This window comes from Molossus molossus, unplaced genomic scaffold, assembly GCF_014108415.1.
Source record: "Molossus molossus isolate mMolMol1 unplaced genomic scaffold, mMolMol1.p scaffold_m16_p_11, whole genome shotgun sequence".
Taxonomy (NCBI): Eukaryota; Metazoa; Chordata; class Mammalia; order Chiroptera; family Molossidae; genus Molossus; species Molossus molossus.
Window position 1 is genome coordinate 94,609,441 of NW_023425346.1, and position 144,179 is coordinate 94,753,619.

General features: G+C 42.8%; 2 protein-coding genes, 1 non-coding gene and 1 pseudogene across 6 annotated transcripts; 3 read left to right on the forward strand and 1 right to left on the reverse strand.

Annotated features, from left to right (window-relative positions):
• Positions 1-2,900: 2,900 nt before the first annotated feature.
• On the forward strand, positions 2,901-3,056 carry LOC118625854 (60S ribosomal protein L39-like). The gene has a single exon (XM_036255064.1). It carries the CDS (start codon positions 2,901-2,903, stop codon positions 3,054-3,056), a length of 156 nt encoding a protein of 51 aa, XP_036110957.1.
• Positions 3,057-43,040: 39,984 nt separating this feature from the next.
• Positions 43,041-110,369, forward strand: ACSL3 (acyl-CoA synthetase long chain family member 3). 4 transcript variants are annotated; one of them, XM_036254427.1, is made up of 18 exons: positions 43,041-43,229; positions 54,799-54,918; positions 58,527-58,584; positions 61,143-61,285; positions 75,381-75,798; positions 84,692-84,869; positions 86,634-86,743; positions 87,974-88,112; positions 90,346-90,496; positions 91,951-92,074; positions 92,996-93,067; positions 94,272-94,411; positions 97,789-97,961; positions 99,731-99,805; positions 101,491-101,682; positions 103,134-103,248; positions 104,578-104,735; positions 109,631-110,369. In XM_036254427.1, exons 5-18 carry the CDS (start codon positions 75,421-75,423, stop codon positions 109,786-109,788), a joined length of 2,163 nt encoding a protein of 720 aa, XP_036110320.1. In that variant the 5' UTR covers positions 43,041-43,229; positions 54,799-54,918; positions 58,527-58,584; positions 61,143-61,285; positions 75,381-75,420; the 3' UTR covers positions 109,789-110,369. The 4 variants fall into 4 exon arrangements, with proteins under 4 accessions (XP_036110320.1, XP_036110319.1, XP_036110321.1 ...); XM_036254426.1 differs by lacking the exon at positions 61,143-61,285 and having other exon boundaries at positions 43,042-43,229; XM_036254428.1 differs by lacking the exons at positions 54,799-54,918; positions 61,143-61,285 and having other exon boundaries at positions 43,042-43,229.
• On the forward strand, positions 45,591-47,255 carry LOC118625438 (annotated as a pseudogene).
• LOC118625919 lies at positions 89,057-89,169 on the reverse strand. Its single transcript, XR_004958769.1, has one exon. It is a non-coding gene; the product is annotated as a small nucleolar RNA SNORA68 (small nucleolar RNA).
• Positions 110,370-144,179: the final 33,810 nt, after the last annotated feature.

Here is a 144,179-nt window from a genome sequence, read left to right on the forward strand (position 1 = left end):
GTTGGCTCAAATGAAACGGGCTGTCCTTTGGTCTTAAAGATGTTCAAGTCACTGGCTGAAGAAATCTGGCCATCGCTCACAACTGCCTACTTAATATCCACCCTCCACTTTCTGCCTTTATAATCACCTTCAGTGTTGTTTGGAGGTTAACAGACAACCCAGTTCTAACTTAGACCTTGAAGAAATTCCCTGCTGGGGCATTTGAGTGAGCTTTTGATTTCTTGATAGGAAGGAACAGATATGGATGGCTTGTGGCCACCTCCCCTAATTGTGCCTTGAGTGAAGATGTGATGATAAGCACTGCAGAAGTCACCTTGAAGCCAGGAGGAAAAGGCCAAAACAGTCTGGGGGAACCCGATCCTCAGTTCTGACAGCCCTGAGCTGCTAAACCAAAGCCAGCAGCTGCTGACTTCCAGGTGCCCTACGTACCTGTGTGAGAAACATACGTTCTCATTTGCCTAAACCACAGCAGTCAGATTTTCTGTTATTTGCAGCCAAATACATTCCTAACTAATCGAGGAAAATGGAAGGCAAATAACAGTGTAAGTGGGTTAGATTAACTTTAGAATTTCACCAATGTTAAGATTTTGTTTAAGCCATAAGCTAATTTCTTAAAGTTTTCTTAAACATTGATTATGTTTAATCAATAAGTAGCCTTCTGAGTACTCACTATATAGGTGGTAGTATCCTAAGAACACTAAAGTACTCCCTTGCATGTGTGTAGTACCAAAACCTCTAACTTTGTGCCAAGAGTTTATTGGTACACTGGAACCTCTCAACAATGCCATTGTAAGGAAAGATGACTTTGTGAAATTTTATGTAGCAATTCCAATACAATTTTGTAACCAGATCCACATTTGTTTCAAATGTTATGCTCTTTAGCTCAGGGTCTGTGAGGAGGGTTTGGGGGATTTTTAGTAGATCCCTCACATTTAGTTCAGCATCTTCCCCCTCCAGGAAGGAGAGAGAATGCCACATAGAAACTACTGGCGAGGGTGTTCTGAAGAAACAGAGGGTCCCTAAGCCATGAGGAAGTCTGTGTTCATTGCTCTGCTTTGGGGCATGGAGAAGGAAGATTTCTCAGGGGGATGAGTCTCAACCCCAGCACTTTGGATGAAGACCCCTGCCTCCCACCACACAAATATGCGCGTGCGCGCGCACACACACACACACACACACACACACAAACACACACGCACACATACACACACATGCTCACGCACACACACGCACACACACACACACACACGCACACACACACGCACACACACACACACATGCACATGCACACATACATTGAATAGCTTCTCCTGAGGACAGCGTATCCATTTCTGTGCAGTTAGAACAGCACAGTCCTGGTCAGCTGACGGTCAGGAACTAGCCTTCAGGTTGAAGGGTCTCCTGCACACCAGCATAAACTGAGAGAATCAGACGCCAGTGGCCCCGGAGCCCAGGTTTGCAGTACCATCTCCGAGAGAGGGTAGAGGTAGAGGTACTCGAGCAGGGGTGCCAGGGTCAGCAGTGGGACCAGAAGGGCGTGAGTCTGGTTGACTGGGGCCAGAGCTAAGGCTGATTTTAACCACAGCTGCAGGCCAGTACCGAACCGGTGGCTCAGTAACATCCGAGGGCAATGACTCCAAAGGCAGATGAGTAGAGGACGCAGTTATTCTGGGAATGCTGTCCTGCTTTGTCAATAACACTGGCTTCCCAGGTCATTTGGAGGAGGGGCAGAAACCACAACCACCTGAGAAACGGGAGAGAACCACTGGAAACCTAGCTGAGAAGTGCAATTCACGTTCCAGGGACTCTGGTTGTGGACGTGAGCTGAAGGAAGCTTCACTGTAGCCCAGCTCTGCAGAGACGGCGTAGCAGGTGTGTCCTCAGAAACCAAGACATTGCGTATCGGATTGCAGGCCATTGAATACACGCTCTTCAAGCCGTGAACTGCAGTGCATGGGTGAATTATGAAGTAATGTCTCTAACAACATTTAAAATGGAGGAATAGAATAAAACACACTATACAGAAAAGATCAGTGTGTGTGCATCGCCTGTCCTAAAGGTAATATGAAAACTTTACTAGAGAGATATAGAGAAAACACCAGATGTTTTTTATGTCAAATATACAGTGATACCTCGGTTCTCGAACATAATTCGTTCCAGGAGGACGGTCGAGAACCGAATTGTTCGAGAACCGAAGCAATGAAACCACAAAGCGTGACTCTCTCCACAAAGCGTGACTCTCTCTCTGCACTCACACTGATGACGCAGCAAGGCGCGCTGGGCCGAATGAACGCCATTCGGCTCAACTCGGCTCATCTCGGAAGTTCGAGTTCCAAATATTTGTTCGGATTCCAAGACAAAAGTTTCTCGAATCTCCTGGTCGAATACCGATTTGGTCGAGAACCGAGGCGTTCGAGAACCGAGGTATCACTGTATTTCTTATTGGGCCAGGGTGGAAATGTTTGAAAGCCACTGATTAAGAGGCTCACCACCTAGGTCAATATGTCCTTTAAATCCTATAATCTTCAGAACATTTGTAATCTGTTTCATTTCTATGATTAAATGAACAGAAGTAAAGGGATGCAGGGCACTGACCAATGTTAATTAAACAAAGGTCTCCTGGTTGTGGAACGACACAGCCGGCCTGCCTTCCGCTCTTTGGCTCCTACAAACTTCAGTCAGTGAGGGATGGCTTGTTCTTTCGCTGATCCTGTGTCCTTCTTTCTCACCCACAGTGATTCATTTCCTGGAACATTCTCTCCCTCCATTTCCATAATTTTGATGATTGATTCCAATATTCATACCTTTGAGCTGATAGAAATTCTGTCTTTAGAAATTAGACCATCTCCCCTTCTCTCCCTTTCTCCACCAGTGGCACGTGCGGGTGGCTCTCCTTCGCCATGTCATCTCCCAAGACTTTTGGGATCGAGAGGTTCCTGACCAAGAAAGAAAAGCAGAATCAGTCCATTCCCCAAGGGGTTCGGATGAAAACCGGTAATACAATCAGGTACAAGTCTAAGAGGAAACACTGGAGAAGAACCAGGCTGGGTCTATAAGGAGTCACGTAGCAGAGATGGCTCATGTTTATGCTGTATCCAGGTTGCCTGCATCTTTAAATGTCTGAGAGGATCACTACTGTCTGGATGGTTGGGCATTTTAATTGGGAGATTATTGAAAGAAGGATTTTTTCTTTGTTAGTTTTTTTTTTTCTGCAGTAGTAGATGGGTTCAGTAATAAAGGTGAGACCTTAAAAAAAGTTAGACACCTGGTCTCTTGAAACATTTAAGAGTCGTGGTAATGTTTATCAGTCTGTACTTTCTCAGCTGGGCTGGGTAAGGTTCTTGCTCGGTTTCCTTTTGTTTTACTAAGTGCTTGTGTAGACATCAAACAAGAACACAGCTGCCTGAGCCCACTGACAAATGCTGGTTGTAGAGGGAGAGGTTTGGAGAAAGAGGGGAATGAGGTGTTCTGATCAAATGCATATTGTTCCTAGAGAATTATCGCACACACTAAAGTAACTCGAGGACTCCTACAAAATAGCTGGAGCCATGCTACAGAATGAAGCGATCTCAAGGACCCTGCTAGCCGATCCGTCCTTGGTCTAGAGGGAGCACTGGGGATTCCCGGTTGGGTGATGCCACCGATGCCAATATTGTCCCAGGTCTTTTAAAACATCGTGAAATTTCATGGGTGGGGCTGATAAGAAGAACTGAAGTTATTTCTGATACAAAGTACTCAGCAGCAGACTGCAGGCTTCCACTGGGCCACAAGACATACTGGTCTCTAACCTTCATGTGATGTCAGATTGTGAAGGCCAGTAAGACTTGTGTCTGCTGCTTTGGCTCTTGCTATGTACTCAGTGCTGTGTCCTGCCTCCCCCTCCCCAAATTCCTATTTTGAAATCCTAACCCCCCAACATGATGGTATTAGAAAGTTGGGTCTACGAAAGGTAATTAAGACATAAGGACAGAGACCTCCTGAATAGGATTAGTGGTCACATAAAGAGGACCTCAGCGAACTCACTGGTCCCTTCAGCCATGTGATTGCAGAATTAAGCGTTCTTCTCAAGAATCCTTAGGAAGCTGACACCAGGTAAGATGTCCTTATGTGCTACTTTCCACTCAGGTTGGGCAGGTCCCTCTTACTAACCTTTAGCTCGAGTCAGACGCTTCGCCTGCCCATGTCCTTCCCCCTGATACAGTTCCACATCCGTCCCCTTGGTGAACACACACAAGGAAATGTGTTTCGGAATCATTCCATATGCTATCAGTTTTATTTCCGTTGGCTTCCCACCCACTGAAACTGCATTTCAGAGCTTTGGGGAAAAGGCTAATCCCAGTTATTGCTCAGATTTAACTATCAATTTAGAGAATCGCATCCAAAAGAGAGAAGACAATCAGCTTGACTATCAGACTGGAGAGAATGTGTGAACACGAGATCAAGGATTACTAAATTCCCTTATTTACTGGAGTTAGTGTATCACCAGCCAAGCCCAGACGATAGTCTCTTCCTTACAAATAAAAAAGAAGCTCTTTTCCCCTTTGACTACCAGTAGGAAAAGACTGAAACCCACCTGTTTTTACAAGTGTGAGAAGGGAGAAAAAGGAGAAGCAAAGAAGTCAAAACAAAGATTTCTAACTCTTGCTCCCTGAAGGTAATCGTGTGTGTGTGTGTGTGTGTGTGTGTGTGTGTAAGAGAAGGGGGAGAGAACCCCAAACTACATTTGGGGAAGGCAGAGAACAACAGGGCTAGTGACTTGCTTTCATGGGAACATCTCTAGCAGAAATGTAGGTTTGTAGGTTAGGTGCCATCGAACATGGCCCTGTAGAGGTGGTGGTAAGAGGACCAGTGAGAACCTGGGGCTAGATGAGCCTGAGTCACCCCTTCCGGTTCCCCAGGCAGGGAAATGAGACTGTCCTGTGTGCCTGGAAGAGACCATGTGGACCTCCTGAGGCAGGTGGACCAGCAGAGGCCTGGGGCCAGCACAGGGAGGGTTTCCGAGACCAGGGATACCAGGACCACAGCTGTCAGCTGGAGGAATCAGAAGATGACCATGGCCAAGATGAGGTCTGGCACACCTCAGCCCATCACTGGACCAGGGAGGAGACCCAGGCAGGCCCTCTGCAGAGAAACCAGCGAGGACCCGGCAGACACACAGCACGGCCACCCTCCGCTTGCAGAGTCTTATAAAACACAAACCCCCAGGAACCCCCGCGGCCACTGTGGAGAGCAGCAGAGAGAGGTGAGCGAGTCCCAAGGCCTCAGCATTCGTCTAAAGGAGCTGTTTACATTATTGGATTAGAGTAAATTGGATAAAAGCAGAGGTATTTCTCCTATTGTGGGCTGAACTGTGTCCTCCCAAATTTTCTATGTTGAAGCTCTGACCCCTGGTACCTCAGAATATAACTGTACCCGGAGAGACCGTCTTTAAAGGTGATTCAGTTAAAATGAGGCTTTTCGGGTGGCCCTCATCCGGTCCGGCTGGAGTCTGCGTAGGAAAAGGGCTTTGGACACACAGACACCTGGGCGGAGGTGTGCGCAGAGGAAGGACACGTGGGGACCAGGGAGAAGGCACCGTCGGGAAGCCAACGAGAGAGCCTCAGGGGAAACCAAACCTGCCAACGCCTTGATCTCGGACCTCCAGCCTCCGGAACTGCAAGAAAGGAATTTCTGAGGTGTAAGCTAGCAAGCTTGTCATATTTTGTGAAGGCAGCTCTAGCAATCCCCCCCACCCACCTCCTGTCCACCCAGTAGACGGAGGTCTTAAAGAAAATCATACCATTCAACAGGAAAATAAAGAAACTATATTTTCTTGAACTTGCTCACATGTTTAAATAACGCTATTTCTAGAATAAAAAAGATTTTATCTAAAAATAATCTCTCATTGATCTACTCATCAAAGAAAATCTTTCCTTACTAAACCCGGACCTAGTAAAAAACAAACTCCCATGACCCCAAATTATTTCTTTAACATTTCTAATAGGGTTACAAAAATTAAATTATCACAAGTAAAATATCACCCAAGGAACGGGTAGGCAGCTGTGTTTCTCTTCTTTTGAATCCCGAATTAATAAAGTATACCAAATATTAACTTCAAAGTCAGTCTTGTAGAATCCTGGTTTCATTCTATTTCCCATTCAGTAAAAGTGAAAAAAATGACATCTGTTATTAACTTTAGAAATACTTCCCTACAATTATTTTTTGTTGTTATTAATCCTCACTGGAGGATATTTTCCCATTGATTTCTTAAAAATTTATTTAAAAAAAATTTTTAATCCTCACCCGAGGATATTTTTCCATCTATCTTCAGACAAAGTCAGAGGGAGAGAGAGAAAGAGAGAAACATCTATGTGAGAGAGACACATCATTGTTTGCCTCCTGCACAGCCCCACCCAGAGCCGGGACTGAACCTCAATGGAGGTACGTGTCCTTGACCAGAATCAAACCTGCAACTCTTCAGTCTGTGGGTGGATGCTCTAACTACTGGGCCAAACCAGCCAGAGTGATTTTTTTTCTTTAAAGAAGGAATGGAAGGGAGAAAGGGCGAGAGAGAAAGAGCTTGAGAAAAAGAAACATCGATGTGTCATTGATTGGTTGCCTCCCACAAGCTCCCCAACCAGGCCCAGGGATCTGAACCTGCAACCCAGGTATATACCCTTGATGAGAAATCCAACCCAGGACCCTTGGTACACAGGCTGAGCTCTAACCACTGAGCGACACCAGTCAGGGCTCCCCACAATTGATTTTGAAGTGTATATTGTTTTTTTGTTTTCTGTGATCCATAGATTTGATTTCTATGTTACATTTTAAAATAGAGACAAGGAATTTCTTCATGAATATTTCTAAACAGGGACATGATTTGAAGGGACATGGGAGGAGAGTGGCCAGTCCTTGGGAAGGACCCCCTCCCTCTTGCTCACGTCCAGAACTTTCCCCTCCGCGTTGTAAGCAGGTCACTTGGTGCCTGAGCCTGTCACCTCATTCAAGCTGAGCGGTGCAGAACAAAACCACTCTCTCCGGAACGCGGCGCCCGGATGCTGCGTGCCTCCCCCTGTGCGGTTTCACCTCTCTGTGGACATTTCTGCCAAGTCCTAACGTTTGCAGCCGATGAGACCCAATTCCCTAATGTTCACAACTCCCGTTTGCAGTCATTTAATTACAGGCCCTTTCTGATGAGTATGAGAATCAAGGCCAAACACTGTCTTCGTGTCTGAAAGAGGTTTCCAAGCACTTGCCTCTTCCCCACAGACCCCCGGGTTTGCCCCGAGGGTTTCCCGGGTTAGTCACGGCCCCTCCTCCGTCCCTGAGTGTGGAGCTGTCGGTCTTAGAGCAGAGGATGTGTGGGTTCCGCACAGGGCTCCCTGGAGATATGCAAATGCAGAAAAAGAAGGGATGCCTACTTGGATGGAACATGTCGAGTCAATAAAGATGGGCTGAGGATGTTCGCAGGCTTAGCAGGAGCAGGAAAGCAGGTCCCCCAAGGAACGGGGAGGCAGCGGTGTTTCTCTCTTTTGAAATCTGCTGCTCGTCCAAAAAAAGATTTCCTACCAGAGGGAAAGAATTCCAAAATGTGAAAAATGTGAACCCGTGGGAAACATCGCTTTTTTCTCTTTATTTCCAAAATAAAGATCCTTCCTCCTCTTCTTTTTCTCCTTCTCTGCTGTTCCTCCTTCTTCTGCTCCTCTTCCTTCTTTTTCTTCAATAAAATGTTATTTCTTGACATGCTCAACATTTAAGAGGTATAAAAACAAATACTAGCCCTGGCTGGTTTGGCTCAGCGGTTAGAGCGTCCGCCTGCGGTCCGGAGAGACCCGGGTTTGGTTCCCGCTAAGGGCATGTACCTCGGTTGCAGTTTGTCCCCGGCCCTGGTCAGTCGTGCGGGTGGCAGCCACTCGATGTGTTCCTTTCACATCGATGTTTCTCTCTGTTCCTCTCTCTCCCTCCCACTCTGCCTGAACAAAAAATGGAAAGATGTCCTCGGGTGAGGATACAAAAAAAAAACAAAAAAACAAATACTATAAAGTAGTATGTTAATAAGATGATAACTAGACTCATTGTGGTGATCATTTTGCAATATATACAAATATCAAATTATTGTGTTATATACGTGAAACTAACATAATGTTGTATGTCAGTTATATCATAATAATAAAAAAAAACTTACTTAAAAAAAGCACTGAAATACTTTCCTTGAAGCATAAAGAAAAATACAGAAATATTGTAAAAGATATTCTACCCTTGTCTTCACTTCCCCCTTCGAAGACAGTTGCTATTACCAATTTCTTGTGTATACTTCCGGAGATATATCTACAAGTGTATTCTGACACATTATTTTTGAGCCCTACAAAAGCCAAACGAGATTTGCAACCCAGTAAAAGACCATTCTTGTTTTTCCCAAGAAGAAAGGTGTGGTTATTACATGGATTATATGAGATCATAGATTCCTCCTAGGTTTTCTGACCCATGCAGAGTTCCCTACAGCAGGATTGTCCCTGATTTTATCCACAGGAAGGAGGATACTCTATCCTTGCTTAGGTTAGAGCCACTAAAACAAGATCTCATTGAGCGTACTTCCAGTTCTAAGTGGGAGGACACAATGAATAAATTGTTTTGCCAGCAGCATCTAACTGGCGTCCACCTTCGGCTTAGAAATGTAAATCAGTCAGTTAGTGTATTAGCTTGACTGCCATAGCAAAATTCTACAGATTGGGTGGCTTAAACCACAGACACTTATTATCTCATGGTTCTAAAGGCTGGAAGTCCAAAATCAAGGTGTCAACAGGGTTGGTTTCTGGTGAGACCCCTCTTCCTGGTTTGTGGATGGCCACTTCTATTGGGTCGTCACACAGACATGGCCTTTTTTTCTAATGTCTCCTCCTCTTCTTACCAGATTATCAGTTTTATCTGTTAAGGCCCTACTCTTATGACCTTATTTAGCCTTATTTACTTCCTTAAAGGCCCTGTCTCCAGGCACAGTCACATTTAGCATTAGGGCTTCAACATATGAAATTCAGTCCAGACCAGTAAGTAATAGTGACAACTATTTTAATAAAATAATGAGAGCTACTATTTATTGTAGTATCCACTACGTGTCTGGCAATGTATAGCATGCTCTATGCATATTATTTATAATTCTCAAAATAACTCCATAAGGCAGGTATTATTGCACCTACAGTGATGCTCAAAATACATAACAATTGGCATGGTTTGAGTGCTGGCCAGTCGGAACGAACACTGGCTATAAACAGCCAGAGTGGCTTGTTCCAGTGCGTGCAGGCTAAAGAAGAGCCCCAAATAGCTCCATTGCAGGCAAAGAACGGAAGCTTTGGAGAGGTTGGGTGAATTGTACAAGCTCACAGCTGGTTAATGGTGCGCAGGGATTGCAAGTCATGTCTGTCTGACTCAACATCATGCCTTTTTGCTGTCTTGCCAGGAGCTATCTGCCAGAGGTCCTCAGAGTCTCCTGCCATGGTGAGCCTCCATCATATCCACAACTTCATTACAGTGCCTGGCAGGAAAGAGATTGGTTTAGTATCAAGGTCAATTTGACCTCTGGCTCCTCTCTGAGCTGACCCAGACCTTGGTTCAGAGGTCTTCGTTGATACCGCTCTTTGGCTCACATCAGAAAGTATTACAGGGTTTCTGGATCTGGGTCTTTGGCCCAGGATGTCTTTCCCAAAAGATATATCTGGGTCTCTAAGGTCCTTTGCCTCCTCCCATAAATTTGACCTCCACTGTCTGTCTAGGTCAGGTGAGTTCTACTCCTGCTCACGGTTCAGAACACACATTAGTTCAGTCTCAGGGCCAGGACTTCAGCCTGATTATTCACCCTGAAACACCAAACACCGAATAAACCACCTTGTGAGTGCTCCACTCCCAGGCTAAATCCTTTGTTTGAGTTACTTCTTCTTCAGCTGCTGGTGCTTTCTTTCATAAGCTCTTCTCCCTCCCCAATAAACTCTCCTGTTCTCAGTGCTTCTCATTCTTTCCTTCTTTAGTCTTCTCCTTATTCCTCTTCTCCTTTTTCTATGTTTTCCTTTCATTTAGGGCTGTGTTAACACATAGTCAGATAAGCAGCCTTTACTCTTGACATTTAGGTCTTAAGAACATTTCCATCTCCTGAGCTGTCAGGGGATCAGTGTATCCCTGGGACATTATGTAAAAGTCTCCATCCATCAGTCAGTCAGTGACATCTACAGCAGGCCAGAATTAGCCCAAGTTCAAGGCCCTTTCATTAAAGATTAAAAGGCAGCCTGCTCATCTCAAGCTTTACCACCCTTCCCCCAAATGTCACTCTGTCCAGAGGGAAAAAGCATTCATGCTCTGTTTTCAGTGACTTTGCTAACACATTCAGGCTTGACCTGAATGCATCCTCCACGTCTTAACGAAGTCCCCGTGTGATTGTGTCTAGGGTCCTATATCCTGCTGTACTCCTTGTTCGAGAATCAGTGTTTATATAAGAAGCAGAACTTCGCTCTGCAGATAGACCCAAAGGACACATAGTGCTCCGACCGACGAGAAGCCATCTTTTCCAGCTGTCCTTGGCTTCACAGGCACTAGATGTTGTTTCCTGGGCCGCGCACCGTGTGTCTGACCGCAGTGCCTAATGATAAACTGCCCCTTGAAGATGACTCTAGGTTGCCTTTTCCTCCCTGAAACGTATCCCTCTGTGGCTCCAAAGTTCTCAGTCAAGGTGGAGTCCTGACCATTTTTCTTGTTGCACCATCATTGACAGTGAAAACATCAGCTTCACCATATTGGAAAACTGCCCAGGATCAGGGGGTGTGGTGTTCCCGTGCCATGACACCCCCAGGGAGGGGGTTTTACACCCTCGGGCCTGAGAGGTGCCCCGGGAAAGGCTTCGTTTCTCACTTTTGCACTGCTGTGGTCCACACCGGAGAGTGAGGGGCATCTCGGAAAAGCAGTGCAGATCCCGAACCAGAGCCTCAGAAGTGCTTCTGGCTGCCCAAGAGGGGAGGTGCATTCCCGCACACGTCACCTAGCAGATGTCTACTGAGCACAGCCTCTGTGCCAGAGCCTGCATGGGGTGTGGCCGGCAGTGGGGGAGACGGACTGGGCACTGGTCTCAGGAAGCTGGCAGTCTCCCGAAAGGTGCCGCATGGCTCCTTGCTGTGGTCTGTCGCCTGGGGCACTGACAGGCAGTGACGTGAGCTGCTGAGCTGGTCGCTGGGCTTCTGCATCGCCCAGTAATCTGGCTCCAGGGAACCTTCCTCCACACCTCAAACACGAACTGCAGGTGAACCTCAGCTTCCAAACTCTATTCTTCTTTTCTTGTTACAGTTTCCGGTCAAACTTATTTTGTGTTAGTTTCAGGTATTCTTATGGTGTCAAAGGCCTTGGCTTTTTCTGAACATTTTGACAGAAATGTAAAACAGGCTTCTGAGCCCGGCCGGTGTGGCTCAGTGGTTGAGCGTCGACCCGTGCACCAGGAGGTCACCGGTTCGATTCCTGGTCAGGGCACATGCCCAGGTTGTGGGCCCCAGTGGGGGGCATGCAGGAGGCAGCCAGTCCGTGTTCTCTCTCATCAATGCTTCTATTTCTCACCCTCTCCCTTCCTGTCTCTCTAAAGTCAATCAATCAATCAATCAATCAATCAATCACCAGAAGTTATTTTGCAACTCAGATTATGGGCAAGATTATGACATTTGGTGTGAACATAGGCAGTAACATAAAGGACATAAAGGCAAAATTAATGCTGATTTTTCCTAACCTAGGAATAGTGATTTTTCTCAGACCCTGTGGAGTTTGGATGAAATTGATTGAATAAATAAAAAATGACAACAGTATCTTTGTTGTAGGACTGACTTTTCCTCCAACTACAGGAGTTAAGTGGGTACAAGTGACTTCCATATTAGGGTTGATTTTATATATTTAGTTTTCTGACACTTGTGATGTACTTTTAAAAGTGTAATGTATGGCCTAAACAGTATGGCTCAGTTGGTTGAGTGTCGTCCCATGAACTGAGAGGTCGCTGGTTCAATTCCTGGCCAGGGCACATACTCAGGTTTCAGGCTCCATCCTTGGCAGGGGGTGTGCAGGAGGCAGCCAATCAGTGTTTCTCTCTCATTGATGTTCTTTCTTTCTTTCTTTCTTTCTTTCTTTCTTTCTTTCTTTCTTTCTTTCTTTCTTTCTTTCTTTCTTTCTTTCCTTCCATCCATCATCTATCATTTCATTTCCCTTTCTCTCTCTCTAAGAATCAATACAAACATTTTTAAAAAAATGTAATGTACGTCATTACAGTTAACAGTTTGACTTACAAAAGAACGCACTTTCTGCCAGCCCTTCACCTCCAATTTAACAGGATTTTCCACTATTTTTATTAAAATAATTTCTTTTTAATTTGTTTTTCTTCAGTCCTAGTTAGCGGAGTAACTGGTCAGTTTACTGAGTTGTGGGCTAAGAGAAATGCAATGCTCTGACATTGGAAGCTTGTGTTTTTGAGACAGAGACTCCAGTGGAATACCTAGAGAGAGACACACCAGACAATGAATCCCAGGATAAAGTTCAAGAACAACTGTGCCATGTTAGCCATACAACTGCCCTCCCCAACTGGTACCTCTGAGGCAATGCCATGCCTCCCATCAGCTATGATACTGGTTAGAATTTGGTGCCAGATTCTGATCTGTTTCCATTGTGGAGATGGATTAGAATCGGTTAAAAGAGCTGAGACTGTGTTAATATTTTGAGATCTGTGAATATAACTCTCTTTTGTAAAGGTGGCAGGAAGCAGAACTTGACCCCCACTTCTTCATCTTCAAAGCACTGTGTCCAGTTGGATTTGTTCCCTGCACCGCTTGTTCTCATGTCTCTTCCTGGTCACATCAGCAGACATGTGGTGACAATCTGTGGGTGCAGGGGATCCTCACTGCACTGCTGTGAGGGACTTCTTACACAGAGGCCCAGGAATCAGAATGGAAGCTGAGTGCCACCCTCTTTGGAGCTCAAGGGCACGTGCTCATGAAACCAGTCCATCATTTCATTCACATCCACAACGTCCCTTCCACCTTTCTGGCTGTGACTTTTACCACCATTTTGATGAGACTAAGTGCAAAAAGATTTCCTATGAGAAAAAATAGGCAGTCTGATAAAGCTAGCTACCGAAAAACTAATGTGTTATGTGTCTGCATAATTTAAAATATTGTCGCAAGATTAGAACATAGTGCTGGATGTATATGTTGGCTAAACAGATCATATCAAATTAATATTCACAGCTGAGAATTTCAATGACAAATACATAGACCTTTGGCTACATCTAAATCCTCTGGATGGTTCTTCTGTCAGATAAGAACATTTATTCATTTCATGTATAACCTTCCAGTGTTTACTTATGTATCAGCAAAAGGATGTATTTTATTATCCTCATTTCCTACACAAAATATTGTGTAAATAGTTGAGTGTTCTGCACTTTGCTCTTGTAGTCAATATATCCTGGAGATCTTTTCATATTTCAGTATAAAGAGAACATCCTGCCCGGCCAGGGTGGCTCAGTGGATTGAGTGTCCTCCCACGAACCGAGAGGTCCTGGTTCAATTTCCGGTTAGGGTACATGCCTAGGTTACGGGCTTGATCCCAAGTGAGGGGCATGCAAGAGGCAGCCCATCGATGTTTTGTTCTCACATTGATGTTTCTATCTCTCTTGCTCTCTTCCTCTCTCTAAAACCAATCAATAAAAACATATTAAAAGAAAGAGAAAACATCCTTATTTTTTTAAAAAAATAGCTTGAGTTATAATTCACATATCATACAATCTGCAAGTAAAGTGTACACTTCAATGGCATTAAATATATTCACAGAGTTGTACATCTATCACCACAATCAATTTTATATTATTTTTATTACCCGCAAAGAAACCTGTACTCTTTAGTTGTTACCTGCCAACATGACTGTCCTTATCATGAAGCTGCAATTCTCATGAAATATAACATCTATTTACAACAAGTTGAATTACTTCATTATATGTTAGATGCCTGTTACCAGTTCCATTTGGAATTTCTCAGAAAAAATAAGCTGCAATATTTTCTTTAAAAAAAAAGAAGCCATTCCTCTGAACATTCTCCTCTTTTTAACAGACATTTTGTCATCAAGTGAGTTTTTTTTATTTAAAACTAAGATTTCTTTAAAGAGTAAGCAAATGCATGTCCATTTTGATTTATTTACACTTAATATATTGAAATTTGGAGACTTCTACACAAGTTGTATATCTATATGTATTTTCTTAGCAGCACGTCATTTGCCTCTCAAAGAACATGATAAGCATCATCTAATGTGCACATCTGCCTAAGGTGTCAAAGCAGGACAGCAGAAATTCTTGAGTGGGTGACTCTAGGTCTCCTGACAGGGGAAATAATGAGAGCAGGATGGATGGCCAGGCCCTCAGGACCTTGACAAAACGTTCAAAACAAAACCAGAAGAAGCCTGCCCTAACTTGTAAATGAGCTGTCCTGGTGCTCTTTAGGCAAGAGAAGAGAGCTCCAGTGAACAGGTGTCAGGGTCTGAAACAGTGATTAATCACTAGCAGGGGCCAGAAGTGCCCTTAGGGTGCCCGGGGTGGTATGGTGGCTCCCCATCATCCACAGCGGGAAGACATATAAATTAAAAGTCAGATGCTCTTGTATAAGCCTAAAAATTAAGCTGGATTGCTCCAAGAGGCCACACCATTTATTATTAGGCAATGACAACAACAGCCACAAAGATAACGCAGTCGATCTTATTTGCTGTAGTTGGTACAGACATTGAATTAGCAAATACTACAAAGTTGCTGCAGACACTGAATTAGCAAATGTTGAACCATTGCTCCTAGCAGTAATAAGACGATTAGGTTCCTCTGAGCCTCGGGTCAAATGTTCTGTTAGATAATGAACACATAACCTTGTGTAAGAGCGCACTCACCAACAGCACTCTACCTCGAGCCTGAATGCAGCACGTCGTACCTGGCTCTTCTCTGGTAGGGGTGTCGCGCCCTTTTGTATTTAGGAACACCAGCTAGCACTGCAGTGCTAGGCTCAGGCTGTTTCAAACAGGAAAATCACCAACAAACACCCAAAATTGCCAAAGGCATGCCCTAGGTAGACCACTGAAGGGACACTAGAGGTCACCTCGCTTGACCTCAGCTGGGAATGTGTGCAGAGGGCGACTCAGATTTTCTGTGCTCTGTGCATGTCCAAGAGTAGAGCCAGTGCAGCGAGTATTGGTTTGGGGTTACAACAAATTTTCGTGAGTAGGCAAATTTGCAACTAGGGAATCTATGAATAATAGGAGGGTGACTGTAATTGTAATCATTGAGGAAAAAAGTTCCTTCCTCCTTTGAGAAGCTTTGCACTGGTAGCCAAAGCAAGGGAGCAGTTACGCTGACTCTATGAGCTAGAGCAGCAGAAGGCCCTTGGGTGGCCATGGTGGGCCCAGCTTGAGGTCTGACGCTCATTTGCCATGGACCTCTGGACAGGTCATGAAATTTCATTGTGCCTCAGTTTCCTCATCAGCAAAACCGAAATAATTCCTGACCTACTTCCTTCAAAGGGATATTTTGAAGCTAAAATGTAGGAAACCTCAGGGACAAAATAAAGTAAATTAGAATGAATTAGGGAAAAAAACAAAATGAAAAAAACAACCCAAGGATCCACAGTGGTTATTTCTGTGTGAGAGAGGTAGAAGTAATTTTTATTTTCTTCTTTGTATCTCCCTATATTATTTTACAATGATATAAACACCCATGAAAATAACATACATTTGTATGAAACCTCTTTGAATAAAAAGTAGACTCTTCAAGATTAGGTGGTGTCATTTTTCACAAAATAAACAAATATTAACAATGGTTTAGTAAGTGGAAGTGAAATTCCGACCTGTGCTGTCAGGCACAGGAAAAGCAAGTCCCACCTGGACTGCGTAGTTAATCTTGTTGTCAAGCCATTTAGCTCAGGCCTGCTGGTATACCACTAGGAAAGCTCTCCCACATGGTGAGGACAGCCCACTGTGCCCGCCTGCCTTGTGGGGCTGCCAGAACCACCCTGGACTTTATTTGTACTAAAAGAAAGAAAAGGGGTTGGGAGGGTGGGGTGGGGAAGGATCGTTGAGTGATTTTCTTCTCCTAACAGCAACATGGAATGTAAACCGGGAAGACAGGCACTTGAGGACAGTGTATGGAGACATCTGCACTATGATTCACCTTGATTTATTAATGCAATTTTAAGAATGTAACACTCGTGTCTCCTTTGCTGCCAGGAACTACCTCAACCCATTGTTTTAGAAGCATGCGTTGGACTTGACCTTTTGAACAAAGGACAGGTTTGTCTGATTCAAAACAGTCATTTCCTTGCCTTCAGATTTCTCCCTGTCCTTTCAAAAAGAAATGTGATTCTTTTTCATTTTCTAATCTAAACTGTCCTGTGGTGTGGCTGAGGGCAATTCAATCCCTGTGACGCTTGATGATAGAGATGGTTGGCTCTCCTTGCTAGGTAATGTGATCCTAAAATAGATTAAAGAATGAAGGCTGAGCCCTTCAGCTCTGGCCTCTGGCTTACGTAAAACACACACCTGGTTAATAGATGTTATCGATCCTAAACAATTAGGTCCCTTGCAAAATTCAGCAAAAGCATTACTGTTTAAAGAATGAAAAAACAACCTTGCAGAAGTAATGAAGAATGATCACAGTGTTGTTATTATTATTTAATAATAAGAAGAATAAAGTAGTGTTTACCGAAGTGAACACTGTTTTAACGTTAATTCTGTTTACACAACAAATGTGTTGTTAGAAGGATTTAGAACATGAACCGAGTTCCATGCCAATTTTCACATAAAAGTTTGAAGCTTCCCAATGGTCCTTCAAAAGATCACTTGGAAGGAACCCAGAAATGCTAGCTCACATGGTGAGGGAATAGAAAACAGTAGGAGTTTGGGGAAATTTACAGCCCAGATGGCATATTTTTGTACCCCAGACAAATTATTTAAGAGCAATCTTGACAAGATCTGTTCCTAGAACTATTCAAATGCAGGAGATTTTTGTTGAACCATCCATAATTTTGTATCATGGGTTAATTATGAGAATGTTGCTTTCCACAATTCTCTTTTGGAAAAAGAAATATATTACTATGGTGCTATTGGAGAATCACTACGAAGGGTTATATGGGGGAGGCAGTTTATCCGGATTTTTTTTTTTAATCCTCACCTGAGGATATTTTTATATTTACCTTCAAACAGAGTGGGAGAGAGAGAGGGAGAGAGACATTGATGTGAGAGAAACACATCAATTTGTTGCCTCCTGCATGACCCCAACTGGGGCCTGGGACGAACCGCAACCGAGGTACATGCCCTTAACCAGAATCGAACCCAGGGCTCCCTGGTCCACAGGCCAATGCTCTAACCGCTGAGCCAAACCAGCCAGGGCTATCTGGATTTAAAAGAAGGAGATTTGGTTATGACATTTGTAAGAATACCCTTTGGAGGGAAACTGGGTCAAGAACATGACAAAATTGACAATGACAACCCTGGAGGAAACCTGTCTATTTTGATCTTTCTATTATTTCTTATAGAAAGCCCTATTTGAAAATATGTAATACAATCAAGGTACAATTTCGGCATCTGAGAAGAATCTCGGTGGCTATTGGACTCTCAGACTGTTGGAATTTCATGAGCAAGGGGGGGAAAGAGAGAGATAAACAAGTAAAAATTAAGTAAATTATGGGCCATCAGACAAAGATTCAGTTTCTTGGAACATTTAAATAAATATACAGGCAAAGTATCTTTGCTGACATGTATAAAAAAATCTTTGTTTTAAAGCAGGGTGTCAAGAAGAGATCAAAGTAGGTAACACCTTGGGTTGGTCAAACTTGGAGGGACCCTGACATTATCTCCCCAGTTTTGTTAACTATGGCTGAAGACACTGAAGCCCCAAGAACTTAAGTGACTTGTCCAGCTGAGGCTCTTTCGTCCACGCTTCACTTCTCCTGAAGGAAAACACTCTGAAGATGTCAACTGTTCATAGAACCCCTCTGGGCCTAGAAGGAAGAAGAGAAGGAAGGGAAGAAGGGAAAGGAGCAAATCATTCTTCCTGTGGCTCATTCCAAAGCCCCTTGCACAGATTTTTCTTAAACTTCAGCTGTCTCTTCCTGTCCCCTTGAACTCTCACGTATCTATGCTATATTATCAGTTACTGAGGTCCCATGCCCAAGTGAAAATTAAATAAACTTGAGAATAGAATGTGAGGAATTGTTAAAACCAGACCATCATGTGTCTATATTAAAGAAGAATAAATTAGCTGTTTAAATTTTAATCTTAATAAAGATTGTCTTACCAAAAAATATGTTGATTAGGGTATATATATATGTGCTAACCTACTACATACATTTCATGACCTGAATGTCCTTAGTATTCCTTAGCAGGAGGACGAGTGCCTGGAAGCATAAAAGAATCATTTAGGAGTCTCCAGTTTTGTCTCTAATTTGTTGTGTGACCTCGGGCATGTCACTATATTTTTGTTGTATCTTCTTAGTTTTTAAAAAGGATAATAAAATTACCCCCTGATGTAACCTCAAAGAAGGGTTCTGATGATTAGTGAGTTGATGATGGCTTATACACCTTAGATGAAAAGTAGTGTATAAAAATGTAATGTCATTGTTGTGATAATTACCATTATTGATCATACACAAGGAGCAAATAAATATGGGAGCTGGTAGTATGTCGATCAGAGCTAAAGACAACTGCCCCCAAAAAGAAAGACTATTGTGTAGAGAGGTTCAAAAGCCAAAAAAGCCTCTTTTCTGAAGGTTCAGTGTCCTCGGAATGCGCTTGTTGCTTTCATCTCTGTATTTCTGCAGTTTCGTTGCATCCTAGGTTAGTTACACAAATTAAAATCCACATCTCATTCAGGCACAGGCGCAAAAAAACCCTTCTAGGATGATCATTGAAGAAAAGACCAAAATAAGTGCTGACCTAGAACCAGACAAAAACTGTACGTTGGTAGGAGACCTTTCCCCTCAGTGGATCTATAAGATCAATCAGTAATTGAGCACTTTTTACAACCAAACAGGAAACTCCCTCAATAAGAAAGTCTATCAGGAACAGATTTTAATAGGCCCAGTTCCAGGACATAGGATACAACAAGAAGACCAGAAGCCAACAAGAAACCACTGCAGTGACTACGTGGAGGTCATCACAGGAAGGATTAGGGGATATTTGCCTTTCTTTGTTCTGACGTGGCAGATAAATCAGGTTCTGCTTCTCTCTGCAGCCCAACATAATGGTCTTATGTTTCTAGGTTGAATGGAGTTCACTGCGGTTTTAATCCCATTCTCTTCTAGCTGAAGGTTATGACTCATTTTTAGTATGCAATTGCCTTCGTCTTTCAGTTTTCATGGGCACTAAAGGGAGGGAGGAGGAGAGGGGAAGGGAGGTCCTTCAGGGGAAGCCTGAAATATGAGATGGAAGATACTAGAGCTGTCAAAGAAACACAGGCTTCTGCCTGCTCTGCTTTCCGGAACTGGGTCTCTCCCTGCTTGGAATGTTGTCTCCATTCCCGCTCAGCTTAAAAGTCTTCTCCCCCGGGCAGTGTCTTCTGACCTTCCAGACTCATCACACCCTGTGCTCTCTGTCCTTGTCCTTTATGTACTCAGATCACATACAGTTCACCTACTAGACCTTGAGATGACTAAGACAGTACATTTGCTTTATTCACAAGTGGCACTGCCAAGGTACTGCAGAGCGCCGGGTGCGTTTTGGGACTCAGTAACATTCGCTAAATGAGAGAATGACTTCTCTTTCCCCATTACCTAAGCAGAAGTTCCAACTGCGTTTGTGGGCCCGAGTCGGAGTCGCTGGGGAAAGGGGGTTCCCTGGCACTCCCCAGGGTATTCCGCTTCTTCATATTCCCTCCTTCAGCTTTCTTTTCCATTCACTCAGTCCCATCCCAAACTTGGCGCAAAAGAGTGCTAAATATGACTTTGGTAATTGTGTCTTTTCATTATCTGTCTAAATATCTTCCTAACCTCAAATCAGTTTTCTTTGTAAAAAACAGTAAGAACTCAGTTTCTAAAGCCTCTTGGATGAATTGGCTATACTTTTTATAAATTGGGGATGAAATATGAATGACATCGTGAGCTCAGTTATATTACTATACTGCAGAACGTCAGCTCTTCTGAAATCAAATGCGTGACTTAATTATTTCAAAAAATAATATCTTACTGAATGTAGTAATTACAAAAAAATAATTAGAAAATGTCTTATAACAACAACAACAAAAAAGTCCAACTGGGGTCATCCTTATAGTTTTAAAATATATACTTGATGATACATATAGCCAATAAATAGCTCTTAATTTCCTCTTTCTTATAACTTAACTTTCTCTATTTTTAAAATTCTTATTCAACTTCAAAGCCTCTCTTCTTAGAAGAAAATTATGAATCAAATCTAAGTTATCCGACTAAAATACAGTCAGAAACAATATGAATTTGTTGCGGATGGGTTACAATTTACTTCCCTCACGCTTGGCAAACTTTGGCAGTTTGACCATAATCTGATGTAGACTTGATGTCTGAATCAAATAAAATCAGACAGACCCCAAACGCTCTTGAGTTATCTTTCCTGTAATTTTTGAATGTGATGTTTGTAGATTCTGCATCTTCATGGTAGGAGTTTGTAGATAGATATACTTTCATGGAAAACACACACGTGTGGTTTTTATTCTTCTCTTGAAACCCCTGCTTGCTCTCTCTAATCTTCAGAGCTGGAAGCAATTTCCTTCTCCACCTTTCAACTTAAAATGTTGCTTATGGGAACAAAGACTTTATGTTTATGGAGTCTCCTTTTGGATCTCAAGAATTAAACATTGTTGTTTGAAATGCACGTGTTGTTTTCATTTCTCATTCAAACCTAGATGTCTCTAGATGGCGAAGTGGAATGAAAGACTGTGAGGTACCCACATGTGTAGTTCTAAACACTTTAAGTACCGTGTCTAGTGATTTGTTCAGCAATATTTATTAACTGATAAACCACTCAAATGTGAAAATTGTTCTTAGGACTTGACAGAAACCACTCAGGATAGAAACTCTGCTACTGGTAACTAAGTTTATCTTGACCAAGGTCTTTTGGAATCTTTTAGAAGCTCATTTTCAAGGTCAGAGCCCCATGTATCTGGGACTCTCAGACACTGACTTCTGCTGGACTCTCTCAGAATCAGCACATTGGCAACACTCCAGCTGGCATGGAGGAAGGGGGATCCTTTGTGTTCATTCGGACTTTTTTGCAAGTGACAGAAAAACTCCTCTAACTAACTTAGACAATGAAGAGGATTTATTAGCTAATAAACCCCCAAGGTGGATAGGCTTCAGACAAGGTTGAGCTCACGAGTCAAATAATGTCACCAAGAAGGCTAGCATCTTCTGCTTCTCCAAGGCTTCTCCCACCCTCCACCCTGACCCCACATCTTCCCATCATACCTTCAGGGAAGCTGCCTCCTTCACAAGCCTTGGGATTCACCATATCTGACCAAAACTGTGCAACTTGCCTATCCCTGAGTCAATCTCTGTGGCCAAGGGGATGGAAAGAATCCATAATCTTACATTTACCAGCCACCCCCACCTTCTTCCCAGAGGCGAGATTGATCCCTGGGGCTAGGGTGAAATTCCTGCAGTGCCGTGATGGCAGGCGATGGGAGATGGATGCAGGAGAGGCAACCTTCAGACACTCAGGACATCGTTCCTCTCCACACTCCTTTCATTTCCATTCCCTTTCGGTAGGAGATGGATGAATGCAGGAAACAGCCACCCAGTAGATGTGGGCACCGATTTGTCTTCTTTCAGATGGGCGGTCTCCGCAGTAGCCTGTGACCTCCGGCCATTTCCACAGGGCAAAGGAATGTTTGCACTCCTGGTGGATGGAAGTCATTCAGCCATCAGCTCATGACTTTGTTCACTCATGACCAGTCTCTGTTTCTATGCCCGTGTTGTGCTTTTCTTACCACGACTTCTTTCAGGACTGAGAGCAGGTGCGGGCCCCGCTGGAGGAGCTGAGCCCAGGTAAAGCCAGTGTGCTCAGACCCAATGAGACCCAAGGGGACACTGTGTGAGTCACTGTACTGCTGACATGCAGGACTGCCAAGAACTTTTCTTTATGGGCCTGAAACTCCATGCCCACTCTTACTTAGAAATGCCTGATGATTTTCAAGGTTGGTAATTAGCTATGCAAAGGTAATCCTTGGGAAGCTCCTATTTTCAAACCAAGTATCTTTGCATGGTATTTTAAGATTCTCAGAGGTAATCACTGCCTTTTATTGAATGCCTATGACGCAGCACATATTCATTTTACTGACTTTATTTTATGAAATCTTTACAACACACCTCCAAGGTGGAAACTATGATTTTATCCATGCAAAATGAAGGCATGAAGAGGTCAAGTAAATTTCTCAAGGTAGAAAGTGATGGAACCAGGATATAAACCCAGATCTGTCCAAAGCCAAAGCCAGTATTTATTCCATGGGCTTCTCTCCCCCCGAGACACAGTGCATCCTGTTTAAATATCTTGTTTTCATTATGTATTAGGTCACACTTAACCCCATCTATCATATCAGTGTTTATTCAGTTTAGTAAGTCATTCTGAAATTGATATCTGGACCTAGAATGGATATACAAGACCATGAGATAGAATTGCATTTTACTGGGGCCTAGAAGTACAGCTTGGGTTTCCTGATTCCCATCCCAGAGTTTTTTTTCTGGATCTCACAGGAGAAAATGGGACACAGACCCTTCTTGAGCTTGCACTGTATTTAGGGAACAAGACTTAACAGAAAACAACACTGTGCTTGGTTGTCAAAGCAAATGGTACAAATCCAGGTGTGTATCGAATGAAATGCTATCCATAGTCAGAGCTGCAGGACGGACTTGGTGTGTGCTGCTCCTCTGATTTACTTTCCACAGAGGTTGGGAGAAATCTTCCTTCATTTTGCCCCGTTTTTTCACATGGAGGAACTCCCACCAGAATAGCGTGGCAGTATTAGAAGTGAGTTATCTGCCCGGCCAGAGTGGCTCAGTTGGTTGAGCGTAGTCCTGTGCACCAGAAGGTTGCTGATTTGATTCCCGGTCAGGGCACATACCTGGGCTTGACAACTAATCGATGTTTCTCTCTCACATCAATGTTTCCCTCTCTCTCCCTTCCTCTTTCTAAGCATGACCTTGGGTGAGAATTAGGGGAACAGAAAGAAGCAAGTTGTTTGATTGGTGGGTGGCAATGGTGCACATTCCTGGATTGGGTAAAATTAATTTATTAAAATGGACAAGGCTGCAACCTTTGGAGATTCATTCTCTCCCCCTCTGGAAGACCAGTACAAGGCAGTGATCCCAGATAAGTGCATCTGCTCAGGTGCTCGGTCACATAGTTCAGAGTGTGTGGGCACAGAATATTAGCCAGTTGTGCCCTTTGGGCTGTAGGTATAAATCCATGTTCTCCAGTCGGCTGCCACGGTCATTTCCACCTGTTAGTCTCCTGTGTCTTATTTCTCGGTTGTGCCAGAACTCCACAGGGAAAGAAAGAGGTGTTATTATTTACCAACCTCTTAAAACTCCCCAGATAGAAAGCATTCACTTTCTTTTTTATTTAAAATCCAGCCACCATCACTTATTACTGAGTCAAAAATACTCAACATAAAGCGTCTTTATTAACATTTGAATTTGCATTATAAATGTTCAGCGGGGATTTACTGCGACACACCTCTGGAACGCGTCTGCTTTTCCTAGGGCCCTGGGCAGTTTCGGACTGGAGCTTGGGCCACAGCCCTGAGTGCTCTGATCTCGGTCACGGGGCAACTGTTCCTGTGCGCTCAGACGATCTCACTGCAGGCAGATGCCCTTTGCTGTTCCATTTTCAAGCCCAGAGCCCTCTTCCAAGCTGGAGGAGGCTCACTCACCTGCAACCCCAGCCTGCAGCTGTGGAGTGGCGGTGTAATTTGGAGCGGCAGCCCTCTGGCAGTGAAGGAGAGGAACCCGGAGTTAGTGCTCCGGAAGACCGTCCTCTGCGTGGACAATTCGGGGAAGCATTTGGAGTGCTTCTCCAAAGGTCCCAGTGGAACCAAACCGCCTTTCCCACAGAAGCAATGGATAACACATACTTTCATTGGCATTTCTTCCTTCCCTGTCTCTACCTTCTCCCTCCTGTTTTCAGAGATCACCTCTCAATTAAACTACCTGCACTCAAATCCTGCCTCTGCCTTTGGGGAGACCAAACTAAGACTAAAGAGGACATCATCTATTCAGATGGAGCAAACTTCTCCTCCCCTCCCAACCTATCCCAACACACAAGACACATGCCATCCCCTTCACACATACACATGTGTGCACATACAGATACACACACAGACTCATACAGAAACACACACAGACACAGAGACACACATACACGCAGACACACAAACACATACACACACAGAGATACACACACTCAGAGACACACAGACATATACACATAGACACACACAGACACAGAGACACAGACACATACATATGCACAGACACACACACACACATATGCAGACACAGACACACACACAGAATAAGCTTCAGGCCGTTGCCTCCGGTAAGGGCTTGCTGTCACCATCTAAGGGTATAAAAAAACACCATCTGTCCATCAAAACCATGCTCCTGAATGCCGGCCTGTTCTCTAGCTCTAATATTCTGAACTTGTCCTGTTCACCACAATTAAGCAGCTGGTTGAGGTGCAAGACAACATTGTATAACACTGGGAGAAAATGTCATGGTCTTAGTTCAGCCAAATTACACGTACATTTTCTTTTTTTGTTGTTTAATTTGTTTTTTAATATTTTTTCTTTATTGATTTTTTTTTTTTTTTTTTTTAGAGAGAGAGATAGAAACATCGATGAGACAGAACATCGATTGGCTGCCTCCTGCATGCCTCCTACTGGGGATCGAGCCCACAACCTGGGCACATGCCCTGATGGGGCATCGAACCAGAGACCTCTTCCACCTCTTGGTGTACAGGTCAATGCTCAACCACTGAGCCACACCAGCTGGGCTGCAAGTACAGTTTCAGGTCCCTCTGCTGACTTGTCTCAGCTTTGAACCATGAAAGCAGACCTCCTGACACCCCTTGCTCTCCTTGCCCCACTTTAGCCTTTTCCTTCAGACCTGACATGTATTTTTCTTAGATCACCTTCCTCCCCATTCTTTTGTTTGGATTACTGTTACTGAGTTCCCCTTGCAGTTTTTGGAGGAATATGATATTTTTTTTTCCCATTTAGCTGCCAGGGCTATTCCTTGAGACGCTGGACGAAATCATTCATTTGGAAGCAGCTTCTCGCGCAATCGTGCCGTCTCCCCTCAGCCGCAGTCGGGAATCCTGCTCTACATCGACCCCCACTGTTGACTCTTTCTTTTGGCATCTCCATTTTTGGGGTCCTGTTGCAGGTTGGGTTCCCCAGAAGCACACACCAAGATGATATATAATAAGTGTTTAGGGGTGCCCTTGAGATTGACAAGTGTGTGGGGTGAGGGACTGTCAGCAGCACTAGTCAGAGGTGGGTGGGCTGCAGCAGACCTCAGGGCCTCATCCCAGGGGACTCTGGAAGCTGGGAAGGTCTCGCTGTCACCCTGAGGTGGTGCAAACAGCTGGCCTTGTGCACCTCCGCGGACCAGTCACTACATGCAGGCTGCTCTGGAGGAGGTGGTGACCTGGGGCGTGGCGGGTTGACCCAGGCAAGGTAATTCCTAAAGAGGGCTGACAGCTGAGGGCTGCCAGCTGCCAACATTCCGGGCAGCTGAGGAAATGAGTCCTTCTGGCCCGCGGGAGTGGGGGAGGGGCCGGGTGGCGCAGAGCATGGTTCACACCCTTCAACCCTTCCAGTCCTTAGTCTTCCAGGGTCGGTCATTCTCCACATTCTCACCCTCGCTCTGCCTCGAGCTCTTCAGGAGGAACGAGCAAAGACTAGTAACATCTTAAAAAACAGAGAAACCTGTACAAGGGAGGCCCATATTCTCAAGACACTAAAATCGAAATGCGAAATCTTTTTTATTTATATTTTTGTATGTTCTGAAGTCTATTTCTGAACTCCTTCCCAGATGCACTGGACTTTCTGAATTCCGTAGGCAATGGAAACTTTTTTCCAAAAATACACTTGGAAGCAAGTTGAAAATACAGAGGACCTTCCTTTTGAACTGATGCTGAAAGATAGGCCCACAGGCACGGTGAACCCAACTTCCTGAAAGTTCGGGATTTGACAAGATTGTAGTACAGCTGACCCAGAGTATGTGGAGGAGGATTTTTAAGCAGCTTAGGGAATACTGAACAGGCTCCTAGTTAGACACCTACTCATTTTTCTTTCTGAATGTAAAATGCATTCTAAGGCCCTTTAGACATTATAAAGTCAAGCCCGTTTGGGTTGTGTTACGGGTTACGGTTGAACTGTGTACCACCCCCCTCCTCCACCCCCATGATCATCACTACCAAATAAGACATGTTGTCGTCCTAGTTCCTCAGACTGTGACTTTTTATTTATTTATTTTCCCTTTATTGATTAGAGAGAGAGAGAGAGAGGAAGTGAGAGGGATAGAAATGTGGATGATTGAGAACATGGATTGGCCGCCTCCTGCATGCCCCTCAATGGGGATTGGGCCCCCAACCTGGGCACGTGTCCTGACTGGGAATCAACCCGGTGACCTCTTGGTGCATGGGTTGACGCTCAACCACTGAGCCACACCAGCCGGACCAGACTGTGACTTTATTTGGAGGTAGGATTTTTCCAGAGGTAATCAGGTTAAAATGAGGTCATTATGGTGGGTTCTAATCCAATAGGAGTGGTGTCCTCATAGAAAGGGGATTCTGGGACATAGGGAAAGAACACACGGAGGAAAGACAATGTGAAGCCATGGGGCGAAGGCCATCTGTAAGCCAGGGAACGCCAGGGGCTCCCAGAAGCTAGAAGAGAGGACACAGAACTGGCTCTCCCTCCCATCCCCCAGAGGAAACCAACACCGCTTGATTTTGGACTCCTAGACTCCGGAACTGTGACACAACGCAATGGTGCTGTTTAAGGCACCCAGTAGGTGGAACTTTGCACTGCACCCCCAGGAAACCAATACAGCTACTCTGACAGCAACTTCTCCATTTAACTCAGATTGTCATCTTCCATAAAGGTAGCTCAGAAGTCAGGTGAATTTGAACTTGGTTCAATCATTTGGGCAAGTTATTTAATTTTTCCAAGACTGTTTCTTCATATGTAGAAAAGGAACAGTAATAATGCCTACTATAGGGTTCTTTTGAGTATTGAATAAGCTAAAATAGATAAGATTCTTCCTTTCTAGGTGCTTATACATTCAAGAGTGTAGCATATGGCCAATCAACTACCTTTTCTACCAATCCGGTTTTAGTAATTCTTATGCCTCTCCAACAGTCAAGTTCAGCATCCCTTCCCATTACAATGTTATTATTTTATTTTTTATTGCTTTTTTTTTTTTTTTAATCAACTTGCAACAATCAAAACCAGAAAGACAACAACCTTACAGCAAGCACTCTGCCTTTCTTGACGTGCCATTATGAATCAGTCTGGGGACACCTTAGATTAATTAGCAGTAGAGATCACAGTCAAGGAGTCACCCATCCAGGGACCAGCCTTCAGTCTCTTTTGTGCTAGATATGTACTTGGGGCCTTATTTTTTAAATGTCTTTTTTAAACCAGATAATCACCCTTAGTTTGTGTGACACAGACTCTTTTAAGTAATATTCAAACATTACTGAACGTTGTATAGATAATCTTTAAAAATTTTGGTTGAATTTGATCATCTGAAGTATTTTATTTTATTGACAGAGGTAATTAAACATGGATTAAGCCACAATGAAAAAACACTTCACACCTACCAGGATGGCTATAATAATAATAAAAAGATAGCAAGTGGTGAGAATATGGAGAAATTGGAACCCTTGTACATTGCTGGTGGAAATATACAGAGAACAGTTTGGTGGTTCTCCAAAAAAACATTAATGTAGAATTTCTGCATGACCCAGAAATTTTACTTCTAAGTATATACCCAAAATACTGAGAACAAGGACTCAAACAGATACCTGTGCACCAGTGTTCACTGCAGGAGCCTTCACACTAGCCAAAAGGTGGCAAAAAACCTGACTTTCCATCAACAGATGAATGAATAGACAAAGTGCTATATACACACAATAAAATATTATTCAGCCAGAAAAAAGGAATGAAGTTCTGATACATGTTATGACATGCATAAACCTTGAAAGCATTATGTTAAGTGAAATAAGCCATACCCCAAAGGACCAATATGTATGATTCTACTTATATGAAATCTCTAGAATAGGCAAATAGATAGGCTCAAAAAGTAGATTAGAGGTTACCAGGGGCTGAAGGTAGGACAGAGTGGGCATTGATTGTGGAGATGGCTGCATAGCATTGTGCATGTAGTTAGTGCCACGAAATTGTACATTTTAAATGGCAAATCTTTTATGTATTTTTACTATAATAAACTAAAAAAGAAAGAAAAACTGATTAAATACTCATCCTATTCTTTTTCATGTGAACAGGGGCTCTACCCATATTGTGGATATCATTTCAACTACACACAATGTTATGAGGCAAGGATCGTTGTCTCAATTTGACAACTAAGAAAATTAAGGCTCAGAGAGGGACTCGTGGCCAAAGAGCTACTAACTGACTGAACTGGGATTGGCTTCACCCCTAGTCCTTCCCCAGCATGAACTAGAAAATACAAAAATTTCTCTGTCTATCTATAATCTACCAACATGGCTCCAACATAAATATTCATTCCTTACTTACAGTAGCAGATGTAGGCTAGTAGGGAAGAAGGTCTCAGCGGGCCTCAGAGAGAGAATTTCCTGGTTCTGCTTTCTCAAGTCACATTGACTATTTGTAAAGATAACATTTGCCTTGCAAGTGACCCTGGAATGTGTCATGTATTTCTGACCTCAGTTGTCTGGAAGACATCCAAGGAGCCAAAGTGAGCAATGAACTCCTGCTGAAGGACCAGAGCTGGCTGTGGTGTGGAGGCTTCAGTCTTATTGCATATTTTTGAAAAACCTTTTCCTATCCCCACTCCCAATCTGCAACTTTAGGAGGCAGGGGTTAGAGTAGGGAGGGGAATGAGACAATTTATCCAAAAGAGAATTGAAAATGACTGTGAAGAGGAGAATCTACCCTTCCTAGTGAGGCAGCCATCCTCATTCACCCTTCCATGTCTTTTTTTTTTTTCTTCCCCCATTTATGTCTGTTTCTTGACTCTCCTTTATCTGTGGACTTTTCAATGTTGGTGATACCCAGGGTTCTGTCCTTCCTACTTCTCTTTTCATGTTATACTCTCCCCTTGACTGACCCATCCACAAACATGGCTCCAGCTACCTCTGTTCCCTGTTGGCATCTATATTTCCAGTCCTGATGGCTCTCCTGAACTTGGGGCCATCGTATCCATTACATATCTTCAACTGGATGAACCCAACCATAGTCATCATCTTCTTCGGAAACCCTAGGTTCTGTTGGAATGACAGCATCAGCCAACCGGTCACGCAAACAGGAAACCTGAGGACCCTCCTAGACTCTCCTCTCTTCTTTTCCTTCACCCTCCTTAGTTTTTCTGTCCTGTCAGTTCTATCTCCTGTGTGTTGCTAGTCCATTCCTTCTTCTCCATCCCCATTGTGTTTTAGTTCATTTTTCCTTAATATAACCGACCAGACCACTGAAGTAGACTGTATTGAAGTAGACTCCCTGCCTCCAGGTTATTCCTCTGCAACCTGTTCTCCAGGGAGTCATTAGACAAACAAACAAAACCGCATTTAGTCATACTTTTCTTCTGCCTAAAAGCTTTCAAGATAAATTTCAAACATCCAGGCTTCCCATGGCTGACAAGTTCATTCATGTTCTTTACAGCCTTTTCTCAGGCTTCTTTTCTACACACACTCAGAGCTGTACTTACCCTGGCCTACTTAATTGCAAAAATGTGCCATGGCCCATCTTGCCTTTGTGCTTTGGCACACCTTGTTTTCATCACCTTGTGTCCATCCACCCCCTCATCCTCCACCTCTCTGCCTAACCTGTACACATCCTTAAGGACCTGCTCCCTAGAGAGGCATGTCCTGATTGTCCTGAGCTGATTTGAAGCCTTCCACCCCCGAATTTTTCCTAATCAGCATGTGCAGAACTCTAGTGGTCTCCTTATCACATTGTCTCTTTTTATTAATTTATTTTTGTTACAGATGTTTCTCCTTTTACATTGCCTTAATATTGATTTCCTTATATAGTATTCTCACTAGGCTAATTATTGTAGGCAGGCACTGGATCAACCACGTTTGATACATAGAAGGGATAAAACATATGTTGAGTAAATGTTCCCTACCTGGAAAACTATTCCTTCTCAGCCCAAAACAGGGATTTTACAGACAACCCCTCCCAGCATTGACAGTAGTTTCCTGAGGGCTCCTTGAGACCCAAGTTTGGAGAGAAAAGACATTGGTTGAGACCTGAAAGTCAGAGCATGTTACGTAGACATTAAAGATATAAAAAGAACGGTGATGATAATAAACCTGGATGGTTCAGTTCAGCTGCTGGTCAGGGAAAAAGGCAGACACCCCCTGCTTTTGCTTTCCAGCAATATTTTCCCTTCTTTTAATAATAACATCTTCGTATGTCTTTGGGATTTTAACACTCCGGCACCAAACCAATCCTGTGGTTCAAGTCAAGTTGATCCCCGGCTCCCACTTCATTGGTAGGCACATGACCTTGGCCTGTCCAGTCAACACCTTCCATCCCCTTTCCCTCAGCAATTGGTTCAGAGATAGGCGCATGTCCCAAGCCAGACCAGTGCCACTACACAACGGGAATTCCTCTGGACTTGGGGATTTTCTGTTTTTACTCAAGTTCCTTGGGGGAAATACAGGTAGAATTATAAACCAGCTATGAATGAGTGCCAGCTTGGGCTTCATATAGAGAAAGACTTGGGAACGAAGCCCATGCACAAAGAAGGAAGACCTGAGAGGTAGAAAAACAAATTGCTGAGGATAACGTCTGAGTGCCGAATCCAACTTCACATGAAGCCAAGCCTGTTTCACTTTTTTGTTGTTGTTGTTGTTTTAGTTACATGATAAAAGAAATTCTCCTCTTTGAATGAGGTAATTAAATTTGAGTCTCTGTCACTTGCAATCAAAAGAGACTTGATTAATATTGAAATCAGCAAATCTAGAAAGTGTGAGTAACAGAGGATGTTGGTTCTGTGATCATGTGATAAGGATGTGTTTCTTTTCACCCAGTGACCCTCTAGGCTTAGGGTCACTGACCCTCTGGGAAGAAGCAGAGGAAAGAGGATTCTGGAAGGAGATGTAGGTCGCAAACTGCTTTAACTATGGCCCGATTAGATGGGGCTCCCCTCTTCTCCATCCCATTTGCCAAAAGGTGTTTTCAAATTTCTTTTGTTGTATATTTATTTTTAATCACGAAGCAAACATGCATACAAACTTCTTGTAGAAATGGAAATATTTATAGAACATGCAGAAAAGCTCCTCTTTTACTTGACCATACTCCCCCAGAGTACGCAGTTTGTATTCTTTAAACCCTGTAACTCAGTACAGTCACACATAGAAACAGGTGTTTGTTTTACATGGTGACTATGTAGGGGGTACTGACTGCGATTATGCAGGTTCTGCCTACGTAGGCAGTGAGGATCAAGTTCCACTGAAAAGTCCTGGCTGCAAAGTCCAACTGCAGAGATATCCTAAACAGCCCCTTCCTTTCATTTGTTCTATGGATTTAGGAATCTTCTCTAAAAGCTTGTTATTAGAAGGTGTCTGGGAAGGGGAGAATGAGATAAACTATTATTTTTCACATTTTTTTCTTTACTCGTTTAAAAAAATTATATAGCAATATATGAACAGGTACTTGATATAAAAGATGAATAAATACATGGGACAAAGGTGAAAACTGCCCTCATCTCACAATCTCACCTGGTCGTCACCCCCTCATTATAATGCATACTTTTCAGTCCCTCTTCTCTGCCTTCTCATTATGTAGACATCTGTAGAGCAGCAATCTATTTTAGAAGCTTTTCTATGTTAGTGCCATAAGATTAAGAAATTAAGCGATGGCCCGGCCAGTGTGGCTCAATGGATTGAGCACCCTCCATAGACTGAGAGGTCCTGGTTTGATTCCTTGTCAGGGCATATGCCCGGGTCGCAGGCTTGATCCCCAGTAAGGGGTGTGCAGGAGGCAGCCAATTGATGTATCTCTCTCACATCAACGTTTCTATCTCTCCCTTCCTCTCTCTCTGAAAAAAAAATCAATAAAAAATATTTTTTAAGAAAAGGAATCAAGTTACGAAAAACAGAATATACCTTTAGGTCATGAGATAAGAATGGGCAAGTTTTGAAGGGCGGGGAGGGGCAGGGCCTCTGTGTAGAAGTCTGAATTGAGAGGGTTGGGCCCAGGTGTTGAGAGTTTGTAAGGGGCAAAGCACTCAGCGGGGCCCTGTCAAAACAAACCTCACAGACTTCCCAACTTTTCCATCCCTGCTTCTCAAACCCTGCAACTAGGAAGATGGTTGTGTCATTGGCAGTAGAGCAACTCTCCCATTTTTTCTATTCAAAACAACTACTTAAATCTCAGTATTTAAAAAAAAAACACCAATAGCCCACAATGTTTATTCTTTCCTTTTTCAGAGAATTCAAGCTATCTCTCTTCTTTTTTCCTCCTTAGGTGCCAGTTTCATGTGAGATGGATAGTCTTTGAGGAATGCTTGTTGTTTTGCGTTCTGTTTTTTATTTTTTATTTATCTATTTATTTATTTTTGTGGTATGGGCCCCTAGCGGGAACCAAACCCGGGACTCTCTGGTCCGCAGGCCGATGCTCAGCCGCTGAGCCAAACTGGCCGGGGCTTGAGTTGTTTTTTAACTGGCAGAAATATCCTTGTCTTCTTCTTCCTTCTTCTCTCTTTCCTCCTCCTTCTCTTTCTCCATGAGTCTTTACTCTCTTCCAGTAGTCTACATTTTGGGGGGAAGGGGGAAGTCAGTTTCTTTCCATTTTGGACTTTCATTCAATTTAGGCTCAATATTATGAAGACTGATCTAACCTGTTAACTATTTTATACTGAGGTTTAGAGAATGCTAGTTATGCTGCCAAAATATTTGAGCTCATGGACATTTGGTGTGATACAAACATACTAGCAGGCTGCCTGACACTGTTTGCCCAGGAAGCAGTGTGGTTCCTCCGAGGAAATGATGAGCTGGGAGTCAGAGCTGGGTGTGGGTCTGGGTTCTACCACTCACTAGTTCGAGGATTTCAAGGAGTTACCGAACAAAGTCTCGGTGTTTTCTTCAGTAAAACAGGAAATGCTTTACTTGGGTATTTATCGGATTATATAAAATAATATATATGTAAACACTGATTCCATACATGAGCACTCTTTTGCCATCCTAACATTCTGATCTAGAGAATCGTCGATGAAAATTCACACCATCCATCCAGTTAACCAAGTAGAGAAGTGAGTCATTCAGACAAATGTGTCCAAAAGGAAACACTGCTTTATGCTTCTCTTTTGCTGTCTGGACTCAGAAACCTGAGCTTGCCTGACCTATTGCAGGAAGAAAAGGAAGCCCTGGAAACAGGATTCCTGCTTTACAGAGATGGGATGATAGAATATAAGCAGAACACCCAGTAGGGGGTAAATGACTGTTTCCTAAAGACATAACATCAGTTTCATAATAGTAACAAGCTACCTTCCTAAGCTTTGATAAACTTTATGTGGAAGCTCTCCTTTCATTTTCTTGTTTGTATATTAGGAAATTTGAGTGAACAACCCAAAACTAGCTTAAGCAAACACACAGAACCTGACTCATTTTCTTGGTCAAAATAGGGATGGTTCTTGACCTTAAGCATCACTAGATTTGGGATTTCTCACCCCCTCTCCTCCCTGGGCTCCCCTCTGGGCTCACCCTATATTGGACTGATGGCTTCTGAGAAATAGTTGACCTGTATTCAGTAGACTTTAGACTTAGAAGACCCCAACTCAGCCTCTTTCTCAGGATAAAAAGGTAAAATATATAGAATGGACTCTGATTGGTCTTCTCTGGATCATGTGACTGCCCTTGAACCAATATCTGTGACTAAGGGGATAGGATGTTCTGTTTGGGAGGCTGAGTCCTATACTCACTTCTGTGGCCAGTGTGGACAAGGTTTGGTGACCAGCAATTATGCCAGAAACACAAAAATGAGGAGAAACCCTTTACCAAAAAAAAAAAAAAAAAATGTGTGGCTTCTAATAGAAGAAGTAGGGGAAGCGTAGCTGGGAAAACAATCCAACAGGTGTTCATGCTAGAGTTAATCTTTTATAAATGAATCTCTAGCTAGAATTTTACTGTGACTGTGTAGATTAATATAGAGCTTTAAAATTTTATATATCAAGTTCTTTATCCTCTATGGAAGTATGTTTGTCCTATCATTACTTCTGGTAAACATATCCTAAAGTGTTGAGCTTTAATCGTGCTAATAGGAAGGACTATGTTGGGGTATCTTAGCAAGATTAACACATTCTCACTAGTCCATTTGGTGAGTTAGTTCTTTCTGCCCTTGCTAAAAGTAGCTGATTGAAAAGTAGATAGATGAGAATTTGTAGTTAAAATCAATGTGTGGTGGATTACTTTCATTTTCTTGAATTAACACCACTGGTGTAAGATGAGGTTGGAAAGCATGTTCTGACATTGTAGGTACTCACTGACATCACTCAGGCTCCTGAGGGGTGGGAGAGGAGAAGGTTGTCCTTAAGAAGGCTGGGGGCCATTATTGGAGGAACTTGGTTCTTTAACATTTATACAATTTCCCCCTTCCTTTCTCTCCCTTTCTCTCTCTTCCCACTCCCTCTTCCTTTCCTTCTTTCTTTCTTCCTTCCTTTCTTTCTCTTTCCTTCTTCCTTCCTTCCTTTCTCTTTCTTTCTTTCTTTCTTTCTTTCTTTCTTTCTTTCTTTCTTTCTTTCTTTCTTTCTTTCTTTCCTTCTTTCTCTTTCTTTCCCTCCCTCCCTCCCTCCCTCCCTCCCTCCCTCCTTCCTTCTTTCCTTCCTTCCTTCCTTCCTTCCTTCCTTCCTTCCTTCCTTCCTTCCTTCCTTCCTTCGTGAAGCTCAGGGGGTGGCAGGAGCTTCAGCTTTCTGGATGAGTAACAAGAAACTACGACAAACTTCAGGTCTGTCCTTCCACCACCTTTACCCCTGCTTTTCCTCCATCTATGGGACGCATGCCAGGGCACTAGAAGTCAGAGATGCTCTGTCTGTTCTCTGGGCCAGTTGTTCTTTTCTGTGCCTGGCTCCCATCTAAGTGGCAAGTATAAATACATTTGGTGGTAGATTTATTGACAATAATGTTGAGTCAGTGCTTCTGAAACATTAGCATGCACAGGAATCACATTTCCATAAATGTGGATTCTTATTCCATATATCTGGGAGGGGGCCTGAGAATCTGCATTTGTAATCAACTCCCAGGTGAAGCGGCTGCTACCTGGTCCATAAAAACACATTTTAAGTAACAAGGTACTAAAGTCACAGGTAGGTGTTCCCCAGTCTTAATTAAAGGCATTTTGTACCCAGGTGAGATAAAGTAGGGACTCTCCCTAGACTTTTAGTTAATACTTTGATACTTCCACATTTTATACTCGTTTGAGAAATATGCTCTAAGCAAGGTCCGATGACAAAATGCATACTACGGTGTTGTGATTTAGAAATTACGTGGAAAATACACGAACAGCTAACATGTAGAACATATAAAATGTTTTTATATTTGTATGACTCCTAGAAATGCTTACAAGAACATTAGAGAATCAGTATACATAGGAAAAAACTGACACGATGCAAATAAACAATCTTCACCTGTGGTTTATTTTTTTAATTGGGTGTTATGACATGGTCTTCATTAAAAATTTCTGGACTAAAAACTGTTTTAATCTAGCTAGGAATAATACAAATGATAGAGGTTTTCAATAGTCAAGATCTGAGGGAGCAAGAGAAAAAAATGAAAAAGATGTGTTTGCTTTGACATTGACTGTAATTCTTAATTCTGTTCACCTTGTGCTATCTTAAAGGGGACGGAAAGAGAAGAAGCAAGGAGGAGAAAAAGGAAAAAAGAGGGGAGAGAGAAATGAGTGGAGAGGAGGGATGTCTCAGGTTGTTGATTTGCACCTTCTCAGTGGTGGGGTAACAAACTGAAGAACACAGGTCCTGAAGTGGATGTCATCATATTTAAATAGCAGCACTTTCCTGAGCTGAGGTAAGTTCACTCAGAGTTCTTCCTCACCCTAAGCCTACATGCTGACCACCATTGCTGACCTCATTCTCAGCTCTGGGGATGAGCCCTGATTCACTTGCGTCTGAACATTTTATCTCCCTGTATAACAGAGCTGTTTTTGAGGTAATGATAACAGATTAATCCTAACATGGGTAAATGCAAGATTTAACACAATGCAAGGTGTTCCCCAGGAAAAGTTAGCTATTCTTTCTTGGGCTTGATTTGTTGATTTGAGGAAGGGTGGCTTATAGCTGGGGTAGTCCGGGATGATGGAGTCAACTCATGAAGGAAGATAGGCCCAGAGAAGCAGAAAAACTGAGGACAGCCTGATGGCAGGTTTGGATGAAGCTGTCCCAGAAGCAAATGCTATCTCTACTGAATAAATGCCTTTGTCTACAGAAATCAGCTTGAGTTGGGGTTTCTGTTCCAGTGAAAATTAATATGCTCTTAAATGACTGTGGTATTCTTGGAAGTGCATCAATGTCATTCCTCTCTGTATCTCTTTATCCACTGGGCCCGGCATAATGCTTTTGCACACAGTAGGTGTTCACTATCGAATGATACAGTGGAAGTCTTGTTGGGTTGGAGGTTGAGACCTGATTGTCCCATCCTAATTTTTGTAATAAGAAACGTGTTGTCTACATCCTGTGCCAATTATAATTGGTTCAAGGACCTATTCTGCTTGGCCAGTGCTTCTGCTGTGCTGCTTAAATATTTTAAATATCCCTCCTCCCAAATTTATTAGTTCGGTGAACATTTATTCAGTGCTTGCTATGCAGTGGGCACTGTGCAAGGCACTGGGACCAGTAGGGGAGCGAAACAGACATGTTCTGTTGTTTTCATGCATCTTACAGTCCAGAGCTGTGCTGATCAATACAGTCGCCACCAGCCACGTGTGGCTCTCTATGAGGTGGCTGGTCCAAACTGAGATGCTGTAAGTGTAAAACAAACACCATGTTCCAAAGAGGACCTCGCAAATGTATCTCATTAGTAATTTTTATATTGATTACAAGTTGAAATGATATTTGGGGTATATTGAGTGTACATAAAATATATTACTAAAATTAATTTGGCTTGCTTTCTTTGTAGTTTTTTATGTGGCTACCAGAAAATTAAAAAAAATACATAGGTGTCTCTGGTTATATTTTCAGTAGATGGTGCTGGTCTAGAGCAAGGGACTAGCAATTCTCAAATTTTAATGTGTCCATGAATCACCTGCAAAATTGTTTTAAAATGCAGATCTGGTTCAAGTAATTCTGGGTAAGGCCTGAGATTCTGCATTTCTTATATGCTCCCAGGCGATAACATTGTTCTAAGGAGCACACGTCTAATAGATTAGAAGACTTGTGAAATGGTAAATTAAATACAGATTGAAATATATGAGAAAAATATTAGGATGAATTCATTGTATAAAGAATGAATATTAAGCCCTAGCCAGTTTGGCTCAGCAGTCAGAGTGTTGGCCTGCAGACCAGAGAGTCGGGGTTTGGTTCCCGCTAAGGGCACGTACCTCGGTTGTAGTTCGTTCCCGGCCACCATTGGGGTTGTGTGGGTGGCAGCCACTCGATGTGTCTCTCTCACATTGATGTTTCTCTCTCTTCCCTCCTCTCTCCCTCCCACTCTATCTGAAGATAAATGCAAAAGTGTCCTCCGGTGAGGATTAAAAAAAAAAAAAAAGAATGAATATTAAGATAAACTAAAGATATCACAGAAAAAAATAACTGAAGTAAAGGTAGGGCGAGGACAGTCTTTCAATCACATGTTTAAGAAACACTGATTTCGTGGGAGAGATTAAAAGGTGCTCTAAGTAGCAACACTGGTGTGTAGACCTCTCTAAATTTATGCATGAACAGTACTCAGTAGTTGAGTTCTACAAAGGTTTCTTGAGCTGACTTGGTGCAGCCATTGTATCTCCCAGCACATTGGGTAGATCAGAGGGATAATAAGATGAAGGAGATATGCTCATCATGGAGTTAGAGAGAGAGATAAATACAATTGACTTGATACAGCACAAGAAGCACTAAGCTCAGGTGGTACCTGTCTTTTTGTTGCCTTTCCCTTTTTCTAAAAAACATTTTTTTCTTTATTGATTTTAGAGAGAGGAAGGGAGAGGGAAAGAGAGAGAGAAACATCGATGAGAGAGAACATGGATCTGCCGCTTCCTCCTGCATGCCCCCACACTGCGGATCGGGCCCACAACCTGGGCATATACCCTGATCGGGAATCGAACCCGTGACCTCTTGGTGCATGGGTCGACAGCCACTGAGCCACACTGGCTGGGCTAGGAAGGCTTTTTATCAGACAAATGTAGAATAGTTGCTCTCTATTGTCACAAACTTCTATATCAAAGGAAGAAACAAACAGGAACACTTTTTTTTTTATCCTCACCTGACGACATTTTTGCATTGATCTTCAGATAGAGTGGGAGGGAAGGGGTGGGGGTGGGGGGCGGGAGAGAAACATTGATGTGAGAGAGGCACATGGAGTGGCTGCTACCCACACAATCCCACCAGGGCCGGGGACAAACTACAACGTAGGTACGTGCCCTTAGCAGGAACTGAACCTGGGACTCCCTGGTCGGTGGGCCGACGCTCTAACCGCTCAGCCAAACTGGCCAGGGCTAGGTTATCTCTTTTTAATCAAATATATCAAGGCTCTAGTCCAGAATATCTTTAAAAAATAATAGAAAATCAGTTCTTCTGGGGCGTTTACTATAATGCCTGAATTCAGAGTTCTTTATAGATGTAAGATGGAAAAGAGAGTCAAATGAATTGATACATTACAGAGAAGGTTTAATGATGATAATATCAAAGGCTGTATATGCAAAGACTCATACAGAGAACAGTAATCAAACAAGCCCAACAAGAGGCTTTTAGACATATGAGAATGTGTAGCTAATAAATGTTCATGGCCTTACCTGGAAATTATCATTAATCAAAATAAACCAGGAGTGAAAAAGCATGTGCTGCTACTTTTAAAAACTAATTACTTTTCCTGGTGGTGTGGCTCAGTGGTTGAGCACCAACCCATGCACCAAGAGGTCACCAGTTCAATTCCTGGTCAGGGCACATGCCCAGGTTGTGGGCCTGATCCCCAGTGGCGTGCATGAAGGAGGTGGACAATCGATGTTCTCTCTCATCGATGTTTCTATCTCTCTCTATCCCCATTCCTTCCTCTCTCTCTAAAAACCAATAAAGAAAAAACATTTAAAACTAATTACTTTTAGGTTATTTTAATGTAATTCTGGGGCATAAGGGCTGGGAATACGTAGATTCTTTTCATATATTTTACCATTGTCAGGCCCTTGTTCAAGTTTAGGTATTCTGTTTTGTGCCTCAAATGATGAAGAAGGGAGCAGAACAATAGAAATGATTAAAGGGATAGAAGATAGGTCATTTGGAAAAGAGTTTAAGAAAACAATAAAGATTGTCTAACCTCGAAAATGAAAAAGTACAAGAGGACTTTAAAGTGCTTTATGAATATGAAGGGTTATTAAAAGGAGGCTTAGAAAAGGCTAGTAGGTTCTGCCTGACCGGTGTGGCTCACTGGTTGAGCATCAACCCATGCACCGAGGGATCACTGTATCAATTCCCCGGCACGGCACATGCCCAGTTGTGGGCCCAATCCCCAGTGGGGAGAATGCAGGAGGCAGCCAGTTGATGTTCTCTCTCATTGATGTTTCTATCTCTCTCTTCCTCTCCCTCCCTTTCTTCTAAAATCAATAAAGAAAAAAATTAAAAAAAAAGAAAAAAAGGCTAGTAGGTTCTTAATCACTAAAGTGGAACAAAATTCAATTATTTTAAGTTGAAGAATGAACATACTGATAGAGTGTTCATGCAATCCAGTGTCACTGGTGACACAGATCCAGAAACGCAATCCCGCCAGACCTTTAAAGTCTAGAGAGGATGTGAGGGCATCCCACCATGATGCCTCACCCCAGGATCAACCATGCACATCCCTCCTGAAGCTGGTGCGGGTGGTGCAAAGAAGGAAATACAGGACCATAGGATTTGGCCACAAAACCTTTTAGAATTCTCCTGGTTATTTCTTGGAAAATTCCTTGAAATATACTCCAGTTTTTTGTTTTTTTTTTTAAACAAAAGGAACATGTGATCCAATCTGGCCAATGGGACTCGAGGAGCAGTTTGCTGTGAGCCTTCTGAGAAAGGGTTTCATTCTTAATAAGAAGTGGTGTTTAGGAAACATGTCCCAACTCTTTAGCCAGATGCTATTGTGTTTTCATGTGACACTTGAAACTGTGGCTGCTTTCTATGACTGTGATGTTGGAAGGATGAGGCCAAGGATGCTAAGAATGACAGAGTGAAAGATGGCAACAGCTCAGATCCTCATTGACATGGCGGAGTCCCTGGCCCTTCTTGGGCTTGCCCTGCCTTTGAATGGTCTTTATGTGAGGTAAATAAATGTCATAGTTTAAGTGTTTTTTGTTGTTGAATGTTCTGCTCCTTGAAGCCAGAGCCATCTTAACTCAAACATATGGTATCATATACCATCTCAGCTCCCCCCTGCCCTGCAATCCACTGGAAATAAAGAACAAAAATGTTCTGTTAAACTTATAAACATCAGCTTCTTCTTGGTTTTACGTTACAATGATTATGAAAAATATGGAGAGTCGTTTGCTATACAGTCAGACTATTTCTGTGATCCTTAGTGAAACAGATCATTAGGTATTCATGAGAATTACAAAGGCATTTCCCCTCAGTGCTTCTATGATTTGGAGAAATAACAGAACAATAAAAGGAATCTGCTGGATGTTTTCATTGAGTTGCCATTATAGCTTTCGAATTGAACTTTTCTAAAAAGAAGGAAAATGTAGCCAAATTCCATAACTCTCAAAAGCTCTAAATAAAAACAGAAATATACTGAAACCCTTTCTAAAAGAAAAGCAACTGCTCATGTATTATTTTATTTAAAAAACAAAACATCTAAAGACTAGAAATATTACATTTCAGTTTTGCCTAAGCGAACAAAATGAGAATTTTAATTTCAAGGAATATTTTCCTTTAAAAATATGTCAAATATGTACATTTATGTGTATGTATATATAGAAAATATATATGTGTGTACATATGCACCTTCACCTATTATTTTATAATATAGAAAGAGATAGTAAAGAAAAAAAAGAGAGGTAAGAAAGATGTTAATGAAGAAAGATGTTAAAATGTTGCTGGAATTTGACTAGTCTGCTTTACACTTATTGATGGAAAAATAAAGCTCAATATTGTTTTCCCACCCTTGAAAATTACTTATTTTTCTAGAGGCTTTTCCTGATCTTGGAGCTACCACTTCTAAAATGTACCTCTCTCTGGTGGTACCACCATTCTGGTGGTAGTCTTTCCAGGTAAGACATTTCATATTCCATTTATTGTTAAGGTGTATTCTTTGATAGTGTTTCGATAGATTAAGAAGCAACGGAATATGTAGTATCTTCCAGTGGAAGAACAGGTTGCCTGAGTCAGGTAGTCATGTTTTACTAGCTAAAAATTGGCCTGGGCCCGAGGTGAGTGAGCTTGCTTTGCTCTGTGTATCATCACCCCACCTAGTTCAAGTTCAGGCGGCTTCGCAGATTTTTGAGATTCTCCTGGGAATTGAGCCCCTGCTTTATAGCCTGAGGCTGGCTCAGGAAGGTCACCTTTCACCTACTTAACACAAAGTTTTGCATCGCAGCAGTGAAATTTACTAATTAAGTCGCTATTTCTAGCCCAATCACTATTTAAAAAAAAAAAATCAAAACTGTCCAAGTCTGTTTTATTTATTGTGCTATCAAATCTGATTTAACGTTGTAACTTTGTTCATAGACTGACTAAATACTATGTTGGATTAAAGAAAAAAGCCCTTACCTACTACTACTAGGGTAATGAACGTCGTTTTTCTTAGAGTGCACTGTAGTTGTCTTTTTAGTCTTTTGTGTTTTTTTCTTTTGTTTTGTTTTTTTTGTTTGCTTGTGGGGAGGCAGTCTACCAGCCCTTTAAGTCTTTTTTTCCTTACCATAGTGTCTAAAATGAGATATGATGGCACACTCTTAAAAATACAGAAACACTTTTAGATTCCTAAGAACGTCCAAAAACAATAACTCGGAGTAAACTTTATCCTTTGAAAACAAGTGCTAATCTTGCATAGCGAGTGCATTTAGGGGAGATGGGTTATTTGCTGGGTTAGGAGAGGCCCAAACCAAAGAAATAATAAAGAAACGTGCCTTGAATTTTTGAGCCCCTCTCGCTGCTGGCATTTCCAAACATCATTTTATTTGACAAAAATGTCAGAAATGTGTGCAAGAACAGGAGAACCAATCCAGTTAAGAATGAAAAGAATATACAAGTTATTTCAAGATCTAGACGAAGATTTACACAGCAATGACTGCGCTTTCAGTTCTCTTTTTCGGGGGTGGTCTTTGGAGGTACGGCCCTTTCAGCGAAACCCGGCTCCCCTCCTCCCCACGCGGTCCCCTCGCTCTCGGTCAACCCCGTTCCCGCCCCGTGGCGGCTGCGGCTGCGGCTGGGCTGCGTCCGCCGCGGCTCCGCCGAATGACCCGTAGTAACCCCGCTCCGCCCCGGGCCGCCCGCGTCGCGCTCTCCGGCCGGAATTCGATAGGCCGAGCCCCGCACGCGCCACCGCCCGCGGGCCAATGGGCGGCGGCCTTTCTGCATATGCAACAAGCGCCGGCCTGGGGAGCGCGTCCCGGGCGGTTCAGCTCAACAGACGCTGGAGTGCCGCGCCGGGGAGGGCGCTGCAGTTGTCACCGCAGCCGGGGCCGGGGGAGCGGCGACGGCGGACAGAGCAGCAGACGGTCGCCTCCGCGCAGTGCGGCCGCAGCGGCTGCGCCACGGTTCCAGGAGGCGGCGCCGGGACCTGAGAGCTCTGGGGGCGCCGCCAGGCCTGCGTGGGCCCGAGGCCGCAGGAACCGGAGCCCCGGCATCGCGGTGAGTGCGCGCCCGTTGTGGGAGCGGTGGGGGCCGGTTGGCGGTGCGGCCTCCGCGTGCGGCGGGGCTGGACCCGAGGGCGGCCCCTGCGTGGAGGAGGAACGCGGCCGGCCGGGGGGGACCCCCGACGTGGCCGGGGAGCCCTGCCCGGGGGGTGTGTGCGCAGGCGGCCGCCAGGTCCCGAGCTGGCCCGCGGCGCGGGGACAAGTTGCGGGGCAGAGTGGGGAGCGCCGCGGCGGGTCTAGGAAGCCGGTGACGTGAAGCCCGGGCCGAAGCGCCCACGTGAGCGGCATGGGGTGGGCGGGGGCCCGGGACCGGAGACGCGGCGCTGCCCGGGGGAGGAAGGATGCACGGGGTCTCCCGGCGCTTTGGGGGAGGGGCGGGGCGGGGCGGGGTGGGTCGGGGCTGGTAATTTGGCTTTGGTGGGCTCTGACGTGGTCCCTGGGAGGAAACTGAGCCCTGCGATTTCGGAAACCATGCTGGAGGGGTGGGTGGGGGTGTCTGGCTGTGCAGCGTGTGAAGAAATTGGGTGTGGGAGGTGGGTCGACCTCGGTACTTGTTCTGGCCACGATCTGTGGTAGTGGGACTGAGATGAAGACTGATGGACGTTTTGGGGTCGAGAGAGAGTTGGTTTATACTTTTCCCTAAGTGCGTTTTAATTACATACCAGTGATAGAAGGGATAATAGCATCGAGGGCCTGCTTACTGCCAGAAATTCTGGGGGTAGGTGTTATCAGGCCCGTTTCATAGGTGAGGAACCCCAGGGAGTGAGTCATTGAACTGGTTTGCCCAGTCTGGTTTTAGAAAATGTGCTCTACTGTATATGTGACCCCTCAAAAATAGAAAGGTTGGAACAACGTTTTTAAAATTATATGGAAGCTAGAGAGGGAACAGGCGTTGTGAAAGTGATTGCAGTTGAATAAAATGACAAGTAGCTGACATTTATTGAGCCTTTATTATATGCCAGGCACTGTACTACCAGCTTTATGCATGGTGTCTTTGTATTGTTAACAACCCTGAAGGTGGTTATTCCCATATTGCAGCTGGAGAAACCGCAGTCTGGACAGGTTAACTTGCCCCAGATCACACACAGCAAGTGGTAAGAGAAGCCAGGATTCAGAGCACCCTGTCTAAAAAGCCAGAGCTGTCACCTCTAACCACTATGTTATGCTGCCTCTCCTTGGTGGCTGGCTGAATAGTTGCCACAGTGGATTTTTGTTTGGGTCGCTAGGAGAACTGTGGTTTTGTGATATAGTCTCTTTCATGGTCATCACAACCTTTTCTCTTTCCCCAGATTAGTCCCCAGAGTTGAAGGGAGCTTCTGAATTTCTCCCTAGGTGTTTTAGAAGGTTATTACTGGGAAGAGGTGTTGTGACATGGGGATCTGTTGCACAGACTTTATTCTTTTGTTTTCTGGCATCTTGCTGTGCAGTTCTCACCCTTAGGGATGAGTAAGGCTTTTGTAGTCACTCTAGCATTTTCTCATCAGGCTTTTTCTGGTTTCTCTCTTCTACAAAAGAGGGTTGATTCAGTGGGATGGCAGTGTTGTTGGGTGTAGGGCAGAGAGTTCCATGTTATGTAATGGTTGATATGATAAGTCACGTAGTGCCTTTGGGTCTCAGTTACTGGATTTGTAAGACATTTGGGCTGGATGGTTTAAAGCTGAGGTATTCTGTGAATCTAAAATGTCCTCTTTGAAGGAAAGAAGGATAGATGAAGGATGGACAGATTATGGGGAAAATCATGCACTGTCTGGTTTCGGGGAGTCAGATCTTAAAGCCTCAAGTTCTTTCTCATTGCTTAATATGCTTCTCTACTGTCTGGTTCTGCTTACATGATTAGTTCATTTCACATTCAATTAATCGCTCTGCAGACCCCCCCTTCCCCCTTTTTTTACCTGTTTCTTATTCAGCAGAGCCTTTTAACTCCTGTTGTATGTCAGGCACCATTGTAAGGTGCTGGGGTACAGTAGTGAACAGAATTGGTGGGATCCTTGACTTCACTGAGGAAACCAGAAAACCATCATGAAGTAAATCATATGAATAAGTATATAAGTACAAATTAGGGTGTGTAGTGAAGGAAAAATAGTGTGTGAATGAAGATTGTAATGAGGATTGTGATTTTGATGGAAATCTTGTGTAGACAGTTTTTTGAACTGGTATCATGAGATTTTCCTAGAATGACAATCTTGCATTCTGAAGCTGTAAGTAAATGTACTTGATGAGTTTGAGAACTTTTAAGCAGCATTTTATTTCACGATATTTGTTCCTAACCAGAATGTCATTCTCATTGCAAGATATGAAAATGAGATAGGGAACTTTTTAAAGTAGCCATTCTGTCTACCTTTAGGGTACTTAAAACTTAAATATTTCTGTAATGCTCAAGTTTTTCCCCTCTCAGGTCTTCTTGACCCCAGAACCTAAACTTACAACCACGGCAGTGCTCTATGGCTGCCCAAGTGGCCCTTATCTCCATGATCCACTTCTACTTGGGCTTTCGATCACTGCTCCTGGAGCTGTGGCCTTGCCAAGGTCTGAAGAAAACAATGTGCTGTGTGCTCAAAGGTACTTGGAAATGTTTTATGGCTTAAAGGAGGAGAGAATTCCAATAACCAAAATGAAAGTCAGTGAGAACTACATGGAGAGTAAAATTAAGGAAATGCAACAGTTCTTGGGACTAAATGTGACTGGGCAGCTGTCAAACCTAATCTGGACACGATGTACAAATCTTGATGTGGAATACCTGATGTTCAACTTTTCAAGTCAATGACAAGTAAGCCAGTATGGAAGAAACATTTTCTTACCTACAGAATCACTAATTATACTCCTGACATGAAGCATGAGGATGTTGAGTATACTATCCACAAAGCTTTTCAAGTGTGGAGCAATGTGACCCCCCTGAAATTCAGAAAGATTAATGCAAGTGAGGCTGACATTATGATACATTTTGCACTTGGAGCTCATGGAGACATCAGTTCTATTGATGGCACAGGTGGAATTGTAGCTCATGCTTTTGAACCTGGACCTGGTATTGGAGGGGATGCACGTTTTGATGAGACTGAAATGTGGACTAAAAGCTATAAAGTAGGCACCAACTTGTTCCTAGTTGCTGTTCATGAGTTTGGCCATGCTTTGGGCCATTTCAAAAATCAAAAGGCCATCATGTTCCCCACCTATACTTACATTACCCTCAACCCATTTCGCCTCTGCTGATGATATTCATGGCTTTCAGTCTCTCTATGGAGATCCAGAAAAGCATTAACCCACATCAAATGCTGACATTGTAGAATCAGCTTTCTGTGATCCCTATTTGAGTTTTGATGCTGTCACTACAGTGGGAAATAAAATCTTTTACTTTAAAGACAGGTTTTTCTGGTGGAAGCTTCCGGAGAATCCAAAGACCAGTGTTAGTTTAATTTCTTCTATGTGGCCAACCATACCATCTGGTATTCAAGCTGCTTATGAAATTGGACCCAGAAGACAAGTTTTTCTTTTTAAAGATGATAAGTACTGTTTAATCAGCAATTTAAGATGACAGCCAAGCTATCCCAGGAGCAACATTCTTTGGGCTTTCCTGGTTTTGAAAAAAAAAAATTGATGCAGCTGTTTTTAACCCACTTCTCTGTAAGACCTACTTCTTTGTAGATCATCAGTATTGAAGGTATGATGAGAGGAGATAACTCATGCATCCTGGTTATCCCAAATTGACTGTTGTACACACCCTGGGAATTGAGCCTAAAATGGATGCAGTCTTCTATTATAATAGATACTACTGTTTTTACCAAGGATCTAACCTACTTGAATATAACGTCCTAACTAATTCTGTCACCGAAAGACAGAAAAGCAGTGTTGACTTTGGTTGTTAGGAATGGTATGGTTACTGGTGTTTGCCAAGTTACTTCAGTTTAATAAGCATTTATTGCATACTTGTTATGTGCCTAGTGTAACATTAAATAATGACATAGATAATAAAATAAGGTAAAATCTGTAGACCACAGATAAACCATCATATAGATGATTATACAAAATACGTAAGATTTTTTTTATTAAAAAAACCCTCATTGTCTATTTTTACTTGATTTTGCAATAAAGTTTGAAAATAGGCAAGTTGTGTTTGCTTTGACTACTTATTTAAAGCCATCTGAATCCTTGGTCTCATGTCAAGAAAACATTCTTCAGACTGTATCTTACTCCATGGAGCACCTATAGGGTCTCACAATATGGGCCATGCAATTGCTGTGTGACCTTGGAAAGAAATTAAATCTTAGCTTCCTTAAAAAAAAGTTTTTTTTTCCTTTCAAAATGAACTGTCGGAAAGCAAGAATTTTTATGTGAGACTTGGACTTGAGGGTGGGATTTGGATGTTTTCAGAGAAGCCAGGCCCGAAAGGCGACAGGATTTTCTAACTTTAGATAAGCAGCATTGTAACTATCAAAATATCCAGTATAGTTTACACTTTACAGAGTGATTCTCACCCCTTAGGAGATAAAAAGGATGACATGATTAGGGAAATATAAGCTGTTAAATATATGACTATTTCAGTTGAACATATATTAAGCCAATACAAATAGTTTATTGCAGTACATTTACTAAAGGCCATCTGCATGCAAAGCATTGTGCTATGGGGAATAAATAAAAAGATGAATTTGAGAAAGTCCTTGCTTTCAAGTTTTCATTTTAATAAATACTAATACTCTGATTTAAGTACTATCATGTTTATCAAGTACTATATGATTATCTTTAGAGCCTTATATCCTGAGTAGAAACATTGAGAAAAGGGAGATTTAGAGGTAAACTCTCAGACATGGTGATGTAGTGTCAGAAGGGGGAAGGAGATGTTGAGTGATTACTAGTTTACTGATTTGGAGCTACCAGTGTAGAGGTGATGGCTGAAATCTGGCATTGGTGAGATTACCTTTGCAGAGACTAGAATAAGAACAGGAGGAGGGCCCTGGCCGGTTTGGCTTAGTGGTTAGAGCGTCGGCCTGTGGTCCAGAGAGACCCGGGTTCGGTTCCCGCTAAGGGCATGTACCTCGGTTGCAGTTTGTCCCCGGCCCTGGTTGGTCGTGCGGGTGGCAGCCACTCGATGTGTCCCTTTCACATCGATGTTTCTCTCTCTCTCTCTTCCTCTCTCTCCCTCCCACTCTATCTGTACAAAAAATGGGAAAATGTCCTCAGGTGAGGATGAAAAAAAAAAAAACAGGAGGCGGCCTGGGATGGAGCTGGGGAGAGGAGGCTGAGCTTGCAAAGGAGACCTGAGGAGTGGCCAGGGAAGTGAGAGGACAGCCAGAAGCAGGTGTCCCTGCAGCCAAGGTAGGAAGCTGTTAATACTGTGGAATGAGCCTGCGAGAGGAAAACTGAGTACCATTCGTTGGATTTAGTGACTGGGAAGGTGTGAGTTGAGAGGGAGAAGTTGAATACAGATGAGGAAAGTGTTACTTGTTAGAACAAAGTTCCTGAGAGGTTGGGAGGGAGTGGGATCCAAAGCACAGGCTGGGAGGAGGGACACCTCTTCTGAAGTAACAGGAGACGGGCCTGTCTCTGACCTGACTCAAATCAGTACCTTATCACGGACCCTGAGCAATATCCAAAAAGTTGCCAAGAACTGTTCAATTCTTATAAAAATCAGCCCAGTTTTAGTTTACTCATGACAGTGTTTTTAGAACACCATACTACAGAAGCATTTTTCTCTCTTCTTCCTTTCTTCCTCCTAGTGCTGTCCTTTAATTGATATACCAAAGTCTGCACATATTTAATGTATACAGTTTGATGAGTTTGGACATGCATACATCTGCGTAATCATCACCACAATCAAGGGGGTAGACATATTAATCACCTTCAAGTTTCCTTGTGCCTCTGTTTTTTTTTTTTTCCTTTTTGTTTGTTTTGTTTTTCTCTGACCTTCAGACGTAATTTTTTGGTAAGTAGTAACATGGTATTCTGAATCTGGTGTGTGAAAAAACCCATTGTATAAATAAAAGTGCACATCATTTAAAGGGGACTAGGAAATATTAATCACTTAAGGACAAGAGTATTCAAGCTGTATGAAGATGTGTACCAGATGTAGTTAATGTTGAGTTAGCAATACAGAGGACATAGTAGCCATGGAAAGATCAGCTGAGCAAAATGAGACATAGGTTGGATTTGAAAGAAGAGCTGAGTTTGAGGAAGGTACTCAAAGGGGGATGTCCAGGGCAGTTGGGGAAGAGCAGCATTGACAGGAAAAATTGAGGCATCACCTGTTTTGGGAGACCAGGGAAGCTATGAGGATAAATCACATTCCAGGAGAGAAGCAAAAAACAAAGGTTTGGAGGACAAATACAGCTAAGTTCTGACATAAAGTCATTTATTTATTGATTCCTTCAACTCTGAAAGTAATTGTTGAATGGATGGAAGGTCCTAGGAATGGAAGGTCCCAGACGAAGCAGCCAGAAGGTGAAGAGAACCATGTAGGCTCTGAGTTGTTACAGGAAGGGTATTTGGTTTCTGGACAAGTTGTTTCTAATCCTGCAGCTGTGACTGTCACAGGGCATTGCTTTGTGGCACTGTGTACAACAGGCCCGGCAGTGTGGCATTGTCCTGGACATTTAGCCTGTCTGAAGCTCAGTTTCCTTATCTATAACACTTTTTTTCTTTTAAACTTGATTGTTGATATATTACAGATGTCCCCCCTTTTATTCCCATTGACACCCCCTCCTCCCCACTCCCGCCCCTCTCCTGTCTTCCCTATGCTACTGTCTGTGTCCATTGGTTATGCATATATGCATATAAGTTCTTTGTTTTATCTCTTCCTGCCCTCTCTCCACACTTCCCTTTGAGGTTTGTCAGTCTAACAACCAATTTGTATTTCTTAATCCCTTAAGTTTTTCCTTAAAAAATTTTTTTTTCTTTATTGATTTGAGAGAGAGAGAGAGAGAGACATCAATGAGAGAGAACATTGATTGGCTGCCTCTTGCATGCCCCTTACTGGGAATCGGGCCCACAACCTGGGCATGTGCCCTGATCAGGAATCAAATCGGCGAATTCTTCGTACATGGGTCAATGCTCAACCACTGAGCCACACCTGCTGGGCCCTTCACCTTTCTCATCCCTCCCTCCAACTCCCCTCCTATCTGGCAACCAACAAAAAGTTCTCTATGTCTGTGAATCTGTTTCTGTTCTGCTTGTGCGTTTTGTTTGTAGATTCAATTGTTGATAGATATGTATTTATTGCCACTTTATGGTTCATATTTTTGTTCTCTCCTCCAAAAAGACCCTTCAACATTTCATATAATACTGGTTTGGTGGTGATGAACTCCTTTAGCTTTTTCTTGTCTGGGAAACTCTTTATGTGTCCATCGATTCTAAATGATACCTCTGCAGGATAGAGTAATCTTGTTTGCAGGTCCTTGCTTTTCATCACTTTAAATATTTCTTGCCACTCCCTCCTGGCCTGCAAAGTTTCTTTTGAGAAATTAACTGACAGCCTTATGGGAGCTCTGTTGTAGGTAACTAAATGCTTTTCTCTTGCTGCTTTTAAGATTCTCTATCTTGAACTTTTTACATTTCATGATGATTTGTCTTGGTGTGGACTTCTTTGGGTTCATCTTGCTTGGGACTCTCTGTGCTTCCTGGACTTGTGTGTCTGTTTCTTTCAACAAGTTAGGGAAGTTTATCTGTCATTATTTTTTCAAATTGGGTTTCAATTTTTTGCCCTCTCTTTTCTCCTGGCACTCCATGATGTGAATATTGTTTTGCTTGTAGTTGTCCCAGAGACTTCTTACACTATCCTCATTTTTTTTGAATTCTGTTTTCTTTTTACTATTCTGATTGGGTGTTTTTTGCTTCCTTATATTCCAAGTCGATGGTTTGTTTCTTGGCTTCATTTGCCCTACTATCAATTCTCTGTAAATTATTCTTTATTTCAATCAGTGCATCCTTCATGTCTGGTCCTTTTTTATGTTCTTGAGGTCCTCACTAAGTTCCTTGACGTTTTCACTAAGTTACTTGAAATTCTTGCTAAGTTCCTTGAGCGTCCTTATAATCAGTGTTTTGAACTCTGCATGTGTTATATTGCTTATCTCTGTTTCATTTAGTTCTTTTTCTGGAGTTTTGTTCTGTTCTTTCATTTGAGACATGTTTCTTTGTCTCCTCATTTTGGCTGCCTCCTTGTGTTTGTTTCTATGTATTAGGTAGTTGCTATGTCCCTAGGCTTCATAGGGTGGTCTCTTGAAGTAGGTGTCCTGGTAGGGTTCAGTGGCACAGCCTCCCTGATCACCCCACCTGGGTCCTCGAGGTGCACCCCTCGTGTAGACTGTACACCCTTCTGTTATAATTGAGTCTTGGTTGCTGTTGGCACATCAATGGGAGGGATTTACTCAGGCTAATCAGCTGCTAGGACTGGCTGTGCCCACTGGCCTCTGACTATCTTGGAGGATCAGCTGTGCAGGGTCCCACCACACAGACCAAGACTTACTTCAGCACTGGTCGGTTTGGCTCACCAAAGAGTCATGGGTTTGATTCCGGTCAAGGGCACATAACCTCGGTTGTGGTTCGGGTTCTGGCCCTGGTTGGGGTGGTGCGGGAGGCAACCAGTCGATGTGTCCCTCTTTTTCCTCTCTCTCTCCCCCTTCCCTCCCATTCTACCTGAAGATAAATGAAAAGAAAAGAAAAACAAAAAGCCTCGGGTGAGGATTAAAATAAAAAGACATACTTCAGCAGGGCTTTATTAGCCACTAAGTGCACTCCTTGAGTGTGTTGCTTGTGGAGGTGGTTGAGTGGTGGTGCTTTGACGTGGTCTGAAGCTGTGCACTGGGTGTGCTGGCTCTGGGGCAAGGTCAGCCATTGCCTGTGTTCTATCCAGGTCCACCAGGTATAAGCAACAACGCCATCTGCAGATGGCTGCTACTTGTGCTGGGCTTGGAGGTGTCCAGGCAAAGCCAAGTTGTGAACGAAGGCTGGCTGCTTCTAGTGCCAGGCCTGGGTCTTCTTAGTGAGAGGTAAGAGGCTCTCTAAGGCCCAATGCTGAACTTTGAGAGAACTTAGGAAAATCTGGAGCAGGAGCCAAGGTAGGCCAGTCCTGTGGTAAAGTCACTGGAATTAGCTTGAATGGGCCCAAAAGTTGGGTTGCTGGGTCTCAGGAAATCACCAGGGCGGGGCAAACAGTGTGAGCCAGGTTGCTGGAGGTCCCATATATGGTACCTGTCTGCTGGCCCCATGGGGGAAGGGCTCACCAAAGGAACGAAGGCCTCCACTTCAAGTCTGTCCGGGACAAAGCTGCCTCTCCAGCTCTCACCCCGATGCCATGCAAGTCAGTTCTTCCCAGCATGTCTCTGGCGCCTTTCAAGCTGTCTCCCCCATGCTAGAGCCTGGAGGGAGCAAGTTGGAGTAAGTCTGACCACGTGAGCTCTTTAAGAGGAGCTGCCTGGAACTCTAGCAGCCTCAGCCTCCCTCCGCCTCAATTCCTGCTGGGTTTTCCAGCCAGAAGTTATGGGGACTTCTCTTCCTGGCACTGGAATCCTGAGCTGGGGGGCCTGGTGTGGGACGGGGACCCCTCACTCCTCAGGGAGGACCTTTACAGCCCAGGTATCCCTCCTGATTTTTATCCACCACACGTGGTGCTGGATCAGCCAGTCTGTGCCTCCGCCCTTCCTACCAGTCACGGTGGCTGCTTCTTTGATTCTGTAGTTGTAGGACTTCCATTCAGTTCGATGTCAGGCGGTTCTGAAGGATGGTTGTGCTGTAGTTCAGTTGTAATTTTGATGTGGTTGTGGGAGGAGGGGAGTACCTGACCGTAAGTTGTAATACTTTCTTGCTCAACCGAGTTATAATCTGCTTCTCCATCAGTGTTCCTTTTATTTTACCTTCCTTCCACTTCTTCATTTTACTTGGCTCAGGCTTTTTATTATCTATACCATACTTATTTCTTAGGTTTCTTTGAAATTTTATTAGATAGCTTTGTGCATTTCCCCCCTGTGTGTTCATTGATGTGTTTATTACTTGGAATTCACTGGGGTACTTGTATGGATTTTATTAGATACTAATTACCATGTTGCATAGATAGCCTTAATCTCTTAAACATTATTTTAGTTCTAAATTGATTTTGTTCGTATATAACTGTTCATTTTTCTGCATCGATGTTTCTGAGTTTTAAAATATTCAGTATCATTTTGGCCAAAATTATAAAAAGTTCCTACTTCAATCACAAAAGTTTCTTATTTCTACTTATTTTACTTTTATTGGGACTGGAGTGACCCTCATTGTGGACCTTGACTTTGTCTTTTTATACTGTGAGACTAAAACCTTCTCTTCCCCTTGGAGACTGGCTTGATCTCTGGACTTGATATCTCCTGTTCGGGGGAAGAATGGGATAAGGAATTTATTTTACTTCTATAGAAAACCAGAATGAACCAGACTGAATTAATTTTAGAACTTTACTTGACATAACTGTTATATAAACAGAATTATTAATTGAAACTGTACCACATGGACCATAGTACATGGACTCATTTTTTACACATTCACGATTAATATTTTCCTTTTGTATTATGACTTTCCATATTGTTCATCTGTTAGAGTCTAAGATTTTGTATTCATTACTCACTCTGAAACTCGGTCTGACTTAAAGACTGATGCCTGTTTGGACAGCATAGTACCTTCCTTAAAAATTCAGAATGCTTAGTCTGTATATATCACTTTCCGAGGTGTAGTAAGAATACCTGTTCTCTCCAACAACATCTTAGGGTGGGAGAGTTGTGGGAGGCAGTGGCTTCAGAGAGGTAGTGTAAGGAGAGGTTGGTGTGGTCCAGAGGAATGACAATGGGCTTGAGCTTTGTGACCACACTGGTGTCTGAATTTCTAAATCTGGTTCTACCTCATTCTAGTTTTGTGACCACAGAAAATGAACCTCCAAGCTTCAGTTTCTTTAGGATAAGGATGACGTCTGTCTTATAGGGTACATGTGGCTGGGGTGTGTATACAACCCATCTCTGGGTGCTGGAAGAAAATGTTAGAAATTTTAATTCTTTAAACAATTTCTATATTTTATGTATGATATGTAGTATTTACAGTATGCTAGAATAATAGTATATATACACAATATTGAAGGCACAAAATTTGGAATGCCAACAGTTTTTACCAAAAGGTCTTGTGACCCTTCAAGTTTTGAGACGTGAGCCAGTAGATGAAAGCTAGGTCCATGCTTGGAGGCTTATTAGTTTGGGGCAGCTTTAGAGATGAATTAAGTGTGGGATGGGGTTGAAGAGCTCGGGTTACTTGGTTCTGGGAAATGAATTGAAGGGTACTGGATTTAGGGAACTTTTTTCTGAGAGTTCATCTGAAAAATAGTGGACATAGTAAAACTGGCATGTGTAATATTTGAATTACTTTGTGATTCTTAAGTTGTATATTCTTAACTATATCATGTGTTAGAAGATTACATGATAGAAGTTTGCATGGGACATAACCCAGAAACATGAGTCAGTATTAGGAAATTGCTTTTTAAAATTAATTAACCCTAACCCTAACCTTTACTTCTTTTTCTCACCACTTCATTGGCTTCTGTGACTGCTGCCATCCGTGCTACACTCCAGCCTTCCAGGCCAGCTTCTTCAGATCCCTCCGCTCCATCGTCACTTGTCTTCTCTGTGTGTCAAATCTCCCATTGCCTCCCTCTTCTAAGGAAACGTGTTATGGCATTTTGGGCCCACCAGGTAATCCAGAATTGCCTCCTCATCGCAAAATCCTTAATTTAATCACATCCTCAAAGACTTTTCCCAAAAAAGGCAACATTTATAGGTCCTAAGGATTGGGACCCTGATACCTTTGGGGCCATTTATCAGCCTACTATAAGTATTTAGTGTCGTCTTAAATTGTCCTTTTCTTGAATATCTCTGTGTCTACAGATACTGTTATTACTGTCTACAGTTCCCTTCCCTTGACTCCTGGGCCAAAAATATATGGATCTAGTCAACTCATCATGGTCAACCTTTTTTGACTTTCTCTTCCCCTCCTAGACAGAGGACTGCATTTGCCTGTCTTTTTTCTTAATATAGTCTGTGCTTCTCTTGACATGTCAAAGTCATGCCTGTCTTTATCACTGGAGTAGGAACTTTTCGAGTACTATGAAATAAGAATCATTAGGTATGGAACTGAGTAGGCATTTGGTAAATACTTGTTCAGGAGATTCAGCATTTATTGAGGGCCAATTAAATACTAAGTCTGAGGTGTTGGATCATTTAGTTAACAAAACAAAACACAATAAAGGAAGCACGCCCATGTGCTGAAGTTTCTCCAGGGCAAATGTCTCAGAAGGGATTTGCTAGGTCATAGAAATTTACATTTTCAGCTTTTGCTAGATGCTGCCAAATTGCTCTCCAAAGTGGCTTCACTTTCCCTGTAATGGCAAGAGCTTTCTTGTTTCCTATATCCTTGCCAATACTTGTGATTTTTGTTTTTCAGTAAAAACAATCTGATGGGAAATTGTTAATTTTTTTTTTTTTTTTTTTATCTTCACCCGAGGACATTTTCTTCCATTTTTTGTTCAGATAGAGTGGGAGGGAGAGAGAGGGAGAGAGAGAGAGAGAGAGAGAGAGATGAGAAGAGAAGAGAGAGAGAGAAGAGAGAGAAACATCGACGTGAAAGGGCCACATTCAGTGGCTGCCACCTGCACGACCAACCAGGGCCGGGGACAAACTGCAACCAAGGTACGCGCCCCCAGCGGGAACTGAACCCGGGTCTCTCTGGACCGCAGGCTGACGCTCTAACTGCTGAGCCAGACCACCCAGGGCGATAATGTTTTAATTTGCATTTCTTTGATAGCTAGTGAGGTAGGCCATTTTTACATAGTTAATGGACATTAGGATTCTTTTCTATGAATATATATAGCCTATTTTTTCTATTGAGTTATTTTTTATTTATAGAAATTCTACAAATGTTACGGATATGAATTTTTTATATATGTTGTCCTCATTTCTGTATTAGGAAACTGGCACAAGAAATAACAAGCGCATTTATAAGATTTTGTCCCCCTGGATAGCAAATGGATAGATAGATGAATAAATGAATGAATTTGTCTAGAGCCATAGCCACTAGGAAACAGCAGGGATTAAGGCTTGTTATTTTTAAAGTATATCTGGCTGCCTTTCAGGGAATGAGGAGATTAATAACGAGGCAGTGGTTAGCTGAATTTTGATTAAAAATACTTAACTGGCCCTGGCTGATTTGGCTCAGCGGTTTGAGCATTGGCCTTCAGACCAGTGAGTCTTGGGGTTCGATTCCAGTCAAGGGCATCTGCCTTGGTTGTGATTTGTCTCTGGCCCTGGCCGGGGGTCGTGCGGGAAGCAGCCATTTGATGGTGTCTCTCTCACATCGATGTTTCTCTCTCTCTCCCCCTCCCTCTCTCCTACTCTATCTGAAGATAGATAAAAAAATATCCTCAGGTGTGGATTAAAAAAAATAAAACTTAACTGTTAACTCTACTTACTAGGTCTGTGAGTTTAGGCTGATGTTAATATATGTTTTTAAATAACTATGTTGATGGCTAACTATCTGCTTCCAAAGTGACTGAGAAAATCATTGAGATAATGTATAAAAGTATTGTATACACAGTGAAATACTGTTAATATATATTAGTAATTCTTTTTGATCATCATCCTAATGAGTGTATAAATTTAATATACTCAAAGTTTTGGATATACCTTTTTCTAAAAATAATAGACTTTATTTTTATTTATTTATTAAAAAATTTTTTTTTCTTTATTGATTTTTTTTTTTTTTTTAAGCCTCACCTGAGGATATTTTTACATTTATCTTCAGACAGAATGGGAGGGACGGGGGGTGGGGGGGGGGGAGGAGAGAAAGAGAGAGAGAGAGAGAGAGAGTAACGTTGATGTAAGAGAGACACATTGATTGGTTACCATCCATATGACCCCAACTGGGGCTGGGATGAACTGCAACCAAAGTACGTGCCCTTTGTGGGAACTGAACTTGGGACTCCTTGGTCTGCAGGCCAATGTGCTAACCACTGAGACACACTGGCCAGGGCTTGATTTTTTTTTTTTTTCCAGAGAGAGAGAGGAAGGGAGAGGGAGAGAGAGATAGAAACATTGATGAGAGAGAACGTTGATTGGCCGCCTCCTGCATGCCCCTGTATTGGGGATTGGGCCCATAATCTGGGCATGTGCCCTGACTGGGAATCGAACCAGCGACCTCTTGGTGCATGGGCTGACGCTCAACCGCTGAGCCACACCAGCAGGGCAGACTTTATTTTTAGAGAAGTTTCAGGTTCACAGAAAAATTGAGCAGAAGATAGAGATTTCCCTTATACCCCCTGCCCTCATACATGCACAGCCTCCTCCTTTATTAACATGCTGCACCAGAGTGGTACACTTATTGTCACTTAATCTACATCAATGTGTCTTTATCACTCAGAGACCTTAGTTTGCATTAGGGTTCACTCTTGTTATATGTTCCATGGATTTTGACAAACATGTAATGATATGTCTCTACCATTATAGTATCATGCAGAGTAGTTCCACTGCCAGAAAAATCCTCTATGCTCTATTTATCCCATCTTCTTCCCTAACCCTTGACAACCTTTTGTTGTCTCCATACTGTCTCAAGTAGCTTTGCCTTTTCCAGAATGTCATATAGTTGGAATCATGCAGTGTGTAGCCTTTTCAAATTGACTTCTTTCACTTAGTAATATGCATTTAAGGTGCCTCCATGTCTTTTCAGGACTTGATAGCTCATTTCTTTTTGGCATGAATCATATTCCATTGTCTGCATGTACCACAGTTTTATCCAGTCATCTACTAAGGACATCTTGGTTACTTTTATGTTTTGACAGTTATGAATAAAACTGCTATAAACATTCTTGTGCAATTCTTACTGTTGACATGAAGTTTCAACTCATTTGGGTAAACATCAAGGAGCTCGATTGGATCAGATAGTAAGGGTATGTCTAGTCTGTAAAATCTACTAAACTGTCTTCCAAAGTGGACGTACCATTTTGCATTCCTTCCAGCAGTGAATGACAGTGCCTGTTGCTTTGCCTTCTTGCCAGCATTTGGCGATGTTAGTGTTTTGGATTTTGGCCATTCTAATAGGTGTGTATTGGTACATAATATGCATTTTTGGTGAAAAGTTACATGATAAAATGTCATTTGCTAGTGTGGCAGATGATGTTTCCAGAAAAACTCAACAGAAATTTTTCTGTGAGGTTTGGAAGTAGCAATATCTCCCGGTAAAGGCTGATAGTTGGCTCTGATTAACCAGACCATGCCTATTAATGCTTGTCTTCATGTGTTTGCTTTGACAGGTGTTGAAACACGGGCGAATATCTTGACGACACTAGCACCTCCTACCATTGTCAACTGGTAAGATGTTTTAATTAGAAAATATTTCATTAGGCTTAAAATGTATTAAGTTAAAGAGTGGCTAAATCCCAAAAAAGTTAATTATTTTCATTTTGTGATTGTAGAATTGTGAATTTATGAGAAAGTAACTTATATACTAATATTAACTCCATACATTCTCATTGGAACATTAAGCCATGCTATTTGGCCATATAATTTACCTTTCTTTCCTCAATTTGTATTTCATTATGCGTCTGTACAAGAGTTTGAACTCAGTTGCCTCTATTTTGCAAATTTGAGCACTAATTAGACGGTTATTACTGTTTCAGTATGTGGTGATCATTTGAAATTTGTGTGTTATTTAAAATTTCTAACTGGACATTTTAACAGAAGCATGTTCAAGGCCAGGAAAAGGACAGCGGGCTTTTTGTTAACCTAGAGCAAATTCTGCATGTTAATTATAGTTGTCATGGGGGTAAACTATCACAGTTTTATTCTTTGCGTCTGAAGTAAATTAGAGCTTGTAAAATTTTGGGGCAAGAATTTAAGGATCAAGCAACCTGAAAGATTTTTAGCGTTCTGAGAAGTTAAAATAAAATTGGATAGAATTGTTATAAGGAATAGTCCATGGTGGTAAAGTGCTTTGAGAATATAAAACTATAAATATAATTTTATTTATTAGAATCATGATTGTTGACATTAGTCTTCTGTTTCAGAAAATCATTTCAAATTCTTAGTCCACACCAGTTGAATTTATTATTCCTGGTATTTTCTACTGATTGGAAAAAAATTACACACATTGTATGTTTATTATTAAAAACTATAAACAGCGTTGGAATGTGTAAGTAAAAGGGAAACTTTCCTCTCCCTCAATTCTTTTGCTAGGAATTACTTCTTACCTATTTGGAGTGGGTCGCTATGTACCTCTTATGTACAAATCCAAGATTATGATCTTTTAAGAATTTTTAAAATTTATTGATTGATTTGAGAGAGAGAGAAAGAGAAACATTGATTTGTTGTTCTACTTATTTATATATTCATTGGTTGATTCTTGTATGTGCTCTGACCGGGGATCGAACCCACAACCTTGGTGTATCAGGATAATGCTCTAACCAGCTGAGGTGCCTGGCCAGGGTTCCCAAGGTTACTTTTTTAAATGATGCAAATGTGATGGAAAAAGATACATACCTTGCCCATTGGTGTGCCTTCACTTTAATTTATTTTAGACATTTCTTTCCTACATCTTTTTTTTCTTTTTCTTTAGTGATTTGAGAGAGAGAGAAAGATAGAAACATCGATGAGAGAGAACATCGATTGGCCGCCTCCTGCATGCCTCCCACTGGGGATTGGGCCCACAGCCTGGGCGTGTGCCCTGACCAGGAATGGAACCAGCGACCTCTTGGTGCTCAACCACTGAGCCACAGCAGCTGGGCTCTTTCCTACATCTTGAGTGATACACTTGGCCAGATGAAAAGTTCTTTGCATGGGAATGCAGTACTTTCTCTTTGAATTTCTTTTAGTGACTAGTGAGTTATGGAAACCCCAAACTTTGAATTTCTAGCAAAGAATATATCAACAGAGTGCAGATTTACAGTGAAACTGTTATAGCAAATATAATTTACTGCATATTAAACAATAGGTATGACATTTTTATATAAAAAATTGCAATTAGATTGGGGTAGACAGTGACCTGGTTTTGGAGTTTAGTACATGTACTTAGTGGGGAGGGAGGCATAGTACATGGCAAAGTGACAAAGGTAACTTTCTCTGTCAGAATTTCTCCTAGACTTCAGTGGGTACCCAAAAAGAGAAAGTAAATTTGTGAGTTTTATATAGGTTAACTATTTTATGAAGTAAAGGGAATTTCATGGACTGTTTGAGGAACCCAGTGTCTTGAATTCTAAAAGTTAGAACCCCTTCTCTTCATATTTGTGAACTGCCCTTACTCAGAGGTCCTGTGATTTAAGAAATGATGTAAAAATCGAACTGTATGTGTCTTGCGTAATTAGATGGAAGCTTTTTAAACTCCTTAAAAATCTGGAGAAGCGAATTTTGATAGTTTTATTTTAATGCTATTAGTAGTTCTTCTAAAAATGACATGTAGAATTTGAAAGAGGACATTAACAAACAAAATTGTGTATGAATAAACTTAGACTCATTATGGCTATTACATAGTGTTTTAAGTCTGTTACAGATTCACAGCAAGTTCAGTACTCATTTTTTTCTTAATGTGTAATTATATTGATTTATAAAAGTATATTCTGTTCATGATACTAGTAATTCATATGTGATATAAAGCTGATAAGTTTTTCTGTCCTCAGGACTTAATCACTCATTTCGATGATCCAGTCTTCCTAGCAGAAGGTGTTATCTGTGCACATAGCCATGCAGTAGAGAGAAATTATTCAGAGTATTTTCATTTGTATGTGAAAATGATCTATGTAAGAAGTTGGGAAGGGGAGAGGCAGCAGCAGGTCTGCTTGGCTTCACAGGAAAAGGTTTCTTAGAGATATGCCAAATATTTCTCAGTTCTTGAAGAGGATGTATTTGTTTGTTTTTGTGCCATTTTAAAAACACAGTCTAGTCTTTGAACACTGATGGAAAAGCTGCAGAGGCCAGAGAACTGGGCACACTGGAGAATGGAGGACAGGAGAGAGAAGACAACGCTTCACCTAGGAGTTTTAATTTTGAAACCCATTGTTCCAGAAAAGCTTTATTAGTGGTAAAATAATTGAGAACTTATGGGAAGATGAAAATATTTTATTTAAAAAATTAAAAAGAAAAATAAGATTATTTTAATAAAATACAATGTAGTAAAAGACTAAGTATTGACTAAAGGAAGTAATTGCATGTTTAAACCTTACTCTTCTTAACTATTTAACATTAGGTAGTACAAATAATGAAGTCGATATAATGTTAGTTGTGCTGTAGGTAGTTCATAGATATTTCCATAATATACTTAAAATTCTAATTATGTATGTATTTGCTGTTTTTAACTGATATGCCAAGATACAGATAAGGGCTTCTGGGGTGAGGTGATGAATGGAGGAAAAGATAAGGAAACATCCAAGGACTCTCACTGAACAATTTATAAGTCCTTGAAATTGAAAGAAAAGGTATAGACTTAGATTGGATAGTCTTAGATAGACTTAGATTGCAAAATTATCCTAAGCTATTGTACCTCTTACCCATAAATAGAATAAGCATTTTAAAATTATCTTGAAAATCCATCCGGTGGGTGTGGCTCAGTGGATTGAGTGGCCTTCCTTGGACTGAGAAGTCCCAGTTTGATTGCCAGTCAGGGCATATGCCCGGGTTTTCGGGCTCGATCCCCAGTAGGGGGCATGCGGGAGGCAGCCAGTCGATGTTTCCATCTCTCTTCCTTCCTTTCTCTCTCAAAATTATCTTGAAAATCCTAATTTAGACACTTCAATTTCTTTACATTCTCAGAGGCTAAATGTAACCTGAAGAACTATCTTTTTCCAAACATGCATATTTTGCTTTCATTATAAGCATGTTTACTTTTGCTGACAATATTTTGCATGTTTGAAACAATTATATTTAGCCTCTGGCCTTTGAATTTTATTTAATTTTATTTTTGTTGTACTCTGGTAAAGGAAATAGGTAAATTTGAAAGTAAAATTGTTAATGCATCTAAAACAACCTTTACTTAAAAATTAGCCGCCTGTTCACTCCCCTAGATATAAGTTTAAGTAATATTAAATATGTTACTTAGCTGGATTGAGTTGGAATTATTAAGACCCCCAAGTACCAATCAGCCAGGAGGATGTCATTTTGTAATCTGATAGTTCATATTCTGAAATATTTATATAGTTGGCTCTCATTAACCATTTTGTAGGGGATACTTAGAATAAATAAGTACTAATTGGAATAAGTAAAAGTACTAAAGGGGTAAGTGGTCCTATTCATATTGTCTTAATATAGTCAAGCCATTCAGTCTTGGCTAGTTATTGCACACTATTAAATATGTCAAATACTGCACTTTGTAGGGCCCTTGCCCTACTGTTTGGATGATGTAATGATGACTGAACATGCCATTCCCCCCGTTCTCCTTCAATTCTTGAATTAAAAAAGCCCTACTTCTGTGTAGAGGATTTAATTACTTCTTTTGGATTTAATAGAAAGAGGCATGTATGTGGCTTGGGAAGGCAAGTAGAAAGTATAGTAACAATAGGTTTTCCCTTAGATGAGGAAGTTGAGGTGAAATGACTGAGAACCCTGAACTGGGCCTGTGTGTATGTGTCTGTCTGTCTGGGTAGGGGGTGGTTGGGGATATATATACCACATGATGAGATAGGTGAATGGACTACAGAGCTACCTCTGAGTATCCCCTATGTATTTTTAGGTCCTGTATGGGGTTGTTAAAGGTAAGGGTGGACATAATACTATCAGGACCTTGAGAGTTAGGAAGGTTGTTGAGGGTTACCTTTTTTTTAGATTTATGGAGTCTGTGTAAGTGGAGTTGGTTAAATAGAGGTGATCCTGAGTTATATTCCACATGTTTTCTCTACCCCCCTTTGGGACTGGAATTGGATCCAGAAAGTAGGGTGCAACAGTTCTATGTCATAAAATCCGAGACATTTAAATTTTAACATAGAGGTACTAGATACAAAAAAAATAATTTTAGAATAAAATTTTCTTAAAAATAAATTTGAAATCACCTAACTGAAGCTTATGGAGAGACATTCCCTAGAACTGACTAGTTAAGTAGGAATGCTAAATGTAATAGTACAGTACCAGTTTCAAATACAAGATGTGTTAAGTATCATTCTTAATCATTTTGCTTACTGTTATTTCATACGGGAGTTCATGGGTAGATACATAATGTCAGCCTCCTCTATCCTCTGAATTTATAAATGTATTAAACGTGAATAATAATGATAATAACAGGAGATTTGAGGCCTTATTCTTTTAAGGCAAGCGTTACATTCTTTACACGTATTAACTATTTAATCTCTTTTTTTAGTTCTCACTTGATGTATTTTTCATGGATTCTAGAGAGAGAGGAGGGTAGAGGGAGAGAGAGAATCATTGATTGCATTGATTGGTTGCCTCCTGTACAAGCTCCGACCTGGGATTGGACCCGCAACTTGGGTATGTTCCCTGACTGGGACTGGAATCCATGACCTTTCAGATGCTCCAATCAACTGAGCCACACTGGCCAGGGCAACTCTTCAATCCTCTTAATAATCTTATGATACAGATATTATTCTTCACATTAAAAATATATTATTGATTTAGAGAGAGAGAAAGAAACATCGATGAGAGAGAGAAACATCGAGCTGCTGCCTCCTGCATGCCCCTACTGGGGATCTAGCCTGCAGCTGGCGATGTCTGGGTGCAAGAGATGATGTTCAGTGTACTAAGCCACACTGGCCAGGGCTATTCTCCACATTTTACAGAAAAGAAAACAGGCTTAGAAAGGTGATTTATCCAAGGTGACGTTTAGTAAATAGTAGAGCTAAGTGTGAAACCCAGTCTGTTTGGCTCCAGAGCCTGAGCTCTCAGTAAGACTACACTTGATTTGATTTCAGTTGACAGGGTGTAAGAAACAAGATAAAAGAAAAACATTAATAATATACATAGTTTTGTATAAGCAACAATTTTAAGTACTATTAAAACATATATTGTGTATTGTAGTTTATATAGAGTGCTGTCACCTGATTTCCTTGTTTGTTCCTAAAGGGAGTTTTATGAGGTATTTATCATCAGCCCGGTTTTACAGTGAACCTGAAGCTGGGGTGTTGAGGGACTTGTGTCATTTTTCAAGTGAGTAAGTGGAGGTTGGGGGGGCAGTGTCAAACCCAGAACTTATTGCTGTAGTTCTATTTATTTTTATTTTTTATCCTCACCCGAGGATATTTTTCCATTTTTTGTACAGATAGAGTGGGAGGGAGAGAGAGAGAGAAACATCGACGTGAAGGGACACATCGAGTGGCTGCCACCCGCACGACCAACCAGGGCCGGGGACAAACTGCAACCGAAGTACGTGCCCTTAGCGGGAACCGAACCCGGATCTCTCCAGACCTCAGGCCGACGCTCTAACCGCTGAGCCAAACTGGCCAGGGCTATTGCTGTAGTTCTAAAAGGAGCAAGTTTATTGAACATTTTTTATATGCAGTTAAACCAGTGTTACAACTAATAGTACCTTCACTAGATCATATAAAGTATATAAATAACACAGTACCTGTTGGCTTTGAAACTGAACATGAAACAGAACTTTGTACCCATACCAACTATACCAATAACTAGCATTCACAATACCTTTGCATTTTTCTGAAGTCCTTTGTATCTACTACATTCCATCGTATCCTCACTGTAAATTTTGTGTCTTAGAAAAATGATGACATATGCACAGGAATGCTATTTCAAAGGAAAAGACCGAACTTAACTAGTGGTGGGGCTCAGACTTCAGTTTATTTGCTTATTTCATGAGATTATTGATTGTAGGGTGACCAGCTCGTCCCCATTGGCCTGGGACTTGCCTGTTTGAGTGCTGAACATTTTGTGTCGTTGAAAACCCCTCAGTCCCAGGGAAACCCGTGTGGTTGATCATCCTAATTACTTGTCACATGTTGTGGACTGGGCATGGGAGTAGGGTTCACATATTTAAAATACAAGGCACGCATTTAAATCGGAATCCCAGTAAACGTCAAGTAATTTTTTACTATATGTCCTAAATACTGCTTGGGACATGTGTACTTTAACATTTGTTCATTGTTTACCTGAAACTCAGGTGTAAATAGGCATGTTGTATTTTTATTTGTTAAATCTGGCAGCCCTGATAAGAGAAGGGCAATGCTGGTGTGTGAAAGTCCACCTTGCTGCTTTTTGGTGGACCGTAGTCTTCATACCTTTATCTGCTTAAGGAAGCACCACCTGGCAGTTTCCTTTTCTGGGGTACAACTCTTGATCTTTTCAGCTGTGTGGGCAGGATAGATGCCGGAGGTCAGGATGAAGATAATAAACCAGATTTTACCTAGTGCATTAAACCTGGTGTGAGTGTGTGTGTTGTGGGGTGGGATGAGGCAGTTAGTTTTCCTTGTCTGGGAACCAAATCCAGATCTGAGCCCATCTCGTCTTTGTTGGATCAGTCTGTCAAAGACCAGCACATTCTCACAGACCACCCACACTGTCTTTAGACTATTACAAAGTGTTTTTGTTGTTGTTACGATAGTACATTGACAGTGATTCAAAATGAGTAGGGAGTCCAGGCTTCAGTGACGCTCTCCTTGTACCCATTGTTCATGTATCCTCTTTGGAGACCATCTCATCCGCAGGAATATGTTTGAACTTTTGAAATGGAATATTTTTTGCCTTTTTTTCCCCCTACCTCCCCACCCCAAATGTGTGCATGTGTAAAAATATCTTATATAGAAGAAAGAAACGGATTCTTAGGGTTATTTATTTATTTTTCTTTGTTGATGTTAAAGGGGAAGGGAGAGGGAGAGAGAGATAGAAACATCGATGAGAGAACATTGACTGACCGTCTCCAGCATGCCCTGACTGGGGATCGTGCCCACAACCTGGGCATGTGCCCTGACCGGGAATCGAACCTGTGACCTCTTTGTGCATGGGTTGACACTCAACTACTGAGCCATACCGGCTGGGCTCTTAGGGTTATTTAAATCTTCAGTGTTTGATGATTACCACTGCTCCTAAATTGGTCTGGGAGTTCTACGCATCAGTAGAGTATAGTCTTGAATAGATTTAGTTGAGCTCCATCAACATTAATGGTGAGCAAATTAAAGTTAGTGACTTGTACAAGGTCTCCTAGTACTTGGTGGCAGAGAAGAGACTAGTGTCCGTGTGTCTGCATGTGCTTCTGCATGTCTGTGCTACACTTCCTGTTCTGTATCAAGCTGAAAGTGTCTGTTTTCTTGACCAATTTTCTGTTTCATATTGATTTTATGCCATGACCTAGTGATTTTGTTTTCGTTGTTTTAAGAACATCTGGCTTGGACTTCATCTAGAAGAGGAAGATGGAATAAAAGTAGATTTAGAAAAAAATGTGTCTGGCCCTGGCCAGATGGGTCAGTTGGTTGGAACGTTATCCCATGCACCAAAAAGTTGCTAGTTCAATTCCCAGTCATGGCACATACCTAGGTTGGGGGTTTGAACTCTAGTCAGGAGCTTATGAGAGGTGGCCAACCCATGTTTCTCTCTCACATCGAGGTTCCTCCTCTCCCTCTTCCCCTTTCTCTTCCTTCCCTGTCTAAAACCAATGGACGTATCCTTAGGTGAGGATTAAGAAAAAAAAGCATCTGGATCAGGGTTAGGGAAGTCCTGGGCACTGTATTTGTGGTTCAGGAAGACCACCCAAGAGTTACTATTATTTTAACTATTATACTAAAAGGACTGAAAAAGTTTAAAAGTTACAGTAGATAATTGAAGATTATGGAAAGGTAGTTGGCTCTATTCAGCTGCTTTTCAGTTTCTTAATTTAAATACATTCATGGCAAAGACTTTCCAGTATTCCTTCCTTTCTTTTCTTCTCTCTCTCCTCCCTCCCAATATGTGTCTTTAGGGCCAAGTTCTCATTTTCTGAGGTTAGAATAAATATAAACTTAATAGTTTTCTCAGAAAGAGAAAGACCAAATGATTATTTTTTTCTTCAAATGTTCTAGTATATCAAATAGGCCTAATTCATTTTATTCCCCGTTTTAAAGAGAGAGAGAGAGAGAGAGAAGAGGGGAGAGAGAGGGAGAGAGAGAGAGAGAGAGGAAGGGGGGAGAGAGAGAGAGAGAGGAAGAGAGAGGGAGAGAGAGAGAGAGAGGAAGGGGGGGGGAGAGAGAGAGGTGTCCTTTGAAAAATTTCAGGGATCTTTTTGAAAAATGGCAGTTATTTTCAGGTTAAGAAAAAGATAGTTTAATTATATATATGTGGGATTTTTGTTGAACATATTAGGAGTTTCAGAACATTTGGTCAAATAGGATTGTAGGCCAGTGTGAAACAATGTTTAGTTATCTACTTAATCACAGTGACAAAGATTTCATAAGCAAACACAGAAAGTTAAATAATTGTAAGTAAAATTTAGCTCTTTTAATATTACGAAGACTTGGTTTACCTAAGCAATCAAAGACCTGGTGATATAGAGCACAGGAAATGATTTAATAAAACACAAAATCTTTGCTTTCTCGCTATGATCTCTTATTTAGAGAATACCAATAATACAGGAAAACTTTGTCCTTTTAACAGAAAAACTAAACTCCAGTTCTACATCAGCTTACTTTTGATACTTAAATTCACTTATTTAATTAAATTTATTTAAATCTTATTGATCACCTATAAAATTCTTTTCTCAAGATTTCTTTTCCAGAAACCTTCTACAACTTGTCCCTTTTAGTTTGTTCCATCTTATTCAGAAGTACTTTTCTTTTTAGGACAAACGAGTTTAATTTTCTCAAAAATACACTTGTATATCTTAAACCTTCTTTTACTGAAAACACATATCACATTTCATATTAATCAGAATTCTTAACCCTTAGAAAGCTTATTTCTAATGACAACTAAAATGTAAGCAATCAGCATTCTTTGTATTGTTCAATTTATGAAACCTTTTTAAAAGTACATTTTTTATCAATTGTTTAGAGAGAAAGAAAGGGAGAGGGAGAGAGAGAAACATCAATGTGAGAGTGTAACATCGATCAGCTGCCTCCTGCACACTCCCTACCAGGGATAGAGCCCACAATCCAGGCAATTGCCCTGACTGGAAATCTGACCGGTGACCTTTTTTTTTTTTAAATCCTCACCTGAGGATATTTTTTCAAATATCTTCAGATAGAGCAGGGTGGGTGGGGGAGAGAGAGAGAGAGAAACATCAGTGTGAGAGAGGGACTTAGACTGGTTGCCTTCTGCACGACCTCGACCAGGGCTGGGGTTGAATTGCAACCGAGGTACGTGCCTTTGGCTGAGATTGAATCTGCAACTCTTTGGTTCGTGGGCTGAAGCTCTAACTGTTGAGCCAAACCTGCCAGGGCCAAACCGGTGGTGACCTTTTGATGCATGGGATGGTGCTCAACTAACTGAGCTACACCAGCCAGGGCTCTGTGTGTTTTAAATACTGCCAGATTGTGTCAATGGACTCTGGATATTGCAGTCTTTTATATATTAGTTAAACTGTTGGATGAAAAATAGGTATGGCTTCATTTTTTTTTTATTTTTTTAATCCTCACCCGAGGACATTTTTCCATTTTTTGTTCAGGTAGAGTGGGAGGGAGAGAGAGGAACAGAGAGAGAGAGAGAAACATCGATGTGAAAGGAACACATCGAGTGGCTGCCACCCGCACAGCCGACCAGGGCCGGGGACAAACTGCAGCCGAGGTACGTGCCCTTAGCGGGAACCGAACCCGGGTCTCTCAGGACCGCAGGCCGACGCTCTAACCGCTGAGCCAAACCGGCCAGGGCAGTATGGCTTCATTTTAATCTCGATTGCAAGTTAAGGAGAACATATTGTCTTTATGTATTAGTCATCTGCATTTTCTCTTTTTCGGCTTTTCTGTACACAATTCTTTGCCCAGTTTTCCTTTCTGTTGCTTGTTTTTTTTTTTTATTCTCACCCGAGGACATTTTTCCCTTTTTTGTTAAGATAGAGTGGGAGCCCTGGCCGGTTTGGCTCAGCGGTTAGAGCGTCCACCTGCGGTCCGGAGAGACCCGGGTTCGGTTCCCGCTAAGGGCACGTACCTCGGTTGCAGTTTGTCCCCGGCCCTGGTTGGTCGTGCGGGTGGCAGCCACTCGATGTGTCCCTTTCACGTCGATGTTTCCCTCTTTCTCTCTCTCCCTCCCACTCTGTCTGTACAAAAAATGGAAAAATGTCCTCGGATGAGGATTAAAAAAAAAAAAAAAGATAGAGTGGGAGGGAGCCGGGGGAGAGAGAGAGAGAAACATTGGCGTGAAAGGGACACATCAAGTTGGCTGCCACCCGCATGACCCAACCAGGGCCGGGGACAAACTGCAACCGAGTTACATGCCCTTAGTGGGAACCAGACCTGGGTCTCTCCGGACTGCAGGCCGGCACTCTAACCACTGAGCAAACCGACCAGGGCGCTTGTTGTTTTTTTGTTTTTTTTAATTTTTCATTTTTAGGAGCTCTTTATATATTTTGTCATTATTTTTTTCTGAATCTTGTTTTCCTTTTGATATTGTGATTGTTTCATCACAGAAATGTCTTTAAAATTTACGTGGAAGAATAAATCTAAGAATGAATAGGAAAATTTTGAAGAATAAAGATAGTGAGGATCTTACTAGATATTTAAAGCACTAAGTTCTAAAGCATTATTGTACCTAAAATCACATGGATGCCATTTAAAAACAAACCTGCCACTAGGGTTTTCAATTTATAGGTATGGGGGAGGTGAGGAAGGAGAGGAACATGTCTGAGGAAGCATCATTTTAAAGAGTCTCTAATTTTGATATGATTGGTTCACGGGTCACAGTTGAGAAATACAGCTGCAAATCTGCTACATTTGGAATGATATGGTGTTAGCAAAGCAGTTGACAAATAGATCCAAGTAACGGAATAGCATCCAGAAACAGATCCAAGTGTGAGTGAGAACTTATTGAAGGTAACATTTTGGTTAACTGAGAAAAGAGTGGATTATTTAATGAGTGATTTCAGGCAGTTCATCTGAAAGAAAAAGTTAACTTTCTCCCTTACACAATGTAGATAAATAAACTCCATATTGATTAAAGATCTAAATGTAAAAATTATGCCAATATTATAAAAATATAGGTGACCATTAGTTTAGCCTGGGATGGAGGAAGCCTTCTTAAACTAGACTGGGAAACTAGAAGCTGTGAAACAGGAAAAGATGAACAGATTTACTTATCCAAGTTTACTTTCTGAAAGAGGAGACTCATTCTAAGGTATGGCAACATAATCAAGTACTTACGATTGGTTTTCTAGTTGTCTAGATTTTCCATACCTACTTCAGTAAGTAATTGGCCAGAGGGTCATTTTACTTTACTTAGTTTAATTTTTACTTAGTATAAAACATTTTAGAAAAATTAATGTCTTATTTGCATGTGGCTGGTACACGCAGGTTGCGGTTGGCACCACTGAACGCTTGCTCCTCGGCTCTCCTTCCCCGTGGCGTTTGTGACACTGTCCTCTCCAGCTTCTCACTCTGTCTCTTCATTGGGATTTGCCTCCTCTCAGTCGCGGCAGTGGTTTCCCTTTAAAGTTTCCTGTCCTTGAACTTGATCTTGGAGATTTCCTCCATGTTCACTTTGGGCACTCTTATCCTCCATCTCATTATGACCAAAATGAGTGCTTCTAGCTCTTACCTTTCTTTTTCTTCTTTTTATCCTCACCCGAGGACATTTTTTTTTTTTTTTTTCATTTATCTTCAGATAGTGCAGGAGGGAGAGAGGGGGGAAGAGAGAGAGAGAAACATCGGCTGGTCACCACCTACACAACCCCAGCCAGGGCTGGGGACAAACTGCAACTGAGGTATGTGCCCTTAGCGGGAACCGAACCTGGGACTCTCTGGTCCACGGGCCGATGCTCCAACCGCTCAGCCAAACCGGCCAGGGCTAGCTGTGACCTTTCTTAAGTTTCACAATTATGTACCAGGATGACTCAGTGGCCTCTTAAACCCATTGTTACTACGAGTGGTAGTTATCGCCTTTCCAGCAGCCATGTAACCACTGACCCACCATTCTGTCTCAGCTGAGAGCTGAGTTGCATTGCCACTGTGCTAATTTGTGACTTTATTCTGTTCAGGACTCAGATGCAGAAGATTCTCGCTGTATTAAGCAGAAATATTTCAGTTGTTGGGAGGGGCTGGATGAACAGCTGCCACTGTTGCCACCGTCAGGGCCATCAGGCTCTGGGAATCACAGCTGCTGGCTCCACACCACGCCATCCTCACCTAAAGGGTTATTTCAGCTATTTTTTTTCCTCACCCGAGGACACTTTTTTTCCTATTTATCATCAGATAGAGTGTGGGGTGGGGTGGAGACAGAGAGAAACATCGAAGTGATAGAGCTACATCGACTGGTCGCCTCCCATAAGACCCCACGAGGGCCAGGGATGAACTCCAACTGAGGTACATGCCCTTGACCGGAATTGAACTAGGGGCTCATTGGTAACTGCTGAGCCAAACTGGCCAGGACAGTATTTCAGGTATTTTTAAAATCTGATTTTCTTGCCTTCAGTTTCTGCTACCTTCAGGTTAGCTACCCTCTGTATATATTTATTTTTTAAAATTATGCATTTGTGTACACTGGAATTCAAACTACACTCCTTCCCCAGCCTCAAAGTCCACAACAGTTTGACCTTTACAATATGGGGCCTTGAACACCTGCCTTCACTTCCTCCTCATCCCCTCCCTACTCTGCTGGGTGGCTGATTGTTTCCTGAGAGTACCTGCTTTTGGTGCTTGTTCAAACTAGGTAGTGTCATCTATTCAGAGTCTCCATTCTTCTCTCCTCCTTCCCCTCAGCCTTTAAGATCATAAGTTGCTGTTGGATCTAAGGCTCAGAAAATTCCAGAACTAGCCTCTACCTTTCACTATTCTCTTCCTGAAGTGTTTACACTCAGCGATCAGTACTGTTTTATAGTTTTAGCTCTTATATGATCCATTTTGAGTTAGTTTTTTGTATGGTATAAGAAAGGGGCCTGTGCTTGTTGTTTTACATCTAGATATCCAGTTCCAGCACCATCTGTTGAAAAGACTGTTCTTTCACTATTAAATTCTCTTGTCATGTTGTTGCAAATCAGTTGTGCATAATATAAGGGTTTATTTTTGGACCCTCAATTATAGTCCATTGACCTACATTGTCTGTTCTTTTGCTGTTGCCTGACTGTCTGGATTACTATTGCTTTATAGTGAGTTTTGAATTCAGCTTTGTTCTTTTTAAAGTTTGTATTTTGGCTGTTCAGGCTACTTTGAATTTCCATGTGAATTTCAGGATTAGTTTACAGATTTCTGTACAAAGGCCAGCAAAGATTTTGATAAGGATTGCGTTGAGTCTACATCAATTTGGGGAATGTTGCCATTTTAACAATATTGTCTTGCAATCCATAAACAGGATGTTTTTCTATTTATATCTTTAGTATCTTTAAACAATATTTTGTGGTTTTCACAGAACAAATTTTCTACTTCTTGTTAAATCTAAGTATAAATGGTATATATAATTCTTAGCTTCATATTCTGAATGTTCATTGCTAGTACATGAAAATATAATTGATTTTTTTTTTTTTTTTGTAGAGAGCGAGGAAGGGAGAAAGAGATAGAAACATTGATGTGAGAGAGAAACAGTGATTGGCTGCCTCCTGCACGTCCCCTGTTGGGGATCGAGTCAGCAACCTGGGCACGTGCCCTGACTGGGAATTGAACTGGGACCTCTCAGTCTATGGGACCACGCTCAGTCCACTGAGCCACACTGGCTGGGAGAAATGTAATTGATTTTTGCATTTATCTTACATTCTGAAACCTTTGCTGAACTCTTTGTTGTATTAGTTTTTTAGTGGGTTACTCAGGATTTTTCTTCCTTCTTTTTAAGGAGCATTTTAAAACCTTTTTTATTATGAAGAAAATTAACCATACAGAGAAAGAATAATAAAATGAATCTCTATATACTCACCACTTAGACTGAACAACTATTAATATTTTGCCATATTTGATTTACATGTTTTCACTGAAGTGTTGAGATATAAAATTATAGATATCATGATTTTTACCCTGAAGTAGTTCAGTTTGCTTCTCTACTCTGCCATTTTGACCGGAAGTCCCCTAGGATTTTCTATATGTACAATCATATCATCTGTAGGTAAAGATAGGTTTTTGTTTTTTTTTTTTAAATCACAATGTAGCCCGGCTGGTGTGGCTTAGTGGATTGAGTGTCATCCCATGCACCGAGAGGTTGCTGGTTCAATTCCTGGGTAGGGTACATGTCTAGGTTGTGAGCTCAATCCCTGGTATGGGTTGTGCAGGAGGCAGTAAATCGATGTTTCTCTCTCCTCGATGTTTCTCTCTCTCTCCCCCTCTCCCTTCCTCTCAATCTAAAATATCAAACATCTATATCTATATAAATAAAACTCACAATATTATTTTTTAATTCAAAATGCAACATACAAAATTAAATTTCAGAAAGGGTGTGCTTCATGAAATAACCTCATTCTCCTGGGTTACTGAGGTGCATCTATTCTTTGCAGCTCTGTCATCTGGGAGTGGCAAGACCCTTTGTTTCAATTGTGCCATCTTCCTCTATAGAAACCTTTGATGGCTCCCCATGCCCTTTATGGCAAAACCCCAGATTCTCTGGACTCATTCTCCAGAGTATTACTCAGTACATTGTCAGAAAACAGCTTGGCATGATGAACAGAACCCTGGGTCCGTTGGGAGTCTTGGCTTCTCACCAGCTGTGCGTGGGCAGATTTGGAGGTGTCCTTGTCTTGTAAAACTGCAGAGTTGGACTTTTAATTTTTTAAGCATCGTTTCCTTTAGTTCTTTGAACATATTTATAATAGCTGTTCTGATGTTTTGTCTGCAAAATCAGACTCTTGGGCCTTCTGAAGGACAATATCTGTTGCCTGCTTTTCCCCCTATATATGTATGTATGGGTCATACTTTCCTGTTTCTTTGAATGCCTTGTAACTTTTTTATTTAAACTGGCTATTTTAGATGTTTTATAGCAATTCTGATCCCTCCTCTCCTTTTCCACAGCTCCTTGTTGTAGTGATGTTTATTTGTTTAATAACTTGGCTGCCTATTTCAGAAAAGCTTATCTTTTCTGCAGTGTGCATCCTTGTGGCTCCACAGAGGACACAGCCTAGTCTGGGTGCTACATACAGTGCATTTGTCCACCTCTCCCAGTGACTGTGTAGGTTTCATGAGGGAAGGGACTTAGACTTGTTCACTGTTACATTCCTTGTACTTCGAATAGTATCTGACACATAGTAGATTCTCAGTAAGTGTGATGAATGCGAAGTATAAAATGACCAAGTTTACTGCCTTCTTGCTTTACAGCTTAACCTATCTGAATTGAAGAATATCTAGAACCACTATGGGAAGTGAATGTAATCTTTGCCAACTCCAGTGCTTGTTGCTGCCTGGAGTGAGAGAGTGGGGGCTCGCTGGGAAAGAGTGCAGGGACTCACAGGAGCCTCTGGGCCCCAGCGAATGTGGTGGATATGCAGAGTGCTTGCATCCCTAATGTAGTGAGACCGCAGAACAGGAGATGGGGACATTTCTGGTATCCATTCATTTGTAGGTCTTCTGGCTTGCTCCCTTCTCACCACTGGGAAGTGTTTATGGATACTTGGAGTTAGTTTGGAAAAACTACCTGTTTACGGAATGATGTGGTAACTTTTCTGTGATAACTCCATTGTTAATAGATGTGGTATAATGAGTCTCTTACAAATATCAAGCATGGACAGGACTCTACTGGGGCCAGTATACTAGCTGCTGCTTGATGGAAAAAAATCTTCATTTGCCTATCTAATAGGAAGACTTTTTTTTTAAAGTTACTTATTTTTTTATTTTAAAATTTTAAAAATATTTTTCCAATCCTTTTTTTTTTTTTTTTTTAGATTGAGTAGAAGGGAGGGAGGGAGAGACAGAGAAAAACATCCATGTGAGACCGACACATCAATTGGTTGCCTCTCGCATGACCCTGACCAGGGCTGAGAATCGAACCTGCAACCCATGTACGTACCCTTGACCAGGAATCAAACCTGAGACCGTTCAGTCCATGGGCCAATGCTCTAAGCGCTGAGCCAAACCAGCCAGGGCTCTTTAAAGTTATTTAAAAATGATTTTGAACTAATATCTTTCTTTCTCTTCTTCTAGGTTCTTACAGAAATCTGTTAATTCTACATTTTGAGCACTTATGAATAACTACATATCTTCAAAACCATCTACCATGAAGCTAAAACAAACCATCAACCCTATTCTTTTATATTTCATACATTTTATAATATCACTTTATACTATTTTAACATACATTCCATATTATTTTTTGTCTGAGTCAAGACAAGAAAAATCAAACCAAATTAAAGCAAAACCTGTAAATTCAAAACCTGCATCTGCATTCAGATCTGTTAACAGTTTTGATGGCTTGGCCTCTGTACTGTACCCTGGATGTGATACACTAGATAAAGTTTTTATGTACGCAAAAAACAAATATAAGGACAAAAGACTCTTGGGAACACGTGAAGTTTTAAATGAGGAAGATGAAATACAACCAAATGGAAAAATTTTTAAGAAGGTAAGGTGATCTTTCCATTGCCTTTGGATTTTCTCTGCATAAGACGTACTTTTAGAAGTCGTGGCAAGGGACACGCCTGGCCTGCTTCGCTGGAATTTGCTGACGTGGCAGGGGAAGCAGGGTAGGAAAGGGCTTGACTGTGTTCTAACCTCTTTTGGTGCTCCCCAGCACTGATTCATCCTGAATTTTCATGGATACTGCAAACACCCACTGGTGTGGGGCACTTCTGCACCTGCATGTCTGCCAGAGCTTGGAATTGAAAATCGAGGGCAGTTCTGGGTATGAAATCCCAGACTCCTGGTGGTTCCACAAGCACCTGTCGTGCTTGAACTTGCTCTCGGTTTCAGGGTGGGACCTGCTGTTTCTGGTCTGAATGCAGCTTCCACTGAATACTTACCATGTCTTGGTCCTTTGGTTGTGCAGTTGCATGGATTTTAAGAACCTCTTTTCATAAATACAGAAGACCCTGCCATTTTGATTTGAAACTGGGGATAAGACATCCTAGAGACAGTGTAAAATAGTGGTTAAGAGCTTGGACTCCAGATCCAGACTGTGGATTTGAATCTTGGCTTTTTCGTTTACTAGCTGTATGACTTTGGAAAAGTTATTTAACAGATTCGCCTCAGTTTCTTGATTTGTAATATGGAGATAATGATCATGGCTGATACTTGTTAGCATTTCTTTGAGCAAGGCTGTTATAAGAGCTTTACATATATCAACTTAGTTAAGACTTAACAATAGCTCTATGAAATAGTATTATCATCTTTACTTTAGAGATGACAATAGGGAGGCACAGAGAGGTTGAGTAACCTACCCAAGGCTATTACAGCTGGCAAGTGGTGAAGCTGGAACTGGAATCCAGCTGTCTTGCTGTATTCCCCTTAAACTAAGCTCTGCTTTCACAGTGGTTGAGAGGATTAATTGAATGTGTGTACACACACACACACACACACACACACACACACACACAATGTGCCTAGAAGAGAACAGTTTGTGGCATCTAGTGGAAATGCTTTATCTAGTTTATATTTTTATATTATTGAGATTTCAATGGAAAAATTAAGAGTGACTACAGATTCACATGATGGGGTAGTATAATCCTGTGAAGGGTAGTAAGTATAGTAAAGGCATGAAAATGCTGTTTTTGAACTTGGATACATGCCTTTGTTATAACCAGTTCTTGAAGCTCCCATTGGTAAAAACTGAAGATAAAACTTTTTTAGAGGCAACAAGATGATCTGTAGTTGGTTGATGACTTGGTCAGGTTATAAGTTTAATACCTGTGTAGGCATAGTTACATCTTATCCTTTTTCCCCCAGCTTCATTCTGACTCCAGCTGCTTTTTAAAATCAGCCCTGAAGGAGTTCTCGGGTCTTGGAGGAGAGTCCAAGTAATCACACTAGGGAATGAAATACTCAGAACTCCTTCTGTTCCTGTAGGGCCAGGCGGATGCTGTTTAACTTAATTAGTGTCCTTTATTTTGGCACTTACCATATGAATTCCATAGTCTCTTTCTTCTACTAAACATAAGAGATGGCAAGCAAGTTATTGTGAGCTACTCCTAGACATTACAGACATTATTTCCACTCTGGACAAGAATCTGTAAATGTTCCTCACCTTTAAATTAGTGATTTTTTTTTTTTTTTAAGATTTTTTTATTGGTTTTTAGAGAGAGAGAGAGAGAGAGAGAGACATTGATGTGATAGCAAAATACTGATTGCCTCCTGCATAACCCCTACTGGGGATTGAGTCCACAACCTAGGCATGTGCCCTGACCTGGAATCAAACTGGCAACCTTTTGGTGCATGGGACAATGCCCAACCACTGAGCCACACCGGCCAGGTAATAGAATGATCTTATATCTTGTTTTGCCTGGAACAGCTCTGATTTATGCTTGTTGTTCTGACATTAATATTAATAGTTCCTCTTACAATTTCGGAAGTGGTTTGGATAAATTATATGGTGACTACTTTTAAGACATAATCCCTGTTTCTTTTGCTGACTTAATTTTGCCTTACTGAAATGAATTTTTTCTACCAAATTAAGATCTGTTTGGAGTTAATAGCACATTTCTTGAAATTGAAGTCATGTAGTTAATCACGTTTGATTATTCTTGTGCAGCCTATAGATTATAATTTGTAAAACATTTTTTATCATAATGATATCTGATTTTTATCATATTTAGTTTTACTTTCCATGATATACTATCCTTGATACTGTCTTTGAGAGTTCAAATACGGCTTTTTTTTTTTTTTTAAGGTGCTAAAGTTTTCCACTCCTCTGCCTTCTTTTCTAGTCTTGGCATATTATCTCTAAAAATCATTCACTTTTGTCTTTTGATCTAATGCTATTTGAATTCCAAGATTGGGTTCTCTATTTTTAATCTAAGCAGTCCTATTAAGTAGGAAGCCTAATTTTTCTTCAGTATCCCATATAGGCATTTTATGGGGGTAGTACTATTTTTTAGTCATCATTCAATACTCATTGCAGCAAACTGTTTCCCATATTTGTGAAAAGGAGTAAAATATGGTGAATATGAAATTGCTTCTTAATTCAGGTATCATTAGGACAAAATAAAATCCTAGAGCTTTCATAGATCCTTAATTGTGGCAAGATAACACAATGGACACAGGAAAGTGCCCTCCCCACCTCCCACCCCGTGTGTATTTTTTTGTATATTTGGGGTGTTGGTGTGCGCGCGCGCACACACATGGCTTTTTTCTCCCTCTCCTGACCATGGTGCCTTTGTAGTCATTGTTTATTCAACAAAGACATACTTGAACTCAAGTGGAAAAGTTAGAAGGTGAGGGCATACTTTTAGTCAGCAGCTTTCTCTGTCTGTACTCCAGTACCCTCAGAAGGTCTGCCGCCTACTGTTGACATTTGCCATCAGGTTGGCATTTGTGACTCATCAAACTTTTTTGGAAGTCTTTATATAAACTCTGATACAGAAATCATATTACATTTTCCTCTTTTGAAATTAGGCTCATTAGAATGTGAATTAGGTTTAGGTTTTGTGGATAGTAAATGAGGCAGATACTGTCTGCGAGCCTTCCTCAGTGAGGGTGCTGTACCCAGGGTCATCTGAGGGGAGTCCGCGTGCACCTGTGGGCAGCTGCTCTGTGTGTTGCACAGCCAGGCTCCTCTGTCCCTCTTGGTTTCTTACCTGCAGCCATTGTGTTGTGGCAGGGCCAGTATCACTCTGCTAGGATGGTGACAGGAGACGACTGTCACAGCTGTTGTGCGAGTGGGGTGCGCAGGCCATGTGCTTCTACTCGGGGTGCTTGCCAACGCAGTGCAGGCGTATTTTTGACTAAGTGTGTCTGTATTTCATAGTTCCTGTATTTGAAGATAGTCTTTTATTGGGAAAAGAAAGCTAATGATGTAGCCGTATTTAAAAGTTTCCTTTTGAGGGGCTGAGCTTTGGGAATTAACCCTAGAATGTATCTGATATGGTGGAAGCAAAGATACGCAAACCTTTATAGTGAACTCTGAAGCTTTGTTTCCATCTTACCCGAAAAGTATGTTGTGAGCTACCAAGGGAAGGTGAGTGGAAGAAAAACGGCAGCGTGATGACTCTAATGACGCCCGCAGTCAGGTGGCCACGAGCTTCACTGAGACAGGTCTCAGTCTAGGGGCACAGGTAGAAAAACAGAAGACAAAGAAGCAGAGGCTGTGTGTTCTTGGGGTTCGGCACGCCTGTCCAGGACTGCCGTCTGCCATGTGGGTGTGCTCTGGTTTTGTGAGGCTGCCACAGTGCAGCGCCTGGGACGTGTGTCAGCATCTCCAGATCTTAGCCTCCCCAGCGGCAAACGCATTGTTCCAGCCTCTTTTGAAACGAAGGACAGTGAAACGGTTGGTTTCCAGAGCATGTCTGAGGCACGTGTGCCTGACAGAACAGAGTCTCAAAGAACGAAATTTTATAGTGAAACAGAAAGAGCACAGAGCTGGTTCAGGCATTGCGATCTAACTACCAGAAACACTAAATTTTGTCTTATATTTTTACATGTTAGAGAGAAGGAAACAGAAGGAATTATGGAATCAGAGTGCTTACAAAAAGATTTCACTATGACCTTCCCCCCAAATTTACCGAAACAATCATAGAAATCCTATGTCTGTCCCTGGGGTTGACTTGCTTTTCTTTCTTCTTCCTCAGTGCCTGCTTCCTTCTCGCTGCAGAGTCACATTTTTTACCCTGTTTACACATAATCTTTATTTTCTGAGTTATAGGACATTGACATCATCGTGACTGTATCCAGCGGTCAGTCTCTTGGCCAGGGTTTGTGGTTTGATGATTACGTTTCTGTCCCTGACCAGAACTCCGGTTTGCCGTTCCATCCTCGGTCCCTCTGCCAGCCCCTTTGTTAAAGGCACCACCTGGACCTGATGGCTCAGGAGTCTGGTTTTTATTTTCTCTTAGAGCCCCCCCCCCCAAACAGGCCTTGTGCTTCCCCTTGCCCCGCTCTAACCCACGCACAGCCGCTGAAGCTCTGTGGCCGCCAGCTCCTTTCTCTAGCGCAGGCGACACAGTGCGCTTAATGCTTGGCTCCTGGGGTGAGGCTGCTGGGCCATGTTCTGACCGTGTCACTAATACTATGTGATTTTGAGGAAGTTATACTTCCTCTGTGCCTTGGTCCTCTCGTACGTGAAATAGGGATAGTCATAGTAACTATCTCGAGTTGCCGTAGGAGTTGAAGCAGCTCATTCTTCCCGCGCACTCCGCACGTAGCACACACTGGTACCACACTGGTACCACACTGGTACGGTCGGCCGCCTTCAGCAGGAGCAGCACCACGATTACCAGCCATCCAGCTGCTGGGATATTTAACCCTCCTCTGCCTCCCTCACCGTAACTTGCAGAGAGAGATGTTAAACGAAGCCAGCTAAGAAGGCAGGAAAGTGTACTTTGCTAAGAAGGCAGGAAAGTATATAATTTTGAAAAATTCTCTTCTAAATGGTTAAAGTAAAAAAAATAAAAATCCCGATGCTTACAGAGGTTAGGGTCTCAGGGACCCAAAACTTTGATCTTAATAGACTGTCTCCTTCCTCAGGGACCTGAATGGTTAAGTATTGTATGCTTTTATATTATAGAATGTTTTGTATGTTATTTTTTTTCTGTAATCCTCACCTGAGGATATTTTTCCATGGATTTTTAGAGAGAGTGGAAGGGAGGGAGGGAGAGAGAGAGAGAGAGAGAGAGAGACATCATTGTGAGAGAGACACCTCACTTGATTGCCTCCCGCATGACCCTGACTGGGACTGGGAATTGAACCTGCAATCTAGATACATGCCCTTGGAATCGAACCCGTGAACCTTCATCAATGGGCCAGACCAGCCAGGGCTTGTATGTTATCTTTGTTTTTATAGTTTTCTTTTGAGATAAGAGAGCCTCAAACATCTCTCTCATATGTTCCTTAACAAAGTAAATTAAGTTCTTGTGTCCCAGGCAGTGGTAGCCTGAATGGTAACATTGGTATGTATACACATGTATGTCCTGTCTGTTATAGAATAAACATCCAGCCAATTAAGTGTGAGAGAGGAAAGTGACTGTAGGGATTATCTTAATCCTCCCTTTAAGTGTACAGTGGAGAGGAGGTGGAGTCTGCAACAGCATTTAGACTTCGCAGAGGGTGTGCCTCTCTTGCCTCATGCTAATTCCTGCCCTGCCATGCCCAGCCACTTTGAAGGACAGAAAGGACAAAGTTGTATTTACAGGAAGTGAGTCAGGGAGGAGGGCTTGAGGAGGTGAGCACAGGGACATCTGCATCGCTAGGTTTTTGGGCTCAATTCCTGCTGGACAGGAAAACACTGCAGAGTATTTATTAAGCAAAGCAGTAAGCTGATTTATATTAAAAAACAAACACACTGTCACTGCTGTGAGAATGGGTTATAGGGGAATAAGCATGGAAGCAGATTGGCCAGTGGCATTCATTAGTTCAGGGGAGTGGGGGGTGAGGGGTGGTCAGGACAGGACAGGGAAATTTGGGAAGCTCTTCGCAGCATAACCCTTGTGAGTTTGGCTTTTGTGAGGGACACTTTGGCCACTGTAACCCCTGAGGGACTCAGTGGAGAGCGTGGGGACAGATGTGTGAAGGTATTGAAGTTGGTGGTAGGAAGTTACGGGTGTTTCTGTTTAATTTCTAATTTCTCAGTGACGTATGAAACATCATCACCACCTGGAAGTGGAGAAGGGAAGCAGTGGGTAGAGGATATTTGAGGAAAGAGTACAGAAGACCCTCGATTTTGCAGACCTTGACCTCAATTTAACACACTTCGGATATAATGGACAAAGTTTCCAGTCCATATGTCATAGGTGAAAATGAATACCCTGTTAATAAAAAAATGTTTTTTTACCAAGATTTGCTTATAATTAAATTACCAGGTTTTCTTGTTGTTGTTGTTACTAATTCACTGTTATTTTTACAAATTTTAGCAAATAGGCCATATGTTGGAAAAAACACTGTAGTGATTTCGTCAACATAAATAAATATTACACATGTACAACTATAGTCTACACATTTAAATTCAAGAGTCACAGCTCATAAACAGTGGTGAATGATTAGCATGTGATCACCCTTGTGGCCCTCAGTAATTGGTTCTGTTTTGTGGCATGAATTTCTGCAGCAGTTTTATTTATTTATTTAGAAGATTTTTAAGTTGGTTTTTAGAGAAAGAGAGAGGAAGAGAAACATTCATGTGAGAGCAAGAAATCAAGGCATGTGCCTTGACTGGACTCAAACCAGCAACCTTTGGTGCACAGGACAGTGCCCAACCAACTGAGCCACACTGGCCAGGGCTCTGCAGCAGTTCTGCTGTGAGCCGGCAGCTCTAAGCCACACCCTAGCCATTGCGTTTGTTACGCATGGTGACTGGTGAATGCATGCATTTACCATATTCAGTATACATTTAAAATTACAGTAACACATATAGAAAACTTTGTGAAATTAAACTTTTCATACATTTAATTACACAAACATGTCTACATAAGTAAGAACGGCTAAACTAATTTGTCAATTTCTTAACATATGCATATGGAAAACCCACTATATCATATAACGGACTTTTGGCTTTAATGGACACCCACTTGCCCGAATTTGTTCGTTGTATCGAGGTTTTACTATAGGTTTCAAATACTATTTCAGGGGGTGAGAAAATGAATGGGCCAGGAAGTGTAATTGGATTGTTGAGTGGTGAGATCTATGATTCTGGATTTTAAAACGTTGGTGGTTCTTTAGCAGTGTCAGAAGTATAGGCAGGGAATAAATACAGTTGGCCCTTGTTTATCGCGGATCATCAGTTCCAGACTCTACCACGATAAATGAATTTCCGCCAAGTAGGATTCTTTATTTACATACCACGATAGAGTAAGGCCGCGGAAGTCCGAGCGTGAAGTGGGGAGGGACGACTGTAAAGGAGTTTAGTCTCAGGATGGGCTCACGATAGGGACAAAATGAGGATTAGAAACTTTTTCAGCACAAGTCAGATAAAATTATGGGATCCTCTAATGTAATGTTTATGGGAAAGATCACTACTAGAAGATTCATTGTTTTAAAGAAATAAAAGTCAGGTTTTGGTTATACTTGAATTAAACTTATAATTTGATTTCTTTGCCACAAGGTGGCACCATTAAAGGCTTTACATTATATGCCTTTTCAGACCGTTACATTCTCTGACAGCTATAAAGCTAGTCATTTTGATTCTAGCATCTAGGAGGTGGCTTATGCTTCTCTTTAGAGTGTAAAATTCTTAATAATTGCAATCCATTTCCTGCACGTTTTGGCCAAATTCTCATCTGTCTTCTCACCCCCACAGAGCTCCTTTTGAAGTCATTGGAGCTCCCGTGCTGAGCATTTCGTGGGGGTGCAGAGCAAGGTGAGAGTTTGGGACCACTAAAGATAAATAAGTATTTTAAATACGGTTATGTTATCCATCAAAATAAGTATTTCTTAAGTTCATTATGCAATAGGACACTAGAGGGCAGCATTTATCCATTTTATCTTTATGGAGCCTTTTATTTCTGGAAATTCTTAAATGTACATATTTTTGAAAGTGAATATGGTTAGATGGTTTTAAGGTATGTGACATATCTTGATGACAAAGCCATGTTTGGGGACTATTTATATTGCAGTGAGAGGAGCTTTTAATTCAGTTTGTATGTGATTGGGGATTTATAATCTGAAGTAAGTTGGAGAAAATTCCTAAAGACAAAAATATGTTAACCAGTGTTTAAAGGAGATTGTTACTAGTGTACTCTATGTCACCCGAACTTCTGGAAAGGACAGGAAGTCCGGCAGTGCCAGTGAGTATTTAAGGCTTCAGCAGAGGGACTTTGAGATACAAACCTGGTGCCCCCTTGTTCACTTTGCTTATCCCGCGTTAGATACAGGAATTCAAATCGAACCGTTAGAAACATTTCTCGTAACCTCGGTATGACCAGTCCTCTGTGAATCATGTTTTACCATCTGATACTGAAATCCAGGAATTCATAAGTAAAGAGAAAGTAAATTTTAGTGTCAGTAGTCCTTGGTACTAGGCTAAATTATCAGCTAAGTAAATAAAATCTGTAAAAGAATTATAGTATATGACCCTTGAGCCAGAAAGATGACCTTTAAGAGCCTGTCAAACCTGAATGTTTTTTAAAACAACCCCCGCATTACAGTTGAAAATTTAGCATACAATTTGAATTGTCAGAAGATATCACAAAATAGCTAATTTTCAGAATAGATTTTTTTTACTTGAAACCCACTTTCTGACTTTTTCATAAAAAGTAGTTTACATGCAAACATTAACTTTTTTCAAATTTGAGCAAAATTTGGAACACATCCTGGCTTTCTAGAAATTAATATTTTGGTTATATTGAAAGCTATTGGTATGTTTTTGTTTGTTCTATCAGGTTATTCTTGGACACTATAATTGGCTCTCCTATGAAGATGTCTTCGTTAGAGCCTTTAACTTCGGAAATGGCTTACAGATGCTGGGTCAGAAGCCAAAGACCAACATTGCCATCTTCTGTGAGACCAGGGCCGAGTGGATGATTGCTGCGCAGGCGTGCTTCATGTATAACTTCCAGCGTGCGTCCGCTTTCTTACCTTTTGGGAGAGGGGACCTATGTCATTGTGGGAGAGACCATACTGACTTTTATTATAAATATTTCACTCTTCCGAGATTGAAATTCTGATGTTACTTTTCACCTTGCATTCATTCATTGGAGAACTTCTTGTTATAACTTAGAATTATTGATCTGTTTTGGGAAAGGAACTGGTTGTAGAACACTTGGTGCAGTCCCTGTAACAGGATTTGAGCATGTTAATAGGGGACTTTCGGAGTGTAGGGAGCCATGCCTGCACATGGCTCTCATTTCTTAGCATTTCTCCTTTGACGGCAGTGTCATTTTGTTATGCCACTTCTACTGGAGTAAGTTGACCTCTTAAACTCTTCTAGTACTCAAACTCAGGGAGTAGGCTAAACAATAGAGAATTTTTATATTGTAATTATTTCAGTGGTATTCATGATGCCTCAGTCTGTGAGGTAGTTCTGGAAGCTTAGTTGAGAGGTCTTGGTGCCAAAATGTGATGTTAAGTATAGACATTAGCTCATCCCGTAGATGAAGCAGAAAAGGTACTTGTCCCAGATTTCTTGCTGTAGATTTCTTTAGTTTTTTTTTTAATTTAAATTGTCACACCTTTTTATTTTCACAGGTTTTTAAAATGTTTCTTTTGAGAAGATTTAAAGTAATCTCTTAAAGTTGCCTTCAGACTTTTTCTTAAAATTATTTTGTTAATCATCACCCGAGGATATTTTTTCCATTGATTTTTAGAGAGAGTGGAAAGAAGGGAGGGGGAAGAGAGAAAGAGGGAGAGAAAGAGAGAGGGAGACACACACACACACACACACACACACACACACACAGATATCGAGTGAGAGAGAGTCGATTGGTTGCTTCCCGCACATGCCCCAGTAGGCACCGGGGATTGATACTGCAACTCAGGTATGTGCCCTTGACTGGGACTCGAACCTGAGATCCTTTGGTGTGCAGGTCGACACTCTAACCATTGAACCACACTGGTCAGGGCAAGCCTAGCTCTTCTGAATTAGGCAGAAAGCAAATAAAAATCCACCTTATTATGTAATTTTAACATTTTAAAGAATGTTTTTCTTTAGATTTTTCTGCTTTGGAATAAGCAGTATTGACACTTGTTCATGTTATTACTGTAATGTGTAATACTTTAAATCCAACCCCCAATGTGTTATATTACTGGTATATGTTCTTTTTCATATTTTATTTTATTTATTGATGTTAGAGAAAGAGAGATAGAAACACTGATGAGAGAGAACATCGATTGGCTGCCTCCTGCATGCCCCACACTGGGGATCAAGCTCACAACCCAGGCATGTGCCCTGACAGGGAATCGAACTGGAGATCTCGGTGCATGGGTCAATGCTCAATCTACTAAGCCACACCGGCTGGGCACTTTTTCATATTTTAGTACCAAATAGTTAACAACTAAGACTTGGGATTCTAGAAGTCAGATATAATTACTTCCAGTGTGACAGTCTCACAGTAACATCTGTAGGTAAAACAAAGTAAAACAAAACTTTTTAAAATAGTGGAAATCTTGGGAGAAATTAGGGAATGGTGAGTAGGAATAATGTTAATTAGCATATTAAAAACTTTGGGAAAATGTAGCACAGTTAGATCATAAACTATGGACCTAGTGATTTAGGGTTTAGTGTGCTTCATTGTGATTGGTGTCCACTTCCAGAGGCTTTGCTTACATTTAGTTGGTACACCGGTGGGATATGTCAGTACTGACTTGCCCTCCTTTTCCCTGTAGTTGTCACGTTATATGCAACTCTAGGAGGTCCTGCGATTGTTCATGGACTAAATGAAACAGAGGTGACCAACATCATTACTAGTAAAGAACTCTTGCAAACAAAGTTGAAGGTGAGGACTGGAGTTTTTTATAATTGTCTGATAATTTCGAATTTTCAATGTCATGAGCTCTATTATTGATACCTACTTATTTTATGATCTTTAAAATCCTCATTATCTTTTAAACTTTTAGGAATATCATTTATTGGAATATCATTTTATTTCTTTAGAAAAGGAAAAGTAGATTTCATATGTGTGTGTGTGTGTGTATACATATATATAACTAGTACAGAGACTTAAAAAATTAATATGCCCATATCTAATAAGGTGAAGGATTACAACTTTTTCTTTTCTTTTGTGCCCATCTGTTTTATAGTTTATTTTAAATAAATTATTAATTTTAAGGGTTATTTTTAAGCTAGTAGCTTTATGTCTGAAGCATTGAGTCATTATGAGTTTTCAGAACTTTTTATTTTTTTAATTTTTTTTTAAATTTTTTTTATCCTCACCCGAGGACATTTTTCCATTTTTTATTCAGATAGAGGGGAGAGGGAGAGAGAGAGAGAAAGAAACATCGATGTGAAAGGGACACATCAAGTGGTTGCCACCTGCACGACCCAACCAGGGCCGGGGACAAACTGCAACCAAGGTACATGCCCTTAGCGGGAACCGAACCTGGGTCTCTCTGGACCACAGGCCGACTCTCTAACCGCTGAGCCAAACCGGCCAGGGCAATTTTTTTTTTTTTTTTTTTAAAGAGAGAGAGGCAGGCAGGCATCCGGCCAGGTAGTTTTCAGAACTTTTTAAAGGGAAGAGAGATACTTCATGAAACTACAGTAAAATTGGGTTTCTGTAGTTTCTAGACAACTCCCTGTGAAAATGATAATAGTCAATGTTGTTTTTTTTAAAATATACACATATATAAGTGAGTTCCATCCCCTTCTCCTGGATCTTTATTATAGCCTCTCCCTGTGTGAGGGAGTTTGGCTCCCCTGCAGTTCAGGCAGCCTGTGTTTACATGCTGATTTTGTGAGGAAGTAACTTTGTTGATCAGGGCTTTACAGAGCAGAAATGTACAAAGTAAATCTAGTGCCGTTAACAGTAATTTACATTTCAGACCAGTGCTTCTCCATCTGAAAAAGTGGTATTCATACCAGACCAGTGTACCCTCTTCCCCTTTTTTTGAGGCAAGAAATGAATAATTTATTGAATGTGGTAAACTGCTTTTCTTGTGACCCAGTACCATTTGCTAAGTTGCTGTATGAAGCGTAATGAACACGGTGAATGCTTGTGTTTTTCCAGGATATAGTTTCTTTAGTCCCACGCCTGCGGCACATCATCACTGTCGATGGCAAGCCACCAGCCTGGTCCGAGCTCCCCAAGGGCGTCATCGTGCACACCATGGCCGCAGTGCAGGCTCTGGGCGCCAAGGCGAGTGCCGGTATGTCGCAGCTCCCAGTCCCTGCTGTCCGCTCTCCAGGTCACTTCTGCACCATCATTCTGGGAACCAGGATCCCTCTAGGTTTACTTTCATCCACCCTTTCAAGAAAGGTTTAAGGAAACATACAAATGTCAATTTACGAATGTTCTAAAAGTAGCATTTATTTGAAATTAGTTTACAATGTGTTTTACTTTATATAGTTTATTCATTTCCTTTTTCTCATAGTTTGGTTTAAAGTTAGTTTTATAAATAATGGCATTAAACTTGTCCTCTGTTTGAATTATCTGTGAGTATTAAAAGGTAGATAAACCTGGATCCCTTCTTTTACTCCCTGTTCCAACTGTACCTCTTCCAGCGGGGACATCTTTTTATCGTCCAACTAGCACAGCTAGACACGGTGACTCTGGGAGTTCCTCCTCTCAAGTAACTATCAAAAAGTATTAGCAAGTACACTGGCGTTTAAGGATATTGTAGAAAGCTGCTTGGGTGCTGGGGTGTATTTCCTGTACAGTTGGAAACTTAGTGATTAATTTGATGGTAGCATTGGCTCAGCTCTGGAATGGGGTTATGCTGACGTTAATTTTGAGTAGATTGAATTTCAGGTGTGAGCGCGACATCAGGGTACAGAGTGACAACCCTCAGAAGAGGGGGTCGTGGGGGGAGGGAAGAGAGAAACCACAGAACTTATATGCATGTACGCATAACCAATGGACATGGACAACAAACCCGGGGACGGGGCAGGGGGATAGGGAGGAGGGTGTAAACATCTGTAACAAAAATACAATAAAATAAAATGCATACTGCAAATAATAAAAACAACAACAACAAAATAAAATGCAGATATCTAGTGGACAGTGGCCTGTACAGGTCAAGTACTCTGCAGTTAAGTTTGTACTTAAGAGATTTAGAAGCCAGAAGCAGTTAGTTTTCTTTTTTCCCACCAGGGGTGAAGAACCTCCCAATTCACTTTGAGGGGCAGAGCCACAGCCTTCACTGGTGATGAGGTTGCTAGCTGTCAGCACCTCTGTGCAGACTGCTGTGACAGTGTAGGTACCGGGCGACTAGGCTTTAGTCACAGCTGTGGAGTAGGTGGGTCACCCACCGAGAATGGCACCTTCAGATGCCCCCAGGAATGGTCAGAGAGGAAGGAAGGAAACAGGGCTCAGTGAGGCAGGAGTCATCAGGACCAGGTGCACGGAGGAGTCAGATGTCACAGGGAGTGCAAGAGGACCACCTGTCTTAGGAAATGTCACCTCAGAGCAAGTTCCAAGAAGTGGTGGGAGGAAGGAGCAGACAGCAGATTAGGAAGTGAGGGCTTGAATGAGAACAGTTGTCGAGAAATACATCTGGCAGGCAGGAGAGGATGGCTTCACTTGGGAGCATGTTGAAAACTTGGCCCCACTTATTTCAAAGTCCACACGTAGGGTAGTTCCAGGATTAGTTCAGGCAGGCCATCAGTGCCAGCCACGACCCACTACTCTTTGTCTACTGTGTCTCTGTAGGATGTTGGCTGCTGTCCTAGGCTTGTGCAAACGGAGCCTATTGTCTTTAATCCAGGATTCCGAGCGTAGCCAAGTTTACTTACCACTGTGAAGCAGAGAACATTTTTAGCAAATGTCTATCCACCCTAATTTTTAATTGAATTGCTGGGATAGCCTTTGTCTTCCTACCTCCTTCCTTCCTTTTCTCAAGTCAATGTAGCCACACAGCAGCCAAAGCAATCCTTGTCCAGGGTGGTAACAAAACAGTACTTTCCTAAGTCCTAGTGTGGTCTCGGAGGCTCCACATGGTGTGGGCCTGGCTGCTGCTCCCCCTTCCTTCCTGCCGTTTTCTCTGGCTTGCTTCATCCCACAACACCGCCCACTGCCCTGTATTTAGGCCAAACACATTTGTACCCCAGGGCTTTCTTGGTTCTTCCTCACTTTCTTCAGGTCTTCACTAAAATATCAACTCCACAAAGGCCTCCTCAGACTTTTCATCTAGATAGCTTCTACTGTCTGTCATCTTCTTACCTTGTCTTGCTTTATTTTTCTTCATAGCTCTTATTATATTATAGATTTATACGTTTGTATCCCAACAGACTATATGTCCCTTAATGCAGGGACTTGATTTGTTTTTTGATCTCTGTGTGATGAAAAATTGTTGAGTTGAGTTAATAAACACATGGTTATGAAAAAATCGGCACTTTGGCTAAATTTCTCAGAAATGTGTGGGTGTGATTTCTTCAATGCAGAAAACGAGCCTCCGAGTGCACCTGCGCCCTCGGATATTGCAGTGATCATGTACACGAGTGGGTCCACAGGGCTCCCCAAAGGAGTCATGATCGCCCACAGCAACATCATCGCTGGCATCACCGGGATGGCGGAAAGGATTCCACGCCTGGGGTATGTTGTAGTGAACGGACATGGGCGAAGCCAGTATTTATGCCTGTCATAGTGATGTGTGTGACACGCAGTCGTGAATGGTTCAGTGAGTCCTTCATTCTGTTTACAGCAGACATTGCCTTCAAAATAGGGCTGTAAAATTAATTACAAAATAGTCATAGTTGTGAAATTTTAAAATATAGTTTATAGATATTGTTAACAGTGAACTTTAAAAGTGCAAATTTTGACCGAAATCTTTAGATTATTTTAATCAGTTAGTGTTGCCTCTACAGTCATTTTTATACCTAAATATTATAATTCAAGTAAACAAATAACTTAATATATTCAGTAAGTGTTTATTGAGGTTCTATATTCAGTCTCTGATTTTTCTTTCTGAAACAAATTTCAGGGGTAGCAGGGGAAGGAGGGTGTACTGGAGGGGGAGGTGCCGGGGGGAGGGTTCCTGGTGGGGCTTTGAGGGACTGTACAGAGTATTCCCAGAGATGGAGCCAGCATGCTAATGACTGAGCTGGGCAGTGGGTGGGTATTTTCGAAGCCCTAGGCACAGAAATTACACACATGTACACACTGGTTACTGTGGAATGGAATTTGAAAATGGAGAGAGAAGTTTCTGTCATGCATGCATAACTTTCAGGAAAAAAATTAAGAGCAACAGTTTTCTTCTGAGTTTGTCTCAGTTGCCCGTCATAGTTTGGGGATGGGGCAGTTCTTGAATTATGTAAGGTATAATTTATTATTTGTAACTTAATCTAGCTCTCAGGACAGGAGTCTCTTCTTTAAGATGTGTGGCAGACAGTTATGGATTCTTTTTTTTTTCAATCCTCACCTGAGGATATTTTTCCATTTATCTTCAGATAGAGTGGGAGAGGGAAAGAGAGAAATATCGATGTGAGAGGGACACATTGACTTGTTGCCTCCTGCATGACTCTGACCAGCTGGGGACGAACTGCAACCGAGGTACATGCCCTTGATTGGAATCCAACCTGAGAATCATTGGTCCGAGGGCCGATGCTCTAACCATTGAGCAAACCTGCCAGGGTACGGATTCTGTTTGAACTCTGCTTGGTAGCCCACTAGCTTTAAAGACGCTTTCTCCTTGGACTTCTTCTCCTTCTAAAGAACCCTTCCATTTTTTTTACCCCGATATTTTATTTCTTCTGCCTTAGTTCTCGGCTCTGCAGCATTTAAAATTGATTATCGAGTGCCTTCAAGTAGGACTGGACACAGAGCCATTTGCTTAGAGTGTCAGCCTCCTTAGTTTTAGACTGAACTGGAGTTTTTTTCCCCTGACACCCCCAATGTCTGCCTGCTGCGTCGCTCGCTGTCCTGTCACACACACCACTGCCCCCGAGCAGGGGTCACACTGAGGGCCCTCCATACGCCTTTCAAGCTTGCTCCCACTGGCGTCCCTTTCAGAGTCTGACAGTTTCTTCCTGGATCTCCTTCTCTTTCAGGGAGGAAGATGTTTACATTGGATATTTGCCTCTGGCCCACGTGTTAGAATTGAGTGCTGAGCTTGTGTGTCTTTCTCATGGATGCCGTATTGGCTACTCTTCACCACAGACGTTAGCAGATCAGGTAAATTAAATGGCTGTGACTTGAGGTACTAAAGGCCATAATCATTTTTAAAACATTTTCCCTGTCAGTTTGACACTATATTGGGAAGATGACAGTTAATTAATTTAAAAATAAGCACTTGCCTTTTTTTAAAATTTATGTTGCTTTTTATTTATCTATTTAACCCTCACCCGAGGATATTTTTCTGTTTATCTTCAGATAGAGTGGGAGGGAGGGAGAGAGAGGGAGAGAGAGAAATATCGATATGAGAGAGACATTGACTGGTTGCCTCCCGCACGACCCCAACCAGGGTTGAGGACAAACTGCAACCGAGGTACGTGCCCTTGACGGGAATCGAATCTGTGACTCATTGGTCCTTGGGCTGATGCTGTAACCACTGAGCAAAACCGGCCAGAGGGAACTTTTTTTTTCTTTTTTAAGAGTGGAAGGGAGCCCTGGCTGGTTTGGCTCAGCGGTTAGAGTGTTGGCCCGCAGACCAAAGAGTCCCAGGTTCAGTTCCCCCTAAGGGCACATACCTCGGTTGCAGTTTGTCCCCGGCCCTGGTTGTGTCTCTCTCACTTTGATGTCTCTCTGTCTCTCTTCCTCCCACTCTATCTGAAGATAAGTGCAAAAATGTCCTCGGGTGAGGATTAAAAAAAAAAAAAAAGTGGAAGAGAAGGAAGGAGGGAGGTGGAGGTAGGGGGAGAGAAAGAGACATATATACATAGACGTGAGAGAGACACATCAGTTGGTTGCCTCCTACACAACCCCAACCAGGGCTGGGGATTAAAACTGCAACCTGGGTCCATACCCTTGACTGGGAATCGAACCCAAGACCTTTCGGTCCTCAGGCTGACGCTCTAAGTGCTGAGCCAAACCAGGGAGGAATCCATTGAATTTTAAAATAAGAATCACTTTAAATAAATCACTTTTTCTCTCTAGTCTTCAAAAATAAAAAAAGGAAGCAAAGGGGATACGTCCATGTTGAAGCCAACACTCATGGCAGCGGTTCCGGTAAGAATTGACCACTAATTAATACTGAGTTCTAAAGAAGTGGCATCTGCTACAGACACACGTGCTAGTGAGACAGGTCCTGTTGCCAAAGTAGTTAATGGAGGGTTTATACCTTACGATTTCTGTACCGTGTTAAGCTCTACGGATTGATTCATTCTTGTTTTAGTTTTATTTTTCTTGTTTCCAGCTTCTGTATGTATTATACTATCAGCTCCTTTCTCTAAATAGCTTCTTGTTCAAATTATTTATGAGATTTTTTTGCTATTAGTAGAAACCTGAAGCTCAGCAGGAGGTAGGAGAGACAGGTTAAGATCACCTCCTTCCAAGCAAGTAGTGTAATTACCTCCTGACTCCTCAGGGAAAGTCTTACCTAGACACCAAATAACATGACAGAGAAGTTGGTGCCACTTTGAGTGACCTGTGCTTCCTAATGAAGTACCAGGCATTGGGCGGAGCCTGAGAGCGAGGTCAATGAAAATGAGACACAGTGATTTCCCCTCCTTAATGGAAGTCTCATGTGGCTTTCTGATTTTGTTTGAAGGTGTTAAGAATTATGATCAGATACTAGAGTGCTCACGTCTAAGCATAATTACGTAGTTGTTCCAAAATCAAATTTAAATGAGCAGCAGTTTTGGAATTTCTGTAGGTATATAGTTTCCTTAATACTATTTAAATGTTGAGTTATGTCAAAATTAAGTATAATTTGAAACTGTAGAGAAAAAAACTGAAGTCATTAAAGAATACTTTATAGTAGTAATCGGCCTAGCAAGCAAAATGCAGTGCAGACAAGGAACATTTCCTGGGTACAGCATTGAAAGACAAAGACCAAGCAAAATAACCCCAAGGTCCTCTTGTGAGCAAAGAATGTGGTTCTCTGTAACTAAAAACCATTTCATATAGTTGTTTATTTATTTAATGAGTTTAGTTTTTAGTTCAGAATGAGATGAAGAAAAGCAATATAAAAAATCAATATATTACTGCCTCAATGCTTTTATTTATCTCTTTTTACTACTTATGAGCATCTAGATATATATTTGCTATTAAAATTATTTTTAAGGTAATTTGTGTCTGTATTTTAAAAATATGTTCCTGATAGGATATATCTTTTAAAATGTTTCAGTATTGACAGAAATACTAGCCTGACATGAAGTGAAAGGCAGCTGATAGCATCATTAACTGTATTAACGCATTTTTATACATCTAGGAAATCATGGATCGAATCTACAAAAATGTCATGAATAAAGTGAATGAAATGAGTAGTTTTCAACGTAATCTGTTTATTCTGGCCTATAATTATAAAATGGAACAGATCTCCAAAGGGCGAAGTACCCCCCTGTGTGACAGGTAAATAAAGGCTTTCTCTTTTGATAATTTAGTTGTTTCGTTCACATTAATAGCCCTGTTAATTGAGGTAGTTGTAAGAAATAAATTTATTTTGAAAAGTCAGAGGGACTTTAAAAAAATCTATCTTGCATAAGAATATGAGCAATTAAAAATGATTGCCTTTGATTTTTAATATTTTCTGATAATTACCCCATCTGTGCTAGAAAAAAAGGTGAACAGGAAATGGTAGCTGCCCAGTTACACTTCATTATTGGTTATTTCATTCACAATTATTATACAACCCTAAATTAATACAGGCATCATAACTCTACCTCATGCAGAACAGCCAGGGACTTGAAAACCTTTATGGTTCCAAAGAAAAAATATCAGTAATACCTTTTTGCTGTCTTCTGCCAGTTTCACCCCCAGAATAAATGATAATTCACTGATCCTTTAGAGAAGAACGTCTCTTCCATCTGTAGGAAGGACTCGATTACTACCAGAACAAAAATATGTTCAAGTTTAATAGTTTCCTGGCTTTGAGGTCCAAATTAAAGAGAAATGACTCCATAGAAATTTCCATATATAAGCAGTCATCTACACAACTTTATACCCAAACTAGAGTTCATAAAATATCACAGTCTTCATGTGAAAATTTCATTAAGCACTTCTGTGAAACAACACTGAGGTCCTTTGACCATGGCTTAAAAATAGCAAAGTCACTTCTACTTATGCTGCCAAATGTACTTTCTCCTGGTCTTTTCACTCCACGCACAGTGATTTTCACTCCACGCACCACTTCGCTTCTTCTAACTGAAGTTCATCTGCACCCTCAATCTGACATCTGCTTCCCCAGATCCTCTCTGTCCCGCTCAACGCCTCTCCTAAACCTCCGGTCATCTCCTTGTTCATACTAATGGCTTGACTGTTGCTTGGAAATCTGGGATACCTGATGCTGCAAACCCTTTCAGTCGCCTTCTGCCTTCATAAGTTGTGTACGGAGTTCTACCTGATGCAAAAGTGTTTCTCTGCTGCCTTCTGACTGATTCAATAACCTTCGAGATAGCTCCAATTCCTGTTCAAGTTGGCTCTTCATTCTTCATTACTTCCCCATCATCTGTTTTAGCTTCTTGTTTCTTCAATGCCTCTTGCAGCTGCAAAGAAATGAGTCCCAGTTGGTCCTGGCATTGTTCCACCAGCTCTCTTTCTGTGCGCATCTCTCTATTTCCTGGAGCCGTCTCTCCACCCTATCTGAAACCACTTCTTGTTTTTGGGTTTCACTGAGTTTTTCAGTCAATCTTTCCAAAGTCCTTCTTGTTTCAGCATCTGACCTGCTTCTTCTGGAAAGTTCCCAGGTGAGATCATCTCCAAAGTGAACTTTTCCCCTGCTGAGGTCTAGCAGGGACTGATGAAAAGCATGAAGATGTTTTATAGCACCTGCTTGTCCCTATAGCACCTGCTTGTCCATTACTATAGTTTCGATACTGTCCAAGCATCTGGTCTACTTGTCGCAGGTTTTTTTTTTTTTTATCCTCATTCGAGGACATTTTTCCATTTTTTGTACAGACAGAGTGGGAGGGAGAGAGAGGGAGAGAGAGAGAGGGAAACATCGATGTGAAAGGGACACATTGAGTGGCTGCCACCCGCACGACCAACCAGGGCCAGGGACAAACTGCAACCGAGGTACATGCCCTTAGCGGGAACCGAACCCGGTCTCTCCGGACCGCAGGTGGACGCTCCAACCGCTGAGCCAAACTGGCCAGGGCTTGTCGCAGGTTTTGACTGGTGTCCTGTAAAGTACTTGTAATAGTGTTGACCTTCTTGGTGACATCTACTGTAGGATGATTCCGAATGTCCCTGTGTATTGACCTGGCAGCCCATCGTCTCAATTGGTCACGAGAGCTTAAGTAGTCTGAATCATTGGAGGATTCTGCCATTGATGGACACAAATCAAAGGACACCCCCAAATTTCCGTGTTGCTCTCCACTGAGCTCAGTGCTCTTCTTAGGCATATATGTCTGCCACCTCTCATTTCTTCATGAGGTTCAGGGCAAAAGGCCTAGTCAAGTAGATATTCTTTGGTTGCCCCTATACTTTCCCCAAACCACCTGAGAAAGAGGAGTGCTCCAGGTCCTTAGTGCCATCATCGCCGAGGTCCACGGCCACCTGGGAAATGGCTTAATTTCATTTATTATTATGCAAATTAGATCAAACATGGATGCCGCACTTGGAAATAGATATGTATCAGTCCTCCTTGGTGTGTGTGTTTTTATTGGCGAAGCTGTGGTAATAGGTTACCACATTTGAAGAAGCTCCTAAATTAAAATAAAAGTTAGAAAATTGGTGTTAAAAAAATGATTGCCATTTGGTCTGAAAAATTTCACTTATGATTTTACTTGATTTAATAATGTGCTTATATTTTATATGGACACTTAATGTGATTTTAATTATTTTGAGAAATAGTTCTCTTTGCTTTTAAATTTATTTCAATATGAATATAAAATGGCAGCAAAATGTGATTAAACTTCTTTTAAAGTGTTAAATGACCAGTTTATCACAGATTTATTAATTTTTTGTTTTTATAGTGCTAATAGAGGAAATACATTTAATTATGAAATAGTTTAGAATTTAGAAATAAAAGTATTTTCTGAATTCATATTATTTTTTATGGGGAGATTAGTACAGTTTTCAAATGCTTCACTTCATTTAAAACTTTATAAATTTTTTTCCTGCCTTTTAGTTCTCTCTTTAGCAAGATATATAACCTACTTTGTAAGTCCTGTTAATAGTATTTTATTAAATGATTGCCACTCAGTCTTTGCCTTATTCAAAGTTACTTAGAAAACAACAACCTTTTCTTCTGTTGATCAAAGTAGTAAGTAATCTTCTTTTATTAGTGTATTTTCAGAAACATTTCAATTAAATATTTGAATTGTTTTCTTTTTTTAATTTACTAGATATTTTTAAACAGTAAACATATTGGAACTTGATTACTGAAATTTTTTTAAAAGTTAGGTTATTGTAGATAAATATGTACTCATTTTTAATAAAGTAAGCTAAAGTAAAAAATAATTTGCTTTTAACACTAAATCTTATAAAGATACAATAGGATTATTCAGTATTAATGTGTATTATAAAATTACATAAAACAAATTGCTCTGGCCATTAGCAAGCGGTTTCCATTATTATACAAGATTAAACTGACAGTTTTGAATTCAAATATTATTTGAACATTTTTAAAGAAAAGATCATATTCTTTACTTAGTTGAACTTTTAAAAATTAAGATTTAAGTAGTGGGTCAAGAGAATCTCTTGAATTTGGACAGTAGTCTTCTAAATGATTTGGGAAATCCTATTCAGCTTTAAAATCCTGTGATTCTCTGATTAATTTTCTTTAGGTTTATTTTCCGGAGAGTTCGGAGCTTGCTGGGTGGAAATATTCGGCTCCTGTTGTGTGGAGGGGCTCCGCTTTCTGCCGCCACACAGCGGTTCATGAACATCTGCTTTTGCTGTTCTGTTGGTCAGGGCTACGGGCTCACTGAGTCTTCCGGGGCTGGGACAATTACCGAAGGTTAGTGTCACCGGAGAGTGGAGTGTCCCACAGAGGCGGGTGCAGCGCCTGGCAGTTTTTGGTGTGGGTTGTTTTTACAAACATGTAGGAGAAGAGGGGTTAAGGCGTTTGTCTAGCACAGAAATGGTAAATCCCACCTTCTGTGATTATTGATACAAGGTGGTAGAATGCATTTGGTATATCTAACAGTAATTCATCTAGAGGAGTTTTTCATGTTAAACTAGGTAATATTATAAACTAATTAGTGTTCTGGAAAAGAAGTTTTAGTAAAAAGCATTGGCTGTATTGTATACATTTATCTTCTTATATCAGTTCTTAAGTTCTGCTTATGTAGAAAATGAATGTGTTTTGTCTGAGAGATATTAAACCTCTTCACTGCTGATTTTTTCTTACCTTGAATACTTCTGTGTACCATTCCTTTTTTCTTTTACCCCTGCACATGCCCCTATTGGGAACCGAACCTGGGACTCTCTGGTCCGCAGGCCGACGCTCCAACTGCTGAGCCAAACCGGCCAGGGCTGTGTATCATTCTTAGGCTGGGTTTATCTTGCATTATTCTTGTATTTTCCTATTTTCATTTGTATTCTCTGAATTTTATACATTTTTGGAAGCTGCTTCTAAATTATGTTTTACAGGAAATAAGCAATCCTAATACATGCATGCATGTCTGGTCCCTTTTTTCCTGAGGATCTTTTTTTTTTTTTTTTTTTTTATCCTCACCCAAGGACATTTTTGCATTTTTTTTGTTCAGACAGAGAGGGAGAGAGAGAGGAAGAGAGAGAGAGAGAAACATCGATGTGAAGGGGCACATTGAGTGGCTGCCACCCGCACGACCAACCAGGGCCGGGGACAAACTGCAACCTAGGTACGTGCCCTTAGCGGGAACCGAACCCGGGTCTCTCTGTACCGCAGGCCGACGCTCCAACCGCTGAGCCAAACTGGCCAGGGCTCCTGAGGATCTTAATTTCTTCTTTTTTTAAATTCGACATTGAATGATTAATTAGTTACAATTTGTTGTAAATAAAATGGTAAAATATTAAATATCAATGTTTTGTTTCTGACATTTGAATGATCTTTGAAGAGGAAATGTAATGCAGTAGTAATTTATAATGATGGGCTCTTTTCCCAGATTCTTGAAAGTTAGCAATCTTATCTCCAGCCTGGTCTCTGAGCTCTCACTGCATGAATTTAAATAGGGTGTGAACCTCACTGACATCGGTGTGAGGGAGGCTTCCCTAGTCTCACGTGGGAATAGTGATACGTGGGAGAACATTGGGGAGCTTATTTGTACTGCAAAGCTGTCGAGTCTAATAAGATAGTGGAATAGGTGTAAACCTTTCTGCTCCGTCATTTCGTAAGATAGGGGCTCCAGAGTCGTGAACTGGGCAGCTGTGTAAATGAGAGGCAGCCCTGATAGAGGAGACGTGATGAGTGAGGATCGGGGGAGCTGGGGCAGGCGCGTGTCCTGTCCGAAGAGGACTACCGTTATTGATGTGCTGGGCAGGCGGGCCCACTGTTTCTGGACATCCCACCCTTATATGTAAAATGTCTTGATATTTTAAGTGTCAATAATCAATTTAGATTAAAAACAAAAGAAAAAACTCAGTGTGGGCCACACAGCCTGTGGTTGACCAGTTTGTGATTTCTGCTTTTAAGGATTCTCTGGGGATATCTAAGCCTTGGGATAAATCATTGTTTTTGATAATTTAGAAAAATGAAGCCATTTATTAACTACTATAATCAAAGATATTTTTTCATTTGCATCCTAGTGTGGGACTACAATACTGGCAGAGTGGGGGCACCATTAGTTTGCTGTGAAATCAAATTAAAGAACTGGGAGGAAGGTAAGAACGTGTTTTAATCACAGAGCATTCATGAGTATAGTACGAAACGTTAAAGTTAGTATTGTGCTTCACTTTCTTCCTTATTTTAGAATGTAAAGTTACTCACAAGTGCTCCTTTTTGTCCCTTATAGTAGATATATTTCATCTAGAGCTCTGTGAATGCATTCACTTTCTTGTTTCAAAGATGATTCTGAAGAATTATAGTTTTCATTTTGCTTATTTATTACATAAATAAAAGTAAGAATTATTGCAGAAACTTGAGAAATATGCTAAACAAATTTTCAGCTAGTTAGGAATAATCATAACTTTTATTTTGTAGAAACAAATTTATAAAATTTATTCTATGGAATTGAAGATTTTAAAGATAATTTTCCTTTTGTCCTTCTTTTCCCTGAGGGCTTCAACCAAGAATGATCAGAAATACATTTTTACTATAATTCCATAAAAATCGGTTGTAATATTCCACGTAATACTGATTACTTTAAAATTTTATTTGATCCTGTTAACATGTGCATATTATCTGTGATTTGTTTGGATGCTCCTTTCTTTTTCTTTTTTTAAATATGTTTTTATAGATTTTTTTAGAGAAAGAGGAAGGGAGAGAGAGAGAAACATTGATCGGCTGCCTCCTGCATGTCCCCTACTGGGGATCGAGTCTGCAACCCAGGCAGGTGCCCTGACCAGGAATCGAACTGGACCTCTCAGTCCATGGGGCGGCACTCAGTCTACTGAGCCACACCGGCCCGGTAGCTCTTTTCTTTTATACAAAGTAAAGATAAAGATTCTAAAGCTGAGATGTAATTTTTCAACTGTCTTTTAGTAGAATTAGTGAAAATGTTTAATAAATTTAAATTTGGAGCATTCTCTTTTCTTAATTGATTTCAGGGGGTGGGGGGGGAGAGAGAGAGAGAGAGAGAGAGAGAGAGAGAAGAAAGAGAAAGACAAAAACATTGATTGGTTGCCTTCCACACATGCCCCAACTGGGGATCGAACCTGCAACTTGGTATGTGCCCTGACCAGGAATCAAACCCACCACCTTTTGTTGTACGGGACAGCACTCCAACCAACTGAGCCACATTGGCCAGGGCTAAACTTGGAGTATTTTGAAATTATCTGTAAGGAACAAATCTTTTAAATATGTAGTAATTTGATTTTATACAGCAATTTATTGTTCTGTTATTACATGCATGATTTAATACTTTTTATTAGTTTATTAGTATGGTATTTAAGAATCTCTACGGGATTCTTTTTTTGTGTGTGTGAATATATACAATTTATTTAATAAATTAATGTCATTCTGAATACAGTGTCAGAACATTATACAGTTGAACATGCTAGTATGCTAGTAATGTTTGTCATGAAGCACCTGTGCTCATGTTGATGGGTCTATAGGGTTCTTACAGGAGTTTGTTTGTAGCATATGTGATTATATTATACACTACATGATGGATTTCTTTGTGTAATTTTTTCTTAGAATAGTTGTTTAAAAGCATAAATGCTTATGGTTAAGCAACTGAAGTTATGCTGATGAATTTTGTTAATTCACGTATCTGCCTTATTTTCTCTGCGAAACTAATTGGATTGAAATCATATGTCCCTGTTTAGAAACTTGCAGTTTCAAATTTTCACATGATGCATGTAGGGATACAAATACCGAATTAACTCTGAATTATTCTGCTTATTAGGTGGATACTTTAATACTGATAAACCACATCCCAGGGGTGAAATTCTCATTGGTGGCAAGAATGTGACAATGGGATACTACAAAAATGAAGCAAAAACAAAAGCTGATTTCTTTGAAGATGAAAATGGGCAGAGGTGGCTCTGTACTGGAGACATTGGAGAGTTCGACCCTGATGGTTGTTTGAAGATTATTGGTGAGCCGTCTGATACCTTATCGTCAACGTGGGTGTTTCTGAAAGTTATGCAACAGAGATGCTGTGTATGTAGAGAAGCTGTTTAACAGTGTGAGACTGTCTTTGTGCAGTGTCGGGATGGTTTGTTGCGTCATCCCTGGAATACAAAAGTTTACAACAGGGACTTGGTAAGATTATGAGGTTTCAGAATCTGTTAGCAGCAGTGCTCTCTTCACTTCTTATTTATTTATGTATTTATTTTTATTGTTATTACAGATGTCCTGCTTTTCCCCAGTGACCCCCTCCTTCCTGCTCCCACCGCCTCCTAGTGTCTTCACTTCTTATTAGCTGACCCTTAAAGGGTCAGATTCTTAATAGGAAACGTTGAGTTTTGTGATGGATTTCTTTGTGTAATTCTTTGATGTCTAGAGGTTATTGGACCGGGCTCGCTCCTGTCAGAACACGCCCTGTGTGAGAACCGAGGGAGGCCTGGCGTCACAGACACTGCTCCTCCTGGAGGTTCTCTGCCTCAGTCACTGGCCTTCCTGTCCCAGTCATGGCTGGAGACCAGCCGTGATGCTTCAGTCAGCTCCTCATCTCCAACCCACAGCCCACTGACTGACTTTAGGGAATAGGCCTCAAGATCATTCTCCGCTCTCTGTCCCTCTTACCGTGGTCAGAGGTTAGGCTGCCCCTTCTGTGACCCCATCGCAGGATTCTTCTCTCTTGCTACACCTGCCCCCTCAGCACCTTCGTGCTGTGGCTGTGTGATTACTGAGCACTGATCCGCTGGGCAGCTTCCTGCTGGAAGCTGTTAGTGCTTCTGGAGGCTCAGTTCAGGGTCCCCCTGTTATGTGGCCCGGTTCACCTCTCCACCTTCATCTCTACTTCCGGTGGTTTCTTCCTTCTCCGCTGCGGCAGTTTGAGGCGGCATCGCCGTTCTCTGCCAGCACCAGTTCGCGTCACTGTTGCTCATCCTTCCCTCAAGACTAGCTGGGGCTCACTCGCAGGAATTCTTTCCAAAGCAGCAGACTGGAGAGTCTTAACACTTAGCACTGCCATAGTGTACCAGAGCGATATGTCTTTGCATCAGCGACCTCTCCAGGTAGTGGGATCTTTCAGGTGGCACTGAGCGTATGCCTTACCTTCCTGATACTAATGTGTACCAGGAACATACCTGTCCAGCAGAACATAACTTAAGCCCTCATGATGGGACTTCCGTATTCCAAAGCTAATTAAAAAAAGAAAAAGAATGTATGAATGTGTTTAATAATATCAAAGTTAGGACTTAGTTTTGTTATGTACTTTTAATTTTAGCATAACTGTTATAATGAACTTAGTTGATAGCCAGTTGCTTAGAGAACGGCCAATATTTATGTGTATTAAAGGTGTTATTAATGTTATGTATTAACATTAATGTATCTCCCTAATGTATCTCTCTAATGTATCTCCCTCCCGACCTTTGTGCACAGATCGTAAAAAGGACCTTGTAAAACTCCAGGCAGGAGAATATGTTTCTCTTGGGAAAGTAGAGGCAGCTTTGAAGAATCTTCCACTAATAGATAACATATGTGCATATGCAAATAGGTAAGAAAGTAGAATTTATGCAACTTTTCCTTAAAACACTTGGTGTGCTACTGACATTTCCTTCCTGTGTGGGTGGTCTTTGTAAAATCATACCAAGGACTCTTCCTTGTCTGGTGTCGGTGGGAATGGCCTCTGCTCATTACAGCCATTCACTGGCTTTTTCCTTGTCGTGCTTCCTCCGCATCTTCCTCTTGTCCGTTTTCTGTTGTACATCTCACTGCCGTGGCCTACGTGGCAGGGAGGCGGGGCAAAGAAAGTCCTCCTTCCTGCTGCCTCGGGGCCCCTAGCGACCTGTCCCTCTGCACAGGGGGGCTTCCCAGAATCAGTCCAGGGAAGGGGGGTAAAGAAAGGAGTTGTGGGGTGTGGGGGAACCCACTCTACATGTGAACCTGCTTGGGACCCTGGCTAGGGCTGAGGGCTTCTTCCTTAAGCTGTGTTAAGCCCATGAGGACTTAGAGGCAGCTGGGAAGGAGAGTTTAAATTAAAACCCCAGAAATTCATTCTTGGGGAATGTGTTAGAATTTCAGATTGGTGCTCTGATCACGCTTTCCCCCACAGGACTGTGTGTGATGTAATCACTCTCCACATTGTGGTCAGGTGTTGTGTAGCAGCCCAGGAGCCTGACTGCAGCAGCTGACATAATAATTACCATGAAAAATAAACTTTGGTATCAGAAAAACCAATTTAGAAACAGACTGTGAAGTACAGCCCTCGTTAAAGATTTATTGCATTTATATATAAATGATTTGGCCCTTTAATAAAGTATTTTTGTTCGTGATGCCACGGTTCTGGGTTTCACTTGTGTAATAATATTAACCAGAACTGCATTTTCTTAATGTTGCTGCTGCTGTGTTTGAGGTTCCTGCCTTTAGCGGTCAAGTTGGCTCCTCTTTCAACACAAATTCTCATTGATTACCAAAGAAGAAAATTACATTACATTGATTTGCTGCCAAATTTCTTTAGCTTCTTATTTATGTTACATTATTTTTGTTGAACCTGTTGATGTGAATTACTGATTTTTTTAAAGATGCATTTTCTAATATTTGTAATTTTCTTTGGAAAAATGTGTACATGGTACTATTCCTGTGCATATTTGAAATTGATCTTGAAAGGTCATGGTAGGGCTTATCTAGCTGTGTGCTCGGCCAGAGCGTCGGAAAGCCACGCAAAGGTGGCTGTTCCGTGGACTCGGCGTGCCAGTGCCCAGTGTGCCACACGCATTTTCTGAAAGCAGTGAAGGGTTGGCCGCTGCAGCGTCGGTGTAACCATACTGCAGTGAAATGGTGTGCCAGTCAGTTCCGTCACCAAGCTGTCCTTTGTCTATCTCAGTTACCATTCTTACGTCATTGGATTTGTTGTGCCGAATCAAAAGGAACTAACACAATTAGCTCGAAAGAAAGGATTTAAAGGGACATGGGAGGAGCTGTGTAATAGCTGTGAGATGGAAAACGAGGTCCTCAAAGTGCTGTCTGAAGCTGCTGTTTCAGGTGAGTGATTCTTACGCTGCTTCTCAGAACTGGGTGGTGCGAGGACATAAATGTGTTTATGCTGTCATATTACAGAGGCGGAGGAAACCAAGCATATTTTCCTACCGTTAGTAGAAGAACTTATCAATCTGCCTTTTAAAAAAAATTAAACAAGTATTTCTTGTGTACAGTAAGGAAGACACAAAACATACATGGGTAAAGAGAATCATAGGGACCTTATTCTGTCTACCTTCAAAGCCCTGCGACACACAGGGCATCTGCTGCCACGACTGGTGCATGTCTCAGGACGTTCTCATCGCTGCAGCTTCTGCCCTCTGGGCGGTCGGTCGTCCTCTCCGGGCGGTGGGTCGTCCTCTCCGGGCGGTGGGTCGTCCTCTCCCGGCGGTGGGTCGTCCTCTCCGGGCGGTGGGTCGTCCTTTCTGGGCGGTGGGTCGTCCTTTCCGGGCTGAGTTGACCTTTCCGGGCGGTGGTTTGCCCTTTTTCTATGTTTCTCAGCTCTTTTCAAGACCTTGCTCAGTGTCCTGGCCATCCCAGCCATCAGGGAATCATCTAAGATTCTTTTCTATACTTCTTATTCTGTTAGTGTCCTGGGAGTTAGTTGTACTAATATGTCCTGTACCCACTTTGTATGTGTGTGTGTGTGTGTGTGTTTGGAGAGGGAGACAGTGAGACTAGTTTAATAATGTTGGTTTAATGAAAACAGCAATACCTTCTGAGTCACCAGAATTAAGCATAATACAAGTATGTACTTTTATTCTCCTTGGATATGTTCAAGTTTATGAAAAATGTAAATTGCATTTAACCCAATGGAATTATTCTGACCCTTTATTTCAAAAGTAATTGTGTTTTGTTAGCATGTCATCTTGCAGATAGCTTTCAACATTTTTAGGTAACATTAAACTTTGGACTGATACTAAATTGAGTTAATAGATATTCATTAGAAACTTACATAATTTCTAAGATAGAATACTAAAACAATAATTAAGCATACTTTTAGATTTATGTACTTTTTGCTTATTTTTAAATTTATATTTTAACAGTTTTATTGAGATGTAATTCATATATCAAATAGTGTGTACTTTTTAAAGTGAACAGAATTTAGTATATTCACAAAGCTGTACAACTATCACCACAATCAGTTTTGTAACATTGCCATCACTCCGAAAAGAAAACTTGTGTCAATTAGCTGTCACTTCCCACCATACCCCAAACTTCCTAGCCCTTGGCAACCACCAGGCTACTTTGTGTCTGTGGATTTGCCTATTGTGGAGATTTTCTGTAAGTAAAAACATACAATACATGTTTTTTGTGACTTGTTTCTTTCACTTAGCATAGTGTTTATCCATGTTTTCTTATAACACATAGTAGTACTTTATTCCCTTTTATTGCCAAATAATATTTCAGCGTTTGTTTATCCATTCATCCTTTGACAGACATTCGGGTTGCTTCCACTGGGGGCTGCTCTGAATAATGCCGCTGTGAGCATCAGGTCACACGTCTTTGTGTGGACACGTTTATTTCTCGTGGGGAAATGCCTAGGAGTGGGATTGCTGACCTGTGTTAAATTTATCTTGGAACTACCAGACTATTTTCTAGAATATTTTTTTCCAAGTTCTTTTCTACAATGGTAACACTGTTTTATATACTCACCAGTGTTCTGCGGGACTTCTGGTTTCCCCGAGTCCTTGCCAACACTTGTTATTGTCCATCCTTTCACTGCTAGCCATCCTGGTGGGTGTGAAGTGGTACCTCATTGTGGTGTTGATTGTGATATTCTGGTGGCTGATACTGAGCATCTCTTCATGTACTTGTTGGCCATAGTATAGCTTCTCTGGAGAAATGTCTATTCAGATCCTTTGCCCATTTTTTTTTTAATGGTTTAAAAATTTTTTTTCCTTTTAAATCCTCACCTGAGGATATGTTTTACTGATTTTTGAGAGAGAGAAATACATACGAGAGAGAGAGAAAACATTGATGGAGAGAAACATTGATCAATTGCCTCCTGTACATGCCCCGACTGGATTGAACTGATTGAACTGCAACCTGGGTATGTTCCCTGACTGGGAATTGAATTTAAAACCAACTGGGCCACCTGGCTGGGGCCTACTTTTGTAATGAAATTAATTGTCTTTTTATTATTGAGTCTTATGGGTCTTTTTTTTTATCCTCACCCGAGGACATTTTTCCATTTTTTGTTCAGGTAGAGTGGGAGGGAGAGAGAGGAACAGAGAGAGAGAGAGAAACATTGATGTGAAAGGAACACATCGAGTGGCTGCCACGCGCACAACCGACCAGGGCCGGGGACAAACTGCAACCAATGTATGTGCCCTTAGCGGGAACTGAACCCAGGTCTCTCAGAACCGCAGGCCGACGCTCTAACCGCTGAGCCAAACCGGCCAGGGCCTTATGGGTCTTTTATATATTCTAGTTACAAGTCCATTATCAGATACGTGATTTGTAAATATTTTTCTCCTACTCTTTTGATTGTTTTTCCTTTTAATCCTCACCCAAGGATATTTTTCCATTTATCTTCAGATAGAGTGTGAGGAAGAGAGAGAGAGAGAGAGAGAGAGAGAAACATCAATGTGAGAGAGACACATTGACTGGTTGCCTCCTTCACTATCCTGACCAGGGCTGGGGATCGAACCTGCAACTCATTGGTCTGTGGGCTGATGTTCTAACCTCTGAGCCAAACTGGCCAGGGCTGTTTTACTTTCTTGATGGTATTCTTTAAAGTACAGCAGTTTTAACTTTGATAAGATATAATTTACTTAAGTTTTTGTTCCTTTTGTTGCTTGTGCATTTGGTATCCATCTGAGAAACCATTGCCTAATCTAAGCCACAAAGATACACTGCTATGTTTTCTAGTTTTCACTCTTACATTCAGGTCTTTGAGTGTGTGGAGTTAATTTTTGTATGTGTTGTGAAGAAGGCATCCCACCTCATTTCTGATCCAAATCTACACTAGTCAGGTTCACAGCGCAGAAACGGAACAAGTGCGTTATGTAGATTAAGAGACTTACTGTAAGGGGTTGGTGCGCACTGTTACTGGGGCTGCTAGGCAGGGCTGGGACTCCGTCGGGCAGACTGTTGAAGGGGGAACTGGAATTCTCGGACGCGAGCCAAAGCTTCTGTCCGCTGCGAATGGCTTCTGTGGGGCCGCCTCAGCTCTCCTCCAAGGCCTCTCTCTGATGGAGCGACCCTGAGATGATGTGGGGTGACCTGCCTCACGTACAGTGAACTGATCATAGACTTGATCACATCCACAAAACACCTTCAGAGCAGCATTAATGTTTAATTGAATAACTGGGAACTTGACCCTAGCCCAGGTGAGATATGAAACTGACTGTCACAGTCCTTGTCAACATGGCACCTTTGTACATCTTAAACCACAGTTAGTTTCCAGGTAAAGACAAGACTCAATCAGACTTCCACCTAACATGATACGACTGACCTGCCTACGCCTGAAAACACCTTTTCCCCAGAAGAGGGTGCAAACCCGAGTCAAATACTGTTAACTTATTAATATGTATTAAAAGAGAAAAGAGGGAAGAAAACACAAATATTTGCTTGACATACATATTCACAACAAAATAAGAAATATTCATAGTTATCGCAGCCCTCATTTCTGTGTTTATTTTCCTTAAAACACTGGTCTAGATAATGTCACTGAGTAAGGCCATAGAGGGCAGTGCTGAGCGGCACCCCGGCCCCCAGCTCGGGCTTTTCAGTCTCCCTTGCACCTCAGGGTTGTCAGAGTCCCGGTCCCGTAAGTCCTGTGGTCCAGCCTTATGCTTTCTTTGCTCATGGTGGTTTTTCTCTTGACACTACTCCTGGAATTACTGTAATCTTTGAAGAATAAGACCTTGTTTGCTATCTCTGTATTTATGTTTGCAAGTTGGAATTAATATATTCTAATATATTAATATATCCCTTGTTTCCAAGGCACTTGTACCTTTCATTTAGTACATTATCTATATGTAACTTCTTATGGCTAGGTGTTTGCCTGTTTGCCCTTGTTGGCTTGTATACCACTTGAGGTTACAAACTTCATTTCTGTATTTTTTAAAGAATGTTCAGTAAAGTATTTTATATAGTATTTTTCATTAAATATTTGTTGAGTGAATGCTGGAAAAATAAGTCAGTGAAGTGTGTTTCTTCAAAACTAAATCTCCCTGTTTTCCTTCCCTCTCCCCTTTTCCTTCCTCCCTCCCCCTTCTCTCACTCCCTCTCTCTGCCTCCCCTTCCCTCCCTCTCTCCCTCCCTCCACCCACTGCTGAGAGAGAACACCATAGTGAGCAAACTTTCTGCCTTTAGAGCTCACCAGTGGTTCAGTGACACCATTCTCTTTACACTTCACCACTTCTTAGTTTCTGACGTGATCACGCTCTCTAGAGTAAACTTACAGAAATGGGTATAAAGTACCAAGTGGCGTTCCTTTCTTCTTAATCCTGGATCCTGCCCCTAGAAGTGTGTAGTTTGTAGTTTACTGTGTATTCTTCTTTTCCTAAACATCAAGATGCAAATAAGTTTATCTAATATTTAAGAAAAAACTTGCCTTTTTTAAAACCAGTGGGTTGCAAAAACTTGATACACCCATACCATATAGATCTAACTCATTTTTGATGACTGAATTGCATTCTTTTTTATGCCTATATCATAATTTATCTCACACATTCTATTGATGGACATGTATTTAAAGTGTTTTTGCTCTTCTGGTCCTCATGCGTACTGTTTTTTCCTTGCACGAACATTGCTGAAGGGCAGCTAGCCTGGGAGTGAGGTTAGTGGCTGCTGGCCGTACAGTTGGATGGGCACTCACGACTCCTTGTTGAGAATTTCAGTTGTACATTTTTCATGACTTTGCATTTGTATTTTCTCTCACTCCATCTCAGCAAGTCTGGAAAAGTTTGAAATTCCCATGAAAATTCGTTTGAGCCCGGAACCGTGGACCCCGGAAACTGGCCTGGTGACAGATGCTTTCAAGCTGAAACGCAAAGAGCTGAAAACACATTATCAGGCGGACATTGAGCGAATGTATGGAAGAAAATAATTATTCTTTTTCAGCATCAGTTTGCTACAGGGAGCTCGGATCAAATAGGAAAATACTTGAAATGCACGTCTCAAACTGTGAGGCAAATTCCATTTCTTATATTAAACCTAAACTGTTACTTCTCATGACATCACCATTTTTAACTGGCGGGATGAGTAAAATATTAAGACAGCAAACTTGTGTCTGTCTCTTCTTTCTTCCCTCCTGCAGTTTCCTTGACCCCAGGACTGCACTTGTCAACACGAGGGTGTCCTGAATCGTACGGGACAGGGCTTTTAAAACCTCAAGTTTTTAAACATGATTTATATGTTCTGTAAATGTTCAGTTTGTAACTTTTTAAAGTTTGGATGTATAGAGGGGTAAATAGGAAATATAAGAATTGGTTATTTGTGGGGGGCTTTTTTACTTACAGTATTTAAAAAATGTAAGGTTATGGATGTGAAATTATGTAAATTTCAGATGCTTATGAATCAAATCATTGTTGAACAGAAGCTTTGTTGCTGTGTAATTATTGTCTTGTATGCATTTGAGAGAAATAAATATACCCATACTTATGTTTTAAGAAATTGAGACTTTGTGAATAGATGCCTGACAGCGTCTTCCTTTATACATTTATTTATTTATTTTATTTTGATTTGGGGGCGGGTGGTTAATCCTCACCCAAGGATATTTTTCCATTGAGTTTTTTAGAGAGAGTGGAAGAGGGAGGAGGAGGAGGGGAGGGGGGAGAGGGAGAGAAAGAGAGAGAAACATAGATGTGAGAGAGACATATCAGTTGGCCTCCTGCATGACACTGGCCAGGGATCAGGTGAACCTGCAACCCAGGTGCGTGCCTTTGACTGGAATCAAACCCTCAGCCCTTTGGTCTGTGGGCCGATGCTCTAATCTCTGTGCCAGAGCAGCCAGGATATACACTTACTTTTTATTGGATAAAAACAAAGTTTGGTTGGTGCTGCAGGGAACAAAGGAGCAGTAGCAGGTTATGGTTTAGCAGTCAGGAAGCAGACAGGTCAAGTGTAGCTTCAGCGGATAGCTCGGCCCTGGTAGCTTACCGTCCAATCATTTAGTCTTCTAGTGAGCTGCTGAAATGCGGAAAATGGGCCAACTGTTAGAATTAGAAGCAATTCTGAAAGTTAGATGGTAGAACTTGAAACACAAAGGATAGAAAGTTATTCTTTATTTCATTGGTCACGACATTGAGTTGTCTGTATCTATGGCACATTAATAGTGGGAACGTGTTCTGCCCCACTTTCGTATGTTGCATCTACATGTGTAATCTATTTCACTTCCTGTTAGGATTCTTTGGTGCTTTGCACTGGTGTGTGTCTATGTCAGTGTCTGTGGGCAGCTTTTTGAAAAAGCACCTAACCCTTTCTTCACAAGCTTTCTACACTAGAAAACGAAAACACAGAATGCCTCAGATATAGTATTCTTACTAATTTACATGAGAGCTTAATTTAATGAGGTGAGGTAAGATTTAACTTGTAGGTTTCTATGTTTGAGTACAGCTTCTTTGTGATTCTAAAAACAGTGCATGTATGATACATAGTCTTTTTTTTTTTTTTTATCCTCATTCGAGGACATTTTTCCATTTTTTGTGTTCAGGTAGAGAGAGAGAGAGAGAGAGAAACATCGACGTGAAAGGGACACATTGAGTGCCTGCCACCCGCACAACCGACCAGGGCCGGGGACAAACTGCAACCGAGGTACGCGCCCCTTGCGGGAACCGAACCCGGGTCTCTCAGGACCGCAGGCTGACGCTCTAACCGCTGAGCCAAACCGGCCAGGGCGATACATAGTCTTTTTATATGTACTGCTTGTCTGTTGTTATTGAAGCATTATTAAGAGTAATAGTGCATCAATTAAGATGTGTTCAAATCAAGAAAACATAGGCACCATTTTTTTTTTTTTTTAAATGTTATATTAGTTATTTTCTAGATTCTCACTTTAGGCATCAAAAGGCCAACAAAACAAAACCAGGAAACCACAACAAAACATGAACATGGGTCTGTGTAGGATACTGGGCATGTCGACTGTAGCTTTTGGTCATGTCACAAACCATCCTATTTGGAGATACTGCAGTATGCTGTTTTGTTTGGTTTTGAACTTGAGTGGTATTCTTACATATTTGTGTTATGTTTTGAATGCTTTTCTCTTCATCACAGTTTGGGGAAACCACCAAGAAGTAAAACTGGGAAAGACATAAAGTGGAAGGAGCCTCTCTAGAGGAGGTTGTGATCTGAAAGGGGAAATGGTGGATGGGACTTGTTTCTGATGCTTCACCTTCAGAATAACTTTGCTTTCAAAGTATTTTTAAAAAGTTGTACTTAGAAGAAGAAGGTTCAGTTCTTCAAAGGAGAGATGTTAGTAACTGTGACTTGAAAGAGTGTCAGATGAATATGCAGCTAGCTTATCACCTGTTTGGAATAAAAACATTTTCAGAAACATCTAAGAAGAATGGTTCCATTTTAATTATTTTTTAAATAATTTCTTTCAGCCCTAAAATGTCAGATGTCACAGCAGAATATGAAATTAAATATGTAGAATCCCCTTTTTCAAGCAAATTACTCTAACCCAAACCAACTTAAGGGACTTGAAACAGTATCGTTTAATATTTCCCTTTCAAAAAGTTGGTTGATTTAAAAACAAAATTGCCCAATAACTATAATTCTTTTTTTTAAAATTAATTTATTTTTGTTACAGATGTCCCCCCCCCCCCCCATTGACTCCCTCCTTCCTATCCACTCCCATCCCATCCCCAGTTTTGTTGTCTAAGTCCATTGGTTATGCACACATGCATATAAGTTCTATGGTTTATCCCCCCCTCCCACCTTCTGAGGAATATCAGTCTGTACCCTACTTCTATGTCTCTGGGTCTGTTTTGCTGCTTTAACCACAAGGTACTTGGGGAGGAAAACTTGGGATTTCAAAGTAAATTGCTAAATCTAATACACATCTGAATATAGTCCAGATCCTAAAAGAATGGTTCCTAAGAACAGTTATCTCTGCTTCCGGAGATAAGCTAAAGGTAGGTTGGTGGCTCCTCCGCTTCTCTTCCCCACACCTCCACTCCCACTGGTGTTTTTTAGCTTATTATATGTACTGTTTATTACATATATTACAAAGCTTTTAGCGATAACGAAACTGAAGGTGGCGTCTACTTTCTAAGTTCTGCTTTGTTTTTGTAATGGATTTGATATCCACACTGTTCTCTAAAGTTTGCGATTTCTTTCCAGTAATGTTTAAAAATAGATGAGGTTGGCAAAACCTTGCTCCTAAAGTTCACAAGATTTTATAGTTTTTAAACAATTGGTCCCTGTGATACAACTCTAAAAGTTAAAAAACTGATGTGTGGGTTGTTTTGTAGAGAAATTATGCACATCTGTGAAGTTTTTAAGGGGCCTCTGCTTTTAAACATTGGACCACGCTGAGATTTGATACAATATACTTACCGTGGCTGCTTACTGGGAGTTCATTTTCAGTGTTTTCTTGGTGATTGCTGTTCTCTATCCGAAGAAGTACATCATGAAGCTACTTGGTATAGACTATTTGTAATTTGCCGTAAAGTTTGAAGAATAAAGATACGTAAAAACATTTCTGATATTAAAACTCAATTTTGTCCTTCAGAAAAAAGAACAGTTCCTTCCATTTCTGAATTCCTTGTTGGAAAAGGAGTTTGGGGCAATCCATTTGAAAGGAAATCTTTTATTCTAGAAATTCTGTTCTTAATCTTCACTTCTATGCCCCGACTGTCCTGTGTTCCTCCCTCCCGTTCCTTCCGGTGTTGAGTGAACAGAAAATCAGTATTTCAAAGTTAGTGCTAACAAAGCTTCCCATGCTCATCCACACAGCATGAAGTCTTGGGTACAGGTAATGGAAAACTTAAAATGTGGCATTGAAATGTGTGGGGTTAGAAGAAAATGTGATGTGTTGTGTGCAAGCTTTAAACCTTTGATTGTGGGAGAAAGAAGTCCGTGTGATGTCTCAGAAACCAATCCCTCCCTGCCTTCAACTACCATTTACTGTTTGTTTCGGATAGAACTGGGCACCTGTAGACGAACACTTCTATTAAAAAGTAGGTCTTGGTCGAATGGATAAAAAAGCAGTGGTACATATACACAATGGAGTACTACGCAGCTGTAAGAAAGAAAGATCTCTTATCCTTTGAGACTACATGGAGGGACCTGGAAAGTATTATCCTAAGTGAAACAAGCCAGACAGAGAAAGACAAGCATCATATGATCTCACTTATTTGTGGAATATAATGAACATAACAGTCTGAGGAATGGGGTAGTCCCAGAGACATGGAAGTGGGGTACAGACTGACAATCCCCAGAAGAGGGGGTGGTGGGGGAGAGATAAACCACAGAACTTATATGCATGTATGCATGAACAGTGGACATGGACAACAAACTGGGGACAGGGCAGGGAGGGAGGGGGAGGAGGGAATCGGGGAAAAAGGAGAAACATCTGTAAAAAAAATAAAGTAGGTCTTGGTAATCCTGTCACTGTAACACAACTTATACTTACTATCTAGCAGCTTTGGTGTGTTTGTTAATTGTGCCTCATTTCTCTGTCTAACTTTCCTCACATTATTCTTTTAAACATCGCCAGTTTAACATTTCAGCGACACCAAGTCCATCTGTAAGTGTACGATGAGGCAGGTCTGTACTGTCATGTTCTAATGGAGCCATTAGAACACAGCTGTGAAAGAGACACCCCATGACACTGCAAAGTTCCGCAGTCATCAAAATAGGAATGAAAACCCTACCACTGTGTTGCCCAGATAACTGGATGCCCAGCTTTCCGATTTATTACTAACACCTGTGGTGCCAGCGCCTTCCTCGCCATCATGCCTGGTCAGCCCTCCGCCCTGTCCTGGACCTTACCCGCAGAACTGCTGAGGATGCGGAATACCAAAGGCCCGAGTGAGATGACAACGGCCCACCCGGAGGCCTGCATGGGCAGGGGTCAGGCTGGCTTGGGCGGGGGGGGGGGGGGGTGTGCTCAAGTGTAAGGTGCCAGTTCTAACGCCCAGCGATGTGCTGCTGTCTGGGGCTGGGAGATCTGCCTGCGATCCCTCTGTGGTCCACCCTTGCTGAGGGGCCGCTGCCCCAGGCCAGCCCAGGGCACTCTGCTGGGGCTTTGCCCGCTCTGCATGAGAACCTTTCGTTCGGCTTCGGTGCGGCCACCATTGATTGGGACCAACCTCTGGACTGAGATCTTCATTGTGGAGTTGTTCATAGTAACCACCTGTGGAAAACAACCTAAGTGCCCTAATATCTAAACCTCTGAACATCCATCTAATTGATTATATGTGTTCATACAACTTCATATCATGAGAATGATTTAATACGAATTGAAGGAAGAAAGTGGGAATCAAAATTTACTAGGCACTTCAGGTCAAAATTGTGTATGTGTGTATGTGTGTGTGTGTGCACGCGCACATGTGTGTGCATGTGTATGTGTATGCGTGTGTGTGTGTGTTGCATGTATTTTGCAGAAAACAGCCTGGAAGGGAACGTGTTCACATGGTGGTGGTTATGGAATTACCTTGAAATTGTCTCATATTTTGGTAAAGAAATAACCAGAAACCCTTTTATTTTCTAATTACGTTGTATTTGTAGTCGTTTCTTATGTATTGTAATGCACAAATTAGGTGACTTGAAACAACAGAAATCTATTCTCTCTCAGTTCTGGAGGCTAGAATTTAAACCCAGGTGTCAGCCTGGCCACCTTCTCTGGAACCTGCAGGGGAATCTTTCCTGCCTCTTTGGCTTTGGTGGTTGCCATGGGCTTTGGCTTTCATTGGTGTATAGACATATCATTTCAATCCTGTGTCTTCACACCATCTTCCCACTGCATGTATCTCTGTGTCCAAATGTCTCTTTTTTTTTTTTTTATCCTCACCCGAGGACATTTTTCCATTTTTTGTTCAGGTAGAGCGGGAGGGAGAGAGAGGAACAGAGAGAGAGAGAAACATCGATGTGAAAGGGACACATCGAGTGGCTGCCACCCGCACGACCAACCAGGGCCGGGGACAAACTGCAACCGAGGTACGCGCCCTTAGCGGGAACCGAACCCGGGTCTCTCCAGACCGCAGGCCGATGCTCTAACCGCTGAGCCAAACCGGCCAGGGCCAAATGTCTCCTTTTTATAAGGACACAGTCACAATGGCCTGACCTGCACCCCAGCATCTACTGTAACCCTATGTCCAAATCAAGTCACTTTTCTGAGGTGCTAGGAGTTAGGACTTCAGCATATCTTTTTTTTCAGGGGGGACAGAATTCAACCCCAAACTGTATTTGTGTCTGTCTATCTATCTAAACTATTTTTGATTGATTGATTGATTTTAGAGAGAGGAAGGGGGGGGGAGAGAGAGAGAGAGAGAATGATTTGTTGTTCCACTTATTTATGCATTAAATAACTGGGGATTAAATCTGCAACTTTGGGTATTGAGCTGATGCTCTAACCAACTGAGCTACCCAACCAGGGCTATATTTGTGTATTTTTAAAAGCTTTCTTCATTTATGCTCTTGTTTATCAATCTTGTTCTGTTTGTTCTATCCTTGTGATATTTGAGTATCTGTTCCTGTGTTCTATTTTTGCATTAAAATTTCTTTTTTTCTGGTAATTTCTTGTCTGTTTCCCTGTTCTGCATATCTTTATTTTCATCTTAATCTATTTTTCTCTTATTTATTGCTTCATTACTCTATTTGAAATTTTCTATAACTGAATTCTGTGGAGCTTTTGTTCCCAAACAGCTCTTTTCTGAAGTCTTCATGTACAGCGGGTAGATTTATATCCTTTCCCTCCCCCTTTTATTTATTTTTTTAAAATATTTTTTCTTTATTGATTTTAGAGAGAGAGGAAGGAGAGGGAAAGAGAGAGAACATTGATCGGCCACCTCCTGCATGCCCCTCACTGGAGATTTGGCCCACAACCTGGGCATGTGCCCTGACCAGGAACTGAACCAGCGACCTCTTGGTGCATGGGTTGATGCTCAACCACTGAGCCACACTGGCCAGGTCCCCTCCCCCTTTTAATGTAGAACTTTATCAGTATCAGGTCAGATGGTACATATATTTTTTCTGATCCCCCATTTAAAAAGTATAGATAACTTGCTAACCTTTTAAAACAGGTCCCACAAAAAATAGGAAACTCAGAGAGGTAAGTCTTTTCCTCCCTTTTCCCTGAAAGTTGCTCGGTTCTGCTTTGCCTCGGGTTTTGTTTTTGGTGGAGTTTCTGCCTCTGGTTCTGTGCGTTGGGGCTGCCCCTGTCCGTCCCTGCTGCTTTCTCTGTGCAGTGACTGCCCAAGTGTCCTTTAACAACCAGACCTGTGGCTTTCCCTGCAGGGAAACACTTGAAAAAGGAAAAAAACTTTTACATAAAAGTAATTTTAGACAAAAAAATGGAAACATATCATATTAGGTTTTTAAAGAATTATTAATTTAATGTAATATATGAATTTATTTTAAAATGTCTAGCAATTGAGAAATGTAAACTAAAAATGAAAATCTTTCCTATATATGCAGAATTTTTAGAGACCATGTTATGGGCTGAATTATATACCCTCAAATTCATATATTGAAGTCCTAACCTCAGAATGTGACTGCATTTGGAAATAGGACCTTTAAGGAGCTATTAAATTAAAATGAGGTCATTAGAGTAGGCCCTGATCCAATGTGACTGGTGTCCTTCTAGGGAGAGGAGATCAGGACAGACACACACAGGGACAATGAGAAAACAAACCAAGGAGAGGCCTGCTGACGCCTTGATCCCAGACTTTCAGCCTCCGGAACTGTGAGAAAATAAACTTTGTTGCCTTCTTCATGGAGTGTGCACATTGGCTGTTTTCCTATGTCAGTATGCGTATGTTGATCTAATTAATCAGGAAAATGACCTTTTTAATGGCTACATAATATTCCTTGGCATGGGAGTATTACAACGCATTTAATCGTTCTTTCATTGCTGGGTATTTAGGTTGTTCCAGTTTTTATTGCTAGAATCTGTGTGACAACGAGCAGCCCTTACTCACACGATTGTGCGTAAGTGGAAACTTGACTATGCACAGGATATTTCCCTAAGAGTGGCCTGGCTAGATCACACCTTAAACTTTTGCAAGCCATCAGATTGGTATTTTGTTTTGAATGTACATATCTTGACTCCTTGGTAAATTTGAACTCCTGAGGATGAGGGTGTTTTCGTGATTCTTTGTATCCCCCAAGTTTAGTAAGATATGTCTTTCTTTTAAGATCCTGTGTGTTTGCTGCAGTATCACTCAGGTCAGCCTTCAACCCGAGCTGAAATGCTGGGGGCAAGGCCAGGGGCCGTGCGGTGTGAGGGACACAGGGCCAACCCGCAGGCTTCCCTGGAGCCCAGTCGGGTTAGGGTTTTTGCTCATGTGTTCCCCCACGGTCCCTTCCTCCTTGCCTCCTGTTCTCTCTGACTAGAAATAACAATTTTATATGCCTTTAAGTCATTTGTGGTATTGTTTTGTTCTACCCTTCGTCAGGAATGCACAAATAGGAATAACATAAAAATGAGTACAGTGCCATTAATCACAGGGGCCTTTGCAGGCATTTGACGTAGAACCTGGAGACAGCGGGGCCTTTGTGTGTCTGTGTCCCCTCCCCCGCGGCGTTTATAGGAAGCAGCAGGGACTGTGGGGATAATTGATGTGGTCTGCCACCGTCTGCCACCCGTTCCCGGTGACTCACCAGCTCCGCCTGCCCCGAGCGGCACAGTCTCTTCCAGAATCACGACTGGCTGCCGGAGCAGGGGCCGAGAGGGTGGCGGACGGACAGACTCGGCGCAGCAAGACGCCCGCGGTCACCGTGTCTGCCCGCCCTTGGTGTGGAAACTACTCTGTGTTTTCGCCTGGAGTTCTGTAACAAGACCTGCTTTTTAAATGTACCAGGGCTCTCTCCCGTTTATTTTCCTCCAAGTCCTTCCTGCTTTTTCTTTGGCTTGAAAGATACAGAAAAATGACTTCAGTTTGATGGGAAAACCTCTTGGGCAGCCATGGTCCGTCAGACACAGTGCTCCCGCTCCCGAGTACGGAATAATACTTGTGACAGTTCACAGCTTTCCAAGCGTTCGATGCGTGTCACCTCCGTCCACCCCCGAGCCGTGAAAACGGGGCGCATGTTCGCCCTGCTGTACAGACGAGGAAACCAAGGCTGGCAGAGCCCAGGGAGCCCAGGCGGCGGCCGCCCCTCGCGCGCGCTGACCGGGTGGACTGGCGTCCGGCCTCCACTCTGGTTCATGCTGCGCCCCGGAGGCCTCTGCTGGTGCTGCCCACTGACCGGCGGGAGACCCCCGGCCCCTCGCCCTGCTGCCCGGCCTGGCTGAGCCGTGCGGCCACTGCAGCCCGGCCTCTCGGGCCGCCCGGGGTCAGCCCGGCACCCGCCTGCCCCGCCTGGCCACGGAGCAGCGCCACGGCCACGTGTGTCCGCCCGGGCCACGTGCTGCGCCCCGGAGCCCTCTGCTGGTGCTGCTCACTGACCGGCGGGAGATCGCCGGCCCCTTGCCCTGCTGCCCGGCCTGGCTGAGCCGTGAGGCCGCTGCAGCCCGGCCTCTCGGGCCGCCCGGGGTCAGCCCGGCACCCGCCTGCCCCGCCTGGCCACGGAGCCCCGCACGGCCACGTGTGCCCGCCCGGGCCACGTGCTGCGCCCACGAGCAGGCCTGCGCGGACGCAGCCGCCGTGCCGCCGGTTAGCCTGGGCTCGGGCAGGACCCGGTTACCCGCTCCACGCGGGGCGTCCCGGCGGCTTCTGTCCGGTTTGCGAGGCCGGTGACGCCCCAGCTGCCATTCGAATGCTCCAGCTGCCGGTTTCCAGTTTTCAACATTTATTCTTTAATTGACTTTCTAGAGAGAAAGGAAAGGAGAGCGAGAGAGAAACATTGATGTGAGAGAGAGAGCGATGGGCTGCCTCCTGCGCGCCCCCTACTGGGGGTCGAGCCCACCACCCCCGCCCGAGCCCTGACCGGGAATCGAACCCGCACCCCTCTGTCCGCGACATGACACTCAATCCACCGAGCCACACCCGCGGGGCCATCGGTTTCCATTTTCTAAACAACAGCTTTATTGAGGTGTAACTTATATACCATAAAATTCCCTCATGTTGCCTGTGTAATTCAATGATATTTAAGAACTTTATTGAATTGGGCAACCATCACCACAATCCAGTTTTAGAACATTTTCCTGGCCTTCGAAAGCACCTCAGGTCCATTTACAGTCACTCTGGGGGTCTCGTCCGCTCCCCCCTGCCCTGCCCCGACTGTTAATACTTTCTCAGGGGCGGGGGTGCGGAATGTGCATGGTGGGCCTGCCTGCTTCTCTGTGCTCCGCCGCCGTGGCCAGCGCCGGTGTGAACAACTGGGCTGTTGGTGCTCTGCACCTGCGTGGCTTTTTAATTTTTTAAATTATTTATTTCTTGTTGATTTCAGAGAGAGGAAGGGATAGAAGAGGGAGAGAGAAACATCGATTTGTTGTTCCACCTGTTTATGCTATCATCGGCTGATTCCTGTATGTGTCCTGACCGGGATCAAACATGCAACCTTGGGGTATGCTCCGACATCAACAGTCCAGTCTCACATCAACACCCACTCGGATTGTGAAAAGAGGCCCCTCACTGTGTTGATTTTTTTTACAGTCCTTTAACTTTTCCCACACTGCTACCAGACCGATTTTTCCAAAACATAAATCTAATCATGCCTTAAAAAAGCCTTGTTGACGTATAATTCACATACCATACAATTTGCCCATTTAAAGTGTAAAATTCATGCTTTTAAATGTATTTACAGAGTTGTGCAAACATCATCACAATCTAATTTTAAGATTATTTCCATCATCCCCCAAAGAAACCCCATACCCACTAGCAGTCATCTCTCATTACCCCATTTTCCTAGCCCCAGGCAACCACTGATGTACTTTCTGCCTCTCTGCATTTGCTTATTCTGGGCATTTTGTATAAATATAATCATACAGTAGGTGGTCTTTGGGGATTAGCTTCTTTTACTTCGTATAATGCTTTCAAGCGTCAGCCATTTGTAGCTTATATCAGTACTTCACTCCTTTTTCGGGGGAGCTGAATAATATTCCATTGCATGGATAGGCCATTTTGTTAATCCCTTCAGCACCTGATGACCATTTTGGCTGTTTCCACTCTTTGGCTGTTGTGAATGATGCTGCTATGGCCATTTGCACTTATATATGTTTTCACTTCTCTTGCATATATACCCAGGAATGAAACCGGATCATACAGTTCATCACACCTCTCCCACAAACTTTTTTTTTTTTTTTCCATATCCTCACCCGAGGACATTCTTCCATTTTTTGTACAGATAGAGTGGGAGGGAGAGAGAGGACGGGAGAGAGAGTGAGAAACATCGACGTGAAGGGACACATCGAGTGGCTGCCACCCGCACGACCAACCAGGGCCAGGGACAAACTGCAACCGAAGTACGTGCCCTCAGCGGGAACCGAACCCGGGTCTCTCCGGACCGCAGGTCAACGCTCTAACCGCTGAGCCAAACCGGCCAGGGCTCCCACAAACTTTTCAGTGACATTCTGTGGCCCTTAGATGATCCTGTTCCCTCTTTTCTCGGTGCCCCGGTTCTGCCCTGCCTTGCCAGTCTTTCTCTCTATGTTCCAGGACTTGGTCACGGTGAGCTTTGTTCTGGGTCCCTTGTCTTCCTCAGCTGTAGGTCTGGAAACCTTTCACTCCTCCTTCACCTCTTCACCCTCACTCAGCCTTCAAGCCCCAGTTCCACTGGAGTTTCCTCGGGGGAAGCCCTTTCTGGGCTCCCCGAGGAGACCGGGCTCCTCTTTTGCACGGTAGTGGCGCTGGATGTAGCACCGGTCATAGCCACAATTTGGCATTTGGTTTAGAGATGTCTTTTTCTCCTAATGGTCCCATAATCTGGGCGGTGCCTGTTTTTGTCCCAGCTTGGTATCGCTGGCATCCACACAGCACCTGGCTTGTATTTGTCGAGTGGATAGTTACATGACTGGCAAGGTCGTCAGCTGCCAACCGTGTGATGAACTCCAAAGCATTGCCTTGGCAGCGACTGTCAACCGGGGCGCTTGAAGAATTTTTAAAATGTGCCATACCTGGCTATTCAGTCAGGGGCATGGACCTCTTTTCCCTTAGCCAGTCAAATAAAAAAATTCACAACAGCCACCACAACAATAGCCATCCAATGTGAATGAATCAAAATTATTCTTTTTTGGTCAGGTCAGCAAAAGATATAATCTATTTTTTGGTGTGCTGCAGACTTTCAGTAATTAGTTTATGGGCACCAGGAGATGGAAGGGGTTAAAAATGGCCAATCTAGTTGACTAATGGTTTTTGATCTTTATGTCATGAGAATAGCATGAATGAGTCCAATGACGGTTAGCACTGTCCCAGCTAAATATGACAAAATACTGACAGTAAATGGCTCTTCTCAAAGACCACACCAGAGACCAAATGGAATTTCACTGGTGGGAGGTGACTTCTCAACAGCGGATGAACTCAGGAGGCTTGTTGGAAAATCAACTCACCAGGGATGTTAATATTGTTTCCCATGGAACAAGGAACCCTCAAACTCACCATTCAATGAACTTACTTCAGGGCAAAAGGATGTGTATTTGACTGGTTTTCGGGAGAGCCCTCTGGGGATTAGACTGGGTGGCTTCCAGGTGCTCTGGGTGAGGGCGGGGGCCAGGCAGCTGTTCCTGGGCCCACCTTCAGCTGGACACGGCGTCCTTCCCGCTGTGCTGAGCTCTGCGCGTCATCAGCGGTCGGCAGAGTGGACGAGACTTTCTTCTGGACCATATTCCCTTCCACGCAGACCGCGGGCTGTGATCGCCTCTGAACTCCCGTGAACCTGCGTTCATCCATCCTCCGCCTTCCAGACATCTGTTGACTTTTCATCAACAGTGGCTCCCTCTCAGTTTTTTCACTCTGTGGTTTTATGTCCTTGAACATTTTTCTTGCTACCATTGTAATGAGAGCTCAGGAAGGGGAGGAGTTAGACACACGTCCCCCCTCGCGTGGCATCTAGGACTGGAATTCCCGCTTCCAAAAGTACGTATTTAACGAGCTATTCAAATCAGGATAGTTTTCTGTTTATGGGACTAAAAAATGCACAACTAGATTATAATGTGAAATGGGGAAGGGATCACGTTTTATTCTTTATGTCTTGGAGTCCAGTCGAATACCTTCCGTGTGGCGGGCTCAGCGCCCGTCTGTCCGCTGAGTCCGCTTTAACATCGAAGCTCCGTGACTTCTCCTGATCCACACTTTCATCTGTCCTCACAAGTCCAGTTTCTGCTAGCATGGCCTCGACCTCTGGAGAGCCCTGTCGAGCTCCATTTTATGTCCTTTAATGTTTTCAGTCTTGACCACGCACTGCTGCAGGATTTGAAAGAGATGAGAAAATACAGTAAGTGCCCTGTGTGGACAGACTCATACTCTGTATAACTTGTCTCGAAGTTATGTCCTCTTGGCTTCCTTCCCTTCCAGGGAGAACATCACTCGAGTATTTCATTATCCCTTATCCCTTGGTTCTCTTGTAAGGTCCAGAGTTCCCCGAGTTAGGGGGCACCCTCCCCCACTCCCCACGGCCGTGAGCAGGGGGCCCTGTACACCTGCGTGCACACCGCACCCTAGTATTCTCGGGGCAGTTTTCCCCTCAAAAGAAAACTAAATTAGTGGTTTCACTTCATCCAGATAAAAGCCAGCAAGTGGGGCAGCATGACATGGCCCTCAAATCCCACAGGTCACATTTTTGGCAAATCGCTGGAACGCATTCTCGTGATGTCCGGCTTACTCATCGTCAGATGCACGGCAGTTCCCCGGGCTTGGAATGCTCCATCTCAACTAAATTTAGAGGGAAAAGCCATTCTTCTGCACTGTGAACGGAAACCCGTGCATGTGGAGCCCGTTCTCATCAAACTCTAAAGATGAGAACTGGGGTCTCGCTGGGGTCTCCCCGGGAGAGCGCTGGTCCAGGGAGGAGCCCGCGCAGGGGGCAGCTGAAGATCCCTTTTACTTAGTATTTTGTACTTGGAAAAATTCACGGTAATGCTTTTCCTTTCTGTGCTTCAGTAACTAACACTACCCCGACTAATTCACAGTACTTGTTAACATACTTTTTTGCATATAGTAAAATATATCAAAACTATAATTCAACATATTTGGAATTAGAAAGAACACTGATTTGGGGGCTGAGAAAGACATGACCCCGGGTAATGATTCAGCACTGTTTTCCATCTATCTATATATTATTGTAGAAATGTATATAATATGGAATTTACCATTTTGACCTTTTTTTTTTTTGTTAATCCTCACCAGAGAATATTTTTTTCATTGATTTTCAGAGAGAGTGGAAGGGAGGGAGAGGGAGAGAGAGAAATATCCATATGAGAGAGACACATCAATTGGTTGCCTCCCACATGACCCTGACTGGAGCTGGGGATTGAACCTGCAACCCAGGTATGTTTCCTTGACAGGAATCAAACCCAGGACCCTTCGGTCCAAGGGCTGACGCTCTAACCGCTGAGCATTTTGACCAGTTTAAAGTGTATTAATCAGTAGGCTTAAGCACATTCTCAGTGCTGTGCAACCATTACCTCTGTCCATTTATAAAACTTTTCATCAGCCCAAACTGAAACTCTACCCATTAACACCAGCTCCTCCTTTCCCTCTCTCCCAGCTCCTAGTAACCTCTGTTCTATACTTTTTGTCTCTGGGAATTGAGTTTGCCTACTCTGGGGACCTCATGTAAGTAGAATCAGACAATGTTTGTCCTTTTGTGTCAACCTGTTTCTTTTTTATTTTATTATTATTTTTGGTATGTGCCCTTAGTGGGAACCGAACCAGGGACTCTTGTCTGCAGGCCGACGCTCCAACCGCTGAGCCAAACTGGCCAGGGCTGTGTCAACCTGTTTCACTCAGCTTAATGCCTTCGAGGTTCATCTGTGTTGTAGCATGGGTCAGAATTTCATGTTTCTTTTTTTTAAGGCTGAACCCATCCATTGTATGCATGTACTGAATGTATATTCGTCTGTTGATGGTTGTTTCTGCCTTTGGTTATGGTGACTGATGTTTGAATTTTTGTTTTTGCTTCTTTAGGGTCTATACCCAGAACCAGAGTTGCTGGGCCACACAGTGATTCCATGCTTAACTTTCTGAGGAAACAAACTGTTTTGCATCAACAGGATTTCACAGATGAGGGGAATGAGGCTCAGAGAGGTTACCCTACTAGCTCAAGGTCACAAAGCTGGCTTCTAAAGAGAGTTATTAAATTTAGGTAAGTATGTAATATGCCTACTTAGTACTTTCCATAAATAGGCTCTTAATAAATGTTTATTTTCTTCCCTTCTGCTTCTGATGATAATTCAGATGTACTGGCCTAAAGTTTAAGTTTAATATTTTTTCTTTATTGATTTTTTTTTTAGAGAGAGAGAAAAGAAGAGGGAGAGAGAGAGAGAAACATCGATGAGAGAGAACATCGATTGGCCGCCTCCTGCATGCCCCCCACTGGGACTCGGGTCCACAGCCTGGGCAAGTGTCCTGACCCGGAATAGAACTGGCCGCCTCTTGGTGCACGGGTTGATGCTCAACCAGTGAGCCACACTGGCCGGGCCTAAAGTTTAAGTTTCCCATACTCTTTAATTTTCGTTATAGATATCACAAAAACAAACAACCCTCCTAGTCTCGGCTACAGTGAGTCAAGAGCCTTGTCATACCTCAGAAGTGCACACTCCTTTCAAACAGCCCATGTGCTCACTGCGAACCGGGACCCCCTTCCAGCTTTCCGGGCAGCCTGGCGGCCGGAGTGAGTCCTGCTCGCGGTTCTCGAGAGGAACAGAATTGCTTTACAAACGACTTTAACTTAGACCTCGCCCAGAGGGTCCATCTGCCCCTTTCTCTCCCCAGTCCCGAACAGAGCAGTGCTGCGCCTGGCCCGGGGCTCGGCAGGCTACAGGGGGGACGCGGAGGAGCGTGGAGTTGGATTTGGAGGCTCTGTTGGCCTTTGTCACAGGCCCTGCCCTTTAGTGTCCACCTACAGACCCTCCTTCTAGGTGACAAGTCGCCTTTCTCCTCCACCTTCACTCTTTCATGTGTTGGCAGGTCAGCGGTGGGCTGTCCAGGTTGGTAACCCTGAAGTCTTGGGGTGACCTCTCGCAGGAGTCCTGGCCGTGGAATGAAAGGCACAGGACAGGATTCCCGCCACCCTGGTGGGCTTTCCATTTGGGGGGCTGGCGGCGGGACCCTCCCTTGATGCCCTGCAATCATGCCTCACAGGACAGCCTGTTCCAGTACTGAAGTCGGGTGCTCCCCACAGGGCTCCTGACTTCGGGAGCTGATTTCATGCAGCTGCTGAGGGAGGAGGAGCTTGAGAGAAATCAAAGCCTCAAGCAGCCTCGTTTCTCTCCTTGTTGGGCCAGGAGGACATTTCTTTTTTTCCTGAAAAAGAGTGAGAGTCACCAACCTAAAATACACGTAGTCAAGGGACGTTCGGGAAGTCAAGGACTGGGAGGAGAAGAGGAATGGCCTTGCTTTTGGGGTGGGGAGGAGACAAGGGTTCACCCCTAGGAGGGGACCAGGAAGACCGCTTTCAGTAGGTGCAGTTCCGAGGATTTCCACCAGATGGTGCAGGAACTCCGCTCGCGCCTGCCCACGAGGCGGCCTGGGGCTTCTGCAGGACTCCCAGCAGGACGGGGTGCACAGCGGGATGAAGCCTTCACGGACGAAGAGACTTTTTGACATCTTAAGCATTCAGATGGAATATTCAATTAAAAAAAAGAATAAATTCCTAATTAATTAAGTGAAATTACTTACTGATGTGTAGCAAAGCTCCCTGTACAATGATTGCGTGTGTAAGAACTCAGTGTCAGGAAGAAAAGGGAGACGTGACCCAGATGCTGGGGGAGGCGGGTGACGCGGGACCTTGGAGTGTGGCTGGGGCTGGTTCATTCACCTCCCGGGCGTTTGCCATGGACAGCGCTGGTCTGGGCGCTGCGCAGACAGCAGTGGAGAGAGAGCTGGCACCTATTGAGAGGATTAGATAACACATTAGATAAGAATGGTGATGTGCACTATGGAAAAAGCATCAAAACCGACAAGTGGAGGAGGAGGGCTGCAGGTTTAAATCGTGTGGCCGTGGAAGGCCTCGCTGGAAAGATGACATTTCAGTAAGACCCGAAGGGTGGATGGGGCACGCCATGGGGATTTTCGGGGAAGATGATTCTAGGCAGAGGGCACAGCAGAGGCAAAGGCCCTGAGGTGGGACTGTGTCTTGTGGACGCAAGGAGGGGCCAGGAGGCCGGCGTGGGTGCAGAGTGGAGGACGGGAGTGCAAGATACGAGCAGGTACGATGCTGTCAGGGTAGATCGGAGCTTTGGAAGCAGATGGTCATACGACTTTGTAAGATACTATGAAAACTTTGGCTTTTACTTTGGCATGATAGGAGCCATTAAGAATTCTGAATAGGGAAGGGACATGGTCTGACTTACATTTTATTTATGTTATTATTATTTTAAATTAAGTGTATTGGGGTGACTGGTTAATAACATTATGTAGGTTTCAAGTGTACATTTATATGATACGTCATCTATATATTGCATTGTGTGCCCCCCACCCAAAGTCATATCTTCTTCTGTCACCACATATTTGACCCCCTTTACCCTTTACTACCTCTAGCTCCCTAGTCACTATGGAAAACGGTATAAAGACTCCTCAAAATATTAAGAATAAAGATACCATATGACCCAGCAACCTCTTTTCTGGGTATCTATCCCCCAAATTTGAAAACATTTATTTATGCCCCTATGATATCTGCTCCCCTATGTTCATTGTAGCATTAGTCACAGTGGCTGAGACATGGCAACAACTGAAGTGTCCTTTGCTAGAGGACCAGATGAAGAAGATGTGGTGCGCATACACAATGGAGTACTCCTCAGCCATAAGAAAAATGAAATACTGACGTTTGCAACAACATGGATGGATCTTGAGAGTATCATGCTAAGTGAAAAGAGTCAGACAGGAACAAGTTAAAAACAGTATGATTTTACTCCTATGGGATATGAAACTGAAATCACCAGATGAACGAACAAGAAAAACAAACAAAAACTTGTGGACACAGACAGCGGAATGGTGACTTCCACCTTCCAAGGCTCCCTCTGGCCCCTGTATTGTGAAGGGGAGGGAGGTAAGGCAGGAGGACCAGTCCAGGAGGACTGCAGTGTTAGGCTTGGGCCAGGGAGGCAATGGTGGAAGGGAGAAGTAGTCAGCTTTCGGATAGGTTTTGAGTCAAGAGGATTTGTTGGTAGATTGAATGGGTGTTAGAAAGAAGGGCTCAGGATGACTGCAGGTATTTCTCTGAGCAACTGGGCAGGTGGAATTTCCATTAACCGGGATGCATCGAAGGAGCAGTGTTTTTGGGGAAGACCTGGAGCTGAGTTTTGGCTATGCTGAGTTTGAGAGACCCTGGGGACATCCAAGGGGAGAGGTCTAACATCTTTGAACCTGGACTTTAGGGAGAGTTCTGGGCTGAAATCTAGATTCAGGGAAGGGACCTGGTGGGTCTATAGTTATTTAAAGTCATAGACTGGAGTGAGACTGGGTAGAGAGATGAAGTCCAAGGACTGAACCCGGCCACACTGCAGTGTTTAGAAGTTGGGGAGTTGAGGGGGGGTGCATCAGAGGTGACAAGAGGTTGGGTCAGTGGGGTTGGAGGTCACACAAAGAGCGTGGGGTGCCAGAAGCCCAGGAGGAAGAAGGCCCAGGAGGAAGAAGGCCCAGGAGGAAGAAGAGCTAGGCTGTATCACAGGCTGCTGCAGAGCCAGCACACAACTCACTCTCAAGACGATTTCTCAAGCTCAGCACTGCACACATTTGGGGCTGATAATCCCTTGTTGTGGGGACCGTTCTGTGCATCGTAGCGCCCCTGGCCTCCACCCACTAGAGGCCAGTCTCATCCTCCCGGTGCAGCAACTCAAAATGTCTCCAGACACGGCCACAGTCCCCTGACAGACACAGTGACCCCCACTGAGAATGACCTCTCTGGGTCAGGGTCCGGGGAGCTGACATTCAGGGGAAGGAAGATCTCTGCTAACTGAGGGGAGAAGAAGCTTCTGGAGAAGCAGACACACTTGAATTTGACTTTATGAATTCAAGTCAAACTGGAGGGAGAATGCAAGAGGGCAGACTATAGACGAAGAGTAACCGGGGCAGAGTGGACAAAGGCCTCCGAGCCAGGGGAGAATTCCTGAGGCTTGATAGTATCTCGGTGCAGAGACTGACATCTCCTTTTGGAGTCATGGAAACAGTCATTTTCATTGTCACCTGCTTTAGGCACGGACGTGGTTTCCATGACATCTCCCTTCCCCGTAAAGGAAGACTGGAAGTTAAAGGTTTTTTTTTTCTCCTCTGAAATATGATTTACGGTCATTTAGGCACAATAATCCATGTTATGCCATTCAAAACTAGTGATTAATTAAAAAAAAAAAAACCTACTCTCTCACCCTCATTACCTCTCCCGACTCCTCATTCCTGGCATTTTCTCAAAATGACCAAGGAGAAGCTTGTCTTTCTCCCAGTTTCCAGATCTGAAGTCAGATTGTCCCCACCCCCGCATTGGAACACAAGATTAATTTATTGCTTTGCTGAATTGGACTCAAAATCTTTCCTCCTCTGCAACCTCTCTCTCTCTCTCTCTCTCTCTCTCTCTCTCTCACACACACACACACACACGCACACACACAGTTCAAAGGTAGCATTTTAAAAAAAAGCTGATACTCCACAGGCTCATTGGGAATTTTACTGACCACCTATTGGGGTAATTATTGTTCTGGACCTTTAGCCAATATTTTTAGAGAGCAAGCTCATGTGGCATTTACAAGACTCTCAACAGAAAGCATCTCCAGGGTGCAAAGAGGTAATTGAGTTGCACTTTGAGGGTTGAGGGGGAAGTTCAGATACGGCTCAAGGTAAAGGCCAATTTAAGTGGAAGGTGTTAGGACTTTGGAAGGAGAAAAGAAAAGAAAACCCCTGGATAAGTAGACTCACCTGGTAGACTGGCTATTGGCACCAGGTGATCTTGGAACTTGCTGGGCAAGTTTCTCAGTAGGAGGTATAAGGAGCATCATTAATGAGGACCATTAATGCCACTCAAGCGCAGACGTTATAAAGCTGGGCATGGAAATGGCCTATTTCAGGGGTTCCCAAAGTTGATTGCCCATCACAGTCACTAGGGGTGCTTAACCCAGTGGGGCCCGTCCCTAGAGATCTAGGTCAGTCCCTATGGGTGAGCTCACGCCAAATAACTGTCATTCTGACCAGTCCTGGACTTCACATTGGCATCTGAGGTGTTATTTGTGTAATTTCAGTAGAAATGAAGTTCTAGGTCTTAGGAAGCAGTTCTGTAACTCAGTGAATCTGATGTCTCCATTTCAAAAAATGATAACAAGTTGGTATTTAAATGAAGATAAGATCAGAACAGATTCATAGCTGAGAAAAATTGTGTCTTGCCTTTTTGTTTGAAGGAGATCCCTGTTGAGCACGTTGTGAACTTCCCCTTCCTCGTTTTTATCCTTCCAGTTCATCTTGGCCACGAACACTGCTCTCTGTTTGTCCTCTGGTCCCATGACCCGGTGCTCAGGTCAGACCAGTCACTGAGACCTGCCAGCCAAAGGAGTTCGTATACTTCGAAGTAGCTTGGTCATCCACCTGAAGTGATGTCACTTCATACCTTCTTTTAAAAAATCTTTTTTTTTAATCCTCACCCAAGGATATATATTTTTTCATTTATCTTCAGGCAGACTGGGAGGGAAGGGGAGGGGAGAGAGAGAGAGAGAGAGAAATATTGATGTGAGAGAGACACATTGATTGATTGCCTCCCACACAACCCTGACCAGGGCCGGGAACTGAACTGCCACCGAGATTCGTGCCTTTGACTAGAATCAAACCCTCAACTCTTTGGTCCACGGGTCAGTGCTGTAACTGCTGATCCAAACTGGCCAGGGTATGCCCTCTCTCTTTTGAGGTCAATCAACCTCAAAGACATGCCCATCTCTCATATTGCCCTTTTAGAGTATCCTTGGTAAACAAGGTGAATAGCTCCATTTATCATCAATGGGAAACGCAAAGAGGTTCCCCATGCATGACCACTGCCCCTCTACCCCCCTTTCGTTAAGAATAATGTGAGCTCTTTAAGTCCCATTTAGCTTGCAGGGCATTCCTTGACTGGCTTGTGTCTGCTGTCCCTATTTTATGGCAACATCCTAGCACCAACGCAAGAAATCCTTCTCCACCAGCTGTAGAGAGAACACGACAGACAGAGGACCAGTCTTCAAAGGTCTTGGTTTACTTTGGAAGCATAAACATACAGTGATGTGCAACAGGTAAGGAGTGTCCCCTCTGTAGGCTCCTGCAGGCTTCCCATGAGGTCCTAACCAACCTTGATCAAAGAGTTGCCATCCAAGCACGAAGGGAGGATTTGTGCATATGACTAGCTTGTTTATGATTTCTCTCCATTAGTGGGGATCCCTTCTCTCCCTGGGGGGAGCAATGATTGCAAAGTGGCTCCGACTGTAAAGACAGATGGTTACATTATAAGACATTTTCAGAGATAATAATAAAAAAAAAGTTCTGTTAGCACTTCTCAGGAATTAGCACTCCACTAAGCCTTTTACATGTCCTATCTCATGTAATTCTCCAAACAGTCATGAGGTAGGTACCATCATTATTGCCATTTCACTGATGAATAAAACTGAGGCTCAGAGGAGTTAAGAAGCTTGCTTAAGGCTGGTGAGGGAGAGAGCTAGGAGCAAACCAGGTCTACTTCACTTGACTCTGGGTTCATCTTCTTCAAACGTCTTGGCTACACTGCCCTCCGTGAGCTTTTGGCGTGAGCTCTGAACAGTGAAGGCAGACTGGCCAATTTGGATTCGTGCACATCGTGCCGAGAACACCCATCGGTGTGCAAAGACCGCTGACCTCAACATGTGTGCTGTCGAGTGGGGGAGCAGGGAGAAGGCATGAGGGTCAAATCCCTTATTCCTCTGGCTTTACTGCCTTTTCCCTCGCCAGTTAAGAAACGATCAAAGAAGAACATGACCAGTCTGCGCATCATCGAATCACCCCAGGACATCCAAAGATTAAATTATGAATACACCAATATTATTAGTCATCACCGGCAAGAGTTTTAGCCCATTAGGTAACATAAAAATCCCCGCTATGTCACAGACTTCCTAATTAGCAGCTGAAGAAGGGAAGAAACTCCACGACCCTGGGTTGTCCTAATTGCCTACCGCGTTGATCTCAGAGGACATGTTCTGTGTATTTTGAAAACCTTATATTGCCACCAGCAGTTTCATGATCACTTAGGAAACTTCCAAACATCTTTAAAAGAGGTTACTTTCTCCTAAGTGTTATTTTTACTAATGAGACCAGAGGGCAAGGCGACCTTTCTCCTTCAGAACTCAGTCTCCATTCTTCTGTCGGCTGTTTCTATTGCCACAAGGTCATCTTCACTTAGTCTGCGTTTCTCCGAAATGCCTTCTTGCATCGTCAACAACGTATTTTTAGTTCTCGCAGAGAAGCAGCAGCGCCTCAGGCTCAAGGCAGCGTGTTTCAGTACAACTGGAAGTCTGCGGAGCGGGCTCACCCTTCAGGGTCCGTCTGCACAGCAGAGGTGCGGCTCGGGCACCCACACCTGCTGCATCCGAGGTCAGGGCTCCGGGTGCAGCCCCTGCGGGCTGAGACCACACAAGACGAAAAGGCTCAGTTTCTGTCCTCAGGGAGGTGAAAGTCTAATAGGGAGGAAAAGAAACGTCTGTAGATAAACACAATACAGGGAAGCGTACGAAAGATGTCTTAAGAAAGCTTGTCACCCAAGTGCTTTAGAAATCGCGAGAAGGAAATGTATTTGCACACAAGCCGTATCTTTAGGTGTGTTGCAGGAATTCGACATATGCCGATACCGTATAACCCTGAACTCAACCTGATTCTAATGCTTTCCTGTCACAGTGGTTCTCGACCTGTGGATTGCAACTCCTTTTGGGGGGTCAAATGACCCTTTCACAGGGGTCACCTAAGACATAACAGTAGCAAAATTACAGTTATGAAGTAGCAACAAAAATAATTTAATGGTTGGGAGTCACCACAACATGAGGAACTGTATTAAAGGGTCGCAGCATTAGGAAGGTTGAGAACCACTGTAAGTGATCTTATGTTGAAAAACTGCTTGTTTACTTAATGATCGGTGTTTATCAGTACAACTTTTTCTTCAGCCTGCTCCCTTCTTCTCCGCCTTTGGCTAGGTGTCCCTGAAGGTCACCCCATTGTCTGGATCAGGGTGGCAACATGCCCTCTCCTGGGGGACACAGGTCATCTGGTGGCCACTTCTGAAGGGCCTGGATGACTCCCACTTACCTTGAATGAAGACATGATTCAGCAAGTTTTTAAATCATCCAGATAACTTTTTAAAATTAAAAAAAAATTTCAATTACAGTTTATATTCAATATTATTCTGTATCAGGTTCAGATGTATAGCATGTGGTTAGAAAATTGTGTACTTTACAGAATGGTCCTCCACCCCCCCCAGCCGATGCTTCAAGCACCCACCTGTCCCCATACACAACTGTCATGATATTGACTCTGTTCCCTCTGCTGTGACCTGCATCTCCATGACCAGTCTGGAGATGCCAATCTGTACCACGTAATCTCCTTACCTTTTCACCCCACCCCACCCCCACCCTCTGACACCTGCCAGTCTGTTCTGTAGCTATGGGTCACCCGGATAACTTCTAAACTTCACACAAAGCTATGACTTTTCTGCGTATGTTGTCCACAAATAAGGCTGGAGGGTCTTTCTCCCCCATCACCCTATGTCTGTCCTTCTTTATCTCAAGTCAGCAAGGACTACTCTCACCAGCTTCCGGGGCCCTCCCTACACTGCTTTCTTCTCCGTTCTCTGCTGGTCGCCTCCCCCTCCCCCACTGGCCTTCAAGGCTGTGTCCTCAGGACTTGCTCCTGTCCCTGAACCCACAGTCTCTTCCAGCTATTTCCCCGGATCATTCTTCATCGCTCCCTCGCTCATTTGTACAAATCGAGGCATAACTTACTAGCGTTACGGTGCACACCTCTTAGCGATGCAGTGTGATGACTTTTACCTGTGTGCGTGCACCCACGCCTATTACCACCACCTAGGTGCCAGGGAGGACACTTGCAGCCCCAGGGCAGCTCCTGCAGGACCCTCGCAGTCCGAACCCCACAGGGAGCCTCTGGTCTGACTCCCACCACAGGTCACCTGTGCTGAGTTTGAAGCTCCGTGTGAATGGAAGCGCATGGTATAGACTCTCTTCTGGTTTACTTCACTCAGCGCGATGTCTGTGAGATTTAGTCACGTGGCTTCCTCCGTAGCTTGTTCTTTGTCATTGAAGTGTTCTGTTCCAATACTATTTCAGACCATGTCTAGTCGTTCTACTGCCGATGGACCCCGAGACTGTTCTGGTTTGGGCTGCTCTGAGGTAAGGAGAGCGCGGGTGAACGTTCTCAGGGTGGATGTGAGTTCTCGGCCACGCCCAGGACTGGGTCACAGGATTCGTGTGCTTAGCGGCGTGGGTATCCCCACACATGTTCCCAAAGTGACTGCACAAATATTCACACGCTCTCCAGGAGTGGAAGAGGATTCCAGCTACCTCTTACTCTTGCCAACACTAAGTACTGGCATATTTTTTAATTTTAGCATTTCTGGTAGCTGTGTAGTGATATTTCATTTGCTTTAATCTACATTTCTCAGAACACTCTTTCATATATTTGTTGGCCTTTTTTTTTTAAATCCTCACTCAAGGATATTCTTTCATTTATCTTCATATAGAGTGGGAAGGAGGAAGAGAGAGAGAGAGAGAGAGAGAGAGAGAGAGACATCAATGTGAGAGAGACACATTGATTGGTTGTCTCCCACATGACCTGACCAGACCCAGGGACGAACCACAACTGAGGTACGTGCCCTTGACCAGAATTGAACCAAAGACTCTTTGGTCCATGGGCTGACACTCTAACCCTGAGCCAAACTGGCCAGGACTGTTGGGTGTTTTGATATCCTTTGTGGCATGCCTGTTCACACCTTTTACCTGTTTTTTAAATTGAGTTGTTTGTTTTAATCTCAATTGTAGGAGCTTTTCTTTAATACATATTTTGGATATAAGGGTCCTATTGCTTTTTAAATAAAATAAAATTAAATAAAATCTAAAGTCACCAAAATGCTCTTCAGGCACCGACTGTGACCTCAGCCCGGTCTTGCACCATTGTCTCTCTCTTTGCTGCCTATCCTCTCTGACCTTCCTCTGCAGCCCTTCCTGCCTCAGGACCTTTGCATTTGCTGTTCTCTGTGGTTCACTGCACTGTTGATAAACATTTAGGTTCTTTTCCTAAACAAGCAGTCTTTTCTTCTCTTGTTACCCAGCCAAACCGTACTAACCCTCAAGGTCTCAGCTTGAACGTTACTTTCTCCCAAACTAAGTTAAATCTCCCTGTCATATAGTCTCATCCCACTTGTACATAATCTTTATATTATTCATTGCAAGTTTCAACAATTATTTACAAAATTCTTTGGTAGATTTGCCTTCCCAGTTCTGCTAGAAACTTCCAGAGGGTTAGGAGTGAACTTGCTTTGCTCCTCTCGTCTCCACACCATCTACAGCAGGGTGAGGCATGTAGAAATTGCTCAGCCAGTATTTTCGAGAAGATGCAAGAGTGAGAACATGAACAAAGCAATATCTGATCTCAGCTCTGTCGGTTCCACAGCTTGGGTTATATTTCTCTTTCACCAAGAAGCTTGCCTTGTTGCTGGAAACTGTAAGATCTCTAGAATTATGTGTGGGTCAGAGCCTTGTTGATCCTGAGTGTGAGATCATATGTGCAGAGCGAAGGCAGGGAGGGCATGGGTGGCCACAGAGCGGGGCGATGGAAGGTAAGGAGAAGATGTCGTGTTTGGAGTGGAAATGGGAGGGAAGTGGTCAGGGAGGAGAGAGGGAGAGGGAGGGGGAGGGAAGGGGAGGGGGAGGGGAGGGAGAGGGAGGGGGAAGGGGAGGGGGAGAGGGGGAGGGAGGGGAAGCCAAGGACAAAGCTGTGGCTATAATAAAAAATTGCAGAATCCACCTCAGTTGTCCCCGTTGATGGCAGCGTCCTATGAGCCTGAGGTCTGCAGTAGAGGGCATGAGGGGAATTCCAGAATGTGCAGTTGCACTTAGATAAAAATATAAATAACACCAAATTTGCTGACTATAATGGCTTGGGAATTCAAAGATATTTTGAGGATATTAAGATGATCTCAGGCAGTGATGGGTCTTTGGGGGTTATAATACAGCTCAGGACTGTATCCAGACATGGCCCTTCGAGTCCAATTGTACTCTACGTCGGGGGAGGTGGTTTTCCTGGAGGGGGCAATGTCCACAAGAGTGTCCAGAGGCCTGGTATTGGGTGCAATGTGGTTGAGCTGTTGAACACCTAGACCGACACTGCGCATTTTGAGCTGAGATGGGAACTTGTGGTCCTGGGCAGTATACATTCCTGAGGAATCAATGGATCATTTGGGGCACCAAGCATTAGGCTCATAAATACTGCATCTTGCAAATGTATTTACCGCTACTTTTCTGATAGCAAAGATCCTCTTCCAATAAGTCAATATACGTGTATTAAGAGAATCACTGAATCCATTGCTTTCCGCCATTTAGATGGTGTTTAGAATGAAGCCATAGGAAACCACAACCATGTTCCTGTGGAAGGATCTGGAAATTTTCTGGTGCTAAAGTTCACCTTTTATAACAACATTTCAGTTTGGTGAACATAGAGAGTATTTAGGGCTCCCGATGTGCTTGTGGGATGTTGAACAGATGAGGAGGTGGGCGACTGGGTGACCAGGCGAAGGTCTCACAGCAGTGAGTGAGGAAACCATGGTGGACAACTGGCTTCATGAGCCAGGAATGTCTGTGTTTCACCCCAAAGGTTCGTGGGGAACAACCCTGACTGCATATGTGTCTGGTTTTCGTAACTTGGCTTTTTCTCTTGGATACACTGAATTCTCCCCTGTAAACAACCACTGGAGATTTTAAGCCTAAAATTGAAAACAAGACACCATTTTGTCACAGTGCAGAAGGTGGAATTTAGGGGCAAATGCTATGTTTTAAATAGAATTGTGTGGCCTGGCCGGTTTGGCTCAGCGGTTAAAGCGTCAGCCCACGGACCAGAGAGACCCAAGTTCGGTTCCTGCTAAGGGCACGTACCTTGGATGCAGTTTGTCCCCGGTTCCGGTTGGGGTCGTGTGTGTGGCAGCCAATCCATGTGTTTCTCTCACATCGATGTTTCTCTCTCTTCCTCCCTCTCTTCCTCGCTCTATCTGAAGATGAATGCAAAAGTGTCCTTGGGTAAGGATAAAAAAAAAAATAGAATAGTGTGATTGCTTTTTAGTAATTTGATTTGAGAAGTTTGGAGGGTTATTTGTGCACAGGCAGCTTACCCTGTAGCTACCTAGCAGCCTGTCTCCATCCAGACCATGCTGTAAATGCTCTGTGGTCCAGCCCGACCCAACAGAACCACTCCCCAGCCACGAGAATGCTGTGTCTCCCTGGAAGCCAAGGCTGCTCCTCCGCGGACAGGGGAGCTAGTCCCATGAGACATTGTTCTCCCTGGGGAGGCTCTGAGGCCGTGTTTACAATGCTCAAAGGCTTCTGGGACACACCCTGACCCAGCTCCAGCCTCTTTGCCTACCTCAGCCCTGAAGAGTGTGCCGGGTTCCACCCGGAGTAGTGAGCGAGGTGCCCCCTCTCTCTCCTGCACCGAGACCCTCTCCACCTTCCTCCATTTGTGCCTAAGGGTGGGGCGCAGTAGCCCGAGACCCCTCTCTCCCTCTTAAAAAATAATGCTAGCAATTACTTTTTATTTTTTTAATCCTCACCCGAGGACATTTTTTCCATTTTTTGTACAGATAGAGTGGGAGGGAGAGAGAGGAAGAGAGAGAGAGGGAAACATCGATGTGAAAGGGACACATCGAGTGGTTGCCACCCACACGACCAACCAGGGCCGGGGACAAACTGCAACCGAGGTACATGCCCTTAGCGGGAACCGAACCCGGGTCTCTCCGGACCGCAGGCGGACGCTCTAACCGCTGAGCCAAACCAGCCAGGGCAGCAATTACTTTTTAACAGCTTTAGTGATGTACAAAAATTGCAGAGATTTAACATATGCAATTTGAGGAGTTTGGACGTATGCATGTAAAAGTCTAAAACTCGCTTTGTAAAGGTAAACACAAGACAGAGAATACTGTATAGTATAAAGGTTGCACATGAACCACTTAATTTTACTGTAAAAGTCAAAAGACAGAAGAAATAAGAATGCCTATAATCACAAAAATCGGTGGATGGATAGACAATGAAAAGAGATGTCACTTATGGACCAGCTCCCCTGTCCGTGGTTACTCAGGACTTCTGGGTCTGCTTGCAGAGTGAACACACTGTCTCCGGAGGGACAGAGCCTCAGCTTCATCTGCAGAGCTGAGCCGCTTCCCCCCAAACAGATTACAAGTAACAGCTGCCCGTTAGAAAGACTCAGGTGGGGACCCAACACAAAACAAAACAAACAAAAGTAGCCAAGACAAGCTGATGCAAGACAAAGCTGTGGCTGTTTCTCCAATGGAGCATGCTTTTATTTCTCATCTATGGCTCAAACATCCATTTACGAGATTTTAAAAAAGCTTACAATAAATCTCTTTGTTGTTAAGAGTAACGGGATGTTCCCACATAAAACAGAGTGAGCAACTGAGACGAAAGGAAGCAACGGTACCAGCTTTCTCCCCTCGGCCACGCCACCGACGTCTTCGAACCCAGGATCTCGGATGGCACAGCCTCCGCACACAGCCGTGTTCGCGAGCCGTGTTTCTGCAGCGGCCGAGGCACGCCAGCCTCCTGGCCTGCGTCTGGGGGCGGCGATTCTGCTCTCGAGCCGCGGAACGGAGCCCTTGCTTTGCGACAGACCAGCTGTCCTGTCCTCTCTGCTCCTGCTCTTCCCTCTAATCTCCAAGGTCGACTGACCCGTTTGGAAACCTGGCATCTGTGCTTTGAAGTGCAGGAGAGCGGAGGAGTCTTGAGAACAAGGTGGCCCTCGAGGGAATCAGGCTGGACTTTGACTAAATGAAGATTTTAAGGCGCCGAAGCCGTGTTTATCTGCTGGGACTCCGCTTTGGAAAACGTCACAGTCAGTCGACATCCCCTGATCTCGAGAAGCACATATTGGAAGTTCTGGGTCACTCACCTTCCCACGGCGTCCTGCGTTTTCCCAGAACCTTTGCTGCTCTTAGCAGGCCGTCATGAAAACCACTTCCTCTGCATGTCTGGCCCCGTGTCCTGCTTGCTGCAGTCTCCCAGCGGCCACCCTCACTGTCCCCACTGCTTGCCTGTCTGTCCACCTGCTCCTGGACGAACGTGACCTCGCCTAACCTGCTCCTCAGGGAGGAGAGCCGGGTGGACATGCCTCGTCTCGGTCATGCCTCTTCGGGGACCTCCCAGTAGCTCCAAGTGCTTTATCCAAGGAGGGCATCAACTTTGATCTTCCCTCTCTCAGAGAAATGCTTTCAGCGACAGCCTTTTCTCGGGCCACCAAGCTGGAGCTCCTTCCCGGCGGCCAAGGGCAGGGCCCAGGGAGGACGGCCTTCTCTTTGAAGCGAATGTGTGCGTCTGATTCTCTGCAGCCGTCAACTCTCACCACTGCCTTCTGAGGCCGGCCAGCCTGCCGCTCCATCATCTGCATGCAGCCGTGTCGGAAGGTTCTGCCGTGGCCCTGCAGCCCACCTTCCCCACGTGGGAGCGTGATGACGGTGTTGAGGAAGAGAGTGAGACCTCGGGGCTGATGTATCTGAAGGGGACCGTGGAGTACTAGCTGTGTGGCTGATCAGTGGTCTGGGCCTCACCTTCCACCACTGCAAAATGGGGGTAGCAATAGAAGCTACTCATAGACCATTAAAAGGGTCGTTAGAAATACTACACATAGAGCTGAAAACAGTCTGTGCATATAGCAAATGCCCAAAATGTTAGCTAGTGGTCAAAATAGAAGTAGAGGGGATTTAATTCCACTAAGAAGAAATCATTTGCGTTTGCAAACTCCCTGCCCCGTAGAGAGGCGTCCTGTGCTCATCCTCCAGACCTCGCTCTTGCTCCTCCAGGTATGAGCACGTCAGGGCCGAGCTCTGTCCTTCCTCCTCCATCTGCGAAGTGGACCTGCGAGAGCCTCCCTCCCTCCCTCTCCTCCAGGTGCCCAGTAGGGTAGGTAGTGTGCTCTGCATCAGGACCTCTCAAACATTCGTGTGCACAGGAGTCACTGGAAGTCTTAGGAACGTACAGATTAGAATCACGTGGGTCTGGGTGGGACCCGAGACTCTGGATTTCTCTCACAAGCTCCCGGGCGATGCTGCTGTTTCTGGTCTGGGGACCAACATTTTGAGTTGCAAGAACTTACACATGATGCACACGGAGGAGGGAGCCCCCCCAGAACACTGGGTGGAAAGAAAGGCCAGGGTTCAGCTGCTCTGGCTGGGTGTGGTGTTTCGGCTCCCGCGTTTTCCTTCTCGGGAATGCAGGGATGGACTCTTGCTGAGAGATCCTGAAATGGCCATTGAATACTTCCTGTGGCCAAGGCCATCTTGCTTCTGCCTCAGTCTTTTTTTTATTTTAAAGATTCATATATATGGGAGTTACAGTAAACAGCGAGAAAGGGACTCCAATATGCATTTTGAAAGCAAAGGCAAGTCCCAGTAAATGCAGGTAAAACAGATTTCTGAGAAGTGCTTCAGATATGCATTTCAAAAAGACGTCGAGTTCCCCGCCACCCCCAACATTTGTAAGTTTTAGGAACACATGAAAGAAAGTTCTTTCAACTCTGACAGCTTACTTTCCTCATTATTCTCCCTGCTGTGTACGGGGAACCACATTCATTCATACCTATCTTTTTATTTGGCTAGTATTGTAACTTCTAGGGATTGTAAATCTTCACCTTTACTGTACAATAAATTTGAGGGAGGTGAACAAGGGGAAGGCGGGGGAGGAGGCCCTTCCTGGTGGGCGAGGTAAACTACATTGGAGCAAGGTCAGGACTTCTGTGTTTCATAATTCACATCAGCAGCCCAGTGGTTTTCCAGGACATAGCAGCAGTTCTGATGTGTCCTGCCCTGTCTCCTCATGGCTTTTTGAGAGTTAATTTTTATCGATGAACATATTTCAGGGCATATAGTTTAAAGAAAAATTTTTTTTCTTTTTTGATTTTAGAGAGAGAGGAAGGGAGAGGGAGAGAGAGAGAGAGAAACATTGATGAGAGAGAACATTGATTGGCCCCCTCCTGCATGCCCCCTACTGGGGATGGGCCCACAACTTGGGCATGTGCCCTGGTCAGGAATCAAACAGGCGACCTCTTGGTGCAGGGGGCGAGCTAACCACTGAGCACACCAGCTAGGCAGGGCATATACTTTTGTATTCTAGGCTATGGCTGCCACAGGGAAAAGAAAACTAAGGATTCCCTTTTAGATTTTCGAGGTATCTGTGATTTGCAGAAGAATCAAGTTTCTCTTTTTTGAGATTGCTTTTCATGTGGGTAAGTTCTGTGGTCCATGGAACTCTGGTTTCTAGCGCACAGTTGACTTGGAAGGGAGAGTCTACCCTTGAGGGAGGTCAGGAGACTTCCACAGGCCCAGACAGTCTGAGTGCAGCTAGTTCTTTCTTCAGACTTCCTGTGTGCGGCCCGCTCTCCTGGTGGCAAGCTTGCTGTGGGCTGGCGGTCGCGCTGTAACAAGGCAGAGGCAGCCGTGTGTTCTGGGTGATGGGAGAAAACAGCCAGAAAGACTGGACTGTGCCTTGGGATGAACCCTCAGTCCCTGACCCTGCAGACCACAGGAAAGACCTTGGCACATGATGCTTCACTGCAACTTCCATTATTACTGGAAGAGTTGTAGGCCAAGAGGGTATCTGGAGTCTTGTTTGTGAACTTGAGGGTATGTGCTAACCGTATGTCACAATGTCAGCGATTCCTTCACTTTAGGAAGGGAATGTTCCCTTAGTCCACTTCCGTGAACCCCAGTTATACACGTTACCTAATTTTTCTGTTTTCTGGGAAAAGCACTAAGCTAATAAGCTTTTATGATATGTACATGTCTTTCCCCTTTTATGTCTAAATCTTTGAACTTGATGGACTCTTAAGAAATGTAACTTCATACACTTTAGAACCCTTATAACCTTTTATATTATTAGGACCATACAACACTTATAGCCTATCTTCAGGTAAAGATACCTAATGTTATATCCTGTTGGATTTTGGATATTTTCTATGGTTGTCTGATTTGAGACCAGAACTCATTGGATCACTCTACTATTCTTCTTCTTTGAGTTAAAAATTGCTTTTTAATTGATGTATTTACATTTACTATTTCTGTTCTTTGTTGATACAGTTAATGAGTCAATTACAGGAACACAATTGAACAAGACTCAATGGAAATACAGTGGAGTATTTCATTTCTTTTGGAATGTTTTATGTTAACTCTTTCTCGCTTTGTGTATAACAAGTATTTTTCTGAACTCTTTGTTTCCCATACGCCTTTGTGAATCTGATAAGCTACTGACCTTCTCTCTAGAAAAACATGCATATACATGTCATGTTGTCCTGGTTCGTAATCACTGGTCATTGCTGGGTCATATTAATTTTTAATCCATACTTCACTGTTGGTTGTATTGCTATCTTCCAATGATTATAGTTTCTCATTAATTTGTTCATTCTCTCAATACGTTTCCTTCTTTCAATGTGATACCTAAGGACTACGCAGGTTTGAGCACGGTGTCATGGGCACAGGAAGTACGGAACAACCACGTCCGCTCTAGGATGAGACAAGGCTGAAAAGAGGCACGATGACCTTGAAGCTAAAAACTGAGAGATGAGCTGAGGTTTCCCAAGCAGACCGGTTGGGGGAAAAGACTCCTCGTTATATAGAACAGCATGTACCAGGGCAAGAGGTGTGGGAAATTTGGTGCAAGTTTGGTGTGAAGGGGCAGGGTAGTAGAGGAGCTTGGGGGTTGGTTGGAGCAGTGATGAGAAGACCACATGTCAACAAGAATGCATGTAAGGGGGCCTCTCATTCTATATCTACGTTCCAGAATCATTAATCAGTAGATGTTTCTGTTCTTTGGTTTGGATGTTCGCAGTGCCTGGGGGTATCCTGGCTGAATGCAAGAATGGCCTCAACCATAACGGTAACTTTATTGCTGAAGATACAGCCTCAAACCTCTGTATACAGAGCATAGGGCCCCCCTCACCCTGGCTTCTACCTACTTGTGTGGTCTCATTTTTCTTTATCCTGATAAGCTCTTTCTTTTCTTTTTTCTTTTTGACTTCACAGAGAATTAGTATTCATCCCTTAAGAGCCAGCTCAAATGTTTCTACTTCCAAGAAGCTTTCCTCAATATCTCTGGGGACAATTGGAAAGTTTATTTCCCTGTATTCCTACAATGCCTTGCTCCTATCTGTATAAAAACCTTAAGGCACATAAACAAATTGTTCTAACACTGGGTTTCCTAGGGTAGCAGGATTCATACTCGGTTTACCTTGGTATCTTTTGCAGAGCTGGGTATAGAGTTGGTGTGTAATAGCTATTGAAAGAGTGAAAACACATGTTATTTAAGAAAATCTCTAAGGATAAACACTAAAAGTTTATTTTTGTGATGAGAAAGTTATACTTTTTTTCCCTCCTGAGAATTCTATTCCCATTTACTTTGGTGAGAATGGTATGGCGGCTAAGGACAGAGCTATGTAGGACAGAGAGAGGGAGGAAATGAGAAGAGATTAAAGTGTGGGGAGGGACATCTGAGACAGGAGGGGAGTGGAAACACGCTGTACCTCTTTATATGAGTATATCAGGTTCAGGGCCAGAGAGAAAACCCCATGGATTCTGAACAAGTGGGCCGAGGTGCCCAGTCTGAATGTGTGGCAGGGCTCTGTCCGTCTGTCCCTGCTGCGAAGGGAAGGGAGGAGAAAATGTGAGGTCTCCCTGGACAAAATTCACAAGGAACTCGGGTTTCCTCACTCCAGCTGTCTCTCCATTCTGTTTATTTTCCTTTTTCTACTCTCTTCCAGCACTTAGGAACCTTCCCTTTCAGCCTGTTTAGCTGAAGTTCACTGGAAAACATAACCTTGGTGACCCCGAAGGGCCTATGGGGCCCATTCGGGCTTTCTTTGCTCCCAATGCAAGAGCCAGAGACTGCCTTTCACTGCCGACTCCTTCTGCGCAAGAACTAAGTGTCCAGCGTCTTGGCTGTACTCAGCAGCCACGTGGGAATACGTTGGCTTCTGCAGTGGAAGGACT

Bases quoted from the DNA above. Each gene is read 5' to 3' on its own strand.
- LOC118625854 (XM_036255064.1), top strand. From the start codon at position 2,901: ATGTCATCTCCCAAGACTTTTGGGATCGAGAGGTTCCTGACCAAGAAA.
- ACSL3 (XM_036254427.1), top strand. From the start codon at position 75,421: ATGAATAACTACATATCTTCAAAACCATCTACCATGAAGCTAAAACAA. The intron at 92,075-92,995 runs GTAAATTAAATG...TTTTCTCTCTAG, and splicing joins CACAGACGTTAGCAGATCAG to TCTTCAAAAATAAAAAAAGG. The intron at 104,736-109,630 runs GTGAGTGATTCT...ACTCCATCTCAG, and splicing joins GTCTGAAGCTGCTGTTTCAG to CAAGTCTGGAAAAGTTTGAA.